Genomic DNA, 125034 nt, shown 5'->3' on the forward strand with positions numbered 1-125034 from the left:
GTTTATTAATGGCTGGCATTGAACCTTTTCCTTCTGCAAGGCAGAATATGCATTTAGTATCCTCCCCTCCCAAATGTGGAGGGTTGCAAGAAAAAAGAGAAACAGTAAAAAAGTAGGACAATTTATACTCTTGCTGTAGATGTTATTGAAAACCTCTACATTGTATGTAAAAAAAACAGCGGCCAAACATGGAAATTGTTAAGTGTGTATCAGCCTTCATGTACGTTGTGTTCGAGAGAAAAGAAAACAGTATTTTTTTACCAAAAACTGAACGAACAACGCGTCACTGAATGATCATTCTTTGCCCAAACAGAGCGGCAGCGGTTAGAACTAACTGCACAAAATTTCAAAACTTAACATTATTCTATTCTAAGGTTTTAAGCAGTTTTCAAAAGTTTTCAATTCTAGAAATGGGCTCGTTATCATTTCATTCATCCCTATATGTTTCCAGGCTAAGATGGCCGCCATTTTGTCCCTAAATTTGTTTAAATTGCCTTCAACTTTTGACTTAGATAGTGTTAAGTTCCGAAGCTTTGTCACCTGATTCCAACCTCTAGCGCTGCATTTGTGAAGAAACTGAGCATTCGACGATGCTTTGATCAATTACGCGATGAGAAAACTACTTTTTATGGCTTTGCGTTGATAAATCATTTTAACCCCATTAATCGCCGCCCTTTAATGGTTCAATTAATCTATTAATCGGTTTGGTATATTCCCGTGTATAAACGCTTCCAAAAAAGTCAGAATTATATATTTTTTCCTTTGCTGAATATGCGATAAATGGCGCAACGTAGAATTGCTGACTTTAAATAAACCTTAAAGTGTAATGGAGAGCTGTCAGACACCCACACTCACAAGTTATTACTTCATCCTCACAAGCAAAAGGGTTCATGATGTTCTACAGCAATAGCGATCTTCCTTGATTTCTCGCAACAGTTTCTACCGCTATAAACGGACGCTCGCACAGCGTTCCAGTGGCTGGGACACGTATAAAGTTCTCCACCTTGTTCGGAGTTACAAATATCGCCCCTACAGTTTACTTTAGGACAAAATTTCACCTAAACTGTGCATTCATGCAGCTGTACTCGTCCACGTCTGCGTAATGAAAGCGATGCTTTTTTTTAATTTTTTGTTTCTGAAATTTTAACCGATTAGGTTAAAAAAAATCGCGATTAATGCAATAATGATCAATTAGTAGGTTAATCGATTAAGTTGCCATCCAAATTATTGTTTGCCCCTCAAACTCTGTATTTACTACTTTGTAGGACAAAATAAAGGACTAGAAACGTAATTTCTCCTTCATAAAGATACTTTTTACCAGACATTTAGGATTCCGGGTGTCTAACATTGCCCTTCTTTTTTTTTTTTTACCTTCTCTCGCAGACTTTTGTGGTGGTGAGCAAAAGCAAGGACATCTTCCGGTTCAGCTCGACCAAAGCGCTGTTCCTGTTGAGTCCGTTCAATCCGGTCAGGCGGCTGGCCATCTGCATTCTAGTGCACCCGCTGTTCAGCTTCTTCGTCATAGTAACCATTCTCGTCAACTGTGTCCTCATGACTATGCCCAGCAACGAAAAAATTGAACAAACAGAGTGAGTGCACCCTCGTGAACATCTTTCAAATATTCCCACGATTTCTCCTACAGCCTGGCCCCGGTGAAGGCTTGCACTTTTAAGGGACGGCATAAACAAGTTTCTCAACGGGTTGCTGTGTAATTTGTCACAAAGGTTGTGATAGCAAAGAATAAATTTTTAGTAAAGATATAGAAGGATGAGTTTACCTAAGTAAAAATATAACAAAAAAGGGGTTGTTCTGTAATCTAAGCCTACCCTACTTGAAAACGCAGTATAACTTTTCGCTATCTGATTTATGTAACTCGAAGTTTACCTGAATTCTACCTGAATTTTAGATTTTCACAAATTATTTTTTGTCTGCTGTCTGGATTCTAGGTTTCCAGAAATAATTTCAGTGAGATTTTTAGTTTTATAAACCAGATAGTCAAAATGCATACTGGGTTTTTTTGGTAGGGTAGTACGCGTGAGACCATAAGACATCGAGTTCCATATCATGTATTTCTCGGTAAAACAAAAAGAACATAAAAGCCAATTTCCCTTTTTCCAATCTTTTCCTTTTTCCGCAAGAGCTCTATAATAGCCGACAGTGCTATTTGGCAATTTCGAGTAAAACTATTGCTTGGCTGGAAGAGTGTAGATTCAGAATTTTGCATGACTCCCGAGAACAGTAATGATCTATAAACAGGGTGTTTTTAAGCTTCACACATTTGTTTAAAAACAGCTTTAAAAGCTACACTTATGCGGTTTTGGTCGGTGAGTTAAACGGCAAGAGGGACATAGTATACGTGGCTAATCGTAACGATCAGTCGGCTAATTGAGTAAAATTTGTTAATTAACTTTTCAAATAATTAAAATAATCATATGGTTCCGATTAGAAACTTGCTGAGCGTCGTCCAAAACCCCGAAATTAGTAAGTTTTAGAAATACTTTCAGCGCGTGAGAAGCGCAGTAGTGCGCTGAAGTTACCACTCATGGAGCACGTACAAGGCTGGTGCTCTCATAAGAGACGGAAAAATCGCGCGGGCGCCTTACCGCAACCATTAGCCTGGTACATGCTCCATGAGTGGTAACTTTAGTGCATTACTACGCTCGTCGCGAGCTCAAAATCTTCATAACAATTACTGATTTAGTGGTTTTCGATGACACTCAGCAAGTTTCTAACTGGAACCATATGTCTATTTTCATTATTTAAAAAGTTAATTAACAAACTTTACTTAATTAGCCAACTGATCATTATGATTAGCCCCTTATTTTACGTCCCCCTGGCCGTATAACTCACCTGCACAAACCGTATAAGTGTAGTTTTCACAACTCTTTTTTTATTAAGATCGAACCTGGAAAGCTTAAATAACAACACCCTGTATATACACCCAGCTTCGCTCAAAACACGCAACACACCCTGCGTCTCTCGATATTATCCGCACGATTAGCATATATAAAAAAAAATTTCTGCGGGTTTGCGCTGCCGTACATTGTTTCAGTAAAGATAACATCCAATCTGATTTCGTGGTCAGTGTTGCCTTAATTCCCTCATTCTGTAGTCACTGCGATGATTAATGATTGATTCATGGATAGTAGCGGCCTTTGTAAATTCGAGAATAATCTACTGTAAGTGGCTGGGGTTAGCATTTTTTAATAGAATTTCAATCTAATTTCCATGCCCAAGCAACACAGTTTCTAGTTTGGGGAAATTGTGCGCAATGCAAAAAAGGATATTACTGCTACCAGTAATGTCCTTTTCTATACCATGAATGCGCTTTCATTGCCTTCTTTTTACTTTTCAGAACAATATTCACCACGATCTACACGTTCGAATCCTTTACAAAAATGATGGCTCGAGGATTTATTCTCGAACCATTCACATACCTTCGAGATCCGTGGAATTGGTTGGATTTTGTTGTTATATCTCTAGCGTGAGTATGCATTCTTTCTTCATTGAGTGTTGCTATTGCTTACATGTATCACAGTTATCAATATTTTTATTATATAAATTCAAAAAGTACGAAGGGATTTGCAATATGAAGTCTTCACTGCAATAATTGCATAAACTATTTATAGGCCTCTGTTTTTGATTGTGATGAAAGGTTGTAGCTCATATGTGGGAATTGTTTTCACAATATGTTTATTGGGTTCCGAGGATAATATATTGCAACATAATCGTCATGGTAACTAGCCGAATCAATCATGATCTGTTTATTACCTATTCACTTACTTTGTCATGTTGCAATTTTAGTTTTGAAGAAAATCGTAATCGAAGGTAAAGCAAATATAAACATGATGGACAGAAAAACGGAATTCGCGATTCCTCTTCATCACGTTCCGCGTTTTTTTTTTTTTCGCCTTTTTCTCACAAAGTGTGCGGAAAGAACGCTGGAGGTTCTGTCAACAATGACGCGTAGAAGGGTGGCACGGAACGTCGTGCAACTCGTCATTATTTCAGAAGGGTGTTCTCTTTGGTAGATGCGCCGACGTCACGCAACCAAGATAGCAATGAGGACCCTGAAACGACTCTCACTTTTCTACGCGTTGTTGTGGACACAATTCGCGACGGGTGTTTTTTTATCATTGATTTGCGTATTATGCAACAAAAACTCGAAAACTGATCAATGAATATATGAAAGATTATTGTCTTTTTGCAACAAGTTTAAATTGATTCACTCCCTATTACTAATTTCGTTCGATAGTGCAAGAGAAGCAAGACGCATATATTTATTATTAAAACTGAACAAAAATATTAGGTTTTAGTCTACTAATTATGGCGGCCACCATCCCGTCTACTGCTAAACATCCTCGCCAGTAGATTTACGCAGTGCCGCCTAGACAGCGTCAGCATCGCCACCAGCGCCCCAAGCGGCACGTCTGCCCCATGGTGCTAGTCGCGGATTCAGTGAAGACAACGTCATTTCCTAGCACTCGTATTTTCAGTGGTATCGGCTGGGCCCGGTAAACATGTGGTGAAGACGGTACGCTTGTATACATGATCGCATGTTTAAAATAAATGTATTAGAATTAAAGACAGCCACTGTATATATAGCCAAGTATGGAAATCAAAAGATTTGCTAAAAAACAGTTAAAAAACAAAACACTTATCCGAGTAGTCTACATTTAATACGCATCCAACGCAAACGAAAAGTTTTATTCGTTATATTAACACAACGCTGGTTTCCACTAGGTTGTCACAAATACTACATAAGCCCCCCTACTGAGGCAATACAACCTGCACTCTAAACAAATCTGGTAGTAAAATAACTCTTAGTTGTTCTTTGCCTTGTTCATATTTTGCACCCTAAAATGTTTCTTTAAGCACCCCTGAAAGGGTTCTTTTTGAAGAAAAAAAAACGTATAAAAGCACTTTTAAGCTCCTTCTTTTGGTGCGAAAGAGTTCTTCATCGCCTAGTTGCCTTTCTAGTGCGCCAGGGGGCGATAGTGATTGCGGCGAAACCGTTCTTCACGAGCTGAAAGTGTTCTTGGGGCGTCAAAAAACCTTTTAAGAGCGGATTTTTTTTTCTTTTTTAGAGTGTAGAAGGTGACGCATGCGCATTATCGTCATCGTTAGTGAATCCCCGAACCGCCCCAAGCAGCAAACACGCTGACTCTGAACCAAACACTCTGAAGGCGGCCGACGCGTCCGTCTAGGCGTCACAGCTTGCTGGTGTCGCAGGTTAGCGGCGCCGCGTCGATTCACTAGTTATGATGAGGAGATAATTAGCTAGTGTATAAAAAATAATGCTCGCGAATAGATTTTTAATGTAATTTTGCACTGGGCTAATGGATCCTGTTGTAGTAGTGTACCAAAGGGATGGCATCCCCGGTGGAAATCGGAAAGCCGCTCTCACGCCGAGAAACGTGGCCTGGCTAAGTGAACTTCATTGTGCAGAATAACGCTAATTTGCACAACTCAGAGCAGGCTTATGGATGCTCTTTGGATGACTGCAAAGGAGCAGCGGTTCGAAGAAAAAAAAATATGTATTATTTAGGTGAAGCCATATTTTTGGGGATAGAACCTTATCAGTACCATTGCGCATGATACCGCCTATGTGCACAACTGAACTTGTAATCATTGGAACCTCTGGAAAGAAACACTGAAACCTCGGGAAACGGGTAGGAAATGAGACGGGTACAGCTAACTTTGGAAACATATTTAAAAAAAATCCCAGACCTTCAAAAAACATTCTTATTACAGCACTTTGAGCCAATATTATCTGAATATGGTGGACTTTCTGGGGACTTGGTATAGTATATAAGTAGAGTATTATGTAACGTTACTGATGAATATGATAAAATGCGTTTCAGAAAACATGTTCGCAAAGCTAGATAACCATATTGCTCGTCGCTGTACATGTAGATGAGTAGTGCTAAATGAGAAGAATTGTTTCTTCCTTGTCTTAAAAACGTCCTTCAGTTGAATCTTGAATAGCTCATCGTACTTCTTATACTCGTATATATCCAACTGACTACATAGCAACCTAGCCAGCTAAAACAATAGTGAAATTACGGCTTCTACGAATCGTGCATATCAGCATATTGCCCGGTAAACATCAAGCAGAAAACATCTATAATATGTTTAGAAGCGATGTCTGGTGTAGAGATGTGCGAATACTGGTTCGAATCGAATAATACCAAGTCATTAACAGCCTCCACATTGCAAGGAAAAGTCACTGCAGCCAGCTTTCTTATGAATCAATGTTAAAGCTAGGGATGACAGTGCACTATTCAATTCTAACCACTATTCGCACACACTTAGTTTTGTAGTTAATTCGTCACGGCGGCTGTTTTGTTCTGCTCATTGGGGCTCCTTTGCATGCTATTCAAGATGAACATAGCTGCTCATTCATACGGTGTCTCATTTATGCACAATTAATTTGGCATCGAAGTGCACATTGCTTTCGTCTCAATGTTTTGTTTTATATATTCGGACGGAGGAGTTCCAATGATCTTCAACGTTAACATTTAATTGAATTACTTATACATAGACAATAGTTTGTGTATCAGAAGAAATCACATTTTAGTACTTTTTTTCAGCAGGGGTGCGATGTTTATTTGATATTTTTCTTCCAGATATGTTACAATGTTTGTTAATTTGGGGAACCTGAGCGCCTTGCGTACCTTCCGCGTACTTAGAGCCTTGAAAACGGTAGCTATAGTTCCAGGTAAGTGTCTTTGCTTTTCTGTCGTATGCCACCAATTGCCTTGACATCCTCATTTTCACACACATAGTGCAATAAGCCGACTAAGCGCTGCCTCCATTCATAGTCATTGTAGCATTCCCACACCCTTATAAGTTTCTCTTTGAGAATAGCCGTTCTATCTCTTAGTAGAATGAAAATCATTATGCAAATCCGCTACCTGAGAGTTACATATGATATCATTGTCATCCAGGAAACCTCTAGTTCTTTATGCACCGGTTCAACTTAAGATGAAGCACAGCGGACGCTATGGACCCACCCATCCACTCCAACGCTGCAAACGCATTACGTGGCAACCCGCCTCTTGCGTCACTGCTCTCCTTTTGAAAGTTACGTGACACTGTCACAGTTGTAGATTGGCTCCAATGGCTCATACCGTACGCTGCGGTCCATCTTACGATGAAACATATTATATAAATTAGCAAGGTAGTGATAGGACGGTTTTAAAATGGGGACTGGCTTATCTTCAGCAAAATAATTTACGTTAAGTGAAACCCACGTAAGCGAACTTCAGAGGTTTGCAAAGTATTTGTAACACAAGTAATATCGTTAGAAGTGAGCCCGTTAGAATAAGGTTTTATTTATCTGAACTATTTACGTGTAACTGGTGGATTGACACATTTAAAAATGTTGTTTACTCACCAAAAAAGTGCCATTGACACCTCATCGGATAAAAGCCCTTTGCTACCTACGTATGTTGTGTACATGAGAAAATGTTCACGGGCTTCTTGCAACTCATTTATGAGCCGTCTATGACAAAACCTAGAAAACTCAACGGAACATAGCCCCTGCGGTGAGGGCAGGACGCAAATGATTTGCCCCCAAATACCTCGCCTGAATCAAACAATGGGAGTGGTTTCTTGAAGATGTGTTTGAAAGGCCACCATGCTCCCTGTACGGCACACGTGTGGCCGCTGCTTGGCCTCGTTACTCAGACAACGTCAGCAGTTTCTACGGACAATTTTAGAACAAGCTTTAGAACTAGACTGTCAAACTTTTCTGCTTGTATTGAACAAGCAAGCACACCCACATTGAAAAGAAAAGTATTTCTTCTATCATTTGTTTAATAAACGTACCAGGACTCATATAAGGCATGAAAACACTGTATATGTTCCTATATGTTTATTGCACACATCCACGTCGATTCTACGCTAGGAGCATGAAGCACATTTTAGCACAGCTAAATGTGCTTTTAACCCTTAAGTGCACTTTGAATATGAATGGCAGAGTATAAGTTTTAGCGGTCAACTCTTCGCGTTGGCCAAGTTTGACAACAAAGCTTCATGCCTTGAAGGTCTATTTTTATGGTATTGGTAAACTAAAAACACAGTTTAAGTATATCCCATAAAGTACATCATAAAGTAGAAAGTTAGTATGTTTCAGCGCATTGCTTTCTGTGAGGGATTCGCGGTCACACTCTCCAGAGCGTTTTCTCGGGCAGACATACATACTTGATCATGATGTAGAAAACCCGAGACTGTAGTAAAAGCAGGGAAAGCTTGGTCTAAGAAGAAAGACAGGGGAAAATAACGTCTCGTTATAAAAATAACATAACGTTATTTTCCCCTGTTTGTCTTCTTCGACCAAGTTTTCCCTGCTTTTGCCAGTCTCGGGTTTTCTACATCATGATCAACATCCACCAGCTCGTCTGCGCACTCACTGTTTTTTCATGCATACTTGGACACTTTCAGGTTTACATCCACCGGTACGCAAGGCCGAGAATGTGATCTCTTAATGTATCTTGTCCTTTGCGTTCCTCCCTACCAGGTCTGAAGACCATCGTAGGAGCCGTGATAGAGTCTGTGAAGAACCTCAGGGACGTGATCATTTTGACAATGTTCTCACTGTCGGTATTTGCCTTACTGGGGCTGCAAATCTACATGGGTGTACTCACTCAGAAATGCGTGATCATTCCACCGGCCAACCTCTCCGATGCGGAATATGCAAGTTTTATTGGAAACGAAAGTAAGTGCGTAGCCAGAAGGCACTCGTGACTATAACTTGTCTCATATTTCATCAGAACTGCCACGTTCTCTTCTACTTAGCGCCCTCAAAAACTTCTTTTCTTTTTATTAATGATGCCCACCAAAAGCCACATATTTTTCCGGCTGTACATCACAAACCAAAAAGTAAAACAACCCAAGCATGCTAGCACTATACACATATGTATAATGACCCGAGTATATAAACATAGAACAGTTCCATTGACTCTAGAGAAGAAGAAAGCACACGAAAGCCTAGAGCGAATACCAGACTCGAGCGTGGCACTTTGCTGTTTAAAAGTTTGTGAAAAATAACAAATCATTAAGGTCTCTTTTTTTTCAAAAACTGTGTGCATATCCTGCTTGCTGAGCAGGCAGTTATAGTCATTATAACGTTGCTCTTTAAAAAACAAAGCCAATAAACATAGCATGAAATATCTTAAGTTCATTAAAAATCGTTGGAGTCGCTTCACCTTACAAGACATTCTTCAAACTGACAGCATTGCTAGCTTTTTATGACAACTCTTTTTTCTGTTATGGCCCTCTTTTACCACTCAAGGTAGAGCTTTTTTTATTTATATACTTTTTGTAAGTTCGCAGAAATAAATACAAGAGGATGTATATTCACAGTACCACTGTTCATAAAAACAAGTAACTTGAATGGCATTGCTTTCCAAGAGAAACCACAAATCGTTTTTATTTGTCATACAAGCATTCCTTGACAAGCTGCTTTCCTGTCGTATCTTCACGCAGCAAACTGGGCCATGGATGATGATGGAATGCATCCTCTGTGCGGCAACTCAACTGGTGCAAAGTAAGTAGTGTCGGCCAATTCTTGGTGCGTCTCAACACAGGCACACTAACAGAGATTTCATAAATGTGCGCTAGAAATATGAATGAGCCAGCAGTGAATTGCTTCAAGACTCAGCTGCAATACAGCCCCGTTATCTAGTACAACATCGCATTGGAATTCGCGCCAGATTTCAGCACGCAATTCATGTACTACTTTAAGCGCGCTACGCACACTAGCATTCCTATACTAGATACGGTATGAGGCCAACCATCATCCCCTGTGTATCAACACCACCTAGTATAATCAAAGCCCGTGAGCAACCTTCTCTACCTCCACGTACGTCATCACACCGGGATGACGCAAACTCAACAAATGGGCCCGATCATCCTGTGACGCACTGGCTATGGATGAGGTGCAGCCGAATGCTGACTCAGCACCAAGTGTCCACTAAGCAGACACTTAGTGGACACTGAGTGTCCCCTCGGTGTCTGCGCTCGATTTCACTGCGTCCATGTCGAAATGGCAGTGCACGACCCTTGCTTAATCCGGGTGGTGTTGTCCGTCACCAATTCCAGCAAAACGTGTTTTCTTTATAGAGGCAGATCACAGTGATTGACAAGGTCTCACTCACATAATTACTTAGAAAGAAAACATTACGAATCTGTCATGGGCCGCGGTCACCGAATATTTTCTTAGGACATATTACTATGGACTAGCCTTTCCTTTAACTGTATCTTCAAAATTACCAAATGAAATATCCTCATGCTACCACATGAATTAACTATTTTTATATAGCGTTATGGTGAGACGGTATTGCACGATACCGTCACTAGCAACGTAAGAAGCTCGAGGCTAGGTGCTTATTATATTCACGCTTATGACTTTGTGATTTGTTAATCGACGTTCTTATGGGCCAATGCAGCAACCTCATTGGCTACGGAACAATAATAGCACGCTCGAGACTCTCCACACCCTTCTTTTCTTACGTTGTCAGATAAAACGCTTTCTTCCGTATTTAACGCCGCTTCTTTTTGGCGGCTGGTTCAAATTGCCGGTGCTATTTTTTTTCCAGGCAATGTCAAGAGGGATACATGTGTATGCAGGGTATAGGAGAAAACCCGGACTATGGGTACACCAATTTCGACACCTTTGGTTGGGCCTTTCTATCTGCGTTCAGGCTTATGACCCAAGATTATTGGGAATCTTTATATCAAATGGTAAGTCGCCTCAGCCAATACCCCCCGGGAGACAAATCTTGCGCAACCCCCTCACCCCTCCCCCTCCCCAAACAAAAAACAAACAAACGAAAAGTCATTACTAGTGGCCTTGTCTTCTAGTTGGTAGCCCAAGCCGACAATCCACGAGCGAAGCTATATAAAAAGAGCCCTGACGCCGAGACTGAGGAAACTTGTTGCAAGCAAACAAAGACGAACGTGAAAAAAGGGACACGGTCAAGTGCTACTTTCAGCTATTAGAATCGTGGCTAGACGCCAGCAAAAACTTGTCCGTGTCCGCCTTTGCCTGCGTGTACAAGTTCCCTTGGCATCATGCGCTAACGAGAACAACAACGAGTGTTTTAACTCTCATATTAATGTATGCAGAGAAACCTCTAGTCGTGACACACTCTTGAAACCAGGAACTATTGGAGATTGGAAGATAATTGTTATAAATAACGTGTTACGTCATTGTCCAGTGAACCTGTCCCACTTTTAAATAAATGTTCGAGTAAGGAAGTTTTCTGTTTTGGAGAATTCAATATATAAACAATCGAAAGGTATAGATCATTGAGAAAACAGTGAAATTTGTGCAAGATATTAGGATGCATTTCAGAAATTGCATCCTGGTCCCCTTCCAGTTTATTAAGATACCTCACAAATCACTACATTTTGTCCGTCTGTGCAAGACTCTAACACAACGTGAGAACTTGCAAGAAACCCTCACATCACTGTGTTTGTGTTCCTCTATATCACTAACGTTCACTTACTATTTTATTTATCATCATCAGTACGACAGTAATCTTGTGTTTTCTTTTCTTTGAACCATGTCTATCAAAAAGCGTTCTTCAGAACGCTCTATTTATCATTGTAGCCTTCAATATAACGTTACACCCATCTGGCTTGTCCCCATCCACCCGTTACAAATCATAAACAAGGTATCGACTATCTCCGTTCACGAGCGCACTCAACCTTGACTTGCCTATCGAAAGTGCACCAGTTAACAGCGCGTTACCTTGGAACCATTGCAACGAAATCGGAATGCACATTGTCAGAATGGCGTAAAAGGCAAAGCTAACACAAATCTGAGTAACAATAGCACACCAAAAGTACAACCACGAAGCCAGTGATACGCAGAACAGAATAAAACTGTAAATAAAGATATAAAGATCAATGTAACCAAACTAAAATAAAGTGCAGAAAGGTGTTAAAATTAATCGACTAATAACCCTGTCAGACGGGCACGTTAAATGACATTTAAGCAAAATGACATTACAGCTCGGCCAATCCGCGTGTTTAAAACGCCACGCTGCACGTGCACGCGCCACATGCAGAACCAGGATCGCGACCTGATTCGCCGAGTGGTAAATGACATTCGATGAAAATGACATTTACGTTCCCGTCTGACAGGGGTATTAGTTTAGAGTAAATTAGGTAAACAAAAACGTTTGTAGGAACTAAAGTCACAAGGAAGAAGAGAAGGACGCAGGGGTGCGCGAGAGGCGCGCGAAGAGAGCACGAGAGTGAGCCAGTTTTCGGCTATGCCTACCAACGAACAACCCTCACGTTTATTTCCTTATTTTTGTAAATATGTAAATATAATATATGGTGGCGCTCGCGACTCCTCGCTTTCATACGAACCCACACGTTCCTGGGTGTGTCTGCTTCAAGAAGCCCCTAATTCAGCGTATTTGTAATATTCATGACAAGCTCACAAAAATGTTAATTTACGCGTAGGCAAGTTGGTCGTACCAAACAAAAAAAATGTTTGTAAAAAATCTTTGAGACAAGAGGAAACAAAAATACTACAAATTCGTTGTTATGTTTGTCCCCATTTTGTTTTCCCTTCTTTCGGTGCTTTCTCAGTATGAGAAGGTCACCATCTTCAACTTGGTCTGAATATACTTGACACCTGTTTATATCAAGAAAATACTTTTTTAAATACTGCGTGCATGTCCTTACACGGTTATGCTGCTGGTAGACGCAAGAAAAAAAAGAATTCAATAAATTATTTAGGAAACTATAAGCTGACTTTTTTCCGATTCCAGGTGCTACGATCGGCCGGCCCCTGGCACATGTGTTTTTTCGTGGTGATTATCTTCCTGGGCTCCTTTTACCTTGTGAATTTGATTCTGGCCATTGTAGCCATGTCCTACGACGAATTACAAAAGAAAGCTGAAGAAGAGGCGGAGGAGGACCGCCTTATTGAAGAACAAATGCGGGCCGTGAGTACAACCCTTTCCTTTGCATTTTGTGAAACTGCTTGTGCACCACAATTTTTGTTATTTTCTAAATAACAAAAAACTGGAAACAAATCACATGCGGTTTATGCCATTAGTGAATCGCTGCACCTCTTAAGTTTCTATTGGCGAGATCAAGCTACAGGGGCGCTTTGTCCTGCTTATTTTCTATGGAAGCCGGTGATTAACCAAACCAAAACCCGGGACTCGATTCTTGACGTCATTGTTTCTTGATCGAGATCGTGACGCGGATTAGACAGGAGTGCTGCCGCTGCGTTTGGTCTTGTGGGTTTCACTGATTGAACACGCACCCCAGCCGAACGCTGAGTCCGAAACACAAACAAATAATTTATGTTGTTGTCTCTTCAACTTTTCCTTTAGGGGCGCGATCGTGGGATTAACTTCCCAATAGCCTACGGAATCAAGTCAAATTATCTCCGAGTCTGTTCACTTATTCATGTGTTTAGCGTCTTTGTAGTCAACCTACAGTACATTAAACTACTATAGATATATTGCTCTTTCAACAGACATTGTTTGAAGGTATTATGAGTACATTTAATAACACATTGATGCTTTTTACACTACAGACTTAAAGCTGGGTACCGCTTTTCATCCCAACGGAAATTTTGTTTTATAAGCAACAAGATTTGCTGCATAAAAATTCGCGCCGTCATAGGGCCGTTTTACGCGAAGGGGTATACACAGTGCATTTTAAATTAGGATGTTACTGGTACATCGTCACTTATTTCGATAACTAAGTGAAGTCTTAGCATCCTTTTGCAACCAAGAACAATTAATGTATTATCGTTAATTTTGAACAAAGCAAATTTGCGTTTTTCAGTTTCTCTTTCTGGGAAACGTGTAATACGCAAATCCTGTATTCACTCCGTGTCTTAAAGTGTTTGCGTTACGATTAAACATCGACTGATAGACAATGAAAGTTGTACCCAAAGTTTTTGAGCCGTCGATGTTGAAGAGCGTGCTGGTGATCTTGTCAGAATAGTAGAAAAGCCACAAAAAAGCAAAAACATCTTGTCTTTTTTTTTTCCCCTTTTTTTTTTTGTATACCACGGTGGCGCCTCTTCGTCGAAATGTCAGCAACACCCCGCCGTTCCTACTAATTGCCCCTCGCAATTTTGAAAACAAACAAAAACCCGAGCAGGTTTGTGCGGCTGATTTCTCAGCCAATTAGATGGAACATTTGTTTTTCTAAGTTTCGCTTCGGCGACCGGCTACTCCGACTTCAAAAGTAATTAAAAGAGTAGCGAAATTTTTTTGAGACCTGATAACAAGTAACAACAAGTAAAGGTACCTTATTACTTATTAAGTGAGTAACATGTCCCGGTACTTAATTTCTTTTTGATTGACTAAAAGGTAGGGCTACTTTGTGATTTTGAGCGCAAGGGTAATATACTTTCTTAAGTTTGTCATGAGTACAATACTTAGTTTTAGAGCAAGTAACGAATAAAGGTATTTAACTACTCTCTCAATGAGCAAATAGTAATACTGTTCGGTACTTTTGAGCTGATGGTATTTAATTATTTTTTTATTTGCGAGCTTGTCACTGGTAAAAGTATCTAGATTATTTTTTAATGATTAAGGGTACTTTGTTATTTAGCGTATTGCGACTTGTGGTTCATAATTACTTTTCCAGCGACTAGCGGCGAACGATGTACGTGCTTCGTTAGATTTTAGAAACTAAAGAATTACTGGACTTTATTACTTTTGAAGCCAGTAAACAGAAAAAAGAAACTTCGTCAATATATTTTCTTGACAAGTACACTGCGCGACATTGTTAGCGCGAACACGGCATCGGTGTGTATACGCATTTCGCTCAGACAGTATGTTGACTGGCACCAAACATCACCACATTGTTTACTCCTCTCAGTGACGACTTCCCGTTACAATAGTAGGATTTTATGGCAAGTGCTGAAATTTAAGAAGAAAAAAAAAAGCGGCCATTGTTTCTTCTTGCTGGCTTCGCCATGCAATCTACGCGTGTGTCTATAGTCTGTCGCAGGTTTAGAATAGAAAGTCAGGCCCCTCTACCAAGCTCTCTGCTCGTTATAATTGAGGGTTTACTCCTCTTACCTCTCCCTCTCACCAGCATTCCCCCTGCTGAAGTGGAAAGAGTGGTGGGCTCCGCGGTATCAGTTTGTCCTCTTCTAAACCTGTAACAGCCTATAGCAGGCGCCTGCTATTAACTTGCCAACGGTGTACAATTGTTTCAGTTGCACCCTCTCTTAAATCAAGGTTCTACTTCTCTGACTTCTTCCTTCTCTCTCTGGCCTCCTTGCAGGAAGAAGAGGCCCGCGCCGAACTGGCAGCCGGCGGTGGCCGCCCCCACGACACGGGCAGCGGTGACGGCCAGCTGGTCAAGAGCCCGTCCGAGTTCTCGTGCAGGTCGTACGAACTCTTTGTCGGTCAGGACCGGGGCGCTGAGGATCCCAAGGACCTCCGGGAGCGGGCGAGCATTAGGAGCGCCGGGGGCGAGGAGGAAGACGACCTCTGCTACCCCGACCCCCGTCCACGCTCCGCCGCCAACTCTAAGGTGCGCAAGGTAATCCCCGCCCCTCACCTCCCTTCTCCGCACGCCGCCAGGGTCTTCTACGCTGAGGGAGAGTTCGTGCACCGAGACCTATACTTTGTTTCACCCTAAGTCCAAGCGCGGCCTAAGCTACGAACTAATGGAACCAATCAGACAGCATCAAAAGGACACGATCATGGTGTTCGTCGTGTTTCTGTACGTGTTCTATCGTCGCTGAGCCAATAATAATCAGAAAAGACCTAGTGAGTTGCGCTTTGAACGTTGCTTGGTTGGTTCTATTACGCCGTAGTGTCAGCGGCTTCTAGACATAAGCTCAAACAAGTGTAGCAGCCTATTTTTCTTGGCAACCTCCGAACCTAAAGGAAAACTGAACTAACGATCACCCTGACCCTACATGACATACCCTAACTTTACGTCGTCCAGTCTAATCGAAACTCGAATGACCTGGCTCAACCTGACCTAACAAGTACAAGCTACATATTGCCACGTACTTGATTCCATACTGACCTAACCAGACATGACCTATAATAACTTTATGTCGTCTAAATTGATCCAAGCTTGAGGGACCTAATCTAACCGAACAGGACCAAGCTAGATTTCGCCACTTACTTGACCTCATGCTGACCTTACCCGACATAACTTATTGTAACTTTACGCCGTCTAGTCTAACCGAATGAAGTAGCTAAACTGAACCTTACCTAACCAAACAAAAAAAGACTGCCTATAACTACACCTGATTTTACGCTGACCGGACCTCGATGTGACCTATTGTATGTTACTTATTCTAATCTAATTGAACCTTCTCTGAAATAGACTAACACCATATAGCGTGCTATAAACCTAATTTATAATCTAAGTTAAACCTGACAAAATCTAAGCCAACCCATTACATGATTGGACGCATCTTTCTTTCAGGTAATACGTGCCTAAGATATAGTAGGTACCTGCAGTAAATGCTAATATTGCCTAGACAAGTCAACCTAAATGCCTTTAGCTAACCACGAGCGTAAGTGATAATACCATACCAAGCTAACATCAAATATCCATGCATAGCACAGCTTAATCAATTCTCAATCGAGACTGACATGTCAGGTCTGGCCAACTGTGTAAAGGACATAAGTATGTTCCATGCCGCCCAACGTAACATAACCGGACTTTGAACATGTCGTAAACATGCGGCACCTTGCTCTACCTTGCACGAGCTATTCTTGTATATGTGTACTGTCTTAGGCTCATGGCACCTGCTTACTAGGGAAGTGGATTTGATTAATAACATACAAACTGCCACAATGCACCGGATCTCCTTTTGCAAGATCAATGGCTCAATCAAAAACAAGACGAACTCTCTCAGCATAGATGGCTCTAGCACTTCAGCCTCCCTCCCAACGCTAACGCTCGAGAAACAACGCAGGACACCATTTTCGTGTTTATAAACCAATATGTTATGCACACTGCATTCAAAACTGCAACACAAAAGCCCTCACGAACATAGGACAGTACAAACTAGAAAGACATATTGCCTCACGATGGGCGTCATTTGTTTTTATATTTATTGTTTTTAAATGTAATTGAGGAATGGTACGTGGCAAGTGACACGTACTGTCCTCTCAAGCGTTCATGTTGCTTTCAAAAAGGTCCAGTGAACCTTCTGAGGTACCTTTCTTGCTACCTCACAAAGTATTGTGAAAGGAATAAGCAGAACTCTCACAAAGTATTGGTTAAAGGCGTCATCTAAAATTTTAGGTTCATTGTACATTGCTAAGATCACAGAATTCCACAAGTATATTACATGTTACCCTTATATGTTACCCTCATAGAATGCTATAATCATTATATAACAATTGGTCGACATGCTGAGTAATTGCGGTGACCTACATCTATATTGTTATGTTGTCATTGGCAGAAATCTTAATGTAAGACTTTTGCTAGATTTCCTGCATTGCTTCTCGATGGTGCTAGCCTTATTCTTTCAAGCAAACATTGACTCATTAAGGAATGTTTGGAATGCTGGACTACTTCTTGAAAATGTGAGCTTTATTAAGATATGGGTTATTCTGGTGGATACCTGAACCAGCCGACTACCTTTGAAAATTATTTTATAAAACATCAATTTTAATAAAAGAAGCCCCAAGAGAATGCCTTTTGAGAGCAAGTGTTCATAAACCCCACCACACATACATTAGGTGAGGGTAGCACTAAGCAATATCAATATACTGGTCGGGTAAAAACTCAGGAACTCCAGATTTCCAAAAAATTTCTGCCCCAATCCAAACATGTCTGGTCAAAAAGGTTGCTTTATTTTAGTGCTCTTAGATGCTTGGCCAATATTTTGCCGTGGGAACAATGATTTAAAAGGATTTTGATGGAACAGATTATTACTTGATCTATTTGTGGCAAACCTTATGTCAGAAAGAAACACTGTCCGAACAAAACGCACAATTAAAAATTCTCTAATATGACAAAGAGATATCTTAACGCAGTTTCTCAAAGTGTGTCCAAAAACTAACAAGGAGCTTCAGCGCAAAAATTACTCACTTGTTCTGCAACACAAAAGTGTTTAAGTGAGGATTATTTCACTCTTTCAACCTCTCAGAAACGCAACACACAATAAAAACTACCAAAAAAACTTCCTTCCAAATATGCTTACACTTTGACTAAAAAAAGGGGTAATCAATATATTGTGGACTGTAGCGAGAAAACCTTAAACAAGTGATTACTTTATAATCAAGATCAGTGCGTTCGGCTAAGAACTCATCATCTGTTGTAGGCACAAAAAATAACGATTTGCCGTTGAAGAAGGTTAACTATTTCAATGTTAACTTTTTATTGTACAGGCGATCTAAACCTGGACAAATTTCTTAACCAAACATTTTTTTTTTACAAAGTTCAAAACATGTTATGTGTCGATAGGCCTCGAAGGACTCAGCTTAGACAATTAACAGATAACAACGGCGGTAGGCAGTTTTTCAAGGGGCACTAACAGTTGCATGGAAGGTTCCTGATTAGATCAGCACTGCTTCATTTTGAACTGTTGAATAATTTCCAAACGTTTGTGTCTGAATTGTTCTTACTTCAGTATGCTTCAGTTGCTTCCTTAAAAATAAGGTAAAAAAAGATGCATTTTTAGTCTGCTACTGTCAACTCTTGGTTAAGACTCACGGACGACACGAAACACAAGCACCTATAATCAAATGTCCGACTATTCTTGGGATAGAAAATGTGAAATGCCCTTCCCGAATATAGGAGCAAAGACTCGCTACCCAATGAAGGCGGTGTAAACAGTAACAATGCGACGATCGAGAAGCAGACGTGCCTTGGTCCCCTCCCCTGTTGACCAATGCGTGGGTTCAAAATTCTCGTTTGTTTGCAGATATTAGGACGGCGTTATAGCAGTCCTTTTGTGAGTATAGGGGAGGCGGTGCTCTGCTTTTGCGGGAGCTACCCCATCCCCCTCCCTCAACTTCCGCCTGATTTTGTCGTTGTAATCAGTCTCTTGTTTGGTTTTTGTTTTTGTTTATTTGCCCTTTCCCCACTCACCCTCGTGTTGTCTAGAGACATATAATCTTTGACTGGTCTGGCTATAGAGTTTTTTTTTTTTTGTTTTCTCGTCTTATGTAGGCATCTGTCCAGTAGAACGTTGTGCAAGCTTCTTAGTGTTGTTAGTGAACGGCATAGAGTGCAGCGGGAACCTTGTTTACAACTTATAGTCCTTCCTCCAAGTGTGGTGCCGTTTTTAGATACCGACCAGCCTCGAATGACTAGAACTTTCTGATTCTGGGTTTGCTGCAACAGGACCGAACAAACGATCTACTCTCGAAAATGCACGAAACAAAGCTTCCTGTCATTAGAGGCTGGTCTCAACAAAAAAGATTCGTAGTGCCTGCAGCGGTTCTTTCTCGTACGTGCGTGGGCGGCTAGAAGTGATCCGTGAGCCCGGAGACGTAGACGTCTGTAGGAACTTCGATAGTAGAGTCAACCCTTGGTCGCAGATGGTCAGCTCTGCCCCTTCAACTCGTTATAGTTTCCCAACCCTAAGCATCATAGATGCCCCAACTGCCATGGAATTAGAGGATTGTTCCGACTGCCGTTGCTTTCTTCTGTAGCTGTCCTGTCCCAGAGCGGCTCAGGAATGAGCTCTTTGACGCTCTCTTCCCCTATCTTCGTCTTTCTCCGATAGTTTAGTAACAGTCTGACCGCACTAGGAGGTCTCCGGCAATAGAGCCCCTAGCAGCACTGTCCGCGAGAGCCTTGCCAAGTTACCGCCTGGAATTTACTAGCTCGCGTGTCCCACCTGATTTGTTCCCCTAGACAAAAGGGCGGTTTCACGTGACGCACTTCCGGCTCAAAAATCTCGCCAGACACTATGTTGACGAACTTCCGAAGTATTTCGTCTTTCTATGCGCGGAAAACGTGTTGTCCAGCTCGGTCGAGTCTTTTAGCGTAATACTCGACCGCGTCTGCCGGAGTAGTCAGCGAAAAAAAGGAGCATTATCTGGTGCTCGAGTTTCCTACATACCAGTCATTATTAAAAATTAACACGAGCCGGCATTCGAAAAGTCATCCTCCGGCAACCCTAAAGACCCCAGTTCATGCCTACCGGGCGACTCTGAAAGGAAACAAATCAACATAAACTTGAATTTATGCAATGGAAATACATCACCGAACGTACTTACTGAGCTTTGTCATTGACGGAGCTACTCGTCATGCTTCCTCGTTTCATTAACACCAAAAACTTTGAAAATAACAAAGCCCTACCTAAAACAGATTGTTAAGGTGCCTGATGCTGTTCATCAACATGGCGGAAGGCGGCTTGCCGGAAAAGAAAAGGCGTTTCGTGGAACCGCCCTACAGAATTTTCGGAAGAGATGCGTCCTTGCCAGGCGCTTAGACGCCTTCCCATTTAGTGCATGTGCTTGCTGCATTGCCTGAGTGCCTTGAGAGCTTCTGACCACCCTCCTGCTTGTGCTGTTAACTGTCTGTCTGCCAGCCTGTCATTATATTGGATTGCTTCCTCAAAAATTAAGCGAACTTTTGCTTTTTTAATTGCTGCAACAGTCTACACACGACGTGAACAAATGTCTCTTTAGAAATTCACGACTCAGGTTTTGAGAAAATAAACTCCTTGTAAAACTCTATTTTCCCCGTTCATATATGCAATCGATGTCAATTTCTTTGAGCATCACGGTGTTTTCAAATAACAATATATGTATTTGTCTCTTTAACTCTTGCTAGGCAGAAACTTCTTTTAGGTTCATCATAAAATAAGAATTGAGTTACTGTGGTTGAATCACTACAGCGATTAAACATCACTGTTCAATCAAATTTTGAATTGTTTGCACTCAATCGGCTAGTCCAGCGAACGAAATTAGAAACGTGATCTTATTCACATCTGCAGCAAAGTTCTTTTTTTTTTTCGCATGTTGCACAATTATCGTGTGGAGGCACATCCTTTTTGCCCTATATTTTGAAATGAGTTCTTGGTCTATTTTTGTGGTGCCAGTCTCAAAAAGACCAGCATTTTTGTGCCTACGACCTTCTTCTTTTTGCAAGACCTTTTTCTGCTTTCTCGAACTTTTTTTTTTGCGCTTTTTTGTGTGACGTCATTTTTTGCTGTATTCAACTTCAACCGGCCACAGATTCCGTGCGTGCAACAGCACCCGTTGCAATGCAAGCAGCACCCCCTGTGCAACGGCTGTGTGGAAAGTCACCAATCTACCAAACTTGACTGCGCTTGTAAAACTGTTGTATCCGGTGCCTTTGCCGCTTCTGTGATATTACGTTTGCTTGCCTCGGCTTCCTTAAGAGGGAACAGTACCTTCAGCAGGCGATAACCTGGTCGTTATTGTTTCCTTAAATTGGCATGAATGCTTGTGTGTTTGCTCTCTTGTGCCTAGAGTTGAATTACCTAGGTTTCCTAGGCTTCATGATATCTGATTGTTGAACAAACCGATTACGTTTACCAAGTTTCCAAGTGCCTTAGTAAAAATCCTGCAAAAAATGCAGGGCTTCAGTCTATTTTGTTCTTGCTGAATTCGCTTAAAAGCCGACGTACACTTCGCCTTTCCCACATTAACCTGCACATCTTCCTCCCATATTATATTTTCCTCTTTTCCACGTCCTCACCTAATGGTTCTTCTAAAAGACTTTACTAGGGGAATACATCTTACTTTGGGGACAATCTAATGGCCTTGGAGCGGAGAGGCTTGGCGCAGTTAGAACGGCTGGATGCATATCAGCCTTGGGGTTTCTCCTTTTGAATTGGGGGCGGTGGCTACCGCCGTCTATCGTCGTGCGCATCTCGGGCGCCAATCGCGACGACCATCTCCGCTGTCGCGGCAAACCGTTTGTGTCGTCTCCATCGGCGCTGCGTGACTCCGCCACAGCGTAGACTGCGCGATGCGCATGCGTTCTACGAGACGCGAGATGCACGCATCGCTAGGGGAGGATTGGGCGCTGCAGGCGCGTTCTCTAATGCAAATAAGCGGAGTGAAATGTGTTCACCCTAGTAGAGCATTAGGATCTCATCCTCTTAGCGATTCCCTTCTCTCTGTATCTCTTCTTTCCCTTCTTCGCTACCCTCGCAGTTTGGGCGAGGATGAAAAAGTCAAATTTTCTGCCTTGCAGAAGTGAAATAGGCTGTACGTCGGCCTTTAAAGTGAAGACAATCCGCATGTACCTTCAAGCATGAACATAATCAGACGCTTTCTGTAGAGTTTAAAACATCACACTATCTACCGTTTTTGTTCGTTAACTTCTGTCATGGTTCTCAAAATACGCCGTGCGTTTTCTGCAAGCCAATCTGTGTGCCATCGTATCTCGTTGATATGAATGCATTGCTGTATGAAAACAAATAAAACTATAAATTTTCTCACACGGAGGTTTGATTATCAGCAATTCAGTTTTCGTTAACCAGAAAGCTCTCCTACACGGTATTCTCATAGCATGGGTTTACGAAAACGGTTGCATCTTGTAATAATTATACTTTCTGTAATAATTTGTAGAGTTGGTTACTTTAAAAATTTTCCGAGATTCCTTTATTCCAGCAGTCATGGCCACTGGCACAGAAATTTTTTTGTGCCAAGTTTTCTTCGATTTATCAATTTTTAGTTGCAAGCCACACGTTCCCAAACTGTACGATTCGATTGGTTGATAGAGGTATTTCTGCCACCCGCGAAACAGTTTCAAATTAAAGTGTCGTGCTTATTTGAAGTTACGAAATCGCTATCTAAACACCAACAAGAAACCTGTGGATGATTTAAATCTAATCTATAATGCTGTATAATGCCCTGTAGGTTCTGTGCACAACAAAACTCATATAGCCCAAATTATGCAATCACCGACATGATTTATTGTACTAGAAAACTACAATATTCCAGAGTTTATTGCGGTGGAATATTCCCATGTGCGACCACTTAGACCAATTTGCAGTATAACGCTTCACTTGTTTCCGTAAATTGTGACAAAGCACCAATTTGTGTGGATACTATGTTATGCAGTGTAACTACAGAAATAACAAGGAAGTAAAGATTTCAGTTTTCTTGTCTCAAGCCAGTAACTGCAGTTTCTTTCAAGCTGTAGGCTGCCCCTGTCATGCAACTGCACTTTCCCATCCTTGCTTCCCTGGACTATGTCGCTTTATTCCCCCTTTCTCTTTCGTTATAATGCATAATGCCATTTGTGTCGGTTCTCACTTCATCACCATACAGGCGCTGCTTACCTCAATTTATCTCCCCTGCAGTACATATAAAACTTTACTCTAGCATGTTGCTTCTTCTGAATACGTGCTTGAGCATTTCTTCCCTTTCCTCTTCATCTCAGTGCACGGCTGCATTTCTTCCGCGTGAAACTAGTCTGCAGCGCATTAACCATACCTTCCCGTTTTTTTTTTTGTTGTTTTTTTCGAGCATAGAAACTTTTCCTTGTTTTTGTTTTCACCTCTCTGCGGTACGACGCAATAATTGTGTATCGTAGTGGCGTGCGCATATACTACCCTGAATGAAAGATTACCACCTGCCCACCTTCCCCAAAAAAGTACAGTTGTACTCCGCGAAGCACGTTCAGACCTCGGGAGAGTGCCTCCCACGACCAACACCACCTAGAATAATCAAAGACAGTGCACTAGCATTTCGAAGTCGTGACAATGAAATGAGCGTAACTACCGGTCAAGCACGAGCGCTTCGTCAGCGCTGATCTCTTTCGCATCCAGTCAATGCGCCGAAGGCCACTCGGCGCATTGCCCTGTAGGTTCTGTGCCCAACAAAACCATCCGAGTGTCATGATGATGTTGCAAGGAGGTGGAGGAGGTTGTTCCCGGGCTTTGAATATTCTAGGTGGTTTTCCGTGACGGAAGGCGAAAGTCGAAACACAGGTCAGAAGTCCTGCCGAAGTTATCACCATCTAGACCCACTGCTGTCGCGTATGAAGTAACTTCTTACACCCCGTTGTTTCATAAAAGGAGCATAGTGAAGAGTTGTTATCTGCAATCTATGCGTTCATATCAACGAGAGACGACAGTGCACGCGTGCTTAGGACAACTGCGGCCTAATTGGATTTTCTTCGGACAAATGGTCGCCTCACTCAATGTGCTTCCCGGCTTCTGAGGTACCCTTCCCTCTTGAGCGCGTTCCGCGGCAGCTGCGTGTTACGAGCCTTTGTTGTTATCTTCTTTCTTTTTGTGCCGGCCTCTGAACCGCTTCACAACCTGGCAGAGGTTGTCTGTTCTCCTTCCCCGCATGTTTGCTCAACGCCCCCAGGTTGCCCGGATGTTCTTGCAGCGCATCACTAAATGGGAAAAGGTGATGACGATGGCGTTTTGACTCCCCCGCACCACGGTCGCACACGCGGTGCGAGTTCGGGGAACAGGCAGACGACACTGGTCCCCCTTCTTTTCCTCGCCCTTCCGGTAAGTAACGAGATAATGTTTCGACGCCCACGCCGTCGTCGTCTTCGACGTGTCAACCCTCCTTCGCCACGTAGTCACCAGGGGGCCTCGTGTTCCGACTTGAGGCAGGTCTTATTCCCTCTTACTAGGATCTCCTCGAGTGAAGTAGTTCCTTTTGTCATCGAGGCTCCAGTCCCTCCCCAGGCCAGTACACTAGTAGAAGGAGTTCATCCTTGTAGATGGAATCCATCGTAGATCCGATAGATGGAGTAGAGAGACATCCTGCATATATTCGTTTCTAGTTAGCGTAGAACCAGCATCGTTTTCGCATTATGTTTCACACGTGCTACCTTCCTTCCCCGTTTTACTCTGGGTTGAGTTTCTTAGATTCCTATCATGCTATGTTTTAAAGACACCACAGCTTTTGATTAGAATATGATTCTGGTTGCGAGAAAGTTGATACAAACACTTCTTATGAATTATGTCCACATGTGATTGAATACGGCTTGGAAGGGTAGCGGCATCATATGGAAAGATTTTGGCCATGGTTTAACAAAAGAAAAGTGTGTATGCGTGTGTGTGAGTGTGCGTGCTCGTACAGCTGGATAATTGGATTATACAAACCTATTCTGAGAAATTTAATGTCTCCCTGATAAAGGCTTTTTCTGTTTTTCTTTTTCTCTTTTTTTTTAACTAGACTAATTTTGGCGATTCGCAGAGGGGTGCTTTTTATTTCTGATTTCCTTGACAATTGCTTTTAAAACGTTCAATACTTGAGATAATATGTTGTTGCTGGCTAAAATTATTTCTAATGTGCTTTCATTCGAACCGTATAATGATCTCAATAAATGCTGAGTCCAAGAGCTACAATAGCTTTCCACGCCATCGTTCACGAGTCATAGGAGCCCGCAAGAGCCTATTGAGGACCTCTTGCACACTTTCACTAAAAAAACTTGTGCAATAGCCCATCTTGGCAGATAGCTTGGCAGTGAGTACATCGATCTGTAGTTTGCTTCCCGTGCTGGGCAAAACCTTCATTGCGTTTGCCACAAATTGGTATCAACTAAATATGTGTTAAATAAAATTGGATAGCATCCACCCGCAGAGCAACTTAAGACCCCAAGTCCACCATTCACAGTTTATAGCAACAGCAATAAAAAAGCCAGCAGTTTTGTTCAATCTGTTTTTGTTGATGTTGGCAGTAGTTTTTTTTTTTTTCATTGCATACCACGCTGTCACCCGCCGCTTCTCTTCTGTTGCGCTCACTCTCCTAGCGCGCGCACACCCACACACATACACATACTTCGGGGAAGATGAAAAAGTCATTTGTGTCGTTGCTTCCCACCACTGACCTCTACATATCTCCTGGATTATGCTTCGGGCGCCCAGGTTCTTCTAAAACGAAAGCCTCAAATCAACCAGATTACGCGCACCAAAATATACCCTTTTCAAAATGTTCCCGCCCTCCAGTAGCTGTTGTGCAGATTATCCAAGGCCGCCATAGTTTAGGGAATGCACCTTGGTCTCACATTTGAGCCCCAGTGCTGCGTCAACGCCCGGCAAGGACTCGGATCAAATCGCACGCTTCGCCCAGGAAGCGATGACCAAATTATGTTGGCTGCCCGAGTCACTTGATGAACTTTTAAAAAGGGTCTACTCCGAGTATTATCCACCAACTCCTGACGCCAAGACGGCGGTCATGAGCGTGGTATCGGCAGCAGGAAGATGGCCGCTAAATTACTCTCTCACCAAAGCACAATCCAGGAGGTAACGCCAAGGCCAGTGCTATCCACGCATCTGACTCCCTGCTTCTCTGTCTCTCTTTCTCTCCCCTCTTTTTTTCCTCCTCTCCATCCTGTCACCTCACTCCCTCCCCTAAACGTCTGTCCACCTCCAACACACGCTCCCCCCACACACAGGCCAGCCTGAGCCTACCCGGCTCGCCCTTTAACCTCCGAAGGGGCAGCCGTGGTAGTCAGCTGAGCGTGAGCTGGCGCAGTAACGGACGCCGCCTGGGCGATCGCAAGCCCCTCGTCCTGCAGACTTACAGGGACGCGCAAGAACACCTGCCGTACGCCGACGACAGCAACGCCGTCACGCCCATGTCCGAGGACAATGGGGGTGCCATCTTGCTGCCCATGTACGCCAGCCTGGCGTCGCGACATTCCAGCTACACCTCCCACTCGTCGCGCCTGTCGTACACCTCCCACGGAGCCGGTGACCTGTTCTGCCGGGGCGCCGGCGCTGGTGGCGCTGCGGGAGCACTCACCAAGGAGAGCCAGCTGCGCTCGCGCTCGCGAAACCTGCAAGGATGCTACTACTACGAGGTCTCTCGGGCCTTTCTTATCTCCTCTCTCTCTCGACTCTTTTCCAACTTTCTTTCCGTTCGCCTCTTTCTCTCTCTCGCTCTCTCTCTCACTCGCTCGCTCTACCCCGCCCTGCCAAGCCTGCTACGGAAACACTCCATTTCACCTTGGCACTGACCAACACCTCCTTTTGTCCGTTTCACTCCACGTCCGTCCGCACCAGACGCAACGATTGAGCTGAATTGCGTCGAAAAGTGGTTGTCACGTAGTCCATCGTCTTTGTGCGTTTGGTGTTCCCGGCTGAACAAGTCACGCAAGGTGCAAGCCCCGTGGTCCTGGGCTTTTTTTCTTTGCATGATTGGTTTATCCGGCAATAACAAACTAGCAAGACGACGAACGCACGCCGTGACGATACACTTTTCGCACTTTTTGATTGGCTGAACCGAATCGTAGCGTCGGCTACGGTCAGGCTTAATGTGAAACGGAGTATATAGATGGCAGTGTCGTAGCTCTGAAAATTTCGCGTCACCGACAAGCGTCCAGCTCAGGACACATATTGGACACCAATACTGCCTCAGCATTTCGGCTGGAACTCGTGTCTTCGCTGACGCTGCGGCGTTGGTAGCTATGAAGTGTTGCCGCAGCATCCCATAGCCTGACGCAAATGTGTTGCGTCGCTGTCTTCATCGGCTAGATTTGCCGGTCGACCCCTGCAAATGAGCGTGTTAGCGCAGTTCACAGTTGCCCGAACTAGTCGAGGAATCAGAACAAATTTCTACCCATACGCACATACTCCCTACACGTTTCGTGTCTACCTTCATGTGGGAGATCCGTTGGTCATTGATAAGGTGAAATGGGCAATAGATTTCTTAAACGCTTCGAGAGAACCTGGGAAGAGCAACTAGCATGGATTCAACTTGAGACCAGTGAACTAGCAAGAAAGGACAGACGGGATAAACCAATACCCTGCTAGATCTCGGGACGTCAGCCAACGTTATCCTTAAAAAAAAGAATTTTTTTTAGGAATAGTATACTGAATAAGCTATGTATTCAAAGAACACCATGGCTGCTGTTCTGTGATTTAGCCGATTATTCTTTATTGAAGCACCTGCCGTAACACACCCTGACACCTTCCTACCTTCTTCGTAGCACAGAACGAACACCAGCAATATCTTTCTTGGGCGTCCACCACACTTGCTTCGTGTTTGTCGTTGCTACACGTTTTTTGGTCTTGAGTTGTGCCACAATGCAGCTTGCGTTCACGTTTTCACACCATTCATAGTGCACTTGCAGATAGGTATAATCATTTGCAGTGAATAAACTTTGGTAGGTCAAGAATGCTGAAGTGAAAATTACAGAATATAGAGTCAATGAAGACGGGAGGGAGGGGCAGTTCGTGCTGAAACACCACATCTGGAGCAGTCATTTCTACCACTGTGCTGTCCATGAAAACAAAGCTTCAGAACTGCCCAATTACAGTCATGCTTTAGATGCATGCTCTGCATGGCACTCTGGTTTTGTCCCACATCATTCTGTTTCTTGGGGTGCCATGAGCAATGAATGTTGCGCATTGGTTATACTTTTTTATTTAGCCATTGTTCAGAACCCAACAAAAAAAGCCGCAAAATTAGAAGCACAACAACTTTTTTACAACGAGTGTAACCGCGTAGAGTAGGGGCAAAAAAAAAAAAAAGACAACTTCAAACCATTGGATAGATACGGGTTTGTGGATGTCCCTCCATATTCTTTTTCACCGATATAACAAGCATACTTGCATCGTTGCTTTAACTTTTTTTTAACTTTATTATAGTTCGCAACAATTTCCGACAACTGAAAAAAGGGTTCTAATCTCGAGGAAAACTTTTTCTGACATTCTCGAACAAGTGAAGACCGAGCGAGCAGAACTGAAATTTGCGTTCGATGGGCTCGAGAGAGCAAAAATGCCCAAAGCGTTGGCTTTATTGCCAAGAAAGGTTGTCCCCAAGCATAGGAAAGCACTAGTTAGCAAAACCCATTTCATTTCGTTGGCTTGTAGGTCATGAATGCTGTCATACCAAGTTAAAAATTTATTATGCGTGCGCACTTTTAACGATGTAGTATGTCTGTCAGTCTTCACTTGCGAATAAAACTGAATAAAATAAAACAACAAAAACGATGACCTAGAACTGCTTAGCACACCGGACTTCAAGTTGAATGGGTTGTGATAGTAACGGGCTTACCATGTAACCCACTTTGATGTCTTTCTATATTAGAAATAATCCACATTTGTGCATCACCATGTCTAAAACAATACACTATTTCACTTCAACTGTACCATATTAAACAGTAATTCCGATATTCATCATTTTATACTGAGGTTATGACGCCAATAGGGGGACTTCAGCAAAATGAACGTGCAAGCGTGATAAACGTGGATCCACGTGAAAAGATAGATCAATCCGAAATTAATGCACACAAATTCGTCCACATCTTTCCCACCACAGGACATGCCTCTGGATGGAGAGGAATGCCTGGCTGTCAAGAAGCAACCAGACAACCCTTTTGTCGAGCCGTCGCAGAGGCAAGGCCTCGTAGACATGAAAGGCAAGTCCCTTTGATTTGCATGTACGCTATATCAGAAAAAAAAATACTTCTTGATTATTGCCAACTTAAAAAACTCGGGGCACGCCAAGTGCCGAGCATCGTATTATCCCTCCATATCCACAAAGTTACGCTCTGAGTTTCTTAAGCGGTCAGAGTCCATAGAAGGACTGAATGCAATTTCGCCGACCCTGGTTACAAAGATCGGCAGTAGTGTGTGCAACATGCGTACGCGAGTGTTGAAGGTAAGTTTAAGAGATACTTCGTCGTGCTAGTAGACCTGGTGATATCATGAGGCCAAGCAAACGCTTTGACGCACTCTGTAGGTACTAATGGCTCAAGATCCGCAACCAGCCAGATTTCGACATTTGCCGATAAGGATACAGAAGAACCATTCACAAGACAAGAGGCGTGGACATCCTTGCACTAAGTCGCCCCTGTGTTCCTTAAGCTCTTAGGGACTATTGTCGTTTTTGTCCACAACTGAGCAGCACGCAGCACATTTAGCCGAAGAGCATGAATCCATGTTTCGCAAGTTGTTAACGCACGAATATACAAAACTACTTGCATGATGAAACGTTCGTCTACTCGGTAAGGACAAGAGGTGAACGCAAAATTATGCGACGGCTACGAAGTTCCACAGACCGGGTATGCGCGATCAAGCTTGGCTTATGTTTTCAAGAACTCTAAAATAGGTACCAAAAAGCAGATGTCGGTATCTTGTTTCTGTTATAAAAATATAAAGGCAAAAACTACGCAAACTTTTATCGTCGTTCATTAGCGTAACATAAAATTTTCTATATTTGTTAATTAATCTCAAGGTGCTGCACTGTCATTCAAACAACCACTACAATTGTCTAACATGCGACGTGCACTGTTATCTCAAGCCCGCTCAGTTTCACAGCATTGCTTTACAAAACAAACGTAAATAGTAGTCTTGTGCGAATAGTGGATTTTGAGTTCGAAGCGAATTCGAAGCGAATATTGGTTTTGGCCGAATATTTTCGAATCGAATATCGAATAGTTTTTCCAAGCCTTTCACTACCAAACATAATGCTTAGACAAAACCCCAGCGAAACTTCTGAAGGTAGTTCCACCTGTTCGTTTATAAGCCAAGTTTAATCTATCTATATTTATGAACTGTGACCTCAGAAGGTCTGATGTCTTGGGGTGGTAAGTAAACAACAAATTTGTAATAAAATGAATCCAATGGAAATGGCCAAATATACCCAATTTAGTGAATTTACAAATCTTTAATATTCTTTCCTTAATTTCGAGTTAAAAAAGAATGACTCGCGCATGATGAATGCAGGTTGTAAGGGCACCTCTGCCCGACATATACTCTTGCAAAACAGTCAGTTTAATTTTAAATCTTTTTTACTACAATGTAGATACTGTAAAACACTTAATGTTCGCGAGCCCTTAATTTTCGCAAATTCAAAAATTTTCGAAACTTAAAGGCACGAGAAAAATTCTGTCTTAAAGAATTTCAATGCAGGTCCCTGGAATTCGCGAAATTTAGTGGCCGCGATATGTCCTCTGTGACCGATTCGCGAAAAATAGGGGCCCCGAAAATAAAGGGTTTTACAGCATACACATTCACAAAGTTTCCATTTATTTTCATACACAGCCGGCACGCGTGCACCACCTCGCTTTGAACGTATGGTCCAAGCACGCAACTACGATATTCATACTTTTCCAAGTGTTTGTCGCGGCGGGTTACTCCGTTGAGTGCGCTTCTTACCGAGCACCGATGTAATGTGGAGAAGCAACACCCGTGGAGCTTGCTTCCGCGGGTATTGCTTCTCCGCAGTGCACCAGTGCTTGGTAAGAAGCGCACTCAAAAGGGGCTAACCCACCGCAATCAACACTTTGAAAAACGCGAATAGTGAAGTTCTTCTCGAAGCGAATATCGAATAGTGTATTATTCAGAACTACTATTCAAAATTTCGAATATTCGCACAACCCTAGTAAATAGGTTGGCAGACAGCTTTTTTTTCCCATATAAAGTTTTCCAACGGATGCAGTTCATTCTAAACTTGACAGAGGTGCTGTATGGCTTTGTGTACACGTCTATATCTTTCATCTCCTTCGACTCGAGTCTGTTACCAAATTGTATGCGAGAGGCGTTCATAAAATTTGTTTTAATACCATAAAAAAAGCTGCGATCACGAGCGCCGGTGGTGAGCTGGCAGATGCTCGGGCCGAAAGAAGTCTGCATTTTCGCACTGAACAAGTGTTTCATCTTTCGACAATGTTCTCTTCATCATCCTCTAAATCATGGGTTTCAAACGCACGGCCTGCGGGCCGCACGCGGCCCGTAACTCTCTAGCATGTGGCCCACCAGCCCCCCGTGGCTGCGAGCAAATGTTCCCATGTCTAGAGCGCCACATGCGCCATAAATAAGTTTTATATACGATTGCTTTCCCCTCGAAAAGGAGCTGTGCTCTGTTCACGAATTTTGCAGTATTTTGATTTCTTTTGGACAAAGTATTGCTTCTCAGCCCTTTCACGTGTATGAACCGGAAAGGCAGTACCACTACTAGGGTATACCAGTGCAAGCTACTTTCTCAAAGAGGCACATAAAAAAATCTTACTTAGAAGAGGCAACGGCCAAAGATAAAGCTATCAGCTCGGGCTTCTAGCTGTCAGACAATATCTTTAAAAGATCAAAGTATTTTCTTATAATGCTGCTATTAAAATGCTTAGGAAAGCAAAAACTTTCTATGAAGAAATATTTTTTTTTTTTTTTTGCTGTGCCTGTTTGCTTGGTCTCGTTCTATTGAAAACTGGCAGTACTGTTTAATGGTGGAGCTTTAAATATTTTATAACATCAGGTGTGGGCCCAAAGTAGTTGTATATGCAAACGAAAGCTAAAGAGGGCAAAACGATGAGCTTCAAAAAAATAAAGAAAGCACTAGGTTTTTTGTATTGAAAATATCTGGAGTTTCGATGGGCCAGTCGTCCGATTTGCAACGCGAAACACGAATTATGTTTCTTTGCTTAGTTTTTTTTTTTCTTTGCCCGAAAAGAACAGAATATTGCCCCCCCCCCCACCCCTTTTGGCCCCGTCCTCTTGAGATGGGGAGGGGGGTATCTGGTCCCCCACACTCGAATGAGTTTGAGACCCATACTGTAAACGCTTGCAGCGCATAGCGTTCTTCGTGAGAGGAAGAAGGCTTGAGGTCAGTGGGTGCCAGGGCGGATAAATACGGCGGCAAAGGCAGAAGTTGACGGCCTATAATACACCAACGCGCTCTTTGCCAGCAGGAACGCGTTTGCCCAGACCGGATGCGGGCACCGCAAGTGCGCAGAAACCAGATTCACGCGAGGCCAAGTATCTGCGCATGCGCACTGCCGACAGTAGCGACTGCGCAGTGATGTGACGTCAGAGAGTTCAAGTAGTCTATATAGTCACCAACATCTTGAAAAAACGCAGGATATGGTACATTCACTTCACGCTTCTTTCTTTGTAATTTGTTGCTCTGGGTTCTTATTGACTGATGCTGCAATCCCATTGACTGCGGAGATACGATGAGATGCACGAGGCCCGTCGCCGCGCCATGTCTTTCATAGGCTGTCGGTGACTATGCGTAGAGCAAGTCGTCTGCTTCTCCCGCAAGTCTTGAGGTGACGTCAGAACGACGCCGAGCTCTGGTGGGCTTTGATTGGAAGGATAGTGGGTAGGCCTCAATGCTAGGTGCCTCGAGGTCTACCCACTATTGTTTTTATCAGCCAATAAGAGCTTGGCGTTCTAACATCATCGCAAGCCCTGTGTAAGAAGCAAACGAACTTTCGCTCTGTATAGCCAACCGCACCTAGATCTTATCTTGGAGGTGTTATGGAAGCTGCATGTGTCGCCGGTGCGTTGTTGTGGAGCAAACGCATTCCCCGAGACGGCTTCCTCTGGTCAGCTTTCGCGCACGTGCTGGGTCCTAAACCCGGTGTGCCCTACGCTGACCTGTTCGTAAACAGCAGCGTGTGGGTTTATAAGCAAACTCTTCCGACATGGTCAGATGTATGACAGACCACTTGTGACATTGCAGATGTGATGGTGCTGAACGACATCATCGAGCAAGCCGCGGGGCGCCAGAGCAAGGCCAGCGAAAGAGGTACCTATCAACTCCGTGTGCCATTCCCCCGCGTGTGTGTGTGTCACTACCCCTCGAGACCCCTGTGCAGTGTTGAATGCGTCTGCTCTGTTTGGGAGACCGAGTGCGTGCGGTGCCCGCACCCCACCACCCCACTAGAGTTCTCCTAGCGTAGTTCGGAACGGGTACCAGAGCTCCTTGCATGAGACCTTGGTAGTGCCAGTGAGTCGAAGTCGACATTAGGGCATTATGGCCATGCAGATGGTTGCGACAAAATGAAGAGTCTGACATTGCTAAGGTTTTAACATCAAACGACACTGGGACTAAGAAACTACATGACATAAACAAGTAAGCACAAGCTACATTTCGTTTCAGCTTAAGTCCGAGTGGACCAAGCTAGTAGTTGCAGCACAAACACAAACACAGACCAAAAAGAGGCCGTCACGACTCATTATTGGTGCTTGATATCACCAGTTGCCAGAAACATGCGCATAGAAACATAAAAAAGCCATTATTTTCTGCTTTCCGATAAACTTTATTTGCCCCATTGGCTCGTAGCGTCGGTAGCGCTTGTACCTCAAGTGAAGAAGGGTAAAATCAAATGTTTATATTTCCTTTCGCACTACAGCGAATGGACAAATGGGGGAAGGGGGAAATCAAAAATGAAAAGAAGAGGAAGGGAAGGCAAGTGAAATATAAAAAAATAATCCACCACCATTTCACTTTACCCACAAAAAAGTACCCGAACCTGCCGTGGCTACCAAGGCACGTGCACGTGGCACGTGTCTTGGTGATGGTACTTGTCTTGCTGATGGCACGTGTCTTGGTGATGGTACTTGTCTTGCTGATGGCACGTGTCTTGGTGATGGCACGTATCTTGGTGATGGCACGAGCTGACGTCACCAATCATTCAGCGCCCAAAGCGCACCATCATGCTGTTCGTCGTGTATTTGCACGTGTTCTATTATCGCTGAACTAATCATAAAAGGCTTAGTGACTTGCGCTTTTGGCGCTGCTTGAGTCGTCCCATTACCTCGTTGCGTCGGCTGCGTCTGGACTTAAGGTGAAACGAAGTATAGTGCGGAACTTTCGGCGTCATCTGAAAACTTTTAATTTGAGGCTCGCGTTGGTCACGAGTGCTGTGTCCGCGATCGGCAGGGGTTTGGGTTCTCACTGATTGAAGAGGACACTCAGACAAAAACAAAGCCATAGATCCTGGGTTCAATCCTCACCCCTGCCCGTTGGGATGAGCATCGTACAGCTGCAGCAAAAAACGTTTAGCACAAGTGACCGATAAACGGAGCAACAAAATCGCAACCCGATCATTCACCGATAGAGACAGTGCCAGTCACATGACATGTTTCAACACGGAGGTTGCCGGCAGAAAATTGAGGGATAAGATAGCTTTCGAAATGCGAGCATTAGGATGGACTGCTTTCTGCCAGCCACTTCCGCGTTGAGACTTGGAACGTGACTGACACTCTCGCTATCGGCGCGCTCGGGAACAATAGCGCCACGTGTCGCGATTTTGGCGTTCCGGTCGTCAGTCACTTGTGCTTATTTTTTTTTTTTATATAGCGAATCTGTATACCTCTACCAGCCAAGAAATTTTTCGTGTCGTTGGCGTTGTAAGCAAAAAACTCCCGGCGAGCAATTGAAGGCAAAACAGCATATCTCCCGTTAAAACCAGGCATACAGCATACATCTCAGTATCCGTTTCAATAAAGAAAACCACAGAACAAGCACCAACAAAACAAGCATCAAAACCCAATGATAGATGAGAAGGCGCGTGTGAACAATAGGAATACCCTTCAGCGAGTTCCGGTAAAGATTGGGTTTGCAGCTGCTTCGCGTGGGGCTGACGTCATTCGAAGCCCTCGTGTGAAGTGCAAACCGCATAATGGAGTATAACGACGCCTGCGAACAATGCGAAGCACGTTCCTTCTCCCCGCGTGTGTTTTCGTGTCGGCGTTCTCACGGAAAAAAATGCCTCAGAAGACTGAAGCGAAAAGTACAAACACCACGCATACAACATACAGCACAACGTTCGTTTTAATAAAGAATAAGCACAAAACAAACATCCTAACCATATAATGAATGATAAGGAGCTGCTGAAAAGAATGCGATGCACGTAGCGCTCACCGCATCCGTTCCCGGTGAAGATTACTGATGGCCAAGCTGCCGCGGCGACGGCAGCTTGCGGCGTAGGGAGTGACGTCACTAGCCTTTCATATATAAAAGAAGAGCCCGCCTTTACCCCGTTTCAAATTACGTCCGGACGCAGCGGATGCTACGAGCCATCTTAGCCAATCCTGTTCTGTGGACGTGGCCCTTGATACGCGTTCCGCGCGTCACGTGACGCTCACGTGACGTCACGTGACACTCACACGGCCTCCGATTGACTCCGATGGCTCGTAACATCCGCAGCGCTTCAATGTAAGAGAAAACGGAGTATAGTAACTAAATTCGTTGTTGGTGCAGCACCATGAGGAGTAGGCCACGCATAGTCGGGACTCCCGAGGAGCAGCGTGAATACTAGGAGCGGCAAAGGGAAAAGAAACGGCAATACGACCAGCGGCGGCGTGCTGCGACCGGTGGCGGCAGTTCGTATAGGGCAGTAGGCAATCGTTGCAGGTGATACCACAGCTTCGCTGACCAACTACCCTTATAGTGTGGATTGGAGCCCCAACTATTTTCCGTTGCAGCTGTACCTACGTGCTGACGTGTATCACTTCTCTATGATGCACGTTTAAAACTCAAAGGCTAACCGTGAAACAGCCCTAGCTAAGTTTCTCATTTTCGGCGGAGACACATTCGGACGAACTCTACTTCCTGCTGTGCAATCGAAACCAACTCAGCAAAATTACTTCAGCCGAATACTGACGCAGAACTCGTTTCGGATATGCCTCATGTTGGCCTTCTTGAAGTGATGCCGAAAATTCAGCACTACGGCCTTTGTCACGTAGAAGGTGTAGCACGTGATGCGGTGTCTTTTTAAGTAATTCTATTACACATTTTTTAAACACTTTCTCGTTGATGTTTTGACGTACATATACAACCTAAAGTTTCTGTTAAAACCTTAGCAGCGCTGTTCATTCAAGGATGATAAACCAACTGGCCCCATTTTCAATCGCTCCTGTATTATATTTGTATTAGAAAGAATAAGACGCGTCGGGTCACGTGCAGAAATGTCTGGTACTCTACTCCGTTGAACTGTACTGTTGCTTGTGCGTGCCACAGTTTGGTCTCCCGAGTGTGTTTCTTTTATCAAAATAGAAATACCCATACTGGCATGCCGGTACCACAGGTGCCTTTTAGTGCGTACTGTGGGTTTTGCTACATACTTTGTTTGAATTGTATAGGCATGTGCAAGGTCTGCTAGGATTTATTTTGCCCTGGTGATGGAGTGATTCTGTTTTTTGAATTGCCGGTTTGGTTTTGATTGCCAAATGGTGCCAGGGGCCTTGGCAGAGCGGCGGATAATACAACAATCTTCCCTACTCCAACACAATAGTGTCAGGTGCCATTACCAACAATGGAAGAAAGCAAAAAAACAGAAACAACTTAAAAATTTGACGCTGTATTTTGACCTATCGATCAAACCGTCGTACGCAAGATAGCATTTTAAGATAAATGTAATCGTCGCTCAAGTTGCTACCACATCTTTTTGAAGCTTCGCCTCATCGTTCTTTACTGCCTCTTTTTTTCATGAGTAGGCATGTGAAAGACTCACAACCCATTGGCGATATATATCTGGCAATAATACTTATATAGCCCCTTGGCCAGTTTTTTGCACTTGGCTAGGGTCACGAGTTTTCGGCATCTACATTAAAACCCGAATATGTGCTGTCCTCCAATAAAATACATTTAAATTTTACTGGAAGAAATCTTGATCCACAGTTTTATTTCGTCTCGATCCGGAACACGGCCCGCAGTGCTCTGTCTTCGAGGCCGGTTCTTTCTTTGGGATTCATAAACCCTGTTTTGTTTCCTTCTCTTTTCTTTATCGGGGTGTTTTCAAAGGGTACGTGTCTTGCGTATATTCCCTGTACGTTGGCAAATCCGTCCCCCGAGTCTCATTTTCTTTAACAGAAGCCCCAATAAACACCGAACCTAGGGTAAAAAACACAAAAACCACAGCCTATATGGAAAAAAACACGCCACCCTACTTATGGGGATATGAATAGTTCCATCACACAATGCTACTGTGAATTCAAAGGGTCTGCGTCACTCAGCCAGGGCCTTCGCTCCAATGTGCACCTGAAGCCTGCCCCCATGTTCCTGCCTGTGACCTGCTCGCAACGGGCCCCTCGTGTGATGCCTGGTGTGGCCGTTGTCCCCTAGATGGTGGCGTTAGACGCCCCAACTAGAGTCACTCGATCATTTGCAGGGTACCGCAAACTTAAAACGAACCCGTTCGTTCCGGTACGATTGGATGGACGCAGCGACCAATCACAATGAGATACGACGGTTCACAACTCCACAAACACTGTTCCTGACATATGTAGCCAAAAAAGAAATACATGCAAAACGTTTTCTCAAGGAGCATAAAAGCTATGAAACTTTTTCTTGAAACGTAAGCACTCAGTTATCAGAGTAGTGGGTCAAAAGCAACCCATAAATGGCTGAGTGGGTGGAATTCTACTTTGTAAATCCGGCATTACCATGCGATGCCCCAATCCTCTAGAAGACCCTTTATATTCGCAGCCGTTAGTCGATAACTACTGTAATTAAAAAGGGTTATCTGATGAGAAATTTTGAAAATTATGTTCTCATCTTGTGTACCTTTCTTAGGGTATCTGGCTATTTGGCCATAGTATATAAACAGTAGACTAATTCATTCAATATGAGCATATATTATGGGTTCTCAAACTTGATTTCTTGGAACAGAGTGGCTTCAAAAGAACCCTCAGGGATATGCAGAACTCTCAAATTATCTCGATTTTCCAGATGCATGTGCAAAACGTTTCTCTCTTACTCTAGTTGAGTTATCCTTGATATTATTCACGAGCCAAACGCTCCTCGATGCATACGTTATTGCGAATGAAGTCTGTACAGTCGTACACTGCTTAACTTCAATAATACCAGGTGGTTGAAGGGTTTCTCTGCTTTCGTTCAAAACTGTTCCTTGATATCGAAACGTGTGAGCGCATCTGCATTAGACTATGCCATTAATCTACAAGCGATGGCATTGCTTCAGGTTGACGCAGACGTCCCGTACATCCATGGAACGTTCTCCGTTCAGTCGTACGCGGATGAGTCACCTTTAGAATGGCCGGAGTACACCGAACATCGAGTCCCTTGGTAACCACGCGGGCCCCGAATGATACCTTACGCAGCCTTACGTAATGCGAGTCACTGCCGCATCTTTGTTACAAATTGGGCCGCGACAATGGCGGCGGCACCTGCCGACCAATCAGGACTCGGCCAAGATAAACACCAAGCGCGGTACCCTGTTGACTGCCGAGTGGCTCTAGCACCAACTGCCCACGGGCTCACCTGCGGCCATGCTTAAACATTATTCAGTGTCCATCTATTATTTCCCCACAGAAAGGGAGGAGCAGGAGCGGCCCAAGTTCAAAGAGAAGTGCATGGCCAATTGCTTGAAGTGTATAGACATGTTCTGCGTGTGGGACTGCTGTTGGTACTGGATCAGGATCCAGGAGATACTCGGACTCATCGTGTTTGACCCTTTCATGGAGCTCTTCATCACTCTATGCATCGTGGTCAACACGCTCTTTATGGCCATGGATCATCACGACATGGACAAAGACTTTGACAATGTCCTCAAAAAGGGGAATTACGTAAGTGTGCCCAGCTTACGTCTCGGCCGGCGCAGCCTCCGCCACGACCGAGTGTAGTGCTCCCCCTCCGGTGCCCAACCTCTTTCTTTTTCGTCGTGGTGCTTCTCTTTCTCTTGAGTTTGTTTTTGTGGTCCCCACGTCGGGATTCGACGTCTTTCTTAGTGGTGTGGTCGCAGCTGCCGACGTGGCCCAAGTGCTGGTCGTACCACTGATTAATCGTCAAAGAAATCCTTTGGGAATTTCGAGAAGTGGCCGTATCTTCATGGTTTTTAAAACATTTGCCCCTCAGGCTGTTTTTTTTTTTTTTGCTTTCCTAGATTTTTTTTTAAGCATGGGGCAACTTGAAGCATGTCATTTCTAGTGTTGATCGCGCGGAAGCAAAAAAACATTAATTTGGCTCTTTATTTCGTAAAACTTATGGTCTGATTACTTTACCGGACCAAAGTTTTTACTCAGATTCACAACTCAAGACGCTGTTTATTTTAAAAAGCAATCTCATTGAGAAGTTATTTGCGAAATTTAGGATATTTCTCTTTTTATAGAACTCTTGCAATTGAATACATACTCTGAATAGCTTGGATGCGAATTTTGTACAAGATACAACGTAATGAAAGGTGACGATTGTTGCTGGTTAAACCATTAGGCCATCACGAAAGCTAAAGTTTACCTTATTTTCTGTGTAATTATGATGCACGCGCACGTATACGGGTGGCGTTTAATGGTTCCAATTGCGAATGGTGAGTATAAGTGACTGGGTAAAGAGACCAACCACCCGTATTCTTAACAATCTCAAGAAGAAAGCTTTCTCATATTTTATGCTGTAAATTTGCTTTCATAAAGTTTACAAGTGTCGAGGCTCAGCTAAGAAAGTTTAGGAGTGCTAAAAAACAAACCAAGTTCTGTCTAGGACTGAAAGAAGGCTGAGCTCGCAGGCGAGCTGGTGAAAAGTTGACATAACTTAGCCTGAGACAGGAAAAAAAAAAAGACAGATAAAAGTAAGGGATACCACACGTCTCCGGAGACGTTCTGTGTTGCTCTTTTCTTTTATATGTATTTATTTTCCTTCCCTGTTTCTGTTCAAGTGTAGTCAGCATCTGGGTAGGGCCTCTTTGTGGCGAATTTCTTCTGGCAAACAGCCATCTATTACCGTTCACATATAAGACATGTCATTGAGGACTAGACCATATTCGAGCAACGCCAAAAAGTTGTCAGCGTGCTCATATTCGCGATTGGACATCATTGCCTTCGTTGTAAACAATATTCCACAAGCCTATTTTTCTTCGTCTGTGACCAGAAATGGACAGCTGTTTGCCTCGTGTAAGTTGCGAAATTCTGAATGGTCTTTTATTTTCTATAGAGTGGGGGGTTTTGTCAGATACTTGTAGATTCATTACGATTCAGTTATTGTTCTTGGTCTGAATGCCGCACATTTCTGCATTTTTTATTGCTTTCGTAGTTCCAGGAGTGGCGGCAGCACCCCCCGCAGACCACGCTATATAGCTGCATGACTGTAGAGCTGTTCTCATTTAGAATTATTAGAGCCATTTTGAACGGATGAAATGCCTTTATGTTGAGCAGGCCCGATGCACACATTTCTTTTCGCTGCTTGTTCTCGAGAAGAGCAGCCAAGTTGCATGACTTGCACCGGTAAGTTTCGGGCGCCAGCTCTGCCCTCAAGAATCGGCCAAGCCCAAGAAGAGAAGATGTGGATGGATGCCGAGATGCTCTTACGTTCGTAGCATACTATTACTTTTTTTTCATCTGCCTCTCTGTTTATCTAGTTTAGTAGTTTGTAGAATTCAGTAGAATTTTTGACCACGTTCTTTTGTGCACAATTATTGCATCCTATTAGTATCGCTGCGCGAGAAATGGATTTATTTACATCTTGACAAAAGTCAACTATTATGAATTGTGCAGTGTTGAATCAGCGTGCTCATTGAAGTAACAAGATAGAAACTTTTGTTGGGAAGTGAAAGATTAGGTCGCAAGGCAGATGTTTTTGTGTTCTGAAAGATTCGAGTGCGTACGAAGTTCCTACTTGCCTCACTGTCTCTCTCTTTCTTCGCCTGTGTTCCTTTCTTTCCCCTTGCAGTTCTTCACCGCGACCTTCGCGATAGAAGCTGCTATGAAGTTGATGGCCATGAGTCCAAAAAACTACTTTCGCGAAGGCTGGAACATCTTCGATTTCCTCATCGTCGCGCTCTCCCTGATCGAACTAGGTTTGGAAAACGTCCAAGGATTGTCTGTACTACGTTCATTCCGTTTGGTGAGTGTCCGTATTTTTTTCTGGAAAAATGTCCACCACATCATAAAGCTAGCCCCTTCTAGGCAACGAGGCCGACTTGCTGGATTTTATCAGTACCTTACCGGAAGTCAACACCAGATGGCGATTGGATACGAACGCACCATCAGCGTTAGGCCGCGACTCGTGTTTACACTGATTGAACAAAAACTTCCGCCAAACGCTGGCGCAGCTCTCGTGACCAAGCTTTGTCCTTTGCAAGTCTCTGGCACGCGGCAAAGAAAATTCAGCACTACTACCTTGGGATCTAGGAGGTGCTTGTAGAGAACATACAAAGTCATTCCTTTTCTTTCTTTTTTTTACTTTGCCTTTGTGATTTAACAAGTTAAAATTCTATCTTACCAACTAACCAACCAGAGCAGCTACAAGAATGTCTCGGCCACACTAATATGTGTAAGTTTAGCGTAGCATGGTTCAAATAGACGAATATAGTGAAAACCTAAAAGCTATGCAGACAGATTCTATATAGAAGTCATGGTGAACTGCGCTTTACTAACCACTAACTGAGAGTCTCTCAAAGCAGTTTTAAGCGAATAACACCTGTTGCTATTTTTTTATTTCAGCAATTATTAGTTGCATGGCGAGAAACATTCAATGTTCAACAAGCTTGACATTGTTGACATTGTAATCGCTGCAAAATCGTATTCAATTCTGACCCTGGGTCTTTCCAGTTCTAGTTTCCAGTTCGACATGTTCCCTACCATCAAGGTTTATTCGAGTGTCACCCTCGGCATTAGTTTATTTCACCGCAGTACCTCAGTTGAAGCATTATTTCTAGTGACTGATTTAGTTTGTCTATAACAAGAGAAGCAACATGCGCCTTACCTAATTGCCCCTGAGGTTCAAAGCGAGAAGCCGGGCCACACGCTCACACATATGTGATTGAACTGGTTTCTGGCTAGCAAGGCAGTGCAGATGCAACGGTCGCACAGCAAGAATTGATTAGCTACAAAATTATTAACAAGGCATAACCCAACGAAACCACAGCGATCCCAATTTTGTGCCGTCAACATGTGCCGGTTCACATGGTCCGCCGGTTAACATGGTTTGTCGCTTAACATTGTGCGCCGGTTAACATAGAGCGCCGGTTGACGTTGTACGTTGGCCAACATGGTGCCCCGGTTAACATGTGGCGGTAAATATGGTGCGCCAATGAACATGGGGCCAGTAAATAAGTTTTGAAGGTTAACGTGGTGGGCATTTTAACATAGTGCGTCGGTTGAGAAGGTTCACCGCTTGCAGCTACATGTCTTCGCATGATGCGACTCTTCGCATGGTGTGCCTCTTAACATTGTGTGCCTCCTTAACATGGCGCCCCTGTTAACATGGTGCGCTGCTTCCAGCTACGTGTCTTCAAATTGGCCAAGTCGTGGCCTACCCTGAACCTGCTCATCTCTATCATGGGGAAAACCATCGGTGCCCTGGGGAACCTGACTTTCGTCCTAGGAATCATCATCTTCATCTTTGCCGTAATGGGAATGCAACTCTTCGGGAAAAACTACGAGGAAAACAAGCACAAGTGAGTTTGCTCGCACAGGCACAAGCTTGAATTCTTGTCTAAGCAGCAGAGGTCGGCATTTGGTTGAACTCATTCGCAGCTAGCTCAAAATAAAAAGTTAAAAACTCACTTACCCTCCCCCCTCACGGCCTCACTCACCCTCAAGTCCTCACTCACGAACTCATGAGCTCACCGAACACACGCTTCCCGCCGAACTCACAAACTTACGCCCCTCATCGAAATCATGGACTCATTCAAGCACCGACGTCACTTTCTCAGAAGTAGTGCTCGCTCTCACCGTAGTCGCGGCGCTGGCATTCGTGTTGCGCGCGGGTTGCGCGGCTTTAACAACCCCGCCACGGTCGCTACTGTCTTCCGCCGCTCCGGCGCCAGCCGTCACGTCGCGAAGTGAAGAAACTTTTTGTCGCTCTGTTTGTTTCGCTTCGACTGCTTCGGCACGTCGGCCGAGCGCTTCAGGAAGGCGCGCTGTGTTGGGATGCAAGAACGCATCCTCGCGAGTCTTGTGAAGAAGTATTCTTCACGGCGTGCACTGTTTGTTTCAAGCATTCGCGACATCTTCGCGCAAGTATGGAGTAAGCGTCTGCATCACTATTTATTCAGGTGTAAATTATTATTATTCCAACACGCACCTCCGTGCGTGTGTATTTCGTTCTGAGTAGAATATGGCGAATGTTTTAATTGTAGGACGGTTGGTTCGGAAGTCCGTTGTCGAGTCGAACTATTTCGGAACGGTCTGTCTTTCTAGTGATCGCCGTTCACACACATTATTTCACCTACAATAAATGACTCGTGGATATTGTTTCCACTGGAAGAAGGGACGATCCAAGAACTTTGTGCGTACCATATTATTGTATATATTTTTATCGCGTCTCCTTTTCTGTTGCACCGCACATACAAATTAAAACTAGAACGTTCTAATCTACCGACTCGATGCCTCGTAAAATGTTATACTTTAGAGGTCCTCTCATAAAATCGTGATCGGGCAGATGCCTTTTGTATTTTTGCTACTCAGACAATGTGTTTGTGTTCAAACCTGTCGACATGTTGAATGCAAACTTTTGCAAACTTCGTGTACAAACGTGTTTTCTGTTAAAATCATTTCTTAGTTTTTAATGGAAGTTAATTTTTAATGTCTTCACTAATTTGAATGAATAAACAGCCTGCTAGTCTAAATCCCACGTTCTTATACATTCGATTATTAAATTAATTCACGTTTCCCTGTTGATAGCCTAATTCAGATATCCACGATATATCTGAGAAGGGGAAGGACGCGTATGCCACTTAATTAAACGGTGTTAAATACAAAAAATTGGGGCGCTTAATTTCTTCGGGAGGGGAAGGTTGCCTTCATGCTCGCACGCGGATGCACGCATATCAATTATATTGAATGACTTCAGTTTCGATCTTGCCGCCTCCCTCCTGTGCTTTACTTGTGTAAATATAAAATCAAACAGCGCTTTCCGTAAACACCTGGGACGTACACCGGCATGAGCAGTACCGGTCGATTAATAATAATAAATATGAATCATAACAAATATTTAAATGCCTTTGGAGCTAGTAAGGAAACCCTTTTTCCGGCACCCGAAACGTTTTCGGGTGCAGCAAGTATTCCGACTATGATCAATGGCCCCCTCTTGTGTGACTAACGATGTGTCAAATAGCTGAATAGAACATCAATCGGTTATCATAAATATTAGGTGAAAGTAAAAAAAATATTGTTTTATATTTTTATTTTAATTTAGGGTCATATCGTCTGAAATAATTTTTTTACAATCCACAACCGAATCAACTTTTATATTATACCAAATAAATGTAGCAGCCTTTCAACCCAATTGCGAACGAGTCCAGCGTTTTGTGCGTAATCGAGCACGAAGACGTGTATGCGTGCTTTTTTTTTGCAGAATTCCAGGCTACAGCTTGAACAAACAAGTATACAGGCGAGTCGCGACAGTTCCCCGTCGGCTTTCATTTTAATATTGGCTTCAGAATTAGCAACCGTGCATAAGACGAGCGCACTGGAAATAGCGACGTCTGCTTTCAGGCGTACCGGCGTAGCCCCCGTCTGCCTCCGTCACGAAATAACAAAACGCAGCGCGTATAACGGTGTCTCACAGTTTACACGAGAGCGGACGAGGCGAGCTGGAGAGCCCTTTCCCCTCTCTTGTCATTCCGTCCCGAGGCAGCGAGCAGCGGCAAAAGACCATGCCAACCCGGCACTAAGCCAGCCGGAGACGAAGAGCGCACATGAGTCAATTGGCGACTTTCCTCCTTTACTATCCCTCTTAGAGGACATCCGTACGAGCTAACAGCATCATTGCGAAGCGAGCGTCGACTCAACTTCCCCGGAAATGTACGGTGAAGTCACATGACCCAACCTTCGTCGACGTCACCCCGCAAACCCTCATCGAACCCATGGCCCCTCAGGGACCTTATGCCTTGCCAAACTCATGAACTCACCGACATCACGAATTCACGCCCCTCACCGACATCATGAACTCACGCCCCTCATTGAACTCATGAACTCACCGAACTCATGAAATCACCGAACTCACGCCCCTCGCCGAACTCACGCTCCTTACTCAACCTCAAACTCATGAGGTTTTGAGGCTTATGAACTCACTCTCCCTCACATCACGTCTGATTGGTGAGGATGAGTGAGGTGAGTGAATTCGACCGAGGCGTCCTAAGGTGCGGTGGTACTTGTTTCGAAGTACTGAAATGCAGTCTCACAGTCAATTCCTAGTCGTCTTTTAGAGCGCAGCTCTTAGGGGCCCGTTTCCGGCTTGAGCGGCGTCGCCGTCGCCGTCGCCGTCGCCGTCGGCGTCGCCGTTGGCGTAACCGCGCGGTGCATCATGGGAAATGTCCCATAATGCACCGCGCGAGCCCCCCACCGGGGTCACGTGACCTCGTGGGAGGTCACGTGACCCCCCGAAGTCACGTGACCCCCCGAGGTCACGTGACCCCCCGAAGTCACGTGACTCCCCTGAGGTCACGTGACCCCCTCCTCGAGGTCACGTGACCCCCGCCGATGTCGCGTGACCCCCCGATGACGTCATCGTCACTGATGACGTCACCGGCATCCACATCGTCATCGTCATCATCACTGATGATGTCACCGGCATCCACATCGTCATCGTCATCGTCACTGATGACGTCACCGGCATCCACATCGTCATCGTCATCATCACAGATGACGTCACCGGCATCCGCATCGTCATCGTCATCATCACTGATGACGTCACCGGCATCCACATCGTCATTGTCATCATCACTGATGACGTCACCGGCATCCACATCGTCATCGTCATCATCACTGATGACGTCACCGGCATCCGCATCGTCATCGTCATCATCACTGATGACGTCACCGGCATCCACATCGTCATCGTCATCATCACTGATGACGTCACCGGCATCCACATCGTCATCGTCATCATCACTGATGACGTCACCGGCATCCACATCGTCATCGTCATCATCCCTGATGACGTCACCGGCATCCGCATCGTCATCGTCATCATCACTGATGACGTTACCGACATCCGCATTGTCATCGTCATCATCACTGATGACGTCATCAGTGACGTCACTGATGTCGTCACCGGCATCCGCATCGTCATCATCCCTGATGACGTCATCAGCGACGTCACTGATGACGTCACCGACATTCGCATCGTCATCGTCATCATCACTGGTGAAGTCATCAGTGACGTCACTAATGACGTCATCGGTACCCGCATCGTCATCGTCACTGATGACGTCATCAGTGACGTCAGTGATGACATCATCGGCATTGGGGGTCACGTGACCCCCAAGGTCACTTGACCACCCCCCTGGTTAGTTTAACCTCCCCCCGTGCCCTTCCCTCCTCCTCAAGAGCTGCGCTCTAATTCGGCGTTACAGGGAGTTGTAAGCGGCTTTCATTTTTTTTCAGCCACAAAGTACAGCTTAGTGACACAATACAATATGAGACTCTTAGACATGCCTTGTTCGGGAAAAAGTTATTGGAGCCATTTTCTGCCCTGTGGGTTTCTGAGCAATAAGTGCTTCTTATTATTCATTTATGCACGAAGCCTATTGGCTTAGATAACACTAATTCTTTACAAACACGTTTCCAGTCATATACCTTCGATTTTTGTTTTGCCCGGAAAATGTCAGGAAAAACAGGTTCTACGGAACACAAACATCTTTTGTCCAAAGATTATGTTACTACAGTCATTAAAAGCTGTAAAAACGCAGGACGCTGCGAGTTCAAAACATCTTATTATCGCTCCATAGCAAATGATTGGGCAGCTTTAGTATAAAAGAAGGCCGAAGATCCAATCACGACACTAAAGGCAAAGGGTGCTAAACATAGCAAGCCATGTCCCGCGCTTCTTATGCTCTCTCACGAGTCCCACGTACAAATCAAGGGTCTCACACCTCTTTGTTCTTCTTTTTCCGTTGTACAGGTTCAAAGAGAACATGGTGCCGCGGTGGAACTTCGTCGACTTCATGCACTCATTCATGATTGTGTTCCGGGTGCTGTGCGGGGAATGGATCCAGTCCATGTGGGACTGCATGTGGGTCTCCGGATGGCCCTGCATCCCTTTCTTCCTCGCCACCGTCGTCATCGGCAACCTTGTGGTACGTATGCTCGCACCGCAAGTCAGGTGTACCGTGAGCAACGAAAGAAACCTTAACGAGACTTGTCGGGCTAAGTGGCGCATGGTGCTACAGAAACGGTTACGCACAAACAAAGATGGACACGAAAAAGGAGACACAGAGAACAGAACACGGAGTTGACAGTAGTTTTTATGCATTGCCCATTTTTTGTGTTCGTTTCAGTTTTAAACTTACAAACAAGTTTTCTAAGTAACGAAAAAAAGAACCTCGTTCAAAAGAAATTACCTCGCACTAACAGCTTTCGTAAACTTTGATCTGAACTAACAGCGTCGTGTTCGTGCACTTTTTTTACTCGTCCTTTGTTAATTTTTGGCTTAATTTTTTGCGCTGTTTCCACTTTTGTATACTTTAATCATCGCAATCATGGTAGTGAAGGAACTTATTTGATAATCAAGGCATTTCCAATCTACCCATAAACAATATGGAGCTCAGGCACAATGCCTGAATGAGTTCTCGGCAACGGATTCCTGTTTTTACCAAAAAGCACTGATGAACATCCGTCGATGTCAAAAGTAGGAAATCTGTTAAAACCGAAAACCATCGACTTCTGGAAATGTTTCTTCGAAGACATGACTGTTTTTGTCGAAACCCTCTTTTCTTGGACGTCCGTGGGGCGCGTACTCTTTACTTTGATCAAGCACCCTGCGCGCTCCCGAAACAAACAAAAAAATTAATTACCTTGGAGCTCAGAGTTATAGAACTTAGGTCAGTTAGTCGTCACCACTGATTGTTACAATGTCTTTGTTCCATCCAGGCCAGAGCTGGATGACGGTGTTCAAAGCTATACCGGTGGTTGTTACTGTGTGAATATTGCAAAAGAGTAAAAAATAACTTCCCTTTCTTGAGGCGGAAATATTTTTTTGCATAAAAAGGATTCAGTCTTGTTTATCACACGGAGCAGAAGGTGAGCAGAATACAAAGATAAATGAAAGTTGAAAGGTACTCGGACATTGGCCGGTGTTCGAACTCGTTTGTCCGTGGTTTGCAAATATTGCAGCAGTACGATACGCGATATCATAAGGATGTTACAAATTTTAAATTAAATCTCAACTTTTCGTGTTTTTTGTGTGTGTTTTAGAGAAACAATCACTGTTTTTTTAACGTGCGTGCAGAAAACAATTGCAAAGTACACCCATTCTACAAAATAAAAAAATGCAGAAAAATGTACAGACTTTCCTTATAAAGTAGCACCGGAAAAATTTACACCAGGGATAAGAAGTGCACCGGAGCTTCGTTCAGACGCTTTCCCATCGCAATCACGTCGCTTTTGTGGTGTTTTTGTTTCCTTTCAACCGCCAGGTGCTCAACCTTTTCTTGGCCTTGCTACTGTCCTCGTTTGGGGCATCCAACCTGTCCCAAGCGAACCCAGACAGTGGAGACACAAAGAAGCTTCAAGAAGCCATCGACCGGTTCCATCGAGCCAGCCGGTGGATCAAGTCCAATTCCATGAAAGTGGTCAAGGTCTGCGTACGTTATCCTCGGTGTCTTCTCCTTCCCTTCCGTAGCTCGGTAGCACTTGCCTGCATGGAACTCACTGCATGATGCTAGCATCAGAAACTGGACCAGGGTGTAAGACAGACAGGTGGGGAAACGGCCCAAAGAAGCCTACCGCAGCACCGTGACAGGATTGTGTGCTCGTCTGCTTGCGGGTACCGCCGATTTGCGGCAGATGGCGCTGCGGCGAGAAGAAAAAATTTGGAATTGGATTTGCATGAAACTTTATGAGAGAGTGCCGAAAATAAACCGAGAGCACGACAGTCCTCCATTGAAGATCCACGAGAAACCATCTCCGTCAGTTTAGCCGGTCGCAACCGGTCACCCACCCGGAGTGAGAGTTCGCGGTGCTCCATATAGATGGCGCCACAGAAAAAGAGAAAACCGAGAGGGACACAATCCGGTCGCTCACTTGGATCTCGTTTCCCCACCTGTCTATCTTACACCCTGAACTGGACACAGGAGCATAAGTTTACGCTGCGATAGCAGCCACGAGAGCGACACTAAGTACGATTATAATGCAATTAATGCAAAGGCGCAGGCGAGCTGGACAAGAATGACAATAATAATTCCTGGTGAAGGAGAACAAAGCGGACAGAGAACAAACACAAATCTCCAAACATAACTAGGTGACTGGTGCGCGTTCCCTTTGTTCCCTTCTTCCAGGTATTATTATTGTCATTTTTGTCCAGCTCGCTTGCGCCTTTGCATTCATTGCAGTACGGTCATAACCTTCAATTGCAGGCCGTTAGTCCATGTTCGTGTATGACTGGTGGAAGCTGGTAAAACCGGTTTGCTCTACTGACATTTAACTCCTGGTTTGCTCAGTTCGTAGACCGCTCCACTGGAAATGAAGAGGTCCCTGGTTCAATACCAGGACCACGCGGATTTTTTCGGTCGCGCAGCAGCTGTGTTTGGAGATGTGTGTCCTTTGTTTCCTTTGTTCCCCTTCTCCAGGGATTAATATTGTCATACTAACTACGCCGCGTGGACAACTTCAATTGGGCTACTATAGTCGTGTTCACCTCAAAAGCCGTAGTAAAATAGGTCCGGTTCCTCGCAGAGCAATACTAATTTCCTCCTTTATGTAGATAATTAAGATGCACGTAGGTCCATTCTAGATTAGATGCAGGTTACCTTATCAAGACGTACACGCTTCAAACGCCAAAAGCATCGCTTCGTCCTCCGACAACCAAATCTTGGAAGAACTACTTCGCCCGGGCGTACGAGCAATGCGCATAACTTCCTTTTTACTTAAGGTAAAAACGTGTATAGAGTCACTAACAGCATAAGAAATGCAGGGTGGGGTGAGTCCCGTGCATCTCAATATCTCCCAGCAGCCAATAAGATTGCTGCGTTAGCCGATCAGAACGCCAAAGAACGAATCACGAAGCAGGAAGCGTGAAATATGCTGAGCCACACCCTGCGGTTCTCAGGCTGTGATTGTCGCTAAAGGAATGTAGGTTAACTTCTGGCGAGCCTGAGGTTCGGATGGTACTGCGAGCCTTTAAACGTTTTTTGGCAAAATTCCACTAAGTTCGACTTCCTAAAAAGTGTTGGCGGTCTCCAACACAAAAAGAAAAAAGAAAATTAGCGTTTGGGGGAAATTAACTTAATTAGTGCTTTATTATTATTTCTAGGTGATAATGACCAATGTTTGCACAACACAAAATCAGACGTCTAAGGTTTTAATAATTTAGTCGAGTTGTAATGGCAACCACACAACCAAATTGATATATTTCACCCTCCAATATATCACCCAGGTGGCGTGAGCTTGTTTTCGATTTCCGCACGCCCTTCTGACGAACTTGGCGATTAAGGCTACAATAAGTTTAACTTGATCGAACCCGAACCACGGAAGGTCTGAAACATTCAAAGACGCTACAATTCAGGCATTCGGCTAGAGAAGTTAGGCCTGCAGAGACCTTCCGGTGTATACATCCATGGTGCAGCCTCAATGCAAGACAAAAAGTGCATTACTTAATATTCACTGCACTTTCGTAAACGGTATAATTTAAGATATACTTGCAGGCTGTGCATGGCTGGTTGGGCATTGACTTGGTGCTCGTTCAGTGCTGTATCACTGCATATCAACACTGTTTTCCTCAATTTACTGCTAACCTTCATACACCCTTCAAAGTCATCTGGAGAATCAAAGCTTCATTAGCTGAATGTCGGCGCTGTATTTGTGCTGAATATGTCGTGGGCTAAAGTGTGTGGCAGCAAGAAATGGCTCGTGTTCTATATGTCTAACGCATGTTTCGTGGTGCGAATGGTCTGCCTATCTGCCTGACTGTTTAAGCATTGTTGATGTAAGCCTTTATTCCTCGTGAAAATGGTTCCATGCATGAAATATATTGCCTGCTAAAAAGACATTTATTGGTAATAAAATAACAAGGGTAAATTATGACTTTGTACTCGAAAAGAGCAACAGAAAGAAAATGGTGCTCGATCAATTATTCCCAGAAATAAACAATTCAAAATAAAGGCGTGGACCTTCTGTACTCGATCAATGCATCTGTGGTGCTGGGCATATAGGAATTTATCCAGAAGGATTATATCTCTGTTCCTTAAAGATGTTCATCAATACGTAATCTGCTTGTTAACCTGTTTCACATTCGGCAACTCATCCAGCCCAGAAAATCCCCAGACTAACTTCACTGATTTCCTGGTACTCTAATCAGGACACTTGGAGAAATCTGGCGGCAGTGATTAACCTTGGCGCCGGCCAATCACGGCAGTTCAAATCCCTCGCCGACTTTTTTGCCAACTGTCCCGATCAGAGCCCCGGTTATGTCCTCCCTACCCTCCTTCCCTGCATGTTGTGTAGAGGCCGTAAGGTAGACTCTTCGCGTCTCTTGAGGACGACACAACCTAACCCCAGCGTCTCCGGGGGTGGGCCTTCGTGGCTTTTCTTCTCGCTCCACAGACCTTCCGGCGCAAACCGCGCAACCAGATCGGGGACCAGACGACGGACATCCGTGGAAGCAACGGCGCGGCAGGCGAAGAGCTGGAAGGTGACCCGGCCGGCGCCGGGGAGGTGGTCCTCCTCGACGGCCGGGTTCCGATGCGAGACAAAAAGCCCCCGCACAACAACGCCGACCTCGAGGTTGTGGTGGGGGACGGCCTCGAGATCGCCATTCAAGGTCAGCCCCGACCCTTTTTTTTCGACAGCCGAATTCCATGAGAAAGCCGTCACGAAAACTTCTAACGATTGACCGCCACTTCAATTTCCCCGCTAAATTTTGGCGGAGAATTAGTCGTAAGTTACGTCAAAGAAATTGACGTCACATGACATCGTCATGTAACCTCAAGTCACGTGATGACAGTTTTCCCCGCTAAGTTCAGCAGGGAAAGTGATCTAGATGTCACATCAGTTTTGCCTACTAATTTCAGTGGGAAAATTTATGTCACTGACGTCAATGTCCGTGCTACGTTTTGCGGGAAAACTAACGTCACGTGATCACGTCGTGTAACCTCAAGGCACGTGACGTCAGTTTTACTGCTACATTTAGCGGGGAAAGTGACGTCACAGGACGTCGATTTCCCCACTAAATTTAGTGGGGAAATGAATGTCACGGACGTAAATTTCCCCCTTCATTTTGCGGGGAAACTGAAATCACGTGATTGCGACATGAAACCTAAAGTCGCGCATGATGTTTCCGCTAAATTCAGCGGGCAAATTGACGTGACGTGAAACACGTCACCTACATTGAGTCACGTGATGTCAGTTTCTTTGAGGCGGGAGTTTTGCGCTCAACGCATCCCCCGCTCCCCCTGTTCTTTAACGGCACGATCAAGATTCTGTAATTTTGTGGACACCTCGCTGACAAAAGGACTCTGTAGTCGCTTTCAGCTCTAAGAAATGTACGGCGCAGCTTTTCCTGTTCCCGCGTCTTGCTTCGCAATTGGTTCTTTCGGTGTTCTCATCGGCTAATGCTGCAGTCTGATTGGCTGTAAAGTGATAATGAGGTGCTTGAAACTTACCACACCCTGCGGAAAAGTGCTCAGTCATTAGGTTGTGGACACGGGCTACTACCATCTTGTATACATCGTAAGAAGTCTACCAAGCCTGCTTAGGACGTGTTCCGCAGCCTAGGACTTATCAACTTAAGTCCAGACACAGCCGACGTCACGGGCTGATCGGACCAATCAACCAGCGTCAAACGCGCCCAGTAATGGTGTTTTCATGTTTCCGTGCGTGTTCTATCGCCGCTGAACCGACCGTAAACGAAAACGCCTGGTTACTTGCGCTTTTGACGCTGCTCGATTTGTTCCGTTCCCTCGCAGCCTTGGCTGCGTATGGAGTTAAACTGAAAAGAAGTACAGAGTGTAACAAAAATTAGTTTACAGAAATTTTTTTTACCGCAAAAATAAACTAGACATCGCTGAACGCTCATTCACCGCCCAAAGGTAGCGCTAGAGGTCACAACCAGAGGCCAAAGTTTCAGTCCGATCCGATACGTTATTCAAAAGTTATAAGTGATTTTCAGAAAAGTTCAATGGGAAAATGGAGCCCATTTTGGCCCGTTTTCGGTTTCTGGCGCCATAGAGCCCCATGTATTCGAAAACACCGTCGGCCGCTATTTTCCCATTGAACTTTTTAGAAAATCACTTATAACTTTTGATTAAGTTATCGGATCGGGCTGAAACTTTGGCATCTGGTTGTGACCTTTAGCGCTACCTTTGGGCGGAGAATGAGTGTTCGGCGATGCCTAGTTTATTTTTTCGGTAAAAAAACCCTGTAAATTTATTTTTTTTGTGACACCCTGTAAATTTTCTTTTGTGACACCCTGATTATTTTTCGAATAATCTAAAATAGAATGACCACATAGATAGTATTGTAGCAAAGGCAAGTAAGATGTTATTTTTTATTCGGAGGAATATTAAGAATACATCTCGTAGCGTAAGACAAACATTGTATTTTTCTTTTACCACACCAATTTTGGAGTATGCCTGTGTTATAAGTTAGAGCGAATTCAAAATCAGGCATTAAGGATTGTCACAGGCGATTATAGTTCGTACTCGAGCTGTACAGAAATGAAGTACAAGTTGGGACCTTCTTAGACTTCGGAGAAAGTGTTTGCGGTTAAAATTCTTTCACAATATATATCAAGGGGAAACAGGCATTGAAAAGGGTCTTTACATTCTCGAACCACACCATGTATTTTCAAGGCGGAATCATTTTAAGAAGGCGGCAGAGTATCATTACCGTACTGACTGTTTTCTTTTTTGTTTTTTGTTTCGTTTTTGTTTGTTCAAGCCGCCCGGGAGTGGAATGCCCTTGCGGAAGAACTGATAGCAGTTATCAATAATGACGTCTTTTATGACAGACTGCAGAGAAGCGTGGTCGAATGAAAATGTAGTACTGAATGATTGAGGATTACGTTACTGAAAATGTAGTTTGAATGCGTTTTTCTTTTGTTCCGCCCTGCATAATGCCCAACGGCGCGGCAGGTATTTGTGTAAATAAATAATAAATATGAGGAGCGCAAGTTCGTCTGCTTCTTTTGCAGGGCTGGGATGACGTCAGAACACCGAGCTCCGATACGCTCTGAATGAAGGATAGTGGGTAGCCAGCTTGCTCTCAGGTCTACCCACTATCCCTCAATCAGAGCCAATCAGAGCTCGGCATCTTTCTGACGTCACCGCAACTCCTGCGCAAGAAGCAGACGACTTGCTCTCCGCATAGTGACAGCTTAAGAAACGAAGTGCGTGACCTATCATAATAATGACTCGCTCGTGTTTCCGATTTTCTTTAGTGGCTTCCATGTAATAACTTTTTACAGTGGTTTTGCAGAATTCTATTGCAGTCTGAATTGCATATTGTGTGTCATAATTCAGTTATCGCTTCACTTTGATTAGCTTAAGTTGTGAATCGGAGCTTGCAGACTTCGGACATCCGAAGTGTGTTCAAAAAACCGTTTCGCTTTCGAGCGTGTCAGCATGGGGCTACTAAATTCAACCGACCTGAGACAGTTTTCCTTCCTTTTCCCCAGGTGATGGCAAGGCCGTTAAAATGAAATTGAAAAACAACTCCAAGCCTGTGATGAACTCCGTCTGGGTTGGTCCTATGATCGAGCCCAAGAACAAGCCGCCCGAAAAAGATAACAAAGAAAAGGTGAGGACATCCCCTTTTTATGTACATATCGAACGGCATAAGTGTTCCACCTGTCTACATGAACCAATAAAAACCGTCAGATTTACGCCTGCAGTTACAGTCACACAAGTCGAAACATAATTAAGTTACTAACAAGGTTATATTTTACAAATGCACCTATTGTCGGTTTCAGAGTTCAGGGAAGCTCTTTCAACCCTTTACACTCTAGCAGAGCGAACGCTGGAGAGGATGCAACCTCCTTTCCGGCGTTCGCCCTGCTAAAGTGAAAGGGGGAGGGCTTTGTGGGAGGGGCTTGTCCTGCTTTTATTAACTTGCAACAGAGTATAGACAACAAGAACATTTTGATGAATTTTTTTTACTTCACATAAAGAAGCGAACCAAAAAAACGGATTAGACGAAACTGCTGCGTCACTGTTCGGATGAGTGTCGTATTCAGTCAGTGACGTCACGAGCCTCGGCCGAATCCTTAGCAGTACACGTTCAGTCCTCACTTCACTTGGCGTGGCGCTCATAAATGGCGGCTCATGCCCACCGTGTCTGACCAATTTAAGCGTCGCGTAGAATCACGGGAACGAATTTAGTCACGTGGTAAACACCAGCCAACTGGTGAGAAAGCAAAAGGTATTTGAGAGCAAAGGTGCTGGCATGAAGAAAATCTGAGTACACTGGTTCATCTCGTTTTCAGGGTGATATCACGCGATATACGTTTGGCTAGAAATCTCTCCAGACTCCATGTCAATTAAGTTATCCTGTATGTCTTTCTATGCTTCTATGCGTGGAGGCAGCGTTCCTTTTTAGCTCCCTTAACATTTTTTGCGTCGTCATTAAGTGCACTCACCGGAGAAGGAGAGAACATTAAAAAGCACCGGCTGGCACTTGATTATTATATATGTTGTTTTTTTTTTGTTTTTTTTTTTTCTAATTTTAACTTAAGACGAATTGCGATCAAGAAGTCAACCTGTCGAAGGTCGACTTCTTGGAAGTAAAAAATGCACCAGGCTTTGCTATCTGCAGCCCGGTCGTACTTGCTGAGTGCTGTAGTCTACGGAACCACTCGGCCACGCCAGTTTGCTTCACCAACACCAAAAACAACGACAATAACTAAGCGTCTGCATGCAAATTAATGGTGCAAGTGGCGGACGGTGTTCATCAAAATGGCGGAACGCGGCATACTGGAAGTGAAAAAGCGTTTCGTGGAACCATCCTATTGAGAAGCTTTAGGTAAAAAAATACATCTTCTTAGGTAGATTATTTTTTTTTGTAATTGTTATATACTGTGTTTTTTTTTTTTTTTTTTTTTTTTATTCATGTCAGTTCCGCTGCTGCCTTGTATTAGGGCACTGGGACTCGTCAAGCTGCTAACTGCAGCTTTTTTTCCAGCGCCCTTGTTACGAATGTATTTTTGTGGCAAAAAAATAAACTGATTTGATTTCATTTGATTTGATTCCGCTACTAAAGAGGCCCCATCTTCTTTCCTTTCCCTCCCAAAATACACAGGAGAAAGAGGCGCAAGGGAACAATAAGGTGTACCCGAGTAAGGACGAGGACACGATGAGCGAGAGGTCTGCCTCCAGCCCCAAGGAGAAAAGCCTGCTGGTGAACAAGCCGTCCAAAGACCTTAGCAACACCTCCCTCTACCTGGGGAACGGGGGAGGAGGGGGCGAGGAGGAGAAGAAGGATGCCAGCAAGGAAGACCTCGACGCCAAAGAAGGTACGCGATCCTCGGATTCACTCCATGCATTTACCGCAGAAATCAGGTCGCTGAAGGATCATTTAAAGGTACCATGAAAAGGAAGCTGGCAGCGGGTAAAGTCACTGTATCCTGATAAAGTAGCCCCATTCTCTTGCCTGCCTGCCAGCCGGTGACAAACAGACACTACCTTACAGACGGTTAAAACCCCGCAAGGAGGTTAGCTTATCGGTCTCTATTGCCATGGCAATCGCCATTTGGGTCCTTTCGAATCATCGAAATTTCGAAAGCGTTGTTCTGAAACAGTCGCTAATATCGCTATGGAACTTAATCGTACTAAAATAGTTCCTCGCCAATATACGCGCCTTTGGCACTGTGTATGCGATTAACTTACGAAACATGCTTACCTCAACGGATCTCTTACAATTATAATGTTCTTCTTGCGCATTATAAGACAGGCACGGTGTCAAAATGAGCGCTTGTTTGGCCTGTGTGAATAATAAAAACCTCGGTATACAATTCAAGTCTTTATGAAACACCTTGTCACCGATAATTTCGATCGGCTTATCAAGAATAGAGGGGTAAAGAAGAAACAACCCGTTCCATGAACCTAAAATCGCGACAATACGGGGAGGTTGGCGTTACACCTTCCCACAATCCAGTGCCTCTAGCAGCGAGGAACTGGACGACCATACTCTGCCTCGCGCGACGACTGTGACTCGTAGCTTAGGAAACGCTGGGCGATGGTTGTCATGGTCACGCTTCTTGCTTTGTGATTCGTTCTTTGACGCTTTTATCAATTGATACCGCTATCTCATTGACTGTGGAGCCATAATAAGGTAATCCCGACTCGCTACACCCTGCGTCTCTTAAGCTATCATGCACTGTAATCGCTGCTTTCCTTTTTACGAACTCGAAATGGCTATTCTCAGAACCAGGAGGCTAAACTACAAAAATTGTTTCACGGTCTTTTAAGTTAGTTTTTATTATTATTTTTTTAGCTTTCCCCCTCTTCTCTCACGAATGTGTAATGACAAAGCGTATGTTCACCCGCTTAGTTCAGCGAGCTTATGTGCTGCCTTTATTTTTATGTTCAATAATATAGTTTTTTTTATCGGAAAGTCACGTGACGTTTTACTAGGGTGTCACGTCGTCTTAGTACAATTACGTAGCCCCGTGGTCACGTGACAGTCGAACCTGCTTTTGCGACGTCTGTTTTGTCAGGTACGACTATAGGGCTCTATTTCTTCCTCTCGTAAAAATTTGTAGATGCATCTTTACTTCTAGTGGCACAAGAAGTAAAAAAAAAGAACCCTAAATTAAATAACTCTCAAAATTTCATTGAAACACAAGCATTCGAAGTTTCATCTCGCCAATGAAATTATTCAGGGCGCGGCTACGTGGACCGCATTCTGGGACGAGGATCGAAAAAACCTCGTTCAGCCTAGCAAAGGTTGCTGCACTTTTTGTTGCTTAGCCCGTTTGCATCTGTCGTTCGAAAAATGTCCGTACCACTACTTGACCCCGCAGCATTTTGAGAGTCAACACTGAAGCCTACTGAATGTGTTCGGCAAATCACCGTTCAGTAGAAGAAAGTGGTAACCAAAACCGATATTATATTTTAGACGCGGCATTGGGCAGGGCGTATGTATAGACGCTTTAGACAGGCGCCAGGTTACAGCCGCCATTGTTAACCATTTCTTGTCTTAGTGAAGTACCGAGCCAATTAATCGAGCGTTGACAAGCCTCCACAAAGCAAATGCTGAGGAGAAGAAAACAGCGGAATCTAAAATTTCAATCATGATAAAGGGAAGTAAACGCAATAAGAGGAAACAAAACCTGAAGAGTGGTTATGGCGGCGCGCATGCACAGCTGCTGCAAAAATGTTCATATTTATTTATTTATTTATTTATTTATTTATTTATTGTACCCTCAGGGCCCGAAGGCATTACAGAGGGGGAGAGCGTAGGCAGGGAAAATATAACAATTCAGCAATACTAAAACAAAAAAGTGAACAAACAGGTCAGAAATCAGCGCAAAAATGGTTATTTATGGCACTTCGAAAAAGATTAGAGTCTGTTATGGCAGCAATTAAACCGGGAAGGTGGTTCCATTCTTGAGCTGTGCGTGGTAGAAAAGATGAATGAAATGTGTTGGTTAATGAGCTTGGGACTCCAACTTTGTGCTGGTGATCTACACGAGGCGAGATGTAATAGGGGGGAGTTATGAAATGGTCGCGTAATAGGGGATTATGAAAATAAATTTTATGAAAAAGGCATAAGCGTGAAATTTTACGGCGAAGTGAAAGAGATGGTAAAGATAAATTATTCTTCATTGACGAGACACTGGCGGTGCGGTGATAGTTCGATAGAATGAAACGAGCTGATCTATTTTGAATGGATTCTAAAGCAGTGATGAGGGTAATATGATCGGGATCCCAGATGGATGCTGCATACTCAAGCTTAGGTCTTATTAATGTTTTATAGAGGATCAATTTAAGTGAAACAGGTGCTAAAGAAAAATTCCGTTTTAAATAACCCAGCATGCAGTTAGTACGATTAGTGACATATTCTATATGGGGTTTCCATGAAAGGTTAGAAGTTAAGTTAACACCAAGATACTTGTATGACGACACTTGTTCCAAGGAGTTGCCATCAAGGTGGTAAGAAGGACTCTCACTAAACTGACGGGTTACTCTCATGTGTTTACATTTACTAGTGTTTAGTTTCATTAGCCACAACTCACACCAACGAGACACAGAGTTAATATCAGACTGAAGTGTGAGCGTGTCTTGGTTACTTCGGATTTCACGGTATATTACGCAATCATCGGCATAGAGACAGACGGATGATGACATATTAACTGGTAGGTCGTTAATATAAATTAAGAATAGTAAGGGGCCTAGAACAGACCCCTGGGGAACACCAGAGTTTACTGACGCAAGTGGAGAGTTTTCATTATTGACTGTTACAAATTGCGAACGATTAGTAAGAAAAGAATGAATCCATGCAAGAACGTTAGGGTCAATGTTAAGTTTAGCAAGTTTCAATAGTAATAGTTTATGACACACTTTATCAAAAGCTTTTGCAAAATCCAAGAAGATGCAGTCCACCTGGGAGCCTTGGTCAATGAGAGAATGAATGTCGTGAGTGAAAGATAGAAGCTGAGTTTCACATGACAATGATTTACGAAATCCGTGCTGAGCTGTGGTGAAAAAATTATTCATTTCTAGGAAGTTTACAAGATGGGAAAATATGATGTGCTCGAGAAGTTTACATGGGATGCTGGTTAACGAAATGGGACGATAGTTATGAGGAGAATGTTTGTCACCAGCTTTTGGAATAGGGACCACCTTCCCCACCTTCCAGTCCGAGGGTAGGTCACCCTCTTGGAGTGACTGTTCGAATAATTTAGCAAGAATAATTGAAGAATATAACTTGGTGCTTTTAAGAAATTTTGAATTAATGCCGTCCACTCCTGAAGAAGAAGACAATTTCAGCCCATCTATAATCTTAACTATACCAATAGGGTCAACAAGAATAGCATCCATTGGTAAATAACCGGCACACACAATTGAAGGGTAGCTTATGTTACTAATATTGGAAAATGATTCAATAAACACATTATTTAGTATATTAGCGCAGTCATCACTAGAGGCACTATCACTACTTGACGTTTTGAGTAAAATTGAAAAAGTGTCTTTCTTGCTGACAGTGTTCCAAAACCTTTTGGGGTCTTTTATTAACATATTTGGGAGAGTATTTGAAAAAAAAAATTGATTTCGCATCTGCAATCGCCTTTTTATATACTTCTGCAGACAACTGATACGCAGCCCAGCGATGCCCACACGTTGAAAACTTCGCAGCACGATATAAGCGTTTTTTTTTTATTTGATAACCGTTTTAGGGCTTTCGTAAACCATGGTGACTGGGTATTTTCGAATATATTTCTTAGTGGGACGTGCTTGTTGATAAGAGAGATAAATTTCAACTTTATGATATTCCAGTTATCTTCGACAGAACGCCCCGAAGAAGTTGTTAGATACTGGTTCAAGAAAATGGCAAGGTCATTATTAATTTGCTCAAAGTTGGCCTTTCCGTAATCACGAATTTGTTTTGGCTGAAAAGTGGGTCTCGTTGCCGACGCTTTTAGAGAAAAATGCAGCACTTTGTGATCACTAATCTCGGGCAGATATGTTATGGGAGTTGCATACTCAGGATGAGTGGTCAAAATGAGGTCTAATACATTGGCTGTCGACTGGGTAACTCTGGTGGGATGGAGAACAAGTTGTGAAAGGCTAAAATCTAGACATAGGTTAATAAACGAAATACATTCCTCAGAATGTACATTTACACAAGGAACGTCGTTTGACCATGATATAGATGGGAAATTGAAGTCGCCGAGAAGAAAAATTGGAGCACCCGGAAAACGCACCATAATGGTGTTAAGTGTATTATGTAACGCTTCGACAAATGGCAACGAATACGAGGGTGGCCGATAACAAACTCCCATAATCCACTTCTTATGGTTAACAAGCAGGCCAACCCACGTTATTTCCAACTCGCATATAACGTCCACAGAAAAGGATTTGATATGATCAGCGATTGCAATTAACACTCCACTATGACACGTCGTAGTCACCTCCACGTTTCTAACTTTAATTATAGTCAAAACGCTTTCATCACACGTTTTGGCTTCTTCATTTTTTGCACACTACAAAGTTCTTTTAACCACCCCCTAAAAGGGTTCTTCGTAGAAACCTACAAGGGGTTGTTTCAAGCTCCTTTTTTAATTCTAAAGAGTTCTTCATCGCCCAGTTGCCTTTCTAGTGCGCCAGGGGGCGATAGTGCTTGAGGCAAAACCGTTATTCACGAGATAAAAGAGTCCTTGGGGCGTCGAAGAATTTTTAAAAACGTCTTTTTTTTGGAATGCAGCCTCGTCATTTACTTTTTTTTTAACAGTGATTGGTTTCTGTCTGCCTAAAGGGTAACTCCAGAATATCTTTTTGATTTTACGACTGTTTTAGTGAAAGCAGTGTCGCTTTAAATATGAGGCGTCATATTTTTTTTATGCCCTATGTAGTTTTGTAGATATCTTACCTCAAATCAATATTTTGGGGGTCTATGGCGAAACCGAAACTACCGGCTCGAGCTTGTGGGCAACCCTTGTTGTCAGCTGTATGCTTATCGTGTGACGCAAAGTTCCTAACACGGGACCGCAAAACGCACGACTGTCCTAATCACAAGAGCAGTTCCGACGAGTCAGGTGCGATGATACTCCTGGTCTGCTTGGCTTCGTAGATATCAGACATCTGCAGCAAATATTCATACAGATTCATAAAGTTGCCAGCCGAAAAGCTCGTTGGCCACGATGAACCTAGGCTCGAAACAAGCTTTCACTTAGCTTCTGTAAAGAGCTACCATCTCGTTGGGGTGCAATGCACGTTGCAGAAGCGTTGTGGAAGCTAATCGCAAGCCCGCTTTGAGCAGGAACGGACTAAAATATGGTCGCCAGTGAATGCCGCCTTCGGCCCCTCGACCCGCTTCAGCGAGCCGGGAGTCAATAATCTTCGTGCTGGGCCGTTGAGGAGCACTTTGCAAACTAGGGCCGCTGAAACATAGCTTAACAAGCAGAAATCGTCCGCTGGGACGGTTGAGAATGCAGCAAAAAAACACGGCGAAAGAGGTGGCAGCACGAACAAGTAACCTTCTTGAGTACGAAGATGACTTCGGGGCACAAGGTTGGTTTTGACACCGCAATCGCCCTCGACGCATCCAACAAAACTACGTCCACTGTCAAACAGTGAACCGCTGAATGCCCGCTGAGAAGCTTGGGGTGTCATATCTAATAACGGCTTTAGAGTGCATCACCGCTTTCCCGTTAGTGTAATATTTTGGCAGTGTTCGTATTTAGTCTCCGCAAATCGATATCAGTTGTTTATTTTGGTTTCATAGGTATTCTGCTAATCAGTAGAAACATTGAGAGTGGTAAGTAATTTTGTGTTTCAATGGCCAAGGAAGCTTGGTGTGAACATTGATTAACAACTTTTCACTACTGAGACCTCATGACCATTGGGTTTATTACCGCCTTCTCTTCTCGTTGTCTAAACTGAATGGAAGTCGCTTTCAGTCAGTTTAGACAAAGCGCGCTTTCAATAAGCAACATGTTCGTTTTAACAATATGACCCCCCCCCCCCCCCCCCCACACACACACACACACACGCACCAGGCGAAGAACCACCGGCCGAGGAAGCGGCCAACCCCGACACCGAAGACGTGGACACGGACAAGCTGGAGACGGCCACTTCGGACGTGATAATTCCGGAACTACCCGCCGACTGCTGTCCGGACTGCTGTTACACCCGGTTCGCGGCCTGCTGCTGCTACGACGAAAGCAAGCCCCTCTGGCTCAAGTATAAGATCGTGCGAACAAAGGTGTACGCCCTCGTCGAGAACAAGTACTTCGAGACGGTCGTGGTCATCCTCATTCTGACCAGCAGCCTGGCACTGGTGAGACACTGCTGAACCGTTATGCACGAGTCCTCACTGTACTCCATTCGCCCTTAAGCTGAGACTGCATCCAATGTCACAAGCACGAGTGAGTGAAGGTCGTTACACTGAGAAGTTCTTTCCCAACGCGAGCACTCCCGCTAGAAATGCAGGTCTCAAAGCTGGGAGCACGGGTTAGCTCGCGCTTGTAGTATTGGCTGAAGTCTCAGCTTAAAGGTGCCCTCAGGAAGTTTTTGAGATCGCCTAAATATAGCGATAACTCACTCTTCTGGCTCTACGCATCCTTCAAATCCCTAAATCATGACGAAACGCGGCCAATTCCTTTATTAAAAAACAAAACAAATCTAAGATCGCAACAAACCGAGGTCGTCTCCGGCAATGGGAGGGGCATGTTCCGAAAACAAGACCACTACCAGACAATAGCAAGCGAAAGGTCCTCGAGCCTCTGACCGGGGGAACCGCGGAGTTATATCTCGAACGCTCGCGGCTCGTTGCCCAAACAGCCCGGGCCACAATTCAACCCAGCGAGCGCGCACTCGAGGGCTGATGACCGGACACATCACTCCCGCAGAAGAGAGAAAACAAACATTTTGAGTTGTTTTTGAGAAACTTATTGCAGTATTATGTTCCCTCTCCGCAAAAATTAGCATTTTTCGACTACTCTTATTTTCTTTTATCGTCTACAAAAGCGTATACATTTTGTAATTACAGCATTTGCAATCTGAACGAAATGTCGCGTTTTCATTGGTCACATGTTGTCCTGGATGACCTCAATGTGTTCGATCGTTTATTGTTTGTTTTTTTCTTTAATAGGGGAATCGGCCGCGCATCGTTATGATTTACGGATTTTTAGCACGTTTAGAGCACTGAGAGTGAGTTATCGCCATATTTAGACGATCTCCGGAACCTCCCTGGGCCCCTTTAGGGTGAACGGATACACGTAGCGAGAAACAGAAAAAGCCGACACCGACAGACCTCAAACACGTGCAGCGCGCACGCGAAATGTGTCACCGCACTTGATTTACGAGCAGCGAAGGAGTGCTGGCGTACCAGAGGTACCCTCGCGTGCACGTTGCTCATGTTTGAAGCCTGTCGGTGCCGGTCGTTTGTTTGTCGCTATACTTGAACTCGGACAATTTAGTCACGGAAAACTTCAGAAACCCGAGACACGCCGTGTGTTTCTTGGACTGTCAATAGCTATATTATTAAGATTGATTTCTTTTTCGTTTTAAATGCATATAATTTAAATAGCGTTATTGTGTCCTAGCCTGGGATGTCGCCTCGATAGAGCAAGCAGAGCGGAGCACGCGGTCGGCGGCTGCTCGGGGGCTTTCCTTGTGTGCGCTTGGCAGCAAAGCGGCCTGCACGTACTTTGTGCGTGTGGCCCCCCTTGTCACGTTTTATGTTATCGCCTAATGTTTGCTCACAAAACGGTTTTTCCAGAAGGCAGAGTATCCGGGAACGAAGAATACCAGACACCGGAATTAAACAAGCCCACGCTGTTACTGTAATTATTGGACCCCCAAAATATTTTTGTTCTTCCAGACCATGGGTCTGATGTGGAGCGCACAAGTGCCACGAAAACTGGCTTATCGAGTTTTAAGGAGCACAGGATACAAGAACCTTGCATGTTGTGTCCTTTCACGATCGTAACTGTCTATGAATATGCTCATTTTCCCTCGTGTTATTAAAATATTCACCTTGGATTATTTTTATTACATTCGTAGTATTTAGTGAGTATAATTAAGACAGGCTTCCAGACTGTAGAATGGCATAATACAAAACAATGGTTCTAGCAAAGTGGTGCAGGGAGTATAATATAAAATTTAAAAAGGCCGGCAAAAAAACATCACTAGCATTGAAACTACCTTGATTTTTTTTCTCTGTTTCTTTCAAGACTAACAAAAAACATAGCCTTCATAGGCCAAGTACCATGGTTAGGTCTTTGACTTACCAAGTTCAGCGACTTTGTTAGCCAAGAAACTAACCATGGTACTTAAACTACAAAGTCCAATGAAGATAAAAAAAAATTCAGTTCCTTGGTTTTCCTAATCATGTAACAGTTATTTTCATATCCAAGCTTAGATGCCGTTTCCTATTCTTGGACATTAATATACTTACCGAATTTCCGTGACGTTCACTTGTGGTAAAAGACCCAGAGTCTGAGCTTATGCTAAGCCTTGTTGTGTGCACGGTGCAGGCCCTGGAGGATGTGAACCTCAAGGACCGTCCTCTACTAAAGGCCGTGCTCACCTACATGGACAAGACCTTCACGGTCATCTTTTTCTTTGAGATGCTTCTCAAATGGGTGGCCTTTGGCTTCAAGAAATACTTCACAAATGCCTGGTGCTGGCTAGACTTTGTCATCGTGCTGGTAAGAGGCTGCATTCCTCTCTTTTTTTTTTATCTTCTCTCTTCTCTTGCCACATTAACCTTCCTCTCAGCTTAGTATTGCTGTGTTTGCAATAACCTAGCTTTTTAAGGCCAAATTGGAAATATTTGATTTTGTCTAAATAGACCCCACTCCCCCAGAATTCAGAATATAAGCAAGAAAGTTTTCTATTTGCACGTTTTGGGGGTCTACATTTTTTTTTTTTTTTAGCTTGCTACGTAAAAACTTAGAAACCAGCTTAATCCGCCCCCAGCTATGTCATAGTTAACTCTATCACTTCAGGAGCCAGTTGTCCTATTTGTGATCTCTCTTTATGTGAAATGATATGGCAAACGCATCGAAAATCAGGCCCAATCTAAAGCTTTTTTCACACCATTACTGAAAATCTTTCTATAATGACATAAGACATAGTGGACTGTTTTCAGTAGGCTTATATATATCTATCTATCTATCTATATATATATATATATATATATATATATATATATATATATACATAATATATATATATATATATACATAACGTGCCTGGTGGCGGGAGCCCGAAGGCGTGGGTATATAACTGAGAAGAAAAAACCCTTAGTGAAAACAGCAACAACGGACGATTTATTCTTCGACATTTCGGCCGGAGTCCGGCCTTCGTCAGGAAGGAAGACGAAGGCCGGACTCCGGCCGAAACGTCGAAGAATAAATCGTCCGTTGTTGCTGTTTTCACTAAGGGTTTTTTTCTCCTCAGTTATATATATATATATATATAAACTTCGGTAGCTTCATAATAGCTGCTTTTGACAGTGCAGTGTCTGAAACTGGCTAAAGTATCTGAAGAAACGAATGTACACTAATTCCACATGCACGCCTGGTATAGGCACTCATGTCTTGAATGACTCACTAATAATGCAACATGACTGTCACGTGACCCGCGCTTTTTTTTTAAAGGGTACAAATCAATATCGCGGTAATATTAAAAGTAAAACAATTTCGATGTAAACAATGAGCAAGTCGTTAACTTTGCAGTCAATGAATTGTTCACTGAGATCCCACATACTACACGTCTAGATTTGAGCAATATCTAAAAGAACTCATAAAGAAGCATTTGATTATAACAAAGATGATATCTCCAAATCTCCACATCAGCTAGTACAAGACAACTATGTAACTGTAGTTACTAGGTATACTATAATGTTCTAACTAATTAGATTAGTCATCTGGTATAACAGCGGACTTTTTTCTGTATAACTTTACTTTCACTAAAACATGAATGGTTTCGGACTCTTCCTTCGTAGTGTAGACGTAAAACGGCAGAAAATCGTGTTTCTGTTCTAAGAGAAAGTCAATATTGTGCTTAAGAAAGTGAGTCCAACTTGCAGGCAGCAATCTCCTTTGTGTAAGACAGGTTTGTTGTAATGGCGCTTTGATTAAAACTACCATGAAACGGCCTTCCAGCTTTTGGCCTGCTAGTATTTAGAATAAACTTTGCATGACCAGGAGGCTTATATGTAGGATTCCGTGTTTCCTGATAAATCCCCAAAACTACGGAAAACACCCGCCGGAAAACGTTTTGTCAAGTCTTATCTATGCAATAAACTCCAAATTGTAATGTGCAAAAAAAAAAAAGACGATGGACTTTTACATTTAAGTTTAATCAGCGCAGAGGATTAATAGTCCTGAGAAATGGCATCACAGTTATCCTAAAAATTTCGAGCCCATTGTCAAAGTAGGTCTGACCTCTTACCTCGTCAAGGCTCTTTAGGACAAGAGGTCATTGTACTTTCCGGTCACTCGTTTGGTTTAAAGTTTTGGCCATACTATATGTTCTTTACAGGATAAAGAAGTTGTGTTTTTGCAACAGTAAAGTTTATGGACCATAGGGATTGCATTAAATTGGTAAGAGGGGCAGTTCAAACTTCTCTATTAAATCCTTTACCACTCCACCTCGCGCGGCCGCGGAGTAAAGTGATGGAAGAAAATAGGATGGAATAAATAGGAGCGTTTCAGCGACTACCTCATGGAGTTTATTGATTTTAAAGTATCAACGTTTACCGAAGGAACATATGTGCGCAACTTTTGTCGTGAGACAAATTAGTATTGCCAATGGCAATGGCACTAGCGCCAAATCCAGCTGAAAACAATATTAATTGATACAAGCGCGTTCAATTTTTTTCATCTAGCGTACGTTTACACCCATATATTATTTATTTATTCATTTATATTTAATGAGCCACAATGCGTAATTAAACTTGGAACTTAGGAAAATTAGGAATCAAACAAAAATAAACTCCGATAAATTCAGAATTTTCGGCAAAAAATAAACTCCGAAAGACCCCCTCCGAATTGGACGAAAAGTAAACTCCTAAAACACGGAATCCTACTTATATCTTATAGGTATTCCTACTATTGTACAAAAATATCTATTAATGGCACTTCATTTTTGTTTCTTTTTCTCGCCAAATCTTTCCCTCCGGCTAACAAGCCAACACATGTTAATGGCACATTCAATGATATTGAACTAGTTACGCACATATAAATAATATTTTTTGGCAATGAATAATTTGACCACTATGTTCAACGTTTACCAACCCGCCCAGCTTACTACTCTTCTACAATTTGACCACATGTTACTGCTTAAGGTAGATCAAACGACAGGTTAAAAGTAGTGAAGCCTCAAAAGCAGCGAAACAAGAAAACATCTGCAGACAATAGCTGCTGGCCGCAGAAGCTGCATGGCTAGAATGTCGTGATGCTCCAGGGGCTTCATCTTATGCAAAAAAATCGATAATTGAGTTCTCCAACTAGTGATTTTGTCTCATGGTACTTTAAAAGTGTGTTTACGATCTCGTTGTGGTAAGACGCATGCAAAATTTGATTTCTTCGTAGGAGCCTAGTATAACAGCGGGTTTTGTTAAACGGGAGTGTTTTGACCGCGGTGTGGATTGCGGTTGTAGTCGAACTACGGTCATTAGCACAAAAATGTGACAAAGTGATAGCGAGCTCTGACTAGCATAACAAATAGCAGTACAGGTACGAGTTCGCTCGTGTATAAGAATTGCATACTTGTTCAATAACTCTCTGCTTTGAAATTGCTTGAGCTAAAAATCAAAATTATTAGCTAATTCTCTGGTTCGCAGAAACAGTGCCCCTGGAAGTTGCGTGAACTTTCGGTACGTTTTCTTTTTCAGACACGCATTTTGAGTTTTTTTTTCATGACATGCTGGAAAACAAAACAATTCCACAATAGGGCATTGGCAAAGAGCCCATCTTTAAAACAGGCTTCCGCAATGTTTTTTCACGCACACCAAGCTTGCAATGTTTTAACTAAAATAGGTATTCGACTTAACATCGCAGGACCCAGCGCCATCACGTTGCCTCATCAATAAGGCCAGAGCTTGAAAGGCGCACGCCCAATGCTGTATTTCAAAAGCTCATAACTTCCACAACAGCTAAGCATCCGCAGAATCGAGTTGGGGTGATGACCATGGTTCGACTACGCAGGGCAGCATTGACAAAACGCGAACAAGAAGCAGCTCATTGTGCTCCATCTCTCGCCGCGCGGTGTTCCTGTTGACATCTGCCTCTCTCCCCCCGCCACGCCCCACCCACCTGCCCGCCAATCAACCAACCTGCGTCTGCCTTGACCCCGACCCAGGTGTCCTTCTTTAACATGGCCGTATCTCTGATGGGCTACGGACGCATCCCTGCCTTTAAAACCATGCGCACATTGCGTGCGCTCAGACCACTGAGGGCGATGTCGCGCCTGGAGGGCATGCGCGTAAGTAGAACAACGCAAACACAGCAGACCTTCATCCCACCCTTCTGGAGATTACATCACGTGGGGTGTCTTAGAGGATTGGCGCTGGAGAACAAGCAGCCTAAAATTTATCAAACCCGAACTAGGCTAATGTTCGTAGCATCTTTCTAGTGAAGCTCTCTGCACAAAGGTGTCTTTCAATCTTGTCTATTTTGACTGGAGTATTGAGACACCCAAGAAAGCAGCAGAGATCGATAGCATCACTTAAGTTTTTTTTTTTTTTTTATGACAGCTGACGGATATGCTACTCGTACAGTATACAAATGCTTTGAATTCGTTAAAATTTGATGCGTTAACTGTAGATAACTGCTGCAAGAAACTTAACTGTTGGCCATGCAGCTCAGACAAACAGCATTAAAAATTGACTTCTGAGCTCCATCAAAAAAACCATTACAACCCAGAATAAAACCCCTATATTCAATGGTACAAAAACGTCAGAAAATGCATTCTCAGGGTCATTATATATACCCAAACAGAAAATATGCCAAACCCTAGTCACCACTACTTTCAACATCGTTTGCCACTTTAATTAAAAAGGGGGATTAGATGGTAATCCACCATTTCAAGCTACCCAGGTTTTTCGGGACAAAATCTTTATGAATGCTGATTTTATTTAATTGCGTGCAAAAGCTTATGCTAGCACAACTTTATGGCATGCCGACACCTGGTGATTTCGAGGAGGGTTGATGCAACAGTCCATTTCCTTCGTTGCCACTTGGTTGACTTTCTGCTGTATCGGGCAGAAGTATGGTGACCATCTTGAACTCCAGCCCAATCTCTGAGTGACTCTACAACATACCAATCACACACCATCTTCATCGGCGCTCAGCACACTCCATAGAGCCGCATATATGTCATGGCTGCCATTGTCAGTCCTGTGGTGCTGTCGTCTTGTCCGTTGTGAGGCATGCGCCACGAATGGCTTGAAGCAGTAGCGGCTTGATCTCGCAAGCATCCGTCCGTTCTCCAAGTGGCACAGAAGGCTCAAGATCAAAGTACCAGTCTTCAAAACTAAACTACTATCTCACTGAGAGCGTGATGTCTCATAGACGTTTTGAAACAGCTAGAATGAGCTGTAGAAGTCCTGTTGTATTTGAGACGTCAGCAAGACATTCTTGTAAATTTTCAGAAGATATTTATCTGAAAGTTTAGAAGTATTTCTTTAGGCGTTAAGAACGCGTTTATTCGGCTGTTCAAAAAATATATATTTTTAAATATATTTATTACATATTTAATTAAATTACTGCAAAGTATTTGTCCAGATGTCTTGAAAACACATTTCCAAACGTCTTCGATAAATATTTATTCAGATGTCTAGAGGCCCTTACTACAAGACATTGTAGAAAACAATGAGTTGAGAAACTTAAAAGGATGTCTTGGGACAGATATAACTCTTATTAATGAAGACTGCAAGTATACTTGCAGTGGAAAATGCCTTCATAAAGCACCCACTCCTCTTTTATATTACGGATGTATGCTTCCAACCTTCCATACTAGTAGGCAAGGGATAATCCCCAAACAAACGATTTTTTTTGTTAACAACATTATGAGACGCAATTTGTCCTAGGCTAACCCCGTTCATCCTTTTTCAAGGTTAGTGAAGAAGCGCTCTTAATTTAAACGTTCCCTGAGTTCAAATTTTTTAAAAAACTTTAAAATTCCTAAAAGCCCTAACAGAAGACTGCTATATTCCATGTATTTCAGCGAAAACTGAGACACAAGAAACAGCTTTCTAAATCCTGAAATATGAACAGCAAAAGGTTGTAGACCTTCAAGGAAGGCGCAAGCATTCAATATTAGTGATTGTTCAGCTAATGTTAATTTGAACTTAAAAACAATAAACACTTACTAATGGCATTCCCAGTGCGAAGTAAGCAGTCTGAGCCACACCAAAAGGACGAGAATTGTACCTGCGAGAACAAGCCGTCATGCACTTGTCTGGTGTCTTCGTTGTCCGTCCTTTTTGTGGTGTCCAGTCAAGGCCCAAAACATGGGAAGACTTCCGACGACTTGCCACCGCCGTCTAGAACATTAAGCACCCAAGATGGTACCTCAGTGAGTTTATACTACGCGGTAAGGTAAAAAAGCAGCTTAAAAAATAATCAGGAAATATTGTCAGCAAACATTGAAATCCAGTAGACCATCGACAAACCAGCGGCCTGTAATGTCATTCAAACGGACAAGATAGTGTCCCTAATTAGAAGCGCAAAACTGCTCAAACGAACCTTATATCTAACTAGCTCAGCAATAACAAGCACACCCATTCAACAGCGTACAACGATCCATCCACAAATTTGCGGGACACTTTAATCAAAAGAGATATAGCGAGCAGATCCCTTGTCCTTCCCCGAGCACTCCCCCAGCAGTATACTAAAGCCCCCAAAAAAAACAGTCTGGTGGCCCTCATCCTCACCTTAAACCCTGAGCCAAATCAACCGCAGGCCTACAAACCCTCCACGGTCCCTTCTTCCCCAACGTCCTCCTAGCAGGGTTAAATCCCCCTCCTCAAAATCAGAAGGTAAGTACAAGTAAGATGGCTGTCCCTCTATATCCGGGAGCTTACATGCTTCTGCGGACGTCGTCAAAGATGTCCTAACGTCCCATAAATCTACTGTCGACGTGCATAAGACATCTGTGCTGCCTCTGTTGATACTGGTGGGGTTCGATCGAAGGTTCTCCTCCTCACCGAAAGAATGAGGCATGTGTCTCCCGGGAGTCCCTCGGCAGCACACATGCTTCTGCGGACGTGTGGACGTCTTCAAGATGTCCTTACGTCCGATGGATCTCCCGTGGACGTGGATAAGACATCTGTGCTGTCTGAGTTGGTGCCGGTGGGGAGGTTCGATCGAAGGGGGTCTCCCTCACCGACGGAATGGGGCACGTTCCTTTCGCCAGGTATCAGTGATCAATCTAGTCGCGACGGCGTTCGGCGCCGGCCGCATCCAAGCCTTCAAGACGATGCGGACGCTGCGAGCACTCCGGCCTCTCCGGGCTTTGTCTCGGTTCCAAGGGATGAGGGTGAGTGAGCGCGTGACTGTGTGCGTTTGCAGTGGTGGTCGTTCATGGTGAAAGTGATGGTGACGCGGTGACGGTGGTTGTAGTATTGATGGCGATAATGCGGCGTGCCTGCTTTTTTTATTTCTTTCTTGCGGTGTGCGCGTGCAGAGCACCCTGTCCCAAAGCCCAGTGCGAGACTGACAAATGCCGGCCAGAATTGTTTTTGTTTTGTTTGGGTGTCGGGCGGCTCGCTTGTATAGAAGAGCACCTAGATTTGTAGTGCCTGGCAGTGCTTCCTAGAGCCGCCACTCGTTATGTGCAAGAACAGAAGTGTTGTCACTGTCAAAGCATGTTTAAGTTATAAAAAAAAGAAATCGCCAGGGTTTTCGATTCCACTATTACTTTTCCCTTGTTTTTAGTGCTTAATGTTGTGAAAGAAACAACCTTAATACAAAATTATGTAAGCAGAGCGCATAATTAAAGCAGCTAACTAAGAAAACGGGAGTGCAAAAATAAGGAACGCTTTGGTTGGTATAATAAAATCAAGCGCGTTGAATGACGCTCGAAACAAAAATAGCACTAGGCCCAAACAGGGTGTATTAGCTAAAACACTAAGTGCTAAGCCAAACAAAAGATGGACATCATTACAAATAACTATAGCGTATGAATGTTTTGAGCCACAACCATGATGGCGTTAGCCTGGCCTGAGAACCGCACCTGAATGCTTTGTTGCTCGTAGCAGTGCGCTCGGGTTGCATCTGTCCCTTATATACATGGTAGTGCTCTCCCTCCCTCTCGCCGAGCTCTTTTATTCCAGCTGCCTTTCAAGTTTATTCAATTAGCTCCGCCTGACGACTTTGTGTGACATAAGAGGTATACGATGTAGAAGAGTAGCAGAGCAAAAGTTACAAGAGGACACCCGACTTTTCTAAGTCAGTGTTGTTTTCCGTAGAGCAAAGCTTGTAAGACAAGCGCACTTCCCTGTAAAGTTTTATTTCTCTATTACTAAACTATACTGAGTTTATCTATTCAAACTAAATATAACGCTATAAGTACAATCCATGTTGCTGTAAAGGAGATGTTTATGAGATGTCTAGAAGCCGAAAATAAAATGTTCAGAAGCTCATCTATCTTACTGGGAGGAGTTGCAATTATTTTCCTAACATTTAGAAACTTCCTCATCTTGGCAATACTGACTTCCAATGTTTGCTTCCTCAGTACCTTACTGTACTAGTCTCCAGTATTTTTTCACAGCCTTGTTCACATAGTGCTTGCTTGCAAGGCCTTTTGCACCTCTCGCTTTCTGAATACTGGTCTGGCAGCTTTTGATGTTAACAGGGAATCTTTGGTTGTGCGGTTGTGGCTATGTTTTCTTTGCGTGTGACATCTTGTTTGTTTGTTCTTTTGCAAATGTGTACGGCGCACGACATAGTTAGCTCGAATGAATGACTACCGGTTAATCACATTATTTTTGAAACGGAACACTACAGATTTGAAACTACCGATGTGGCAGGTCGCTGTGTACAGGCAACAAACTCGTACAGGTGAAATTGGACCTTGCGCCCTTCGTGTATTCGGACTAACTGTGTCGTGGTTTATGCTGCATCGTCTGGCAAAAACGCTGGACCAATCCAATCTGTGATTTTTTTAACCACTAGAGTTGCTTGCACTGCCTTGTGGAAAATACCGGGCGATCATCACGTTCATTTGATCACTCGGCACACACACTCGGACACTTCCAACGCAAAAGACACGACGATTGCACGCACTGCCCACTTTTTCTGGGGGAGGGGGGATGGTCGTTGCAGGACTTTGCGATAGCCTGGTTTATACTTTGAAACTGATGAATTCACTAAAAAGTTGACAGTGGTGAATATTTTAACAACGGGAAACTGAACAGTAGAGTGTTGGCAGACAACAATCCATAAAACATGAAAAAAATCACAGCGACGACCTTGCATGCTAGATATGTTTGCCTCTGGTCCTCTGTCGCATGCCTCCGTTGCCGGCATGTGTCAATGTGGCAGTGTGTAAGCCCTGCTAGGACTCACAGCTCGATACCCAACCAGGTAAGCCCCCATTTTCTTTTAACATTGGGGACAAAAACTGCGTGATATTCCTTTTACCGTTTTTCATCGTCTTCCTAAGGTGAGCCACCTTTACTTTGTTGTTCGTGCCTCCAGTCTTGTCGTCGCATGTGTGTCTTCATGTTTTATCTTTCCTACCCCCAGCATACCATCGCATTTGATTCGGGAGCTGGCAGCGATAACCATGCAACGCTCTTTCCCGTGACGAACAGAAAATAGTTATAGTAAATTCAAGACATCTGAGCCAAACTGAGGTCCACACCTTCCTATGGTGTGCTTAGTTCCGCGTGCCAGCTCACGAAACCTTCGTTTCATTGCACATCATCTTCACCATTTATTAACATCGTCTCATCGCCCCGAGTGTTTTTCGTTCGTATCTTTCACAATTTTCCTTCACTCTCACTCATTTAAATATGCTCATGCCTTTTTCACCTCTTCATGACTTGAATTGCCTTGCCGACAGTAGTAGTAGAAACGTTCAGCACCCCTTGTGTTCTGCACACCAAAATACTACTTGTTTTGCATGATAGTCTGTGCAAGTCTACCGCACCTATGTCTCTGGGATTGCTCCTTTCTACCCCAAAGGCCCTTATAATTTATGTTCTTGTTGACCGAAGTACCATTTATAACTACCAAGTTCCAGTGGAAGGTGTGATGTGCAGGCACGTGATACAACCCACCTAAAAAAACAAAACCATTTCAACCATTTACAATCATTCTGCACTTGAAAGCATGAGGCACTTTCGAGCACATCCTTCCTCTTGAATGACCGAGCCAGTTCTTGAATTGGAACCATGGTGACGTAGTAGAAACCAGTAAACTTTCGTTTTACATTTTTTCACTTTTTTTTTCTTTTTTCTAGCTGCGTGCTCACCTTAACTAGCATCAACCTTGTTAATAATTAACAAGCACTCAACAAGCGCCACTAATAAAAACAACATTCTTCTTAAACAAACTTAAAACTAAGCTCAACCTTGGCCTCGTTTCTTGTCGCATGGCATGACACAAAACCGACACCCTTTTACCTATTCAGAGAGGCTGGATGTTTGAGTACCAAAAATCTAGTGTTAGGTGTCTACATAAGGTATTAAAAGTTCATTGATGAGACTATGCGGGATATGCAGAAGTACGTCTTTAGTGTTAGCTATACTATCTTTCCACTCAATACTGGCTATAGAAACTCGAAGCCTTGTTTATGCACTGCTAAGGGTATAATAATAATCATTAATATATTTAGTTATTTTCTGTCCTACAAAAAAAAAACAGTTGATCAGATTGTGGTGGCACATACAAAAAGCAAACTAAAACAAAATTAATAACAGTATCTACTGCTGAAAGGGCGTTCTACAGATGTCAGGGAAAAGATGTATAAATCAAGCACTTGTTTAAATATAATAATTAAAGGACGGCGACTGAAGCGACAATAAATTCAAACAAATCTTTCTTCTTACTAACGATAAAAAATTATGCTTAATTATACGAATAAAATATGCAGGAACGTCTACAAAGCACAATGTTCTGTACGTGTCTATGAATTATGCAATCTTGTGTCTGGCCTAACTAACAGCCTCAGTTGAAAATTTTTGGTACTCTCACGTCTGTTCTCTACTTATTGCTAGGAACTAAAGTTTGACTAATCTACAGCTGAACGCACACCAAGACATCCTGCTTGCAGGCACAAAAAAAAATCCACGTTCTCGTTTGAATTGCTAGAGTTACTGGCAGGTCAGGAACGGCACAGCGGAGCCCAATTGCGTTTCTGCCATTCACTTCACAAGACAATTATGAGCGCACGCTAGACCCACCTTACTTAATTATCAAATAGTGAAGCGCACACCCCACAAAAAACGCTGATTCGTGTTCGTTTGATGAATGTTCTTCGGTGGGTTATTTTTTAAATTTATTATACGATTCTTCGCTGAATTGTTTTAAATTTATCTTCTTCTACTCGCCCTATCTGAAACTAGTATGAATCTTTTTTTACGATAAGCGGCCACACTTTACGACTAATTAAAGTAGTGAATCAAATCACTCAACAACTTTGCGCAAACCTTTAAGCCAATTAATTTGCGGCATTAACCAATAACAATGCAGAAGAAGTAATCATGAACCCCGAACATAATGGCCACACCCTGGGGAGCTCGTTGCGGGCCAATGATTAAAGTCATTGGCCTGCAAACTTGCTCTGCTTACCTCCCTAAACAGCAACTGAGCTGCATGCTCAGCCGTTCCTAGCTGCCAGTAACTCTACTAAATAAAACATCTTCATCCCCATCGTCACTAAACGAACGTGCAAGCTCGGCATGTGACCCAAACTCATCCACTAACTCGACCGTCGTTTTCCCTTTCCCCCGTCCCTCTCCGGACGTTCCTCCCTGTGTGGTCCGGCGACGACCCACAGGTTGTAGTCAACGCCCTCGTCCAAGCCATCCCGGCCATCTTCAACGTGCTGCTGGTGTGCCTCATCTTCTGGCTCATCTTCTCCATCATGGGGGTCCAGATGCTTGCGGGAAAGTTCTACCGCTGCGTCGACGGCAACGGCACGCGACTCAACAGCTCCTTCGTGCCCAACCGCCACTCGTGCGAGACCAACAACTTCACCTGGGACAACCCCATGATCAACTTCGACAACGTACTCAACGCTTACCTCGCCCTCTTCCAAGTGGTAGGTTGCCCTCGACCGCGGTTCCTGGAACGCGACCCCCGATCGGCGTCTTTGCCGTCCCGTCCCGCACCCGTGCATCAGAAGTGGTCCCGAAGTTGCGACAAAATTGCGTCACTGGAGCAGGTCTATGACGCCGCGAGGTGTCGTTGACATCGGCGATTGGTCGTAGAAGTTCTGACGTAAATAAGACGAGCGGACGCCAGGGTCGCTCTTGTCGCGTCCTCCTTTCTCGTGTCTGTTTTGGTTTTCATCGACCGTCTGGATGCAGAGGGATCTACAGCAGTACAGGTGTAAGCCGCACCTAACTCTGTTGCTGCACCACCGCCAGGTGTTTGGCTGGCATCAGAATGAGGCTTTTAGAATGTCATCAAGTGGAAATCGAAGGACCACTTTTGTGGACGCCGTAGACGCTCTAGTTGAAGACGCGCTCCAGGCACCATACATCGACCAAAGATAACGATTTCGAACAGAGATATGCAACGTACGAAAAAAAAAGTAAAAAACGGTCTTACACGCGCTATTTTTTTTTTTTTTTTGCAAAACATGCAGTACAAATTATTGATTGACACTGATTGGATGGACAATTCCTTCTTTCAGGCAACGTTCAAAGGCTGGACTGACATCATGGACAACGCCATTGACTCAAGAGGAGGGGTATGCAGTCTCTTTTCTCAATGTTTTTGGGGATGTTGATTCCCTACATGAATATCACTAGATACTTTCTAGATTTTTTTAGATATTCTCTAGATTTTGTTTTAAATACCCGATAGATTTCTTTAAAATTTTATTTACCGTTTCTGCCACTGTCCTTGTTTTACTCGTCCGATTCATTCGCACATTTGAAATGTTCACGGATACCTTGTAACGACAGTGATGTGCTTTTGATGGCTAGCGTTTATTTTACTAAGGTAACATAGACGTTTATCCATTGCTGCTTTCTTGATCAAAAGTTCACCTCATGAAATTGGTGAAATATGCCGTCAATAATTAATTAGCGGTGGTGCAAAAAATCTAGATAAGTGGAGCGGTATAAATATAAGAGGTGTTTCTTTAATTGCTTAAGATTTTCGTATAGGGTAATATTCCAGAAAAGGCAGCCTTATCAATCATAACGAATGTCTACTCACCTATCATATCTGAAGTAATACCTACCATAATATCAGAAATGCAATGATTATAAGTGCCATATCATCAGTCATGTTTTCCATTGCTTTTTGCTCCGCATCGCTTAAGCCAATCCGAAAAAAAAAAATTCTTGGCGCATTTATGAGCCTTAAGGTTAGGGACGAAAACCGAAGACCATTTATATTACCAACCTCGTAGCCGTTGTCTCCTGCACTTGATTCCGTACATTCAGACGGAAAAAAATGGAGGGTTTCGGAAATCACTGCTGCGCACTCACGTAATATATAGGTGTTATTTACTGAACGCCATATTTCTGCGCACCGTTCATAGCGCATGCTCACAACAAGCTTCTACTTGTCTGCTAAGAACTATACCCTTGATTACGTAAAATGCACGAAGTGATAACGTTGTGAAAGTCTGTCATCAATACGCACTGAGCACAATGTACTCAGTCATACCAGCTAGTGAACATCACACGTACATATTCAATATTTTTACAGCATTAAGGCTGTTAAAAGGGTGTTCGAAGAACCTGTACCCGTAAATACTTTATTTCAGGACCCTTACTCTATGTAATACGAACGTGCAATCCTAAAATAGGGAGCTGTATGATGAAGCACCTTTCATTTTGATGGGTGTAAAAAGTACGTAGCAAAAGTGCTGCTGCGTTGCAATGCAGTGAAGAAGCTTTACATCCGCTTCAGACAGCTTTAATTGAAGTTGTTTTGGCGAGGCGAGTAGATCGAATAATTATTGCCTATAGAAATAATTTTGATTATCAAATAAATCTCCTTACGCTTCAGGGCACTACTTTTAATGTGAAGTACTGACGGAGAACAAAGCAACATACTTATGACCTTTCTAATGGTGGAGGCGCTCACCTGCGAATGGGTATCCTTCAGTTGTCGAGTACATAAGGCAGTGAAGCATTCAACAGGGTGGTGATTCTTGTGTCGTGCGTCCTTCACAGCGTCTGAATTTCTAGTTCATGTACATATAACAATTGTAACTGGCGCATGTCGCTCGTAAACCTTCCACTCGCAAATATATCCCTAGGATGTTTCCAAGTCCTCGTCAGCATATCCTTGGGATATGCTGATTTCCACCCTTCGTGGTATTGATTAGTGTGTGGCGTCGTTACCCTGGACAACTGGACATCTGAGATGCAAACTTCAATGCTATAACACATTGAGCACAGAGGTGTAAAACGATAATGTATTGTTTCAGTCTAATACCGATAAATAAGTTCGCCTCAGTAAAAATCAACAAGAAGGAACATATTTTTTATGTGACAAAGCAGCCTGCCACCTTCAAATGACATGGTGGGCCACTATGGAGTTTGTTTCAGCAACACAAAATAGGTAAATTATGAGCCAATTTTATTCTAGTTTATTTCCACCACCTTTTTGTACCACTGAAAACCACAATGACCCACAATATTGCTTGGTGATTTTGCAAAATTTAAAAAGTTAGCTCAAACATTTTTGTAGGAAAAAATTTGCTTTTTGACTGAGGTAAGATAATATTTTCATACTTGAAACTAAAAAAGTCATCACCTTCGGGCACCTCTGTAGTACTAAGTTGTAGCTCAGTAGCGTTAATAAATTGATTTATACGATTCCTTCAAAAGGCGAACGCGCCATCGGACCCACCTTGTACATTCATACAACCAATATTTTTTTTGCTTTTGTCTTTGCAGAAAGAGGACCAGCCGGAATACGAAGCAAACATCTACATGTACCTCTACTTCGTGTTCTTTATCATCTTCGGCTCCTTCTTTACACTAAATCTATTCATCGGTGTGATTATCGACAATTTCAACGAACAAAAAAAGAAGGTGAGCTTCTCGTCGAGCGGGGCCTGGAGCCATTGCACTCTGAGAAATCTCGAGTGTCCACTTTCCCACCAAGCAGTTGGTAGAGTCATATCGCCGCAATTTACGGAGGGATCTCGGTAAACGACCGGGCTGAACGTCTGTCATTAAACCCAAAAGAACTGACTGAGCTGTTGGACTGAGCATCACCGCGCTTAGTGTAACAGCGTGTAGACTGTCCTTGAACTTTAAACATACTCTCAGCTTTGTCGTTCACTGCACTCCTTCCGCACACTGCTGCGATTGGATTTCCCGAGTGCTTTGTGGAAGAATAGTCGCCCCGGATTTCCTAGAGTGGAAAGTGTAACCGATAACCGAAAACAAACTCGTTTTCTTAGAGCGCAGCTCTTAGGCGCCCGTTTCTGGGTTGAGCGGCGTCGGCGTCGGCATAACCGCGTGTTGCATTATGAGACGTTTTCCGTAACGACGTCACGCGTGACGTCACGAGGGTAAAATTTTTCCGCTAAATCTGGCGAAAACATTTTGACGAAATTTGGCGGGAAAATTTTCCTCTCACTTTAGCGGGGAAATTTTTCGCTAAATTTCCAGCTAAATGTAGCGAGAAAATTTTGGTATATTTCCCACTAAATTTATCCCGCATATTCCCCCCTAAGTTTAGTGGGAAAATTATCGCTCAATTTTGCGGGAAATTTAGCGAAACTTTTTCACTATATGGGAGGGGAGCAGGAAAGGAAAAGGGGAGGGTACGGAGGAGGATCAGGGGCATACCCTCTCCTCCTCCTCCTGAAGAGCTGCGCTCTAATCCGGCATTACGGAAAAATGTAAACGTCTTTCATTGTTTTACTTCTTCTTGTTACCATAGGCCGGAGGATCTCTAGAAATGTTCATGACGGAAGATCAGAAAAAGTACTACAACGCCATGAAGAAAATGGGCTCTAAAAAGCCGGCCAAGGCCATCCCAAGGCCACGAGTAAGTTGGCAAAGACGGCTCGCTCGATTCGTGTTTAGAAATGTGAAACGTTGCTTCCGCGTACTTGAACTGTGAGTGTCAATATAATATATTGCATTGCTTTTTTGTGCTTTTTTTTATGAGGTATAGGAATTTGATAAAAATTCTAACTCTTCTAAAGTTACGCTTTGTGAGCGTATTAGGTCGGCTAAATGTGCTACGCTTTCGAGTAACGCCGATGAAGTCATCTTGGTTCTTAAAATCATTTGCCAAGTTCCCTGAAACTTTATTTAAATTCGGAGAAAACGGTTTGCTGTATTTTAGAAGTCCTTAAAAAGTTCGCGAAAAAAAATCGAGATTCTCTACTTTTTAATACCCTAACTAAATCTAAGAAAGTCGCATTTCCGAATAGTGCCGCTCGACATTTGGACCTGCCCAGCGCTGAGCACCAAATGCACGCGTCGCCCGCAAGAAAATCGATGAATTGAGTGCTGGCACTCTAAGCGTAGATCCATTAGTCTGTCTAAATCATATGTTGCATAATACGCATCATAAGTTTAAAGCCTATGATTTACATATAACGTATAAACCACGTAATGTGGCATGTATACGTTATGTGAATATAATATTATATAAAGATCTTAAAAATTTGCTTAAACTCGTAAAATAAAAAATCCAAATTCAGACGGTTTACCATACATAAGGCTCAACATCACCAAGGAATATTCAGTGAATGGACAAAAAGAACAATCTGACAATAATTTATTTTTTACATAGTAAATGCTCACTGTTTTCGGCTTGCTTGACAAGATTCTTCTACGTAAAGTCAACCAGCTCCACTAAGTTGGAGGGCGAGATATTTCCCTCCATATTTATCAGTTATCAAGGGAGACTGACGACAGTGGTACTTTACCTTGAACGTGACGCTTTCTCCTTTCGTTTAAACCCCATTTCGCAGAAGCCCCCAGAAATATCTTTCGTGCGAAATACAAGTTTCTCCCCCTTGCACATCGCTCCTTTGCAGTTCAAACTTCAGGCGATGGTGTTCGACCTGACCACCAACAAGATGTTCGACATGGCCATTATGATTTTCATCGTTCTCAACATGACCGTCATGGCAATGGACCACTACAAGCAGGAGAAGCTGTTCGAGTCCATCCTAGAACGGCTCAACATATTCTTTATTGCCGTGTTTACGGCCGAGTGCACCCTCAAGATTTTCGCCCTGCGTTGGCACTACTTTAAGGAGCCATGGAACATGTTCGACTTTGTAGTTGTCATTCTCTCAATTCTAGGTAAGCCGTTCTCCTTACCTTTGTCACCGACAACTTAAGAAGTGTATGGCCTAGCATATTACGTTCGTGTTTCTTGCCTCGGTTTACGTCTTTCGGCGCTGTTATCCGTTAATGCCGCTATATCATTGGCTGCTGAGCAAAAGCAGGAGGTTTGGGACTCGCCAAATGGTGCGCTTGTTAAGCTTGAAGTCAGTGTAACAATTGCTAAGATAAACCGCCACAAGCGACGGCCACTGCACGCCTCAAATTTTTTTCTCACTGATTCTTTTTTTTTTATCTAGTACTTAGAATACACACCTCATGTTCGTAAAGCTTAAGTAAATGCCCGCGCCAATTTTTGCAATAACAAAAAAAAAAAAAAGATAACATTCCCTTAACTCCCGATTTCGGTAATTGCAGCGTGAAACTAGGAAATGTCCACATCACTACCACGAACTCTTTTTTTGAATTTCCTTTAAATAGATGCTCATTTACATTTCATTTCAAGTCTGTCTAAACACAAATACGTTCAGGGTTTGCATTTTTTTTAAATTACAATCAGAAACTCTAATAATAATGTTAGAAATATTAATAGTAACCGATTATAGCAAAATAGATCACATGCATGGTCCAAGTTGTCGTGCATCGAAACTACAGCCTTATTGGTGACGTGGTATGGTAGGTCCCCATTTGGTGAGCTACAACAGATTCAGTCAATTCGCACAATATGAATAAATTAGGTCAGGCAATTGAGCGGAAGTGCGTTCAATTCAAGTTGAAGTTGTGGTTATTAGCGTAATGTTGACACTACATGAATGTATGCCTCTCAATTTGGTCTGAACTAGGTGAAATGTTAAAGCCGAATCTAACTATTGGAATCTATATTTGTACATACACGCATTCCTACAGGTAACACATCTAGACTGTGCATACTTCTACTGCTATGTTTCACCATATTTCGCAAGAACTTGCACACCGACTCTTGTTTGATAAGAGGATCATAAAGGCAGGTTTTAAGGATTTGGTGCTAGATTTATACCTTACTAATCTACGACCGATGAGAAGACGATGTTCCTAGTGGTGCATTTGTGCTCGGGAAATCAGTTGTTCCTCAAGCATAACAAACAACTCATACACAAACCGCGAACGTTGCTTCGTTATCTACGCGCTCCTTCCGAAGATGAATTTGTTTTACCATTGATCTTATGTCATTTTACACCCCAGATACTGACGATAGTCTTTACGTAATTGCTTTCTGGTGCACACATTTTGGATGTGAAACGAAACAACTTTTCACATAATTACCTGAACATTACAAACATTGGTATCCGTTTTGTAATATAGTAGAACTTCTAACAACACGTGACAGTAAGGTACCTGGTCAAGTCACTTGCCGAGCCAAAACAAGTCTCTTTTACTGTCATCTTTTTGATGAAACAAAATCATATAACAAGATGCCTACAGTTAAATTTCCATGCCACAGATATAACACTTAACACAAGGTAGTAAGTGCTGACGGTGCAACTTTGTTTCCCCCAAAACTTTTACCGTAAGTTATATATAGATGCTTGGGTGGTTAAGTATAAAGGGTTCCGCAACTAAACTTTCCTAGTTACTTCATGGTAGCAATCCTATGATAAAGCGTGGACCAATCTGTTCTGCCTGACAATTATCAGGTTCTTCGCTGTGTGCCATGTCCACCTAACCTCCGTCCGGTTAAATCCCCAGCGACAGGCTACGCACAGATTTACAATAGTCTAAAAAACGTAGGTAAAAAAAAATAAGTATAGATGGACTACACATTTTTGCTGCCGCAAGTCCAGAACTGCACAACTGCAGGAGCTGGACAATTTTGGCCAGTGTTCATAATATAAAAAAAAAATATTTAAACATACCAAGTTTACCTTAAATAGTCAAAATTCATGAAAGGTGGCATAAATTTATCATGAAGATGATACCTGAAACTGGGATAAAGAAACAATTCAGATGTGGTTTTTCTCCTTTTCCTGTTCCTTCGTAATTGTGTTTTTCTTTTCTACCCAAGTCTCAAGTCTTACAATTAGAACTAAGCTTGGGTTCTTCAGACAGCTGTTAATGGACTAAACTCGGATTTGTTTTTTTGCACCCTGCAATGCTTCTGCTTGTACGCTCTTGCAGGCACGGTGCTCAAGGACCTGATAGCAACGTACTTCGTGTCACCCACGCTGCTGCGTGTGGTGCGCGTCGTCAAGGTGGGCCGCGTGCTGCGGCTGGTCAAGGGGGCACGGGGCATCCGAACGCTCCTATTTGCCCTCGCCATGTCGCTGCCCGCGCTCTTCAACATCTGCCTGTTGCTGTTCCTGGTGATGTTCATCTACGCCATCTTCGGCATGTCCTTCTTCATGCACGTCAAGCACCGCTACGGCGTCGACGAGAACTTCAACTTTGAGACGTTCGGCCAATCCATGATCCTGCTGTTCCAGATGTGCACGTCCGCAGGCTGGGACGGCGTCTTAGCTGCCATCATGGACGAGAGGGATTGCAATCGCCCCACCGACGACAACGAGGGTAACTGCGGAAAACGGGGCATAGCCGTGGCTTACCTCGTCTCCTACCTCATCATCAGCTTCCTCGTCATCATCAACATGTACATCGCCGTCATCCTCGAGAATTACAGTCAGGCCACCGAAGACGTTCAAGAGGGACTCACGGACGACGATTACGACATGTACTACGAGATCTGGCAGCAGTTCGACCCCAAGGGCACCCAGTACGTCACGTACTCCAACCTGACCAACTTCGTCAACGCCCTGGAAGAGCCCCTCCAGATCCCCAAGCCCAACAAGTACAAGCTCATCGCCCTGGACATCCCCATTTGCAAGGGGGACATGGTGTACTGCGTGGACATCTTAGACGCGCTCACCAGAGACTTCTTTGCCCGAAAGGGCCATGCCATCGAGGAGCCCGTCGAGATCACCGAGACGGTCATCCACCTAGACAGGCCAGACTACGAGCCTGTCAGTTCGACGCTGTGGCGCCAGCGCGAAGAGTACTGTGCCCGTGTCATTCAACGTGCCTGGCGACGCTACAAGGGCGGCGGCGACGTGGGTGACGATGACCCCCGTGGTCCCGCCCAGCAACAGACGACCGCCATCGTTGTCGAGAGTGACGGTCACGTGACTAGGAACGGGCATCGAGTGGTGCTGCACTCGCGTTCGCCGAGCGTCGCCAGCCGCTCCACAGACGTGTGACAGGAGTAGGACCCCTGCCTCTGCCGCTTACACATCGCTTCCGTGCGCTTGTCCCCCGCAGGCGACGCCTCGTCCCCCCCTCCTCCCCTTCCCCCCTCCCTCCCGGCGCTGACGCTTCGGGGCCCGGGCAGGGGATCCCGACCGCGACCGCGGGCCCGCTCCAACTGACGTCACCTTGAAGACAAGGCCTGCGCAACCCCCGTCGAGCGGCAAACGCGCTCGACGAGAGTCAACGCAAGGACCAGTTCGTTTTGGCGTAGTCGCGTGCTAGCGTCGCGTTCGTTGTGAGACGCTGACGCAAGCTAGGCGGCCTACGTGGAGCCACTAGTGATAACGTCAGAAGGAGAAAGGCGCAGGCCTTGTGTGCGATGTGGTATTGCTCCAACGCCTACCCCCGACGCCACAGAAAGAGGTTCCGCCCGTAGTCGCTCGCTTCGTCGACGCACTTTTGCGCTCCATTCGTATGGGGCGATCCGCGGTTGCCCACCCGTTGCTGTTGCCGCGTCGTCCGCACAAAGTACTAACTATACTACCGCTTTCCGTAGAGGGTCGAGCCCATGTCTGTCCGAAGGGCGCGGACCTGCGTCGGGGGTGCGAGGAGCGGGGCTGTCGCGGTTTCGGATCCCCTCCTTTCCCCCCATCATCCACCTTCTCGCTTTACCTAGGTCCAAAATACGAACGGGCAGGGGGAGGGGGAAAACTGTCGCACACGAAACGCCTCCATCTCGATCCGACACCTCGATCCTCCGAGGGCTACGTCCGAAGGTCGACACGCAGTGTAGTGGCGTCCGAAATGTGGGGGCTGTCGTCAACGGAAGCTGCAGAGGTACAGGCGGTTCTAGCGTACTCTACCCAAGGGACTCAACTTTACAATTGAATTTACCCAATTGCAATTAATCCCACCAACTCCTTCTTCCCCCCCATATTTCCTCTCCGACAACACACAGAGCCCCCTCCTCCCCAGCCCCTCTCGCGTTTAGCTCTCTCTCTCTCTATCTTGGCGCACTACCGCAAACGAGGTCGTGCGTTTGTTGTTGTTCTACTACTGCATCCGGCCATACGTCCGAGAGATACAGAAAAAAGCACCACCGTAGCTTTTGAACTGCCACATCTGCAATGCAGGGGGAAAGGCTTGCCGCAATTTTGAATTTAAGACGAAAAAAAAAATGGGGATATATATATATACATATATATATATGTAAAAAAACAAAACTCTAGTACACGGTCACGACCTCAGCTTAGAGGTGAGCGACTTAACTTAGCGAGCAAGCTGCACCTGCAAAAAAGAAAACCAGAAAAAAAAACGCACACACACACACACACACACATGCCACACATGTACCGCGCATGCGTGTGATATCTCTGCGAAAGGGGTAAACGTTTCAAGAGCTCGTCTCTCAGGTGAGAGCTCGAGTTTTCCCCAGAAGTGTCGGTGAGACAGACTCAAACAAACAAACAAACAAAAGACGCATGTTCTGCTGCCGCCGCGAGTCTTACCTTTTTCTCTTCCAATTGTGCACTTCGCAATGCATTCCGACGGGAATCGTCTCTGCCCTCCGTATGAACTGCCCCGCGGGCACCGCAAGACGGCGTATGGACCTCGTGATTTTATGTTGTTTGTTTTTTCGAGGACGCGCACACACACACACAACAAACATACACACACACGGCCGTGGTGAAGAAAAAGAAAGGTTACAAGTTAGCACTCGCGTGTGCTTCCCCCAATGGGGAGGGGTCATACGGGAGAGTCTAAAAAAAAGTTGCATGAAAGGGGGAGGAGGGTCGGATGAAGAAGACAAAAAATGCATACAGTGCTCAGCACAACAGAGTTTGCTTCTCGCGTTAAATATCTACATAATATAGTATATTAAGCCGACGGTTGCTGAGAAACAAAACCGGGCACGCGCGCCCCCAGAACCCCCCACTTGCAGCCGCGCGCGCGCGCGCTCGTGCGCTTTTGCTCGAACAAGTGCATGCGCTCGCGCGTGCGCGTGCGGCGAGGCGCGCGTGCGTTGCGGAAGCGTGTGTACATAACAGGTGTGTATATCTGCCGGGAGAGGCTTTTTCTGGAGCCCTTCACAAACAGATTTTATTTCCTATGTGCCTTTATGGGTTAATACCTGCTTTTCATTGAACTGCATCAGCTTTCAAACATGCAACGAGTGTTCCCTGGTTTCAAAGAAGAAGAAAAAAAAACTATCTCGCTCTCTCACACACACTCTCTCTCTATCTCTATCTTTCTGGTTTATCTCGTCGTCCCGTTGGCGCGAGCGCCTCTCTCCCCCTACCCCCACCTCCCTTTCCCAATCTCGTTTTCAAAATAGGCCGTGACAGGTTTGGTAAAGAACTGCAGATGAATAGTTGAGAACAACAACCGGTCAAACTCTTTTTATAACTCCAAGGGTTAACGCTCCAGAGTGTTATCACCCCCCCCCCCCCCCTCCGAATGTTTAAGTTGCCCATACGTTGCACCAATGTAGAGTTTATACATCGCCCCTCAGCCATTAAGCGCTATAATCACCGGCAGAGTAAGAACGGCAGGGAGTCTCTTTCGGGCGGTCAGCGTTGAGCACGTGCTCGGTGCCGTCGGCCGTGCTTTGACTGCGCGTGCACGCTCGACGCTCACGAGACGCCGAAGCACTATCGAAGGCAGGAAGCTCGCGCTGGACGCGGGACGACTGAAACTCCTTAATGTCGTTCTTACTCTGTCGGTGACTGTAGGAGTCAAAGAACAGCCCCTTCGATCATTGGCGCGGCCACGAGACTAAAACCTACCGACGTTCGGGAGACAACAGAACAGCACGGTGTTCCGTCATAGCAATCAGAATAAATTATCATATAGACGTTTGCAAGCAGCCATGGTTCAAAAGACAGTCTGGCTACCGTGAATGAGAAAAGATATCCCTATCTGGACGCCAAGACTGGCAACTGTGGGCACACGCCTTAGGAAGGCTTTACTATTAGGCAATCTAGAACACACCAGCAACAAGCTGGCGGCGCCCAGGGGGTCGTCCTTGCGAACGTCTATTGTCTCTCTTCACCCGTTGTTTCCACTTCCCGACGACTCAAATGTTGCTAGTCCCAGCCGAGAAGCATCGGCACCATTCGCGTCCTTAAAGAAAATGTCGAAAGCAACAAAGCAAAGGCTCCATACCCTCCAGCTTACGTCACCAATATACAAATTGGCCCATATATATATATATATATATATACGCATATAATATATTTATAAACAGTTGGCATAAACAGACTCGATTTTTCGACGCTCGCGGCCGCGGGAAGACCCGGAACGCGGTCAATTCGCCACACACTTCCTCTCAATATCGAATCTAATCAGCACCCCTTAGCCTTGTGCAAGCTTCAAAACAAAGTGGCGTCTGCGGGGAGGGGCGTAGAAACGGAAAAATATAAATAACAAAAACACCGATGCAATATTTCATCGGTTGTGCGTGCGCCGCGCGAACTTGTACATAACGCTACTCCGCCCTCAGTTGTACTGTCGGTCTGTTTGCGCTCCACGGTTCGTTTTCCTGTCTTCTGTCAAAGCAGAGCTCAATGAGTAGCAAATAATTTTTGTTTTCTCCCGTAGCCGCGCCCTCATTGTTGGTTGGTTGAGGCCGCTACCAACCACGGACACGGATACACACACAAGCGATAGGCGTACCGCTATGCATATGCGACAACGTACTTTTTTGTCATATTTTGTAACCGCCGCTTCCAGGTTTATTCCCCTTTCAGGAACGGCTCAGCGTCCAGGAACAACTCAGGCTCCCCCATATATGTTTGTGGGGACCGTGCCACATACACATAGTACGCGGGTTCTGTCGAATGATATTTGGCTCGTCCAGCAATTCTCGCTCACCTAGCAATCGTTGGGTGAACAACTGTTGCCCACCTAGCAGTTGTAAGGCGAAAAACCTTGCAATTGTCAGGTGAAAAAAAAAAAACAAAAAAAACTAGCACTTGTCAGGTGAACAACCTAGCAATTGTCAGGTGAACAACCTAGCAATTGTCAGGTGAACAACCTAGCAATTGTCAGGTGAACAACCTAGCGGTTTTAGGGTGAGTGCCCAGAAAGTGTCGTGTGAAAAACTTATCGATTGTCAGCCAAAAACACCAAACATCATCTGGTGAAAACCGTAGCGATTGTCAGCTGAACAACCTAGCAATTGTGAGGTGAAAAACCTAGCCATTGTCAGGTAAAAAACCTAGCGATTGTCGCGTAAAAATCCTAGCAATTGTCGCGTGAACACCATAGAAATGGTGTGATAAACAATCTAGCCAATGTCAGGCGAATAAGTGCTGCTCTCTTCGCAAGTGACGCTCCTGCAGCGATTATTTAGAGAGCAACACTTGTTTGCTAATACAATTTCCATGGGCATAATTGCACATCTGACGATTCCTGCCCTAATCAGAAGATTTCTCAGAAAAATATCAAGTGATAGTATGGATGATTGGTTGCAGTTCCACCTAGCCAGCTACCGTTGGTAGGAAGCCTCTGTTTTGAGGATGACTGTCAAATAGACCATTTTGGCGCTGGGAAAATGTCACTGTAACCGCTAGTTAACTTGCTCATCCGAGAAATGTGGTACGATCCCTGCTTTACATCACTAGGTTCAACTCCCTAACATGTTCCCACGTGGCTGGGCCGAAAGTCGTTCCCAGAAGCGGGAAAAACCTTAACTGAAAGGTTGTTGATTCCGTTTCACTCAGATGCTTGTAAGAGAAAGGATGAAAGCTAGTTGCGAGAAAGGAAGTTATCCAGCGATGCCTGGAATGTGCGCAAAGTTTTTTCACGTGTAAAAAAACCTGTCGCTTGTTACAAACTCGTTTTGGTTTGTGTTACATCATCCTCTGAAACCCTGGTGCTTCGAAGGAACGACGCTGACTTTATCTACACGACGTTTGCCGAACCAGAGAGAACACTTCACACACACGTCAAACATGGCGGAAAAAGAGACCGACTCTTGTTGCACTGTATACCGGACACGAGCCGCCGGCGCTTTCGATCGACCACTTGTATATCCCATTTGCGAACGGAGAGGCCAGTTTCCGTCTTTCTGCTACGCGAAAATTCCGACAGAGGGTACTCTCAGGGCTACCCCGCCATTGGTAGTGATCTACTCATTGCAGGAGACGCCGCATCCTTGTCAGTTCAGCGAAGAAGAAAAAACCCCACCTCCTTCTCCCTCCCCCCTCTCTTCCCCCTATGGCCGACGTTATGTAAAGACAACGCCTCTTCAGGTTTTTCCGGTAGGGCTTTTTTAAACTGGCGCGCGATGCTGACTAGAAAGAGACTGTTTTTTGGATACCTAGAACTCTGTTTCTGTTGCACATGCTTTTAATAAAAACTTGGGCCAGGCATCTTTGAAGCTATTGCCACGTGAGTCTTTGGTGTCGCGCACGAAGGGATTAAAAAAAACAGTGTTTTTTGGCTACGGGGGGTTTGTTGACAATGCAGAAAACGTGGTGTTTTTTTTTCCCCTCGTATGGTCATATAGATGATCATTCAGCCCTGTTAACGCACTACCCAAAAGCACTTGGTCGTGTAGTTTGCTGCAGGTTAGAAACAGCAGGGCGAGCTCCTCAAGCAAAACCTTCTATTCTTTAAACACGTCCTTGGTGAGAAAGGCGTAGCGCTGAATATCGAGCATAACCTAAAGAAGGTCAACCCGGGGCATGGTTTGGAAAAAAAGTGCTGCGTCATCGTTTGACTATGGCTCGTGTTCAGTCAGCAAAGACACCAATCGGAGTCAAATGGTGACACAGCAGTCGTGACCAACCTGCCCCGCGTCGGCCATCTTAAAACCGCAATCAGAATGCTGATGGATCGCATAAAAGACACGATGTCTGCTGCCGACATGAGGGCAGAATTGTCTGCGCATTTTCGAAGCATGCTTACTTCATACATATGTAGTACTGCGCTCCGAGCATGTCAGCAGACCGTTTGTGTATTACCGACGGAACATAACCGCCATGCTAAGAAGTAACAAGCCTCAAACAGTGCTTGCAGACTGTCTTTCGAATGCTGCATTAGGCTTGCGAGACCCCGGCCTCTGGGGACGTGGACAATGGCAGCACTACGGATTTGCTTTCGACAACACTTTCCACCTTATCAGAGCGAACGCTTTAGAAGAGGCCACGAGAGAAAGAAACCGCCAATCGTAGCGAGCAGAGAGCTTTATAAGAGGAGCTTGACCAGATATTCTAAACCTGCAAGAGACTACAGCGCGGCCGCTATTACAAAACCCTTCTCCTCCCCCCTTTTTTTTTTTTTTTAATGAAAAAGTGTTGTTTTTTTCCCCTGTGACTTAGCATTGTTTCTGATTCACACTACGCACATTCAAAGCAACAAAATGTATAAACAGGCTACGAAGCAATCTAATCTCGACATATATGATATACACCATTAGTTAGACGAGCGCAGGAGGTACTCATCGAGAGAGATTGCCTTGTTGCTTTTCTATTCACTCCGCCCCCCCCCCCCTTTTTTTTTTTTGTTATAGATATATATATAGAAAGAGGTTCCCTCATCATCCGTTGGCGATACACAGTACCTTTTTGTTTATTTTTTTTTTTCTTCCTTGCCTTTTCGTGCATGCGACTTGTTGTGGACACTTCGAAACAAAGTGACGCACACATGGCAGCCCCGTTTTCCAGGATCTGCCTTCTGAGTTGCGTGACTGTTCTCGTTGGCGAAACAGAGACATTTTTCTGCGACGGTTGGTTTGATGTTGACTTGTGTGCTGCTCAGCGAAAGGATTTTTTTTTTTCTCTATTTGCTATCAATTTTTAAACACTCATCTCAAGCAAATGCAATGTAAAGAAAAGAAATACAGTTCGCTATCAAAAGAAAAATGGTATGGGCGCAGCATTTATTTTACTTTTTTTTTTCTTATGCGAACATTATCGGAGTACCAAACCATCAAATTGCGAAAGTCCGTCCATCACGGCTTAATTAGGTATATAATTCTAGACCAATTCCATTTCTTCCGGGCTGCCTCCGTGGCTCTGAGGCGATGAGGCGGCCCACGGATCCTCAGGTGAGCGTTCGAATTCCGGGCGAGTCCGCCCGCAATATGGCAGAGTTTTATTGCGGAGAAAGCGCCGGTGTAACCGAGATTTCTTTTTACCCATCGAAAAGGCCCCCCCCCCCCCCCCTTTCCTTCCCCAGGCGGTCCGTATTAATCCTCAGTTGACCGCTGTGAAGGTGTCGGATATCCTTCGTTGGTTCTGCAGTTAAAAAAGTTCAGAGGTTTTATCTATATTTTACTTCGAAATTTCTCGGTTAATTGAGTGAGAGAAAACTTAATTAGTGCAGAGTTATACTCCAATTCAATTTTCTCTCACCACACCAGTAAAACCTGAACTAGAGTGATAATTATACGCCGATTCAATTCAGGAAGAATTGCTGCGGAAACGACGCAGCGCTGGGCACGCGGGAGCACCAAGACGGACGCGACTCCCGCTTAGCGGCGTCTCTCGTCATCGAGCTTTATGATGTTTGACGCTTGGGGCGCGTCGGGGACCCACTATCAATAACGCCATCCGCGTGCCTTGTCCTCTAGGTGATATTGCTAAGCCTCGAAGCATTACTTCGCGTACTATCGCATTACACCCTCTTTGGTAGCAACCAGAAAGTAGGCAAATGGCTTTGTTGTTGTTGTTTTTTGCTTCTGGTTCCTATCCTTCGTGTCACCATCTAAAAAAGATATCCAGTATGATTATAAACCGATCCTTTCATTATGCGAAGCGCAAGTTCATCTTGCCTCTTCAGAAAGAGTTCTGATGGAGATAGTTTTGTCACCGTTGATGGCGTGTTTCTGTAAGCCATAAAGAAGTCGTAGAGCTTCTCTTGTAAGCTTCGCATGGACTTGGTGAACTGACCATAAAGAACTTGCTTCAGCAACGCTTTTTTTTTTTTGTGTGGTTTGGACTACCCTTTCGGCTACTCCGTTTGAAGCGGAATGGTAAGGAGGCGTTTTTATGTGTTTAATTAGATTTCGTTTAATGAATTCCGCAAATTCATGAGATGAAAATTGTGGCTCATTTTCACTCACAATTTCCTCCGGCAGTCCGAAGTTTGCAAGGACAATGTGGAGTTTTTCCAGTGTCTTGGCGGTGGTCGTGGAACGCATTGGAATGGCTTCCAGTCACTTAGAATAAGCATCCACGATAATCAAGAAGTTGACGTCGTTCTTGGTTGCGAAGTCAATGTGGATGCATTGCCAGATTTGTTGTGGATATGCCCATGGATGTAGAGGTACGACCGGAGCGGCTGCCTGAGCAGCTTGGCAAACCCCTTGCAGCCTCGAACACACTCTGCGATGTCTTTATCAAGATTCGGCCACCAGACGAATCCTCGTACTTGCATCTTCATGCGGCACATGCCGGGGTGTTCTTCGTGTAACAAGGAGAGGAGTGTCCTATGAAGTTTTGTCGGTATTATGACACGCAGCCCCCATGTCAGGCAACCATCTTCTACTGAGAGTTCACTTCTACGAATATAAAATGGCTGCAGCTCTGTCGCGTGTTCAGACGTTGGCCACCCTTGCAGCGTGAAGTGCAGTACTCGGCTAGGCAAGTTATCCACCGAGGTTGCTTTGCTTACTTCCATGGCAGTTATGGGTGTGGCATTGAAGAGCGCCAAACACTCTTTCTCTGCGTCTTCCGACAACCTAGGCAAAGGAAGACGTGAGAGTGCGTTTGCTGCTTCGTTGCCCTTGCCACGTCGATAACAGAGTCGGTAGTTGTAGCCTGACAGAAGCAACGCCCATCGTTGCATTCGAGCAGCGGCCAAGGTTGGAGTGGCCTTGTCGTGAGACAGAATTCCAAAGAGAGTCTGGTGGTCTGTGTATATTGTGAAGAATCTTCCATAGAGAAAACGGCGATATGTTTGAGGCAAAATATGATAGCCAGGGCCTCTCTTTCTCCTTGAGCGTAGTTTTCTTTCCGCGGGTGTTAATGTTCGCGACGCAATGACAATAGGCACTTCCGCACCCTCTGATGTCTTGTGGAACAGAAAAGCTCCAAGACCGTAGGCTGATGCATCGCAAACCACCCCGATCGGTTTGTCTACGTCATTATATGCCGATACTGAGCTGTTGACTAGCAGATATTTTGTGGCTTGGAAGGCTTTCTTGCGGCTGCTGTCCCATTTCCAGTTATGTCCTTTTTTCAGGAGCTCGTACAATGGCGACGCCATGTCAGCTAGATTGCACAGAAACTTTCCAAAGAAGGTCAGCCCCTACCGAGATAAGCCTTAAGTTCCGTCAAGTTGGCAGGTTCTGGCGCTTCCGTGATTGCCTTGACCTTGCTTTGTGTGGGCTGGATGCCTTGTGCGGAAATTCGTTGTCCCAAGTACACAACTGAGTCCGCAAAAAACTTTCACTTCTCCTTTCTGAGGGTCAAGTTAGACTCGGACAGTCTTTGTAGAACAGAGTTCAGGATTTTTCTGCACTCTGCCATATCTCTGCCAGCGATGATGATGTCATCGATGTAACAACACGTCTGTGCAATTAATTGCAGGACACGGTCCATCAACGGTTGAAAAATGGCAGGTGTACTTGCTACTCCAAAAGGAAGTCGCTGGTACTCAAACAGTCCCAGGTGTGTATTGATGGTCAGCAGATGTTTCCCTCCCGCGTCCGCTTTCCGTGCTTCGCGTAACTGCTCTACAGGAATCGCAGCCAGCCATTGATCCCGACTCGTTGATCTTTCGGAAACTTGTGCAGACTTTGCCGCACAATGTTACTTTTTTTTCGGAAGCAGGACATGTGAAGCAGCTTTTCACGCAACATCGTATTGGTATTCTTTTCGGAGCCGATCACGGAAATACACCACGGCACTCGGGCACTCACTACTAATTGCCAACGCTTAAATGTACAAAACAACTTATCTTGAAGTACAGAACAGCTAGCAAAACAAACATAACTCCAAAGGAATCGCACGGCGAACGAACGCATTTCGTCTGCTACGTGCGGAAAAAAAAATAAAAAAAACCTCACTGTCGGGTAACCACGTGACTTCCGCCACTCACTCTATCCTCTCCAGTTCTCCGTGCGGTGCGGGGTTTCGGTTTCGGTTTCGAGCAGTTGCGTTTTTTGGCTTTATTGAAAAATACGTTACTCTCTAGCAAAATATTAATTGGATAATATTCCGACACCATAACAAATCGCCTGACAAAAAAGGAAAAAAATTTGGGGGGTGTCAGTGTCCCTTTAAGACGATTTGAAGGCGAAAGCCCAAGCGCCGGAGCATTCGAAACAGACAACCTAATTCACCTTGAAATTAAAAACAAACGTAGTGCCCTTCCACTTCTCGTGAAAATGGAGGATCAGCGAAGCTGTTATCTTTACCACGTCTTGGGCGATGCCTAGAGGACGACGTCTCGGACAACCTTAAGGACGACTTCTTCAACAACGTCAAGTACGACGCCTAGAGGAAGACGTCTAGGACGATTCTAGGACTACCTCAAGGACGACGTCTAGGACGACCTCAAGAACGACTTCTAGGTCGATCTCAAGAACGACGCCTAGAGGACGACGCCTAGGACGACCTCAAGGATAACGTCTAGGACGACCTCATGGACGACGTCTAGGACGACCTCAAAGATGACTTCTAGGACGACCTCGAGGACGACCTCGAGGACGACCTCAAGGACAACCTCAAGGATGACGTCTGGAATACCTCATGGACGACGTCTAGGACGACCTCAAGAACGACTTCTAGGTCGATCTCAAGAACGACGCCTAGAGGACGACGCCTAGGACGACCTCAAGGATAACGTCTAGGACGACCTCATGGACGACGTCTAGGACGACCTCAAAGATGACTTCTAGGACGACCTCGAGGACAAACTCGAGGACGACCTCAAGGACAACCTCAAGGATGACGTCTGGAATACCTCATGGACGACGTCTAGGACGACCTCAAGGATGACTTCTAGGATGACCTCGAAGACAACCTCAAGAACGACGTCTAGGACGACCTCAAGGACGACTTCTAGGATGACGCCTAGAGAAATTCAGCATTTCCACTCTGGTGAAAGCCAGAGCGGAAAGGCTGGAAAGGTTGCCGCCATCTATGAGCGACGGCCGCATCCAGACAACCGGCAAGCCCGTTATCTGGTTGCCGCCGTCGCTCATAGATGGCTGTAACTGTCCAGAGTTTTGTGTCGACATTTGTTTGCCCGCGGACACGATACTGAGGAAACTAGCCCTTAACAGCTCCGCTGTAAAAAAAAATCCTTTACTTTCAGTGTAAAAAGCAAACTCGCAGTTTGTTTTTCCTATAGTCCTTGACAGTTTAAGAATCGCCGGGAGTTGCTGCTTATGCTAATTCACGCTGCTTGCCTCATGATTGTTTGTTGGGCGTTTGAATGCGAAAGCATTAAATGTCTCATGGAGCGAGATGACGTCATCAGTTTGAAGCGCGAAAACGGCTCCTAGTTTCCGCGATCCCAATAGGAGCGATTCGCCTTCGGTTCCATTGGCTGGCGCGCGTCGACGGGGCTCCCATTGGCCGCTGCGCCATGGCCTCCGAGATCCCGAAGCGCGCGCGCCCTAGTACGCAGCAGACGACAAAGGGAGCGGACAAGCAGACGATAAAAAGAACGGACTGCATGCTTTAGCATTCACAACTCATAAAAAAATGCTTTAATGTACCTCGAGTTTTTTTGTTGTTGTTGTTTTTTATCGGCAAATGCCGCATTCTTATTGGCCGCTGAGCGATAATGAGATGCACGAGGCTCGAGACGCCCCGCGTTTTTTAAACTGGCAGTGACTACACTCTAAAAAAATTCTGTGCGTCTACTTTCACGCACAACACTCGGAGAGCCAATCACCACAACTTACGGAGGCAGCTCAGCGAATGACGATGCCGAAACATATGTTTAGACCAAACAACGCAGTCTGAATTGTGACATTAAGCAATGCAAAACGTCACGCTTGCAATGGTTAATGTCACAACTCAGAGTGCGTTTTTTGGTCTAAAAATATGTTTCGGAATCGTCATTCGCTGAGCTTCCTCCGTAAGTTGCGGTGATTGGTTCTCCTAGTGTTGTGTTTGAAAGTAGACGCACAGAATTTTTTTAGAGTGTACAGTGAGTAAAACAATGACCCCGAAAAGTCAGAGCAATCTCTCGAAAGCTTAATTGATCATTTCTTGATATAAAAAGAAATGTTTGTTTATTTTTTATTTATATTTTTGTATAGAAAGTTTTGAGCGGTTTTACGCGAGACACGGTACATTATTGGATCCTTCTACGCCAAACGATTCAGGCCTAAATTCGACCAACATGGATTCGGTCTAAAATAATTATATGCGTTGTTGGAAATGTAAAGGTACCTTCTCTGTTCTTGTTCTGTCAGTTACTACAGCTGGCATTGTCTGCTTTGAAGTTCAGTAGCATCGTCTGCTAACGTATGCAATAATGCGTTTCTCTGCCTAGGGGCCGAGACGCAAGAACATGGACCAAAACTAAGAATTATTTTCTCAAATAAAAAAAAAACACTTTTTAGACTTTTTTTTTTTTAATTATGAACTACGTACAACCGTTAAAGGGGCCCTGCAACAACTTGTTGACTGGTTTTTAATCTGAACCAACCTGAGCGCACTAAACGTAGCAACTTAAAAAAAAAATGCTTTGCTCGATGTTCGTTTTATTTTAATAGTTATACACCAACTCATGTTTACAAACAAATCGGAGCGCCCCTAGCGGACGCCACCGGAGCCGCGCATGCGCGGTGGATGGTGGGCAAGAAGCCCGCCGTCGCCCATAAACAAACCATTGAATTGCGTTGTTGTTGGCGTCGGTGGGAGTCCCCGTGCTCTTTTTCGCGTTGGAATTGTTGATTCTACGTCCTCCTAACAATGTCTGACAACTTGAGCGGCTTCAGCAAAACTATCGAGGCAAAACTCTGCGTGAATAATGTGACGTGCGGCGATTCATTTCACGTGGACGCCGCAGAATGGGCGCTAAAGCCTGACTCCCACGATGAGATTCTGCTCGCTATTTTCAGTCGCGACGTCGCTCGGACTGCAAAAGCGTGGGCCGTAGCTGAGATGGTGGACATCGATACTGAAAACCGCAAGTAGAATCGGGTATTACAAGTCGGTGATGGCCACTAGTAACAATGATCAACAACTTCTTGTATCTGTTTGCACTTAGCCGACTTACCCCAACCAACCTTCAAAAGTGTTTTGAGGCCTGCACTTAGTTCTTATCGCAATTACCGGGTCAACGTTTGGTTTACGGGCCGCTGTCGTTTGAACGAGCTGACGACAAAAAGCAGCCAAGTTTGAAAGAGCAGACGACAGTTCGAACGGACGCGCAATGGAGTACGGGCAAGAAGCACCGCGTCCCGCGTCAACAAACCATTCGAATGTCAAGTTGTCGGCGTCTGTGTGAGTCTGCATACTCTTTTTCGCGTTGGAGTTGTCGATTCTACGTCCTCATCTCATCGCAATGTCTTACCACTTGAATCGCCTGAGCGAAATTATCAAGGCTCGTTACGCCACTGAAGTTTCCGTAAATAATTTGACGTGCGGCTATTCATTCGTATGAACGCTGCAGAATCGACGCCAAAACCATGATGAGATTCTTGTAGCTATTTTCGGTCGCGACGTCGCTCGTGCTGCAGAAGTGTAAAAGGTAGCGGCGATGATCGACGTCGATACTGAAAATCGGAAGCGGGAACAGACCAAGCGTAACAAGTAGGTGATGGCCACCGGTACCAATAATTAACATCTTGTATCTACTGTTTACACCGAGCCTACTTAAGCCTTTTGAGGCCTGAAATTACTTCTTATTGCAATCACCGGGTCAAAGTTTGATCTATGGGCAGTCTTTGTTTGAACGAGCAGACGACAAAAAGCAGACAAGTTTGAAAGAGCAGACGAAAGTTCGAACGATCAGGCGGCCGTGTGAATTTGAAGACGCACTCAACCCGTGGGTGGTCCGGACAACTTGGGTTTTTTCTCTCGTTCATGTTGGAACGAAGCAAATACATCTGGCGACCACAAATTGTGGCCCGCACACGCAATCGTAGTTCGACAGCGTCTAGTTTGCCCTTTTCACGGCTACTATCCACGTTCTCGGACGAACGGAGGGTGCAAAAACACATGAAAACTGATCTTCAAACCTTTCCAGACTCTCTTGGTAAAGCCAGTAAAGCCCCCGTCGCAGCATTTTGACGAGAAGGCAGGTTTTTTGTCTCGTTTCTTCCAAAGGAACACAGGAATGCATGTCTGGCACGGCGACTTCTGCCCACCGCCCCAGACCGGAAGTGCGTCCGGCGCGCCACCACCGCGGCGTGACGTAGGAGAGTTGAGTTGGTGTATAGGAAAATCAAATTACAAAAGCGAGCAAAAAATAACCTCCTTCATGACGTCGTTGGTCGTGGCTTGAGTGGCCGTGAAGTAGAGGAAGAGTAGTGAGCTCAGCGAGCGCTCACGGCTGCCGCACTCCGTGTCGACGGCTCGGGAGGGCGCCACTAAAGCATGTTCTGGATAGGCTGTATGAAGCGGGCGGCCAGGGCGGCTCGCACTGCATTTGCTACGCGATTAAAGACTAATTCGGCATGACACTTCATTGGCCACAACCGACAGCAAACACGGGGTAAAGATCAGTTCAGAACGGGAGATACTTCGCGCTTCCATACCACCAAACGGCCAAATCGCAAACAAAACCTGCGCCGAAGGCCTTCGGAGCGCTCGGAACCGGTCAGATCCTCGAGCCCGTATACGACTGCAGCGCCACCGCGTACATCCGGGACCTTTCTACGCTCGCCGTTCGTCGGTGCCTGACCCCACTACCCCTTTCTGGTATGCGCCGCCTTTTCCATCGCTTGGTGGCGGGTAGGTCGACGGGTCATTTCTTGTTTCCGTACTTTATAAACTGCAGTTGTTTCTTTTCTGATTTAAAATACTGTACAAAAACTACTTTTATAAATATTTGAAACCGTTCGCGCCACTTATATTTTGTATTTCGACTAAAAAAAGAAAAGCTTTTAGCGGCTCTGACCAGTAGTAAGCCCAGGACCAAACACGCCACATATCGCGCGCTTTCGGCACCGCGGGTCGCCCCTGTAGGTGGAGGAGGTTTCCGCGTCGTCCGGATAAAATATGACGCACTGATATTTAATTACTCTCTCCGTGCCCAGTGCCTTGCCCGAGATCTAAGAGACCTGGAAACCGCAGAAAAAGGTAGACGCTTAAATATTTTTGCAGGGCCCCTTTAAGCATGCACTTTGAACGCGATAGCGTTAAGCCTTTGATGCCCAAAACCTTACTTGAAATACTGGAGACCTAGAAATCCTGACATGGTTTTACAACACAAAGGATAACAGAAATCGGGTCTCAAGAAAAATTACGTTTTTTCGTAATTATGTTTTTGAAATGTTGAATGTGAGCAACATTAGACATTTGCAGCAATATTTTACGTCCAATAACTGAAAGCAGTTACGACCTGGGAGAAGGCACAGGGGTACTTGGAATTTCGCCTGCAACTAGATGTGCAATATTCGCGCCCGTTTTTCTCCTCGGAGTTTCGAGGTCAGTGATGAACGCCATCGTACCTCACATCTCCCGTCAGCTTTCGTTTTAAAAGACAAGTGATGTGTTATGAAGGGGCAATTCTATTCTTCACTGCTAAGTGGTGGAATCCACGTCCTTGCGACAGAGGGCGCTAAATTTATTGGGGCGCACATGGCGTGGTAGAAATTGGATCATTCTTGTGTTGCTGCTCCTGGGCAATGCTGAACATCAAAGGTTTATCGAGCCCGTAGGGCGCCGGCCTCGCTGGCGTTCCAGAGAAGCCGGAGTGACGCGAATGACCCGTTGGCGTTCAGGAGTTCGTGTCGCGCCTGCCTCGGGGGCGTTCCAGAAAACGCGAAAATCCTGATCGGTCGATAAGGTCATGACGTAACAGTCACATGACCTCGCGCGCGTCTAAAAGCATTTACCTTTATAAAGTAATTCATTTGCCTTAAAGAAAAAATTTGAAGAATTTTAGGAGTGCGCGATTCAGACCCACGACCCTTCGTTCGTTGTAGCTTTCGTTGTAGCTTTAATTACGTTCTTATCACATGTTTCAAGTCAGGTAACCGAGTTTGGCGGGTGTCCCTTAGTCAGGGTGCTCGACAAGTTTGACTCGACAAGTTTGACACGCTAGAGACTAGAACAGGCAAACACTTCTTTCTTTTTTTTCTTTTTCTTTTTTTTTTTGTAGGTTAAGCAAACACGTTTGCACGCCTTAGGAACGAGCCGTGGTTTATCTTTACCTATCGCATTCCGCTCTTAAAAGTGAAGCTTAAGTGTCCTCCTGTAATTTTTAGACTAAACACTTCTTCCTCTGGTTTGTTTTTGTTTGTTTCTAGCTACGCGTTTTGCAATCTGCTCAATGCTAAAAATAATACGGAAGTAAATTTTTTTAAAGATTCATATTTTTTTTTCGAACTGTGTTTGCCTGTTTTTTAGCGCTACATATAAGTGTTAAATATGTATTTTTAAACCGAGCACTCTTTTTTTAACTGGGTATTTTTCAATACGTTCAATAGTGGCAATGGACCCAGTTAAAATATTTTTGTTCGCTTTTACAAATATTACTTCTTTCGAACTTTGCTCGTTTGTTGTGTGCATTCTAGTCTTTTTATAACCGTTGAGTATATGTTTTAGGCCAACCATCTTTAGGTGTTTTATTTTTTTTATTGAGTATTTTGCTTTGTATGTTTAATATTTTGAAAAAGAAGTAAAACAATTTTATCGAAAATTGTTTTCAGTGCACGTTGTTTCTCTTAGTACTAACACACAAATTTTAAGTCTTATATGATAGCGTATTTGTGAAAATAAACGTCAGATATTGGGGGCTTTTAGTACATTTTTACGCATCTGCATCCTGACAACAATCAGAAATCCTTGGCCATGCGTATTTGATAATTCAGCAGAATATATTCACCTACTAAAAACGGTGTTCATTTCGCTTTCTCGTTTGAAACCTTTCTGGAAAAAAATTTGTTTCCCCCTTGGGGCCTTTTTTTTTTTTTTTTACGCAAAATTCATGGTGTCGGCTGAATAATAAAAACTTTACAACAAAAATATTTTGGAAAAAGTATATTTTCATCGCCAATAACACATACAATTCTTAGACTTAATCCGTAAGGGTACAATTTGAGTGTTGTATCGTTTGACGGGAAATGACCCTATCGCAAAAGCAAAGAGAGAGGAACTGTCTATAAAAAAACAATCATAGTTCTACTATGTTCTTTTTCCCATGTCTTCATCATTGGTATTTTTTTTTTTTGCTTTTTATTTTTTCATTGTAACTTCACAGCTGTAATTCTTATACAGAGCACGTTATTGAGTTACGCGTACTACGGTTACTTGTACTGGTATAGGGGGTCATGATCACCTTTTTCGGGCGATTGCAGCTTGTCCACAGCATCGAGGACACAGAAACGGACCAGCCGGTCTCTCCACGGACGCGAGCCCTGGGCACTAATTATCTCATTTGGATCATTGACCCATTTAACGCACGCTGTTGTTGCAACAACGTTTCCGCCCATTAGACTGTTTGTTTGTTCCGCCCCCCCCCCCCCCCCGGTCCTCCTCCTCTCCAAATCCGCCCAGGTAGACAGCGAACCATGGTTCCTGCAATATTAGGACAGGAACTACGAAACCTAAAAAAAACCTATCAGGGTGTTGTTCTTTTTTCTTCATCGTTGAGCTCAATGCGGCGTTAACATTCCGCTGTAGGCCGCTCTGTGTTTGTGAGGCAGACAGCTACGAGTGGATCCTGCTAAGAATAACCGTAGCAAAAGTAATTCGTCATGGCCGCGATGAAGGGCAGCATTGTTGTAGCTTTAATTACGTTCTTACCACATGTTTCGTGTCAGGTAACCGAGATTGGCGGGTGTCCCCTAGTCAGGGTGCTCGACAAGTTTGACCCAAATAAGGTAAGAATTCGTTTTGTTTGTTTTTGATTTGTTTTTAAAGCAGAATGTGTTTTATCAGAGTTCTGTAACGTTTCACTGCAAAATGTGGCTGTAACAGCCGGCTGTAACAAAAAAAAAATAAAAAAAAAAAAACGACAACGAAGAGCGTAACGCCCGTAGGGAACCATGTAAGAAGACTTCAGTACCGCAGCAGGATTTAAACTCACCATTTTGAGGTTGTGAGACCAGTGCTTAGCCGAATGAGCTATCTACGGGGTCGAGTTAAGAATGTGCAAAAGCAAAATCCTTGGCGCGAATGTGCGCACGTGAGCTGCGTTGTTGAAGCATTTTATTCATATAAAAATGAAATGAGCGACCGTCTCGCTCGACTCTCACGGCACGCGTGTCAGAAAATGAGAGCGAATCTTCGCTAGGCGGTGCCGTTCCCACGCCCTTCTCTTCTTCCCAGGAAGGCCTATCACACATTGTGCACTTACCGGTCTTTGTCAGCATAATCAAGCTTGCGTAATCATCTGTTTTGTTTCTTCTCCAAACGTGAAATAGCACTTATCCGACGTACCTTCTACTTATTTCATACGAGTAGAGTGTACCATACTCTCCAGCGTCTTAGTACTGAACTACAGCCAATGATATTGCAGCGCTAGCCGATTGGAACGCCGAAGGACAAAGCAAGAAGCGTGAGCAGAAATACACGCTTCTAGCTTTTTTTAGTCACTGGCAATTTAAGAAATGCAGCACGCTCTGCATTTCTTAAATTGCCAGTAACTAAAAGAAAATAAAAAAATAAGCCAGTGTTGTGCCCCAGCCCACGTTCCTACAGTTCGTTTCAAATTATCGCTTCGCCGCACGCTGCCATATTTGCCTATACTGGGTTGTTCGATGCGTTCTGGGCATGCGCAATGCGGAACGTAAGTTCGTCTGCTTCTTTTGCAGGCGTGGTGGTGACGTCAGAAAGAAGCCGAGCTTTGATTGCTTTTGAATGAAGGATAGTGGGTAGACCTCAAGGCAGCTTGCTTTGAGGTCTACTCACTATCCTTCCTACAACATAGCCAATCAGAGCTCGGCGTCTTTCTGACGTCACTGCAACCCCTGCAAAAGAAGCAGACGACTTGCTCTCCGCGTAGCTTTCTTCTGTTTGGTATTGGACACCGCGCATGCGCCTCGCGGGCTGGTGACCCAGCCCGTTTTCGCCTCGAAGATAAGCGCTGGAAAGTTGCGTCTATGAATCCACGCGTGTGTAAAAAAAAAATTGGTAAACACTCGCGCAACCCCTAAGGATAAAACACAGCGACAGCTGAGGTGTGACGTCGGACCCGCTAAACAAGCGTGGCACATCGCAAAAAAAAATGTCTTCAATCGCTCAGTGGAGCAGTGAACAATACAGGGTTGGTTCGACACGCCCGACGTGAACAAGTATTTCTTAGTTCGTGGCACAAGTTAGCTTATTAAGCCCTGTACGCAGGCGTGGGGTGATTGCATGTTTATCGCAATCGTTAACTCTGAGCGTTTAAACTGAAATTTTTATTTCCACCTTTGTTTTCAGAAGTTGAAACCTATATCGGTTCTTTGCGTCCTGTTCTTTAAGCTTTTGCTCTGGGGTTTTGCGTTATTATGCGTCAAAATTGTACGCCATACAAGTAGGGCGTACTTAAATAGAGGGTCCGTTGTGACTCCCGAGAGGGGTTTAGCCACTTGGTTTGGATGCGCTATGTAAAGAACAACAGTGAAGCCGGCCTCGTCTGCCCTCAAACAGGCAATTGCTCGATGATTTCGCATAAATGAACGCACACAGCGGCGTGAGAGTAAACTTTAATCACCGCTAATCCTGCATTTAATGGGTTCAGCAAGCATGCGCCAGACCACCATAGCGTGAAGCCGTGTTGGTACATCACCTTATCGGCAAGTTTCTTCCTTCTCCCGGTACGAGGATTCGCAAGCTCTTTTGGGAATGTCTGCTTGCTCTCAACGCTCTGCCCCTCCTGTACATCATTGCACGCGGAGCATCTGTAGTCAAGGGCAGCTTAGGAGACGAAGAGTGCGGCTAACTGTTTTCGCGCTCTTACCATCGCGGTTGGTTATTTCCTGTTCTCATCTGCAAATGCCGCAATCTGATTGGCTGCGGGACGCTAATGAGATGCTCGGGGACTCGCCATACCCTCAAGTGGCAGGGACTCTATGCGGAGCGCAAGTCCGTCTGCTTCTTGCGCGGAGTTTTCAGTGACGTCAGAACGCCAAGTTCTGATTAGAGCTGATTGGAAGGATAGTGGGTGAACCTCAATGCTATAGCTGCCTTGAGGATCTACCCACTATCCTTCTAATCGGAGCCAAGCAGAGCTCCCCGTTCTAACGTCACCGCAACCCCTGAGCCAGAAGCAGACGGACTTGCGCCCCGCATACACACCATTCCAATAATCATCTTCTGCGCGCTGCCATTTTTTAGGCTATAGGACCGCGGAACGCGTTGTGGGCTTGCGCGCTAACTCTCTTCCTCCCAATATATCAGACGCCGCGCATGCGTGCACAGCCCCGTGGCTCGGCAATTATTCGTCTGGGAGATAGGCGCTGGAAGGGTGTACACACCAACACGCGGTGATGACGTCACGTTGCTCCGGTAAAGGCTCTGTTATACTCCGACGTAACGCGCGCGCAAGCAAACGCTGACCGAAGTCGGCTACGTCACCTCAGTCACGCCGCGCGCGTCAAAAATTCGTCCTCTCTAGACTCCGGCGGCCCTTGCGACTTCCGCGGCGCGCGTCGGTGGGCCGCCAGCGCGGCGCATGCGCAGAATCTGGCTACGAGGGCGCATTTCCTGCGAGAGTGCGCCATTTCCGGTTCCTTTTCGTTTCGAATAGCAGACAAGAATTCTCGCGCTTCTTGAGCGCCGAGTTCGACCGATGGCGTGCACGTACCTTGCACGACGAAAACTCGGGCTTGCACTGTTGGTGCACCGCCTGCACCGCAAGCGTAGGCGGTCAATGTAATAAGAATGTACATGCGGTACATCTTTGACAAGCGCACATTCTACGGTACTCAAGCTTCCTCGAATCGTAGACACTCGCGTGAGGACGAATTCCCTCAATCAGCTTCTCGACGACCGAGACGTTTGATTCTTCAAACATGACGCCACACGGAGTGGTGCTCCCGTCGTCTGATATTGCTCGTATTCGCCGCGAGGGCTGCCGGGAGCCAGCGCGTGGTGCATCTCGGTCCGGCGTCGCTGGCGCGACCGGCGCGGAATACGGCATGCTCCATTTTGGCGTCGAGGCGGTCAGGCTGCGTCGAACGCCGCCGGTCGAGCCGGTTACGCCACGACGCCGAAGTATAGAGCGTCGGGTTTTCGCCGACGTGACGTCGCTGTGACGCGCTCGCACGCGCGCACGCGTTACGTCGGAGTATAACAGAGCCTTAACGCTGCTGTTGACGCGGCGCGCGCGCGGACGCTTAACTCCTCACAAATTCGTTTTTGTTTTTGTTTTCGCTCAGGCGCATTGTTTACACCCGATGTGGAAAACCTCGGATATATTTGCTAACAGCCCGTTAGTAAAATAGACACAGCCCTGTATCTGTGTGTGTGAACAAGCGTTTGCAATTATGTTCTCCTTGTCACATCAAGAAAAAAGAAAGTTTTGCGAAATCATTCGTGCACTACGCGAAGTAATTCTCGCGTTATTTGGTTGTGGAAGGAAGTTACAATTTGGGGAGGGGCACTTGAAACGTGTACGTCTTGATAAAATAGCATAAAGCTAATTTAATATATCTAATCTACCACATACCTCAATTCAACGCACAATGGGGGAAATCCGTAGCTTCCCACGAGGAGCTGGACTGATTTTTACTTTGGTTCTTGAGGTAGATACGAGTATAGAAGCTTGCTTAAGTTTCCTTAACATGCATGCTGCACGTGCTGGCACCTTCTTATCTCACCCTGAAGCCTGGTTCAGACAGTTGCATTTGACTGCGCTTAACTGCGTTGCGGCTGCGTTGTGGCTGCGGGAAACCTGACATCCCATGCTGCTTATATCGCGTGCCAAGATCATTCCTGGAATTGGATTCCACGCATCATACGAAACACAGATGTGCCGATGACTCGCTTTCGGTTCTCGACGCAACGCAGTCAAACGCACTCAATCGCAAGTGTCTGAACCGGCCTTGAGATAGGGCACAGCCAATACCAGTGCCATCCGGCCAATGTAGCGCTCCGAGTGCTTTCGCGCGTCGCCATTCCTAGCTGGCTCCTTGGCTCGTACCGTCTTCGGCGATTCATCTTAATATGGACGGAGTGCAATCATAATGTGCGTTTTTATAGAACTCTGAATTGTTCTGCGTCATCTTCCCAGTTCTCCGGTAAGTGGTTCGAGGTTGAACGAACGCATCGACGTGGGCTGCCCCGTCTCAGCTGCGTCGCTGCCGAGTACTACTACGACGGCCAAGGGAAGTTCTCTACAGCAAACACCGCAGTGCTCCCGAAGTGAGTGACCGCCCTGAACGTTCTGTACTGTCGGCGATTTTTCATCGCGTGTTTCTAAACCTACTTTCACGGCTTGGTCTTTAGACCGCAGGGTGCTGTGAATATGTGATTCGCTCCAGAAATCTGGCGAGCGCACCTACCGCTACAGATTTCTGTTCTAGCCGCTAGGTGCTGTAGATTTCGCAAAAGTCGCCATGGTGTTTTTCAAAACTTATTAAAATACCGAGGAGTAGAGAGGAATTGTAGCTCCGCAAGCAGCACATGCCCACGCTACTATGAACAACTCAGTTTGGGATCTCGCCCCTGGAACGTGAACCGAGTCACTGGAACGCAGATTCAATTACAGCGCCCCCCATTGCCGTCAGTCTGTTTCAGTTAGTTCGCTTGTAGTTCGTTGGTTACTTGGCAGTTCAGACAAGGGAGTAAGCAAAAGTTAAATTCGCAGACGCAGGTAAGATGACTTTGTTCTTCTTTGTTTCAGTATAATTACGGTTCGGAGTTTTCGGTTTAAACCGATAAAAACCAATAAAAGTACGCCGAAGCCATTTTCGAAAATTCTGTTTTAACTAAAAAAGGTCAGTCTTTAGGTTCGGCGTTTTCGGTTTAAACCGATAAAAGTACGCCGAATCCATTTTCTAAAATTCTGTTTTAACTGAAAATGGTCAGTTTTGGGTGGGGGGAGGGTGAAGGTGGGTGGTTGGAGGGTGAAGGAGGGGGAAGGGGAGAGAGGGCGTTGCAAGGTACGATATTGTGTGACCTCTTCGTAATTTCCCTCTTCCGAAGTTCAACATGCAACAAAATAGGTCTTGGGTCTTCGCAGGACATCTGTGTCCTTTCTGGGATCGGGCTTAGTGTGTCAAGTTCCTGGTCCTAAAAAAAAAAGTTCGGGTGTGGGCTAGTATAAGGTTTTTCGCTTCATGCAAGATCTGCAGCCAGAGTTTTGTGAATACAAGAAATATTTTGTGCTTCAAAAGGTCGCACCGTGTCTCTTTTGGTAGTCAGATTTGGTTGATTGGCCGATTTTGGCTCAGGCAGCGATTCATCTCCTCAGCCTGCAAGTGTCCAGTGTTAACGTTGAGAGGGCATTCTCGAAGCCCGGGGTCATTAACAGGAAAGAATGAGCATGGACCAATGAGGAAAATTTGGGAAAGCACATCTGTGTTTACTATAATAATATCGCGTAATCATGATGTACAAAAGGTGAAGTTCCATGTTTTTTAGGCACTGACTTCTTCTTTACAGTTGCACACATTTGTCAAATAATATGTGGATGTTTTTTTGTTTTTGTTTTGTTTCTTCAATGTACCTGTGCCGTTATTCTTTGAGTGATCACAAATATCACAGTTACAAGGATCATCTGATCCGGTGTCAGATGGTGTTTTTTAATATTTACCGAAAAACACCGGTAGACGTTTGTGGGAAAAATATACACCGAAAAAAAAACGAAAATCGAACTTTAAGATAAACACCGAAAAAAGTACGCCGAATTTTGAAAAAATAGAAACCGAAAACGCTGAACCCTAAGTATAATGTAAAATTCCCGAAGTGACCACTGCGGTAGAACCAATTAACTGCGTTTTGATCGTGTATAGTTCGAATTCGAAGTACGGTTTGAAGTGCACTTCTTCAAATCAGGCTCCTCTGGCAGTTTTCCAACTGAGTTTTTCTACCAACATCCGCACATGCTGACTTCTTCGGCAGTAAATTTGTAAAGAAAACAAAACAAATAACGCCTATTGTCTGCATGAACGATGAACATCCTTCACAATAAGATGCCTCAAGCGGTGAACGTATATGATGCTTTCGATACAAAGTTACGCGCCACATAGGCATATGCTGCTGTCCCAGCAACTGATGCATGACACTTGCTCTTTGATGACGTGACGTCAGCTTTCTCGAAGCAGCGTTTCTTAGAAAGAAAAGCACCGCCGAAGTCCAGAACTATATCATCGAGGAGATCGAACTATGAAGCGCTCTGTCCAGTTTGTTCTAATTGAACAGTTGTAAATTCTCTCAATCCTAGACATACTATACTTCGTTTCGCCTTAGGTTCAGACGCGGCCAAAGCTAAGAGCTTATGGCACCATCACAGCGTCAGCAGGGACAGCGTCAAAAGCGCACCATCATGGTGCTCATCATGTTTCTGTACATGCGTCTGGGCTTAAGCTGAAACAAAGTATACCGCCGCTCAAATTACCATGCCCGACTCGTCCTCCTGACCAAACTCATCGTGTAAGACTCTGCTCAGTGCAGCTAGGAGTCCAAGACGCGGTCTTTGCACCGCAGTGCCAGCAACAACAGTTATTTTCTGTTTACCCTCTGAACTGCGTTGTCGCAGTGGCCACCTGAACCGTGTGCTGGGCGAGCTCTCCATCACTAACCAGACAGAACCGGCCAAAATGACCATGCGGTTCCTGGCACAAAGTGAGCATCCCATGGCAGGCGCCCCATACACATTCCGCGTATTCCGTGTCCACACTTGGTTAGTATTTAGGTCAATGCGATTGCATTTCAGATCCGGAGCAGCGGCCCTTCTGGGTTCTCTACGCAGACTACGAAAACTGCTCCATCGTGTACCGCTGCCTACAGCTCTTCTGGCTACACACGAGTATGTGTTTTGATAAAAGTGTGAGCAATGTGCACCTCTGGTAGAATGTTCACGAGAGTGGAAGAAAACGGGTTTATGTACACAAAATTTAGACCGCAAACAAACGGATGACTAAAAATGGGCACACATAGCAGGACAATAATAATCCCTGGAGAGGGGGAACAAGGGGGACAAAGGACAAGGAGAAATCTCCAAACACAACTAGGTGACTGATGTGCGACAGAAAAAATCCGCTTGGTCATAGTACCAAACCCGGCACCTCTCCATTTCCAGTGGAGCGCTCTAACCCCTGAGCTAATTAGGGGTTAGACGTCAGTAGAGCAAACGGGTTTTATCAGCTGCCGCCAGTCTAACACCAACAAGGGTGAACGGCCTGCATATCTTATGGTTATGATTATAATGTAATTAATTAAAAGGTGTAAACGAGCTGCACAAGAATGACAATAATAATCCCTGGAGAAAGGAAACAAGGCGCACAAAAGACAAACAGAGATCTCCAAACACAGCTATAGGTGACTGGTGTGCGACCGAAAACATTAGTTTGCTCTACTGACGCCTAACCTCTGGTTAGCTGACTAGAAATGGAGAGGTTCCGGGTTCGATACTAAGAACAGGCGGAATTTTTCGGTCGCGCTCTTCTGTCTGTCCTTTGTCCCTCTTGTTCCCCTTCTCCCGGGATTATTATTGTCATTATTGTACAGCTCGCTTGCACCATTGCATTAATTGCATTATAATCATAACCCTAAAATGCAAGCCGTTCACCCTTGTTGGTGTTAGACCGGAGGCAGCTGATAAAAACCGTTTGCTGTACTGACGTCTAAACTCTGGTTAGCTTTGTCGGTAAAGCTCTTCACTGGAAATGGAAAGGTCCCGGGTTCGCTACCAGGAACAGGCGGATTTTTTCGGTCGCGCACCAGTCACCTAGCGGTGTTTGGAAATTTATGTTTGTCCTTTGTCCCCCATGTTCTTCTTCTCAAGGGATTATTATTGTCATTCTTGTTTATCTCGCTTGCACCTTTGCATTAAGTGCATTATAAACAGATAGCACGTTCCAAATGCAGAAAAATTAATTTTATTCAGACATAACGTTTTATACGCTAGTCTTCCACCAAACCTTCACCGGTTATGCACACGGCCGCCCGCCACCACATTCCATTACCACGTTCTCTTCAGCAAAAAAAAAAAACGGAACAAAACCAACACATCTGATGTACCAAAGAAAAATCTACAGGTTCTTTTTGTCATCGCATAAATAAAGTATGCTTTGCCGAACGCTCATTCTTTGCCACAATGTAGCGCTGGCGGAGTAAACCACACGCCGAAGATTTAGAGCTAATGTTTCCTTATTCAAACGTTATAAATGATTTCCTGAAATTTTTAATGAGAAAATAGACGGAGCTCTCGAATGCACAGATTATAATGGCTCCAGTCAACGAAAACGGGCAAAAACTGGTTCCATTTTCCCACTGAAATTTTTAAGAAACAGCTTATCACTTTTCAGTGAGGTAATGGTTACTTCTGAAATTTTGGCATATGTTTCGGACCTCTACATTTGCATTTGGGAGTACGGAGAATGAGCACTAGGTGATGCGTAATTTACTTTATTTTTTAGGTAAAAAAAATAAATCTTTGAGACGAGACACGCTGTACCTTTGGGATAGTTGAAGGTCAGAAACGGTGGACATGAACAAAAATTAACCGGCTGGGCATCATGAAGCTGAACACAAACACCGATGACGGCGGGGAGAGGTGACAAAAACAAAATCTAACAAACATGAACCAAAGTCTGCATTAGGAACGATGCGGGCCTGGGTTGGTTGGTTCTATTTGTGCGTTGGCAACCCGGAAGAGTGCTGAATTAGAGCTTGGTTATGGTTCATTTTAACAAAACTTGGTAAACAACAAAAGCTACAGCCAAAACAAGCTCCCCCCCCCCCCCACCCCACCCCCCCCCCCCCAAAAAAAATGTCATATTTAAAGCGTATTCTATGTTAAAAAGAGTGTTGCCGCTCAAACTCTCTTGTGACATCGCAGAGTACGCCTGGATCCTGTGTCGCAACCACACGTCCACCGAGACCTACCTGGTCAACATGCGCAGCTACGTTCAGCAGTGGACAGGCATCAACCCACAGCAGTTCAGCAAGACGCCCTGCAAGTAATCGTGGTGACCTCCCACACGACGTCGGGTGAAGAGAGTTATGCTGGAGAACCGTGTAAGACATATGCAATAGGTGAAGACATACAACACGATGAACGCTGAGACGCGATCGACCAGATAAAGTCCTACTGACGCGCGCTCGAGTAGACTCAGCCAACAGCGTCTCCGCCGAGCAGACGAACTGATGAAAAAATAAGTAAATAAAACAACGACAAAAAGTGACTCGTTCCAAAGGCACCTGGGCACGCGCTCTTTCCCCTCGGAGCGTCTGCTCTGACCTTGACAAAAGCTGACTTGAACGCCGAGTCAGAGGTCTCCGCTTCGGCGTGTTCATAAAACGGTTATCGACGCCGTCGAGACACGAAACTAGAGCTAACGACGAAGCAGTGTCGAAGCAACACGCCTAGCGCAAGTGCTAATTTGTACATGACGTGTCGCAACCAAAATATTACTTTAGAAACTAGTATGTCTCCCATAGAGAAGCATGGGAAACCGAGCTCTCGACAGGTTCCCCTTAGTCGCGTATCGAGGGGCCATCTGGTGGCGCCGCTTGTAACCAAGACGAGGAGATGGCTTTATCTGGCAGCTGCGACGCGCGCAGCGTGCCAATTGACTCCGTTAGTGTGACGTCATGGGTCCAAACAAACCGTTGCTAGGGTCGTTGTTATGGACAAATACATCTGGCTAGGTTTTGCTACGAAAACCCGACCATTCAAAAATCAGGAGTAGGATTTAAACTTCTAAAAATCACATGTATAGAAAGCTTGAATGTCATAAATGTTGCAACAGAAGTGTGCCGGTAATCGCTTGTTTCTGAAATGTTTACGACTGCAACTTCCGGTCCTCAAGATGCCTGCAGCAGACGACGAATGCAAGTAGATCCAGTAGTGAGCCGTTTGCCACACGCCCTCCGGCCAAGCCGGCGCCGGCGTCTGAATCGTGTGAATAAAGACGATATTCTGATATTGCATTTGTTTGAAATATAATGAGTTTCAGACACTTATAAGAATTTATAGTGGAGTGCGATGCAAAATATGATTTATCGAAAGTCCGGGCATCGATCGAGATGATCGTCTGCTAAAATATCGCAATGCACCCGTGAAAAAAGCACTTCAGGCGATCGATTGAAATCCCAAAGTTTGTTTGCGGGACTCGCGCTATGGGAGGGTGTTTCGTACCTGGTTGTAAACATCGCGTGGAGAAAGATACTTGCAGTTTCTCCAGATTTCCGCAAGACCCCAAAGCGCGAAAGAACTAGATAAAAAACATAAGGTAAGTTTATTATAGATTGTACTCGCATCGCGGGTTCGATGGAGATCTTCACCAAAAGAGCACATCCACAGAATTTGATCTATACAAATAAAAAAAAAAAAATACTGCGAAATTGCCATAGACATGCATTTCTGTAATAATCTTACAACCTCAACAATAATAATAATGATAAACGACTTACCTCGACGGCGTACGATTTGTTTCTCATGCTGTCCTGCACTACGCCGGTAATGCACGTCAGGTCGTCGTCGTAACTGATCTGCACGACGTGGTTTGACTTTACGACATTTTCACCCCTCTGAACTAAGCTGGGTTCCCCACAAAAAAAAAAACAAAAAAACACGCACATTGCGGAGGTCTTTACGGCCATGACGATGCACTTGTTCTTGTCGCTCGTTTACCGACGCAAATCAATGAAGACGCCCGCTGCAACAGAGTCCAGCAAATCTATCGTGCCGCCTGCTACCAAAGCAAAGCGAAGTGTAATACTTCAGAAATGGCTTTCGTCGTTGCAAAAAGACACTAAGACGACAAGAACATCTTCATAATTAGATATCAAGAAGTTAGGATGCTTACAAAAAATTATTTACATACTTGTAAGCAAAAATCTAACCTCATGGGGAGTCTCCATGCATTATTCCATAGCAACGTCCATAGCAACGGTTTGTTTGGACCCAGACGCCATGTTGTGACGTAGTCACTTAAGGGGTCAATACCACCTAGGAGACAAGGTCTGCGCATAACGTTTCGTTAATAGATCCCCGACCCGCAGCGGCAAACAGGCTGATTCTTGACGAGAGTAGGAACCGCGTCAGAACTGCGTGCTCGTCCAATACCACCTAGAAGACAAGGCCTGCGCATGACGTTTCGTTAGTAGATCCCCGACCCGCCCCAAGCGGCAAACAGCCCGAAGCTTGACGAGAGTAGGGGCTGCGTCGCAACTACTTCGCATTCACTTGCGGCCGCAGCTGTGTCCGTGACTGCTGAGCGCGAGCTAATAGCGAGCTTCCAGTGCATTTGCGACGTGCACGCGAACGCTCCCTCGGCCAGGAGCGCGAGCTAACACGCGCTTCTGGCTTTGAGACGCGCATTTCTAGCGCGCGCGGTCGTTCTGCGGTAGAACGCTTCGAAGCAGCTACCCGAGGTATAGGGAGTATTCATTGGCGGCCATATTCGTGTGCGCTGCTGCTGAGCGCGTGCTGACGGCGAGCTTCCGCAGTCCTTTTGGAGCGTGCATTTAGCACCGTCAAGGTTGCCGGTCTTAGCACGCTATTAATGTGAGCTCGTTCTAAGCATGCGCTCTAAACATCGCCCTCAAATATGGCGTCCAGTGAATACCTCCTATAAACAGCGCCCTCGAAAATGGCGTCCAGTGTCAGCGTCCAGCGTCCAACGAAGGGCTTTTCAGCCCTTCGCGCAGCAGTATGGCAATTTCGCTCATGCCTTTGACGCTCCACGTGAACGTCTAACTTCATCGTATGCTATTTGCAAGAGACACTCGGCGTGAGCATCTGTTTCATTATCTGTTACACAAACCACTGAAGCAGGCGATGGAGCAGACGATGTAGCAGACGATGTAGCAGACGATGTTGCTCATCCGGGCTAGCTAGGGGGCGCTGAGGGGATCTACTAGTGATGACGTTTAGAGGAGGAAACGCGCAGGCCTTGTGTTCTAGGTGGTATTAGCTCGTCTCATTCACTGGCGGCCACAGCTATGCGCGAGACTGCTAAGCGCGAGCTGATAGCGAACTTCCACAGTTCATTTGCAACGCGCATGCGAACACTCCCTCAGCCAGGAGCGCGAGCTAGCACGCGCTCCTGGCTTTGAGATGTGCATTTCTAGCGCGCGCGCTCGTTCTGCCGAAGAACGCTTCAAAACAGCGACCTCGAGTTCTCGTGCTCGTGGCATTGGCTGCATTCTCTGCTTAAGAGTGAACGGAATATAAACAGCACCCTCAAAAATGGCCTCCAGTATCAACGTCCAGAGAAGTGCTTTGCAGCCCTTCGCGCATCAGTAAGGCATTTTCATTCGTGCATTTGACGCTCCAGGTGAACGTCTAACTTCATCGTATGCTATACCAACAGACATTCGGCGTGAGCATCTGTTTCTTTATCTGCTACACAAACCACTGAAACAGGCGATGGAGCAGACGATGTCGCAGACGATGTAGCAGGCGATAGTGCTCATCCGGGCTTCCTAGGGGGCGCTGAGGGGATCTACTAGTGATGGTGTTTAGAGGAGAAAACGCGCAGGCTTTGTTCTAAGTGGTATTGAACGTACACACCTACATACGCAGTTTTTTTTGTTTTTTTTTTTTTTTTGTTTTACAGATTTGTTTAAAAAAACAGATGTTTATTCCACCCTGTAACGCCGAATTACGCGCAGCTCTTGAGGAGGAGGAGGGGAGGGTACGTAGAGGAGGGTGTGCCCCTCCTCTTCATCTGTAGCCTCTCCTCTTCCCTCCTCCCGTGCTCCTCCTCTCCTCTTCTGCTCCTCCTCCTCCCTTCTTTTGGCTACAACACAGACCCTAAATGCGTACAGCGCAGACCGTAACCATGTAGATGGCCACTTGGATAACGAGTACACCATGTTTACATAAGTGCTTCCTTGTAATTTATGAATGGTGATATCACTTGCCTGCAGGCTGCACAACGGGTTGCCAGTACCTCCCGTCCTCCTCCTCTCCCCCTCCCTTCCTACTCCTCCGTCTCCCCTCCGCCTCCTCTCCTCCTCCTCTCCCCCTCCCCTCCAACTCCTCCGTCTCCCCTCCGCCTCCACTCCTCCTCCCTCCCTCTCCTCCAACTCTCTCCTCCCCCTTCTCTTCCCTGCTTCTCCTCTTCCCTCCTCCTTCTCCTCCCCTCACTCTCCTTCTCTCTTTCTCCTCCTCCTCCCTGAAGCCACTCGTGAAGCCGCGCGTTGCATTATGCAACGCGAGTTGCATTATGCAACGCCAGTTGCATTATGCGAAACGTCACATTATGGGAAATGTCCTGAAGCCGCGCGTTGCATTACGGGAAATGTCCCATAATGCAACGCGCGGTTATGCCAACACCGACGGCGACGGCGACAGCGCTCAAGCCGGAAACGGGCGCCTTAGGCCTCATTCACACAGCCGACGTCTCGCCCCATCCCGGCGAAAGCGCCGTCGGCGCCCTGCAAAAATCGGGGCGGTGCGGGGACGTAGCAGCTTGGGCGACCTGGTTGCACATGATTACACACACCACAGCGCACTATAGCAAACAACACTCACACCTTACACACGAAAAATAAAGCAAAATTCAAACAAACCGCGCTGACTGACAACTCTTTTTATATAGCTTTGTGGTGCTAGAGGTTGAAGAAGACAAAGTTATATAAAAAGAGTTGTCAGTCAGCGCGGTTTGTTTGAATTTTGCTTTATTTTTCGTGTGTAAGGTGTGAGTGTTGTTTGCTATAGTGCGCTGTGGTGGGTGCGGGGACGTTGGAGTGTTCGAACCTGTGTTGACCAGTAACTATTTACTAGTAACGTGTTACCGGTAACTAGTTACTTTTTCAGTAACTTGTAATTGTAACGCGTTACTGCTTAGTAAAAATAACTTGTAACTGTAACAGGATTACTATTTTTCGAAAGTAACTGTAAAGAGTAACGTCGTTACAGTTACTTCGCAGATGTATGTGCAGAAATATTGCAAACATGACCGCCAAATCGTCTCGCAACTAATGAGAAAGTCCGAAGTCCTGATACTGGAAGGGAACAGCAAAAACTGCTGCAGAAACCGTCTGAAGCTCGAAAGAAAAAAAAAAGAGAAAGAAACTAAATTTTGGGGTGACCTTGCTTTGCAAGCAGGCTTCGCCAACTGGGATGATGGGGACGCTTGTGTCCGTATCGGCCGTGTATAGTGCATCAGAAGGGTTTGGGTTTGGGCTAGTTGGTTGAACATGTTTAGGGGTTAAAAGCGCTAAAAACGACGGACGAGTAGGAGAGACACACACCACAGAGCGCTCTGTGGTGTGTGTCTCTCCTACTCGTCCGTCGTTTTTAGCGCTTTTAACCCCTAAAATAGTGCATCACCCCCAGCGCATGCAGAGGGAACAAAGCACGGCATCTCTAATGTGTTTCTCTTTTTTTCGTCCGGCGGAGGAAGTAAATGCTTTTCGCGGAAGACAGTTCTTGGTGATTGTCGCCCCAAACTCCCTCAGGCTTACGGGACCACCGATTTTCTGAACCTCGTCTTTTGTCGCCATGCGTACGGGTTCTTCCCCTCTAATTTGAATCGTCCAACTCCCAGATGCACTCTTGCGGGGTCTTGACTTTGGGCCTATTTGCTCTCCCCTCCCCTTCTTTTCCGACCCAGTTACCGGCCTTTCCTCTTGTCGCCCACTTGTTGTACCTCATTGCTCTGCTTCTGGGGTCCCGTCACTTGAGAAAGAGTATTTGCTCGAACCGTCTGTGTCGTTCTGCTAGTTTGTGTGTTTTCTTGAAATTAAAAAAAACCGCCCTTAGCCGGGACCAGAGGCACTTGTCATCACTTGATTTGTGGATATTCACGTCGTGGGCTTTGTGAGTGGTCTCTTCTAGTTGGGGTGGCGAGATGGAAGAGCGCAAAAGTGTCCAAAGTTGCGGAGAAAAGATCGCAAAAGCCGTTTGGAATTCTGGACGCAGTGGCCGTTTGTACCTCGATCAGTGCTTCTTTTGCACCGCTACCGTGTCCAGCGGGTTTGACGAAGGAATGTTGCCGTTAGAACGCTCTCCAAATGCTCAAGAGAAGCTTCGTGTCTAATGAAAGATTGTGCGCACGCAGTAGAAAACGATTCGGTTGACGAGTGGATTGGAGTGGCGCACCTACAAAGCTGATTGCGAGGTATGACTTATATTATTATTGATTTGACATGTGCACGATGTTTATTGCTTCCGTCCCATTTTGCCTCACCAGAGAAATTCGAAATTAGAATTGACCAATTGTATAAACTCGCACCATGATTGGATATACCCGAGATCTAGACGCGTGCTGTTGTACTCTTGTATACCTTACGGTGGTCGCGCTTAATTTTAAAGTTCTTCATGGATCATCAGCAGGTACCTGCTAAATGCTTTATAATATAATGGATTTACCCGTTCAGGAAGAAATTCATGGTGCAATTGACGGTAAAAATTGAATTAGGAAGTATCAAACATCCTAATATTGGTTATTAGGAAAATCATAGTTTCTAAAAAAATCAGCTTGACTACCGTTAACAACACAATGTCTTACAAAAAAGTCTATGTTAAAAGAAATGCATATGAAGAAAAATTTCTTTTCAATGTTTTTTTTTATATTTTTTGTAATACAACGACAAAGTAACGGCGTTACTTTAGGGAAGTAACTGTAACTGTAACAAGTTACTCTTTAAAAGTTGTAACTATAACTGTAGCAGAGTTACACTTTTCCCTGAGCAACTGTAGCTGTAACACTGTTACATTTTAGCAGTAACGTGCCCATGACTGGTTCGAACCAGCGGCAACGGAGCTGCCCACTGATCTCTATGACAATTGCTGGATCGCGCTTCCCCGCTTGTTCGCTGCAGCGCAAGTGAAGCCACCGGACTTCACTCGCTTGGGATACGATTTGCCGTTTTTGCTAGCCTTTGCTGCGGTTTTCCAGCGTGCTGTGGACACGTTTTCTACTCGTTTGTCGTCATTCGCCGAAGAAGTTTTTTGAAGACTCTGTGTATTGTTGAGACTTGCCGTTGTGAACACGTGGAAAATTTTACGGAAGTGCAGTGTCGCAGGAAAAAGGCACAACGCGTCGAAAGGAAGGGCTGGCGGCGTGTTCAAAGCTTCCTTGGCACGCCGAAGTGCCGTGTCTCTGTGCCTTCGCGCGCTTGGATACCGACCAAGAACCGACGACGTGTGTATGTGTCTAGCGAGTGCAATGTACGTGAAGCTGTTCGTGCCTCTGGATCAGCGTCTTTTCCCCTCGCGGTTTAGGAACGAGCTTAATCCAGCGTCCACTAGCGACGGAAGATGGGGGGAAGGTACGTCTTTTTTTCGTCCTTAGACGATTTACACAATACCGTGCACAACAGCTCCTCATCACTGATCAGTGCTGGCTTACTATCAACCTACTTAATTGCACTTGACGTTTGAGCACGGCTCGCCTAATTGTAATTGGTCAGCAGATTGCACACGACCATATCGGCCGCGCTTCAAAGATTTTCATTCTCGCCGTCTTGTACTTTTGCTTTCGAAACCCCCCCTGGCTCCACAACGTTGCCCTATTCGTGCTCCCACGGAATCTATTAGAGTAGATTTGGGACATAGCCATGGTTAATATAGCACATAAGAACACGTACAGATCTCTCCCTTTTATTGATAGCAACTCACCGGAACAGCTGGACGATCCAGAACTCCGTGGCCGATATATATAAATGATCTAAAGGCTTCTACGCGCGACACACGTTCAGAACTTTGGCGCGGCGTCAATTCTTGACCGGTATCCAAGCGTGCGCAGGCACAAAGATGCATCACTCGGCGTGCCAAGGAAGCTTTGAACACGCCGCCAGCCCTTCCTTTCGACGCGTTGTGCCTTTTTCCTGCGACACTGCACTTTCGTAAAATTTTTCACGTGTTCACGACGGCAAGTCTCAACAATACACAGAGTCTTCAAAAAAACTTCTTCGGCGAATGACGACGAACGAGTAGAAAACGTGTCCACAGCACGCTGGAAAACCGCAGCAAAGGCTAGCAAAAACGGCAAATCGTATCCCAAGCGAGCGAAGTCCGGTGGCTTCACTTGCGGGAGCGGCAAGCGCGATCCAGCAATTGTCATTGAGATCAGTGGAGCTGCCGGTGGTGGCAACGTGAATAGATGGATGCTGGCGGCTGTGTCCCCTTATGTTGGGCGTTAGCTTGCGCCACCTAGCCTAGAAACCTTTCTGCACCTGTCAAATTCCGCGTCGAATTTCTGTATCCTGTAAGACTGTATAACAGGTATAACCTATTAATTTTGTGTGCAATTTCACACTTCCCTCGATCTCTACTACCAATCTTGTAATCCCGTATTTGCGACTGTTTTGTGGCCCCGTCGACCACCAGAAGTAGCGGACGATCGGCGTGGATTGTCGCAGCCGCAACTGTTTTGTTTCTTTGAGCTTACGTTCGAATCGCCGATAACGATCTTGCATGCTTGAAAACATTTTATTTGTCTCCACGTTTCGAAACAAAAACGACAAGACCTACCGCGAGCACGTTTCCCATCAATCACTCCTTACGCCAAATTTTCGTCTCCGATGATCGACAACCGTATTTTCTTTCTTCGGCTTTTCTTCCTTAAAGGGAAGCTGAAACACTTCTTGAAAAAAAAGGAGTTAGAGGTGAATTGCGGCGTATTTATATCCCGTGAATCTGAATATCACATTCGTTTTCCCTGAAGATGCAACTAAAAGCGAGAAAACGCAAAAAACTTCCGACCAGTCGTGACGTCATACTAGGATCTTTGGGCCGCCAAGCGCATGCCGCTCGTGTGGGCAGCGCGTGCAATGACAAGCTTGCCAGGTGTATTTTTGCTGACTGTCACACCGATTTATCACGACACAAACCTTGCTATGAAACATATCAAAGCATAAACGATAGTACGCTTCAACTTTTTAGAACGAGTCTCGAAGATATGAACTGGGATCATGTTTATCAGGAAACCGATCCAGAGAACGCGTATAATGCTTTTATTACTACATTTACATCATTATATCTTCAGTGTTTCCCATTTAAAACATACAAAATACCAAGAAAAGCGCGCAAGCCATGGATTACTAACGAATGTTTAAACATGATTCAACGAAAAAACTTCCTTTACAATCGCTTTATTCGCAGTAGACGCTTAGATGACCTTGCAAAATTTAAAACTTACAGAAATAGAGTCACGTCTTATCTTCGTCAGGCCAAAAAAGATTACATGCACAGATTATTTAACACAGACATATTGAAAAGAAGCGATCTCGTCTGGAAACAAATAAACCAGATTTTGAATGTCAGAAAAGCCACAAATCACACTATTGAAATTACATCAAATAATGAAAAACTATCCGGAAAAAAATTAGCCGACTCCTTTAATGACTATTATGTGTCCTTAATTAAGAGCGACCATGATCCAAATTGTACGACGTACTTGGGCCCGCGTAATTCCCACAGTGCTTATTTGTTTCCAACGGACGCAAATGAAATTATAAGTTCTTTTTTGACTCTCCGCAACAGTAAATCACGTGATCCGCATAATCTACAAATTTACCCCATAAAACATGTAATAGATTTAGTCAGTCCTGTTTTGGAGCATATATTTAACAGCTGCCTCGCGCAAGGAGTATTTCCTAAGAGCATGCAAATGGCCAAAGTAACTGTAATTCATAAAGGAGGAGATAAAAATGATATATCTAACTATCGTCCAATATCAGTTCTTCCAATTTTTTCAAAATGCCTAGAGAAGATAATTTACAAGCGAATTTGCGGTTTTTGTGATAAATATAGCCTATTAACACCCTGCCAACACGGTTTTCGAAAGCTTCGCTCAACAGAGACCGCCCTTCTCACTCAAAAAGAGCTCATTTTGGAATCTTTTGAAAACAGAGAAATTACACTTGGTGTGTTTATTGATTTTTCAAAAGCGTTTGACCCCATAAACCATAAAACACTCCTTTTAAAACTTGATTCCTACGGTTTTCGTGGTACATTTTTACAAATAATCAAATCATATCTAGATTTTCGCTGTCAGCAAGTTGTAATAAATAACGAATTATCAGACCTCAAACCCATTTTTGCCGGTGTTCCTCAAGGGAGCATATTAGGACCTTTACTCTTTAATCTTTACATCAACGACATTGTTCTTATTGATTCTAACCCCACATACGTTATTTACGCCGACGACACCAGTTTATTCTTTAGAGGCGCACAAGTGTCGGACCTCGAAGAACAAGCTTCCCATTGTTTGCGCTTGCTTCAAAACTGGACGATTTCAAATTCGTTAACCATAAACACAAGCAAATCTCATGCAGTACTTTTCAGACCCCGAAATAAATATCCTCATGTTCCCACTCTTGACCTTAAGCTTGGCTCAGAATCCATTCAAATTGTTTCAGTGGTAAAAAACCTAGGAGTGTTATTTGAAGAGCATCTCACATGGAATCAGCATATTGATATGACTGCCAAAAAAATCTCCAAAATTGTAGGTGTACTGTCTAAATTACGTTATTTTATGCCTCAATGTATTAAGAAACTTTTGTACAACTCATTATTTTTCTCTGTAATTTCTTATTGCTTTTTGGTTTGGGGTACAACGACTTTCTCCAACATCAACAAACTGCATGTAATCCAAAAACGAGCCATTAGAATCATAGCAAACATACCATACGATGCCCATACTAAGTCCGTTTTTGAAACACACAAAATACTCCCTATACCTCAATTACATAACGATATTTTACTAAAACGATACAATATGAGCATCAGACAACATAACATGGCAGTTTTAAACTTATCACATCTACAACGTAAGGTATACATACACGATATACGTTCCACTTGTCACTGGATTATTCCACAAACACGTACAAATTACGGTCGTCAGATGCTTCGTTTTAACTTACCTTCTTTATTAAATAATCTAAATGTTGATTAGCACTTGCAAGTCACAGTTTGTTCTATTTTTTCTGTTGCTGTACCGCTCTTACAGTGTTTTGTTCGCGAAATTGAGACGCACTTCCAATGTGATTATCTATTTTTGTTATGACGTGCCCCTGTTGCAATGCTAAGTTTTTGTAGGGGGCGCAGACCCTTAGTCAAGCCTTTTATAGGCTTTTTGTCTGCGCCCCCAACATCTGTGCGATGTTGAATAAAGATTTGATTGATTGATTTGATTGATTGATTGATTGATATTTTTCCGCACTGATGGCAGTCGTGACGTCTCTTTTGAACCTTTTTGAAAATAGCAAGAGTTCGCGTGCATATCTTTGACAGGCGCTGAAGATGCGCGAGAGCAGAGATTCTGAAAACTCCTAGTGTGACGTCACGCCCCGAAAAGGAGGGGCTTCGACGGTACTTTAAAAATTAATTTCTGAAGCCTCTGTGCACCAAATTGAAAAATAATCTTGCTATTCCTGATCTTGGAGGTCAAATGAAGGCCATTGAAGTCTTTTTTCTCAAATACAAAACCGCTTCAGTTTCCCTTTAAAATCGCATTTACGTCTATCCCAAAGGAATCGATGGGGTCTCCCCGTTTCGAGCAGCACCTCAGCGGTAAATCCAAATCACTGTACATCCGTTGTTCAAGAGCCGTAAACATCACACAATGCGCCCGTCGTCTCGCTGGCCTCGCTTCTTCCCGAAAAGTGCTTTGTCGGTTTCGTCCATAGGGCGTTATGACACAGAACGGTCCATTCCCCCTCCCGCGGCCGTGCCCATGGTCACCCAACTTTTGAAAATCCGCGGGCGTGCTCAGTTGCCGCTCTGCCTTCGCTGATTGTTCTTCGCTTTTGGTTTTCGTAATAGCGGTGCTCGAGCTATGATGTGTGCGTGTAGTTAGAACGATTGATGCGGTTACCTCCACGAGTGATATGGATGTGGTTCCTTCCACGAGTTGTATGGATGTGGTTCTTTCCATGAGTGATATAAATGACCTTATCCATAAATGATATGGATGACCGTATTCACGTATGATATGAATGACCGTATTCTGACAGGCAGAGTTGAGAAAACGGGTGAAAGAAATTACA

The 125034-nt window shown here is 44.7% G+C and overlaps 2 protein-coding genes across 2 annotated transcripts; both read left to right on the plus strand.

Moving 5' to 3' along the window:
* The first annotated feature begins 1536 nt into the window (after positions 1–1536).
* Positions 1537–85854, plus strand: LOC8027094 (sodium channel protein para). The gene is made up of 32 exons (XM_042289002.1): positions 1537–1589; positions 3356–3484; positions 6630–6721; positions 8525–8722; positions 9493–9553; positions 10605–10749; positions 12795–12975; positions 15290–15475; positions 24633–24640; positions 26335–26799; positions 27209–27223; positions 28895–28918; positions 29205–29304; positions 33348–33413; positions 38481–38483; positions 38919–39196; positions 41289–41462; positions 42842–43017; positions 47469–47643; positions 48982–49149; positions 52106–52322; positions 55176–55297; positions 56795–57008; positions 63216–63496; positions 65697–65870; positions 69532–69654; positions 77179–77442; positions 78040–78096; positions 80267–80404; positions 81264–81371; positions 82375–82645; positions 84782–85854. The coding sequence occupies exons 1-32, from the start codon at positions 1552–1554 to the stop codon at positions 85852–85854; spliced, it is 5724 nt and encodes a 1907-aa protein (XP_042144936.1). The 5' UTR covers positions 1537–1551.
* A 17828-nt stretch (positions 85855–103682) lies between these two features.
* On the plus strand, positions 103683–113043 carry LOC121046478 (apolipoprotein D-like). The gene is made up of 5 exons (XM_040500733.1): positions 103683–103808; positions 108146–108276; positions 110615–110700; positions 110792–110884; positions 112919–113043. The coding sequence occupies exons 1-5, from the start codon at positions 103683–103685 to the stop codon at positions 113041–113043; spliced, it is 561 nt and encodes a 186-aa protein (XP_040356667.1).
* The last annotated feature ends 11991 nt before the right edge of the window (positions 113044–125034 follow it).

This window comes from Ixodes scapularis, unplaced genomic scaffold (genome assembly GCF_016920785.2).
Source record: "Ixodes scapularis isolate PalLabHiFi unplaced genomic scaffold, ASM1692078v2 PGA_scaffold11__112_contigs__length_91849675, whole genome shotgun sequence".
Classification (NCBI taxonomy): Eukaryota; Metazoa; Arthropoda; class Arachnida; order Ixodida; family Ixodidae; genus Ixodes; species Ixodes scapularis.

What these genes read in the sequence shown, in the direction of transcription:
- LOC8027094 (XM_042289002.1), top strand. Translation starts at nt 1,552, where the DNA reads ATGACTATGCCCAGCAACGAAAAAATTGAACAAACAGA. An exon ending in TCGTCATCGGCAACCTTGTG is followed by an intron (nt 47,644 to 48,981) that starts GTACGTATGCTC and finishes TTCAACCGCCAG; the next exon opens with GTGCTCAACCTTTTCTTGGC. An exon ending in CCTCGAGATCGCCATTCAAG is followed by an intron (nt 52,323 to 55,175) that starts GTCAGCCCCGAC and finishes CCTTTTCCCCAG; the next exon opens with GTGATGGCAAGGCCGTTAAA.
- LOC121046478 (XM_040500733.1), top strand. Translation starts at nt 103,683, where the DNA reads ATGGCCGCGATGAAGGGCAGCATTGTTGTAGCTTTAATTACGTTCTTA. An exon ending in ACAAGTTTGACCCAAATAAG is followed by an intron (nt 103,809 to 108,145) that starts GTAAGAATTCGT and finishes TCATCTTCCCAG; the next exon opens with TTCTCCGGTAAGTGGTTCGA. An exon ending in GCTCTTCTGGCTACACACGA is followed by an intron (nt 110,885 to 112,918) that starts GTATGTGTTTTG and finishes GTGACATCGCAG; the next exon opens with AGTACGCCTGGATCCTGTGT.